General features: G+C 41.5%; 4 pseudogenes; 1 reads left to right on the plus strand and 3 right to left on the minus strand.

Moving 5' to 3' along the window:
- Nucleotides 1-16229: 16229 nt before the first annotated feature.
- Nucleotides 16230-22189, plus strand: LOC117703950 (uncharacterized; annotated as a pseudogene).
- Nucleotides 22190-29256: 7067 nt separating this feature from the next.
- LOC143441117 (uncharacterized) lies at nucleotides 29257-66380 on the minus strand (annotated as a pseudogene).
- A 41730-nt stretch (nucleotides 66381-108110) lies between these two features.
- Nucleotides 108111-134092, minus strand: LOC143441118 (disks large homolog 5-like; annotated as a pseudogene).
- A 3155-nt stretch (nucleotides 134093-137247) lies between these two features.
- Nucleotides 137248-138329, minus strand: LOC117702817 (ribosome biogenesis regulatory protein homolog; annotated as a pseudogene).
- Nucleotides 138330-144179: the final 5850 nt, after the last annotated feature.

Consider the following 144179-nt stretch of genomic DNA (forward strand, 5'->3'; position numbering starts at 1 on the left):
TACAGTTCATGTGATATTAAAACATTTCTAATGACATTCAAAGCAAGCTAGGGAATTAGCATGCAATGATTTCTCTGAAATGCAGCACTCTACAAAACTGTGAGGGGGAAGTGTCCTGAAGCAAAGTCCTGTCCATGAAATACTCAGCAAAACAATGTCAGGTGAGGGATGCACTGAAGGTTTCATGAATCCTCATGGTGAAGCCAATAAGACACACCATGAATTTCCAGGGTGTTATCTCAGTACAGGATAGGCAAAGAAGTCTAACTTTTTATTTTTATAATAAGTATACTTTAAAACTTTTTATTATAAAAGACTCTAATTACAAAACAATAAATGGGGTGCCTTTCTTTCTGTCCTGGGAGAAGGCTGGACCAGAGCCTCTCTGAGTGAGGCACCATAGAGCAGGAGGAATGATCTTGGTCCTAGATAATTTTGGAAGTGGCATCCTTAGACACCTCTTCATTCCATAAAGCTGGAAGGGGTGGTGGTCACAGGACCAGGAGCTCCTCTGCCTAGAGTGATAGGGCAGCATTGGCAGCCTGGGAGGTAGAGCCAAGGGAGAGGCCCTTACAGAAACAGCCAGGAATGTCACTACCAGCCAGGGTGCCTGTCCCCATGACCTGAGTGTTGGAGATGTAGATGCTCCTCTTGCTGCCACCATATGGTAGGCATTGAGAGGAAGAGTGCTGTGTGAAAGTCCCTGGGTCATGGAAGGACCCAGACTTGGAGATTCTGGAAGAAGCTTGGTATCTGGGCCACTGGATACTGAAGATCAACAGATGGCCAGTTATAAGAACCCAGGTGAGATGGCCTCAGTGGTCAGTCAACCAAACCTACTGTTTTTCCACCAGTCTAGGGAACCATCCTATGTGCCACTGGGGTTCCTGTACTTTTGCCTTCTTCCCTCTAAGAGCCTCATACTCCCTTTTGAGAATGAGAGGCTGGTGTTCAGGTTCCAAAGGGTCATTTAAATAGGACCACCAAATCCTTGGAGACAACTTTTGTCTCATATGTGCAGCTGTTGTTGAGCACCCCTTTGTGCCCCATATCCTGTTCTGGTTCCATGAGTACCATGTTTGCTTCCTGGTTGTTCCGCAAATGGGTGGGCCAACTAACCCAGGGATAGGAATTTGTAATGAATGAGGGAAGGGCTGGAAAGGGGAATCTGAGGTCACATGGTAAGGTTTGGGAAGGGTGGGCTGGGCTAAAAATGAAATTATTCACTTTTAAGTTTTGGCAATATGGGTTCCATTTGTTTGATAAGTATAAGTGGGTTGGAAAACTCACCTATGCTTTACGTGGAGCCTAGGTTTGTAGGATAAAACCCATCCTGGGTCACCAACACCCTCCTCCCTCTCCCTAGGGATTTAAGCCTAATGACAAGAAATTCATGAGAAAGCACAGTGGGCCAAGTTGTGTGTCTGAACCTGGAACAGACAGCATTGGCTTCGTTCATGTTAATAAAGTAGTTTTTTACATCAATATCAACAAACTGAAAACAATAAAATCTGTAAAAATGTGGAGAGAGCCACCATGTTCTTCCTCTCTATGAGTAGCTTACCCTTGTAGCAGTGACTTGAGACCAAATAATACCAGGAGCTCTGCTGGGAGGTGACAGATGATTCAAAGATGCTTGTCAGATAGCTTACCAAAAGCAGGAAGTTAAGATTCAGTGAGAGATCTGGGCTTAATTTGCAGAAAGACTGCAAAACCACATGTAATTAACTGGCCTCTCAGCATACCCACCAATATACATATTGGCACAGACATGCATATCCCCCTCCCCAAGACACACCAGAAATCATAAGTGAGCAGGAAACAGTAAGCAGACCTCAATGCTGGAGGATCCATTGAATGTACAAAAGCTAAAGTTTCAAGTGAGACCCAGGACTGTGCTATTCATCCCTTAGGGACTAAAAATGCTTAGTGAGCAGCTTCTCCTGCAGACTAGGTTGAGAGATTTGTAGAAATTTTTTTCTTGAAGCCTAACATCTTTGACCCTAACCCTCAGGCAGAGAGAAGCCTTTCTTCACACAACCCTGTTCATCCAGTCAGCTCCTGAATAGAAGCTCCAGGAAAGAACCCTAGCAACACTGACATGAAACAGGACTGACAAGCTGCTTCTCAGGCTCTGTCACTGTGAACCAAGGTCTAGACTGGGTTAAGAGACCATTTTGCAATGCAGGGAAAGGGAATGTCCTTCCCACCAGCTGTGATAATCCCTCTTTCCTATAGATCATAACATCCACATATGCAGTAACTAAAGCATAGTGGCATCCTGATACTTGATAACAGGTCTTCTTTTTCACCATATATTTTGGCTATAAGTCTTAGGTCCAAATCGTTTCTGTTGTAATAAATACTGAAGCCCCTGTGTACCTGGTTCCATGTTTAATGAAGCTTTCCCACCCATCCTGAGTGATGCATCAGACTCTTACATGATATCTGGGGGTTGCCATGAGTTCTAAACCGATCTCTTTCATCATGTTTGTTTCCTCTTACAGTTACTGATGAGCATCTGTGGGTCATCATCTGGCAAGATTGATGCCAGAGGGGTTTTCAAACCAGACTCCAGGATGGTTCTGAAATAGGACCTGCTACTGTTTCACATGTGCATTAAACAGCCAGGGTTTTGGTGTTCCTTTGAGAAGAGTCTCAACTGCATGGGGTGAATGTAAGTATAAGATGCTAACCCAGAGTTAACTTCTCTGCTTCTTTCACTAGAATCCTGGTAGCCACCACAGCTCTTAAACAAGTAGACCAACCTGACTATACAGGGTCCAATAGCTTGGACAAGTCTAGTACACTGTGATTCCATGGGCCTACAATGTGTGGTTCCACACCCTTTGCAGTAACTTTGTTTCATGGGCCTATAGATGAAAAGGTTTGAAAGTATCCTGAAGTGCTATGGTTAGAACCAAAATCACCTGTCTTCAAAGTCTCAAAGATGATTTGTGCAGACTCATTCCAGATTAGAGAACCAATGGCCTCATTTGTGCTGGGAATTTTTCATTGGGAGGTTTTTAATGATTCTTTCTACTCCTATAGGGGACATGGGATTGTTTAGATAGTTTACCTTATCTTGATTTGATTTGGGTATGTGGTATCTGTGTATAAAATCATCCATTTCATCTAGATTTTCCAGATTTGTTGAGTATAAGCTTTTCTAGTAAGACATGATGAATTTTAAATTTCCTGTTTTTGTTGTTATGTCTTCATTTTCATTTCAGATTTTGTTAATTTGGGTACTGTCTCAGTGCCCTTCACTTAGTTTGGCTAAGGGTTAATCTATTCTGTTGATTTTCTCAAAGAACCAGCTCTTGCTCTTGTTGACACTTTGTATCTAGCTCTTTGTTTCTATTTGGTTGTTTTCAGCCCAGAGTTTGAGTATTCCCTGCTGTCTACTCCTCTTAGATAGGTTTGGCTCTTTTTGTCCTAGAGACCTCAGGTGTGTTGTTAAGTTGCTGGGCTAAGATAACCTCAGATTCCTTATTAAAGCACTCTGCACTGTGATTTTTACCCTTAACACTGCTTTTCTTGTGTCCCAAAAGTTTGGGTATGCTGCATCTTTGTTTTCATTGAATTATAGAAAGTCTTTCTTTATTTCTTACCTGTGACTCTGGTTATAACAATCCTGTGGGTATATGGGTATGATAAGACCCTGGGAAGTACTCTACAAAAGGAGCAGGATGCTCTTATGACCCCTGTGTGACCTCACCTTTGTTATGTTTGTGGGCTTCTGTAGTGGTGCTATGAGCCCAGCTGGTAAGTCCTGGAATAGATTCCTAGTGTCCCATTCTCTTTTTCTCTTTCAGGATACTAATGAGGGTAGATTTGATGAAAATATAGTCTTAATCCAAATAAGCATCCCATTAATCCTTGTGGACCATCTGGATGAAGCACCAAGTTCCCGGATAGTTCTGCATGAAATTCCCAAAGCCAGCAAACTGGAGCCAGAAGAAATCCAAGCAGAAGGCATCCATAACCAGCACTGCCAGCACTTCCCCAAGCACAGGGTATTGTGGCTTGAGTGGAAGAAGAGATGTGTTCAAGACAGCTGGCACTCCAGTACCATAGCCAGCACCTACCATGTCTAGACCAGCACAAAAAAGATCATGAAGGAGGAGGCTTCACATAAATGATTGCCTGGGTCAGGCAGCAGTTCCTGTAGACTTTGGGTTTGCTGCTAGACAGCCAGCACCTCTGGACTGACTGACACTTGCCCAGCGTCTTCTTTACTGCCATGCCACACAGTCACACTTAGAGCACAAATATGAGTGATGCAGGGGTGAAGGACCATAGGACCAAGACCCTTAGTGCACCTGCAGCACCAGCAAGATCACATTGACCATCAGCTATGCAGAAAAGAGCACACTGCCCATAATCAGAAAGGACCTAAGTTCCACTTAAGTGGATGGTCAGAAACAATAGGACTCATTCAAGGTCCCTGCTCCATTATACTGGAGGGGAAGCTACATTCCAGCCAGATGTGGTGAAGACCTAAGACCTTCCTTTTGTAGCTAGGCATAGAGTTAGTTCAGCAGAGAAAGTCTGCAGGAGGCAGTGTGTTGTTCACAGTTATATCCCCTATCTTAGCATCAATAATACTGTCTAGGTTGGGTAACTGTATGTGGTATGAATCTCCAGGTGGGGCAGTCTCTGGATGGCCTTTTCTTCAGTCTCTGTTCCACAGTTTTTCTCTGTATTTCCTCCCATGGGTATTTTGTCCCCTTTTCTAAGAAGGACCAAAGTATCCACATTTTGGTCTTCCTTCTTCTTGAACTTCATCTTGTATGCAAATTAAATCTTGGGTATTTCCAGCTTTGGGGATAATATCCATTGATCAGTGAGTGAATACCACATGTGATTCTTTGTGATTGGGTTACATCTCTCAGGATGACATTTTCTAGTTCCATCCATCTGCCTAAGAATTTCATGAAGTCATTGTTTTTAATAGCTGAGTAGTACTCCATTGTGTAAATGTACCACATTTTCTGTATCCATTCATCTATTGAAAGGAATCTGGGTTCTTTCCAGATTCTGGCTTTTATACATAAGGCTACTATGAACATAGTAGAGCCTGTGTCTTTCTTATATGTTGGAGCATCTTTTGTGTATATGCCCAGTAGTGGATGTTGAACATTTCTTTATTCATCACCTGGTATTCCTCAGTTGAGAATTCTTTCTTTAACTCTGTATCCCATTTATTAATGTGCTTATTTGATTCTCAATTCCATCTTCTTGAGTTCTTTGTATATATTGTATTATTAGCCCTCTTTCAAATGCAGAGTTAGTAAAGATGTTTTCCCAATCTGTTGGTTGCAATTTTTTTCCTATTAACAGTCTCCTTTGGCTTACAGAAGTTTTGCAATTTTATGAGGTCTCATTTTTCAATTCTTGATCTTAGTGCATTACCAGTGGTGTTCATGTGGGTATATGAGTACAGATGGGAGCCCCTCTCTATGTGTTTTTGTGAATGTGTGTATCTGTGTGTTTACATATGGCCATGTGTGAAGGTCTTCGTACAATATTGTATGTGTGTATGAGCACACATGCATTCACATATATGTTCTTTCCCAGGTATGGGTGAGCATCTGTGTCCTCATGTTGAGTATATGCGTAGGTTTCGGATGCCTGTATGAGCTTTTGTGGCTGTGGTTGCTTCTGTATGTTTGAATGTGTGTGTATGTGTCTCTCTGTCTGTCTGTCTGTCTGTCTGTCTGTCTGTCTGTCTGTGTTTCTATGTATTTTCTCATACACATGTTTGTGGTTTTTTGCACATGTTTATGTTCACTTGCTCATGGAAGGAACATCTTTAACAATGATTGTACCCACCTTAGGTGAGAAAGTACTATGACTACTCAGGTTTTTACCACTCTGTATCAAACATTGCATGAAGCCACCCAACTTTTTACATGTCCACCCTGGAACAATCAAAACCTGTAATTGTAAATATAAAAGTTCTCAGGAGTTTGTAGAGGCAAAAAATGTTCATTTACAATACAATCATTTGGAGGAAACCAAAGGAATGAGGTACACAAAGGTTAGGAGGAGGCTGCTGTGGCAAATCAAGGTCCTGGGGAGGCAGAAAGGGTAGCTGGGAAGTTGTGTCCCTTCTCTGTCCTGGGTAAATGGTAACAGCTCACTGGATGGCCAGGGGTTCACTGTTTCTCCCTTACAGCCTGTTTTCTTCTCATCCTCAATGCCAGCTAGCATTTTCTTTCCACATTTGCCTAACACTGAATCAGTTATCCTTGTCTTTAGAACTTGACCTGGATTTTGTTCTTTGAGAGATTAGAGTAGCCGTGTGTTTGCAGGTGCTTCCAACACAAGCGGAATTCACATAGCCATGGTGAGGTGTGAGAACAGGTCTGTCTCAGTGAAGTGCAGCCCACTTAGGCTCCTGATACACTAAAGCTCTGTGTCAGCAGCACTCAGTACCTTCTTTTATCCCAAACTTGTTCACACTGTGTTAAAATTGACTTCATGGAAATTTGGGGGAGATGAGGACCCTTCAGATATTGCTGTTGGCAGTGCATGGTAGAGCCCTGCCAGAAGTCATGTACCATTCTTCAGAAAGTTGAACTGCAGTTTCCAGGTGACCCAGTGATTCCAGAATGAGAAGTGGGTGTCCACAGAGAAACTAGGGGATATTTGGATTTTAGCAGCATTCCTTAGAGCAGCCCCAAATTGAGATTATCTCAATGTTCTTCAATCAAAGAATTAAAATGTACAATGTGGTCCAGCCCTTCCATGAAATAATATATTTTGGTATGAAATCATACGTCATTTGGACATGAGATCATCAGCCTTCTGTTAGCCAATCAAATCCCTGATAAAATCACCTTACAGGGATTAAAATTTTACTTTGCCTCCTGTTTGTGAAGATTTTCTAGTTTCCTGACCTCATTGCTCTGTGGTTAAGAGAGCTTCTTTTGGAGAAAACTGTTTCTCTTAAAGCAAGAGGGAAGCAGTGTGTGAGAGCAAGGGGCTGGTCCTTGCTGGGGAACTAAGCCTTTCCTATACAGCCTGGAGAACTTGCTAAGTGTGCCTTGTTGCAAGGAAAGGACTCCCATGAGTCCACTTGACTGTGCACTTTGTCAGAGTTCTCTATCTCTTCCTCCCATTGTGATCTTTCTCCATCTGACAAAAGTTAACTTTCTTTTCTACAGTAGTGCAGGTTATAGCCACTTGCATTAGCATTAATGGGAAACTGAACACATGATTGTAATGCACATTGCTTTTCTGTGTTCATACATGTAGTTGTGTATGTTCACAAGTGTACATGTATCTGTGCAATCACACTGTAACACACACACATGTGCTTTTAATCCTCCATCAAGTCACAATTATCTACTGAACAAGAGCATAACAGACTGGAGGAAAGAGTGCAGTACCTGCTGAAGCAGAAAGAGTTGGTCACCTATTGGCAGTAAAACTGCAGCATTACTTGAGTGTCCTCCAAAAGAACTTAAGAGCTCAGGCTGGGAGGAAGGGTAAAACCAAGTGGGTCCCCTATATCTTTGTCCTTTTAGAGTTTCTTAACATTTGCCTGGTTCTCAGCTCTCCATATGTTGTGGATAATCCAGCATGGTATACTGTGATGCTATCATGATGCTACCCTGACAGAGTAAACACCAATAGCATCATACTACCTCTTCCAATCTGTGTTGAAGTAGACCCCATATTATTCACAAGTGTTGCTGAAGATAATGTAGTTTAGAGATGAGGACAGTTCCTCTCTCTGTTGTATTAGTGGTTTGCTCTTCCAAAGGCAAACAACTGGAGATTCCCCAGTTTCACAGCTTGAGTGAAGTGACTGGCCAAGAGCCATGCAGGGGGAATGACAAATAACTTAAAACTTATGGAATGCAGCCCATGGGTTACCACAGCCACAGGGGTAGGCCTTGGTGTGGAATGGCCATTAAGATGACATTGGACATTGTGCTGTTATGAAGTACTGCTCTGCTTCTTGCCCTCACAACCCTCTGAATCTATGAGTTATTTGAAAACATTATGGGTGCTTCCTGTCCCCCACCTGACAGTGTCTCTGGCATTCACAATATTAATGCTTGATTTCTTTCAGGCATTGCTGGTGGAGCACATCCTGATTCAGTCACCACCCTGAAAAATATGTAGATTGCTGACAATGACCACCACCCTTAGAAAACCTTTGGGAGAATAAAGATTTTAGTGAAGGTCTGTAGCCATGTTTGGTACTCCTGACTCTGATATGAAAACTTTAGAGAACACCATGAAGATCAAAGGCATACTTAAAGATATGGACCTTTTTGTTCAGAGAACAAAACCATGGTAGCACTGGCTTACAGGACTCTCACTGAGGGTGGAAGGGGGCTAATTGATTTTGTATACCCTTATTTTGCCCTCAGCTTCCTGATAGGACTTATGAAGAATTGCTAAGGAGTAGATACACATTTTGAGGATTTAAGGTAGATATGACTGATTTTTATATAAATGTTTACATTTGTGATACTTTTCAGAATTTTACAAGATTACTTTAAAATAGATAATAAAATAATTACTTCTTTTTTTATTACAACAAATTGCTGCCTTTCAGTAAGAGAAACTAGCTGAGAAATTTGCCTTCTTTGCTTACACTTTGTTAATCTATAATAAGTTGCTTGGTTATGAATGTAAGTAGGTTTTTAAAAATAATTTGTTTTTTTACCTTAATATGTAATGTTTTTTCCTTTAATGCTAATGATGTATTAACACATTGTTTTTATCATAATCATTTACTGGTAGGAAACTAAAACATAATCACATTGTAATTGTATACTGCTTGAAAGAATTTGCTGGGACATATAAACAATGGAGGAAAGAATAAAGCATGGTGTGGTGTGGCTGGAGAATTGTCTCTTCCATCCATCGACCATGTGTGTACATGTGAAAGTTGTGTTAGAGCGGGTTGGAACATTGTTTCTACTCTTTACCAATTGTGTTACTTATGTATGTATATATGTGTGGAATACTTAGAGCCTGCATGTTGGAGCTTTGCTGTAACCATTTACTGTGTGAATATGGATATGTCTATCTGTAGGTCTGAATACATGTGTGTGTGTGTGTGTGTGTATGTGTGTGTGTGTGTGTCTATGTACTTTTGAGTACATTTGACCTCTTTGGACAGAAGATAATCCCCATGGATTTGTTGAATCTTGAATTAGCACACAGGCATGAAAGAGTTGGCTGAAAGAATCACACAGTGGTCAACATATTACAGGAATAGCCTGCTCTAGACTTAATTCTTCTTCACAGAGCAGATATCAAATGCTTTATATATTATGCCAGAAGAGAGCAATAAATTATCAAAAAGCATCCCTTAGGTCAATGAAGTGTATTTTATGAAATACCACACAATGTTAAACCCTGTGGGAAGTAACAGTTACATGGTTGGAAATTTTCAGGTAACTCCCTGACACTCAAGAACTATGTTGAGTATTGTTAGAAAATGTGAAGCCAGCTTAAAGGCATGTGCACAGAAGGCGCCATTTCAAAAGTATCCAGAGGCAGCATGATGAACTACATTCAGGGCAAAGATGTTGTCTCCCAGACCCAGAAATTCTGATGAGATCCAGCTAAGAATAAAGGAATCATATATGGGATTCACTTATGAATCAGGTGACAGTACAACTGGACAACAACAACAAACATGACCTTCAGGGAGAACGACCTGAGCTTTCAACCAGTGTTGTACCTGCAGCTGATGAGATTCATGTATGAGCCTCAGATGGCCAAAATATCAATGTGAAAGACAAATTCAGCTTCTCAGATTAATCAACATTTGCTGAATCTTGGTGGAAAAAAAGAACCTAAGGACACTGCAAATTATTTACCATGCAGTCATGAATCCCACTGGAGAGAATAATGATCCATAGTATGTGGTTAATCTGAACCACAAGGATGTCTACAAATGGTCTAATTTGGGGGTTATGTGGTGTGCTAACAGTGTATAACAGAGGAGGTAATGCTCTCTTTCAAGATGGGTGCTCCTAAACTTATGGAGCATGAGGTACTGTGGACTCTTCTAGATACATGCTGTCCATTGTGTGTGTCATGAAGGATGTGTCCAGGATATGAAGTGCATCATCCACAATTAAGTTAAACCCAGTGTCACAGACAGAACTTAGGATTCCTGCTCCACTCTTAAAACGCCTTTGATAAATGAAGACATATTAGAGTTTCAGAGGAATCATCTCAAAAGTGTAGCTGTAAAACTTTCTGTGAAATAGCATTTCAGAGAATTCTACTGCTGCAACTGTTTAACTGCCATTATTCATTTCTCAATGTTATAGGTCAGGACCAAGACATTATTAGACATGCCTGTGTGGGAACAGTAAGAACTTGTATCATAGTTCAAGCTAAGAACTTAAGAAACTCACTATTTGCAATTAATGTAAAAAGTGCCTACTTGGGAATGAACAAAGCTTTAAGAGAATTAGGCTCAACAGCCATTCCACAGCCAAGGAAGCAATAGCATATCCAGGTCAGTGCTGCTGTGTGCTGGATGTGTCAGAAAAAGCAGGAGGATAGCTATGAGTATCCACAACAAAGCATCAAGAACCCTTAGGATGGTAGAAATTATAGTCTATATTATATTGTGTACATTATATTATATATTACATTACAAAATTATTGGTGTACATCAAGAAGTGCGTCTTCTTAGGAGTAGAAATACTTGAGCAGAGGTAACATGAGGGTCCAGATAGGCAAGAGAATTCTGTTTGTACACAGAGGTGTGTGGGATACCCCTCTTGTTGAGCTTGCATCAGGCAGGACTTCAGAGAAGGCAGAAGCACATCCATAGTGGCTCAGAATTCAGGAGAAAAAGTTCAAGAGTTAAAATTAATACTTGTTTTGATCTGACATCTGATAATCTTTAGAGGAGATGAGTTAACTAAAGTTAAAAGTCTTTGCTCAAAAGCCTATAATACCTTTAATCCTTAGCTTTGGGAAGGCTGCACCTAAAAAGCCCCCCAAAAAGTCTAAGAAGCATTGTCCTGATAGGCTATTACCTCTAAAACTGCCTTTACACCCTGTCTTCAGGGCTGTCCACATGGTTTAGTTCAGTGCTGTGCAACCGCAGCAAGAGAATACTGCTCATCTTGATTGTTTGTTTGTTTGTTTGATTGATTTTGGTTTGGGTTTGTTTGGGTTGGTTTGGGTTTTAGGCTTTTTGTTCCATTGGTTTGTGGTTTTGATATTTATTTTTCTTTCTTTTGTTCTGGTCATTATTTTGGTATTTTGCTGTGGCAATATACACTGACTATACTGATCTAGCTGATTAGAGATTCCTTTAAGCCCCTATTAAGTGAAATGGCTGCATTTTTGTGAATTAAAAAATCAGTTTTCAAGTCTTCACTTTTTGACCGCTGTGTGTTGGCACACTCCTGTAGGCTCAGAATTCACAGACAGAGATGGATCTCTATGAGCTCCAGGCACCATGGGCTACATGGTGAATTCCCAGCCAGCCAGTTCTACACAGTACTTTTTAGGGGGCATGGATGTCATGACCTACCCTGTGGATACCCACTTAATAATGAAAAATGTATCCATACTGTATCCTTTAGGTCATATACTTAGAAACCCCTAAAATATGGTGCAGGAATTCACATGTTTCTGAACTAGTCATGCAGACCAAATTAATGAGAGTCACAATTGTATTGTTCTAAAGCCTCTTAGGAAAGGAGTATTCATTCTGGGTGTATACAAGAAACCAGGAAATCCAGAGCCATCTGCCTCTCATTTCCTTGAAATACAGCCTCCGTAATAACTGTAAACTTGAAATGATTTCCCAGATTGAGACGTCCCAAATATTCATGTTGAGAAAACCCAGACATGTGGAGACTTGGCTTTATTCTTATCTAATATTAGTGTGGCTACACATTTGGAGATTTTGTGGTGTTGTTTGGTTTTGGAGGGTTGTTGTTTGTTTTCTTTTATTTATATGTAGCTTTCTCTGCTGGATGTCTGCACCCACACACATGCAATTCCTCCCAAGGCCAGAAGAGGGCATTTCCTTCCACTTAGAGCCAGAGTAATAGGATTGTTAACTGCCCTCTGGGTACTATTGTGGATGGACAAATGCTCTTAATGAAGAGCCTTCTCTCCAGTCCCTACATTCGATCTTTGTCCTTCCAGACTTGTGTGGTTTCTCATTGAAAGAGATTACCCCAAACCAGAGATAGAAGTTACTGGAGACCTTTATTTAGGTACAGGTGCCTGAAGATGGCATGCTAGTTTTCTTGGGTCACCAGGCACCCATGCAGTACTCTTGTGGGTTCAAGATTATGCCCTAGAATCACAGATTGTCAGGTTTGGAGGAGATTTGTCACCTCTCATGCCAGATAACCATGCAGATTAGGCATGGAATGCCTAATAATGAAATGCCCAATTAAGTAGATCCTCTTAGGGGCAGAGGTGGAGGAAGGAAACACCATTTAAAAGTCAGCTGAACAGTGTTGGGATGAAGCTTCAAACTATTGTGCCAGGATGGAGCCTGAAGCAGAGGTCACATGCCTCTAGTGGAGGGCATGCCTGTGCAAAGCTCGGAAGGGGGATCGAGAGATGGTTGATGTTGATCTTTAACCACAGTAGACTTCAGAGTGTATTGAGGAAGTATTTCTTCCAGTGGATGCTTCAGTCTTGAGAAGTTGCGCTGGAACAGATCTGATTTCTGAGACTAACAGTGAGTCAGAAACTTCATGTGTAAAGAAAACAATCCCTTGCCTCCCCAACCTGATGCTGTCAAACCATGGCTTTTAATCAGCAACTTGAGAAGTATTGAGGGAAGGGGTTCAATTACTCACTGTTGGTCAACTCTTTCTAAGCTCATGCTGACACAGAGGGGACACCTGTAAACACACAGAAAAACAGTCACCATCACATGATATAAGTCTTTTGTACATCTGTCCATTCTGTGCAAGGAGCCTGGGGCTTACTTACTTGTAGGTCCTCAGCACAGTGCTTGACTCTTGATGAATGCTACCAGCCAGGCAGATTAACCTGGCTCTCACTACTGCCATTTGTATAGGCGAAAAACAGCTGGACATCTTCTTTCATCTACTAAACTTTCCTGAGTATGCAGTGTGGACTAAGGCCTTTTTTCTTTCTCTTTCAGATAGACATCCCTAGTCTTGAAAGCATTCTGTAAGCCATTCTCAAGGACCAACCTTGTAGCAGCCAAACTGACTACTGAGTCTCATTTGCCCTTTGTCTTGTAGCTGTTGTCGCAGATGAATGAAGTTACAGGCCTGGAATGTAACTCAGGGGGGTGTTCAGTGTCCAGTGTAGGGGTATACCATGGCTGGGGGGAAGATGGGAGGAGTGGATGGTTCATGGAGCACCCTCATAGAGGCAGGGAGAGTGGGATGGGATAGGGGGGTTTCTAAGGGGAGGCCTAGAAATAGAAAACATTTGAAATGCAAACAAAATATCCAATTTTTAGAAAGAATTAAAAAAATAAACCAGATTCACTTCATACTGACCTTCAAAGTTGGAAATTCCTGCAATAGAGGTCCAGCATCCCATTACCTTTGTCATTGTCAGGATACTAGTGGGAGTAGGTTTGATGGAAATATCCTCTCAAGAATATTCACAGAGTCAATGCTTCTTGTGGAGCATCTGAATGAAGTACCAAGTTCAAGATTAGTTCTGCATGAACTTCCCAAAGACAGTGGAGTGGAGCAAGAAGAAAGTCAAGTAGAAGGCATCCATTTCCATCTCCTTCAGCACCTTTCCTCAGGACAGGGTAACTTGGTTAGGTAGAAGAAGGGAGGTCCTGAGAGATCTGGCCCTCATCTGCTCAGAGAAGGTGCCAGGTGTATTGGGAAAATGTGGGTGACGGGAGAGTATTGAGCAGCATGTAAAGTGAATAAGTAAAAAATATATTAATACAAAAATTATATTACATTCTTTAACAGAATGGGAAAATGTATTGCTCTACTAACTCTAGGGTGGATACACTGGCAAACACTTTAACATCTAGAGTGACTAGATGTTGTACAGCAGGATACCTTTGTCATTTACATATACTGTGTACACAGCAAAGATAAATAAAATGGAGGACTTGCAGCCCAATGGACTCTGCTCACCTTTTCCAGAACTCTTGAGGCCTCTGTTCACCCAGGTCTCAGGGCTCATCCAAAATGCAGTCCAGAACAAACCCTGGCCAAGTGTTCCTGGGTTCCTGGCAGATGTCTGCCTCAGGCTGCAGAGGCACTAAAGGGCCAGACATGGCCTTCAGAGAGCAGGCATTCTTTCAGCCATTCCAGGCGTTCTGCCATCCAAATGCAGACTTATGCAGAGGCCTGTCATCTCATAAACAATCTCTTAGGTAATCCAAAAATGGGATGTCATCCTACAGTCGTGATGTGTTGGGTAGACCATACAAGTTTACTAACATCTCTATGACTGTTTTCCTGACTTGAAATTGAATTTTGGGATGGATCATCTGTGGAGTGGTTGCTAAGAATAAAATCATTGACTAACATAAATAATACAGCTTTACATAAATGGGTTTAACATTCTAGGTGCCGTGCAATTAGCTGCGGGAATTAAAAACAAAAACCAAACCAAACAACAGGAAGACTAACCACAACAATTTTAAATACAAACTGTTGAGTGCTGGGATGAAAGGCATGTATTAACAATGAACAGCTTTGTAGGTATTCATAATATAAAACAAACAGACATACACTCCTATTGCAGTTGTAGCCGTTGCAGCAGAGATTGCTGTGTGATATTGTGTGCTGCTTCCTTTCCCCAGATAGCTCAGGCCTCCAGTCCTGTACCAGGTGTGCTGGACATAAGAGTAGCCTAGTTGACCTGCCTGCTGCCATGGCATGATTCTGCAGCAACCCTTCTTTTGGTAAACAGGAGTCTGAATCCAGTTGGCCCATTGTTGGGGCATCCAGGAACCTTCAGGGCAGGAAACTACCAAGACACCATCAGTGAAATTTCAAAAGAGAAATCACATTGGGAAAACATGTGCCCTAATGGGAAGAAAAGGCCCTCAAACTTCTAATGCATCAACAATCTTCCCCTCTTCTGTTGAGCTTTGCATGGTGATATTATGTGGCTCAAGGTAGTAGTCAAAGGCACATGTCACCCCGCAAAAGCCATACATGACTACACTGTTACATCTGTGAAGTTATGTGGCATTATAGCACAGATTCAGCACATCCAGGATAAGAATGCAGAAGCCACAATGCCAAAGGGACGCCCTCCTGAACTTATGGGCCCATTACAATTGAGGTTCAACCTGACCTCAGGCCATCCCACTCCCTGCCTAGCATCCTGATTCTTATGTGTGATATGAGTACAGTGTCATGGTACAACCCCCAACATCCTCATGCCTGGACTTGGGAATTGAGGAAGACAGTTATTGGAGAAGTGACAGCTATGAGGCTACAATGTAGTAGTGCACTATCCAGGTTGACCTTTGCTCACTGACGGCCACTTATACAATTGTCTGTTTGTATTTGAGAAAGGAAGGATGTGCACCTTAATACTTTGAAGAAGAAAAAGTTTACAATTTTACATTTGCCCTGTAGTTGAGCCCCTATGTTCCAAAGAAATGGGAGCTTTCCTTGCAAAAGATAGGATTGTAAACCAGAGATTTTGTGAAATACATGCATGTGTATATGGAAACAATGCCCACTATGAAGGAATGGACATTAAGAAAATACTATCCATGTTTTATACAGTTAAAGGTATAGGAGAATGATATTGGCCTCTGGGAAACAGGGAAAACCCGGGGAATTGGCCTGTATTTCACATGAATTGGCTCAGGTGGTATATTTATTATTGAGAACAATTTCCCACATTCATGGTCTCTAGAGATTTGGGTGCTAAAGAATTTTTTTTAACCCATGTCAGGGTCCTAACCAACTCTTTCCATCTGAAGCACTTCACTTGTCATGAAGCAGAGAGAAAACTCTAACTTTGGATGGAGAAGTTGCCAAAGGGTATTCCCTGGGTCATATGGGAGGCTCCAGGAAAGAGCACCCCAGAAACTGCACAATTTGGGGACAGCTATTTAGCAGGTAGGTCATGGCAGTATCCAGTGACATCATCAGGAATGCCTTCCTTGGACATTCTCTTGTATCTAGGAAAGAAGTAGAATATTCTGTGATGTCAACTGTGTTGTGGTGACAACAACTGCCTGTGGGATATTTCTTCAGTGCCTTTTGGGTTCACAAACAGGCATGTTTTCCAGGCTGCTTAGGCTTTTTCGGAAAGAGAATGGTGATCAAGGAGAGACCACTCCCAGTAAGAAAGAAGCTGGCCTCCTGTCTTGTAAGAAAGGAAGACTGAAATCATTCTGGGGAAGGCACAGTGAGTCCTGGGTAGAGTTGGGGAACTTTCTGGAAGAAATAGGCTTGACCTGGGCCTTCCAGGAGTATGCCTTACAAGCTGGAGCCTTGGGATTTCTCAATGGTAGAACAAGAGTCAAGAATTTCTGATTATTAGTTTGACAGAGAGCCAGGTACTGACAAGCCTGCAGCTACTTTTCTGGGAGCTATTTAATTTCGTTTTGAGTGGCAAAGAATGCCATCAGTAGGAACTATGAGATTAACAGTGTGTCCGTTCATGGTAGGAGTTGAAGCCCTCCATCCTCTGGATTACTGCAGGTTAAAGGAGTCTCTGAGGACAAGAACAGAGAAGGATGTGACTCTGGTCATGTGTGGGGGTCTCAGACACTTTGGGTTTCAACACACATGATTAGACCTTGATGGTGCTAAGCAATGTGAACTCCAGGATTTACCTGCATCACATCTGATATGAGCTGACAAAGATCCCTAAGTCGTTATGTCTGAGGCACCTTATGGATTTCAGTGCATAATACTCTCTGTAATAGAGAGTGTGGCATATGTATGATGATGGTGGTTGGGAAGAGGGATATAGCTGAGCAGAATAGCTCAAAGATTGCTTTTCTGCTCCTTCTGGGATTCACCCTGTCTCTAGCTTTTCCTCTTCCTCACCCTTCTTTTGTTGGTAACAGAATGGTCTCTGCTGCCCCTGGGCCATCCACTCTGCAAATTCATTTGTGTTTATTCATCTCCAGACTCTGCTAGGCAAACATCATCCCAGAATTCCACCATCAGTAACTGGAATGAGATGATGAGATTGGAAGAACTGAAATTGAAGATCAAGAAGATGAGCTTTGAGGAGGAAGAAATTAGTCAAATGCTGAACCTGTACAATTATAATGATTTGAACTACAGGTAGTAATTATGCTCAGTCCCCTGTTGACTGTATTGTGTCCTCTCTATTAACCCAAGATTTCCTCTCATCAAAGGAGTGTGTCATCTCTAATCATGCATGTTAGAAAGCCCTGACAGGTGTTGTGAAGTAGGATACTTGACCTTGAGGTACTTGGAGTTTGATTGGTTCTGTCCACAGCTGGAACGACTTGGTCAGATTTGCTGCCTCAATGTGTAAATGAAATGCCTGCAGGTCATCACTGCTTTCCTCTGAGTTTGGTCCTTATACTCTGAGACTATGGCACCTCCCTGGATTTAGCTGGCATTCTAATTGTGTTTGTGGGTGGGTTGGTGTGTATGTGTGTGAATGTAGTTGTGTTTGTGCTGTTAAGGATCTGAGGCTCTGCGACCTTTGATGGGGTTTGAGGATTTGTCAGATGCACAGTTTGCAGGTCAGGAATGTGTTGAGTCAGTAGACAACCAAATTGTTCAACTGGGTACTTTGCTCTTTGTGTTTGCACTGGTGACACATAGGAATCTCCTGGGGAGGAAGTGTTATTAAGCCTCTCCCTGGAAATACTCTTCTTGTCCTCTGAGAATTCATGTAACAATAGAAACCAAGGATTGAGAGGCCTGCCTTAAAAATAAAAGAAAAGTCATCAGAAAAATCTATTGGGCCCAAGATTGTGGCGGAGACTAGGAGAAACTTCTCACAGAACTAGTGTATTCCTTCAGGCTCACACGAGATGCTCTTGGAGGTCTGCTCCCTCCATTTGGTCCCCTGGCTCTGCTGTCCTGTGCCAAGGATTATAAGTTTAATCAGCACCAATAGGCCCCATGTCCAAAGAGCAAGGCTGTGGCATATATTGTTGGCTGGGGTAGTCCAGGATACAGCCGTTCTGCATATGACACTTACAGAAATATTTGCTCTGTGTGCCATGCCCTAACACAGGATGAACATTGAATTCAACATCATTAAAAGAAACCACGAAAAGACCATTATGAATATCCAGAAAATGACAGAGTCAGTAATTGATGCCATGGAGAAATACAAGGACCTCATTGAAGAAAACTATTCCTACAGGTGAGTGACTGACAAAGCTGAGACCCCAGCTCTAGACAGGGAATGCTTCTGTCCTTCTAGGACTTTGAACAAAAGTAAGGGCTCTGGTTCTATACTGTTTCTTAAAAGGAACTCTGCCTTGAGGCAAGGGTCATGGATTTGTACCTCTTGCACTCAGGTGTCCTAAGTGTGAAGAGTGTAGAAGTGGATAAGTTTGTAAGACCTTTCAGTCTTTATTCTTCCAAATTCAGGATCCTCTACATAGAAAATATTTTCTCCTCGATGGGAATATCAAGCAACACTGAACCTCTATGGCTCTGACAATAGATTTAAAGATCTGGGATCCATGACAAAAATGGAAAGAGTGTATTCCTGTTGGGTCTTCTCTCCTCTCTCAGAGGGGAATTGCCCTCTACCTGCTGATGGTTTTCTAGTACCAGGGACAGATAAGCACCCATGAGGAACATTTCATCTTCCTTGATGGACATAAACCCACTTGCTGTCAGGCCTTACAGAAGTAATTTCAGTCTGGGGGAATGTGGCTGGTCTCTGGATGAGACCTGCCTCTACTTGGTGCTGATATGTATACTGGGGACTCTAGTCTGAGGCTGTCTGGGGACCAGGACACTTGCAGGGATGATGGTACTGGGAGGAGTGACAGGCAAATGGAAGCTGGCTGGGAATCACCATTTTGTTTGTTTGTGGTTCAGCACCAGGCACTGCCAACTCCTTAGAGAATGTTCTCAACTGAAAGACAATGTCAGGATATTGCTGCAGAGTGGGAACAGAAATCTGCTGGTGGAGCAGAGTGAACCACAAGTGTCCTATGGAGAAGATAAGAGTTTCTGTGAGGAGTCCAACAAGAACATCTATGCCCCGGGTGCCAAGCATCAGCAGGTAGGATGAGGCATCAGAGGCAGAGCCCTCATGAGTAACCACAAACATAGACCAACCAGTGTCACTCACTTGAATCATCTGCTTCGCCTAAATTACCTTTCCTTCAAACATGAGAGATTACTCATGGTTTTATGCTAACTTATAAGTTTTGGTGTCTCTCTCTCTCTCTCTCTCTCTCTCTCTCTCTCTCTCTCTCTCTCTCTCTCTCTCTCTCTCTGTGTGTGTGTGTGTGTGGTGTGTTTGTGGTGTGTAGTGTGAATGCTTGTGCATCTAAGTTTTATTTGGCCAGGTATGGATGATTGTGTTTATACTAATATTTTGTGTTTGTTTAATGCAAGATGATTTTGCAAGTGTTTTTTTTTTTGGTATGGGTGTTTGTATATACAACAGTGTGTTTGTGTGTGTGTGTGTGTTGTTAATACATGTGTCTCTCTCTATTTCTCTGTGTGTGTCTTTGTTCAGACATGCACCTGTGTTGTTTCTAGATGCCAAGTTTAATGAGAAAAGCAATCTGAGATTTCAGTTTGCTTCCACGAAATATCAAATACAACAGTCCAATTATTCTGCATCAGAACCTAGCTCCCAAGAGAAACAGAACACAAAAAACTCTTGTAAAGTCAGATTGTCAAATGATTAGGGGCAAACTGTTGATTCTCATTGAAGTCATTTGGAGCAAGTCAAAAGAATATGGTGCATGGAGTTAAGGGGAAGGTTACTGTATAAAATCCATGTGTTTATGTCCCTTTTCTGTTCTTGATGAACTGTCAGGGCCCACTGGAATGTCAGGTGGCTCACTGTGACTTCTTAGCATTCCAGGTTGTTTTCCTCATTGTCTGCTACCATTTACTTTCCAGCTACTTCTACTCAGTAAAAGTTTGCCTTCAAGTTTGTCTTGGATTTTATTCCTTGAGAGATTGAGTTGCTTGGAGCTGAATCTGCATCCAGCAGAAGTCCCAGAGCTGTGGTGCAAGAACAGGGCTGCTTCAGGAGACTCTTGAAGGTCATGATACACTAAAGCACTCAACCAATGTTATCTGTGTAGCATTCTGCAACTGCTGTTATTCAAAATCGCTTTCTCTGAGTTAAAATCAGTCTCAATTTGGGTCGGGAGTCATGAGAACCTTCAGACAGGTCTGGTAGTATAAAATTTGGTAGGTCTGTGAGAAGCCTTGTTCAGAAAGTGGAAATGAAGTCCCATTTACTCAGTGATTTAAGAACAAGCAGTAGAAGTACACAGAGCAACTAGGGCACATCAGGGTTGTAGTGGTCTGTAGAGCAGCCCTGAAGGAGAAACTATCCAGATGTCCATCAGGTAAAGAGTGAAAATGTACCATTTGGTGCAGCCCTTCCATGGACTATTGCTCAGTGTGAGATAATCCAAACAAGCATTTGGCATTTCAACTAGTCAGTCTTATTTTGCTCAAAATATCCCTGACACAGTCAAATTATTGGGAGAAATTTGAACATTTCTATCCTAGTTATGGGGACTTCTTATAATTCTGGGCTCATAGCTTTGGACACCAAGTCAGTCAGGCCATGGTAAAGGGAGCTCCTATTGGAAGAAGCTGTTTACCTGGGGTCAAGTCTGGAACAGTAAACAAGAAAAAGAAGCTAGTCTTCCACCAACATGTGATCTTTAGCTGGGAAACAAACCTTCTCTACACAGCCTTTGGAACTTGCTAAGCCAGATTATATAATAGGCCAAGAAGCCTGATTCCAAGTTAGGTTTAAGAGAGGAAAGCATATCACTGACTGCACTGTCCATATGCTATGCCACTATGTACCTATCCCAGTCAAGATTTGATTTTTTTATACCTGGAAATATACTGGTAGATTTTTTTTATTAGCAATAACTTGGAAACTAAACCAGTTACTGCAATATACCATGCTGATAATGTGTGGTGAACACATATATTTTGTGTATTTGAGAGTGTGCCCTACAAAACCCATAGACATACAGCTGTATGTTCTGTTTCTTCATGACCATCACCTTATAGTTCAGTGTCTAGCCTTGGGAGTAATTTTCTTTAACACACTCTTGCTGATTATAGGACCAGGGCAGTGCCCATGGATTTCATGGGAGATGGTTTTTTTGTGTATTTCCAGATGAAGGGATTGACAAGTGGAACACAGGCAGGTTCCTGCACTGGAGAAATAATCAAAGCCTTCACTTCAATTCTTGACAGGTTCCTTATAAGACATCTATATGGTCTTCTACGTAGCTCTCATCTCTCTTGAACTCAGATTCAGACATTGCTACAATGTTACTACTCAGTATAATATACCTGGACTACTGGAGAAATATGTTTTTTTAACTCCAGTACAGTGTATTTCACAGTTCAGTTTCTAGCAGTTTTTAAAAGCTGAGAAAACGATCCAAGCCCAGGTGCTCTATGACACTTGGGGATCAAGGAATGGCTTCAGCTGATGGGTCATGCTGGACTGTCCAGATGAATAGAACTGGTGTTGGAGGGAGAGCTGAACTGACAAATGCTTACCAGGTCTTTGGCCCTTCCTTCTATAGGTCTAAAATGCTCCTGCAGAAACTCAAACATGGCACAGACCAGGACAAGATCAACCACCAAGAGAACTGCTGTGTGATGTGCACTGAGTGTGAGCAGCAAATGCACCACTATGGCATCTCATCCCTAATCTCCATGGCAATCGTGGGCTGCAGTTTCTTCTTTATCTTGCTTTCTTTGGCGTGAATAGGCCTTAATTTCATCTAGCCACTAGCCCAGCAAGAGTGCACATTTGGAGGAAGACAAGTGCTGAGGCACATCAAGAACTTCTGGGCATCCAGGAAGAGTCTGAGAGTGTACATGTTTTCTTGTGCTGATGGGTCATCAATAGTAACTTTATAAATACCAGTCAACAAACTTGCAGACTTTAAGCCAAAAACTGTCACATGTCTCATGCTCAATCTTGAGAGGACATATCCTTCAAACACAGACTCCAAAACAAGAAGACCTACTTACATTTCTCTTGAAAAGATTATTTCCATCAGTAACTGCTTTGCTAGTATGTTGCCAAGGCCAGCCACAGGCTGTAAGTCTGTGCTGCAAAACAGCCAAAGAATGCTGCTTCCCACAGTTCTGGAGTTTAGATTTTGGTTTGAGTTTTTCTAACTTTGGTTATTTGGTTATCCTTATTTTCATTTGAAATTTGTTATTGATTTGTTGTTGTTTTGTTCTTGTCATTGATTTAATATTTTGATAAGGCTATACACTGTACATATTTACTGTCCCGTTTCAGTTACTTTTGAGTAAATTGAATGTATTATTATGAATGAAAGAGTGATCTCTAACTCTTCACTCATAAGAACCTTCCTTATTCAGGTGAGGTGTCACCAAGTTGAAATCCCACAGCTATCAGACAGAGATGGATGTCTAAATTCTCATGGAGCTTGGGTTTCGTAATTAATTCCTGATCTATCCTATATGGGTCAGTGAACAGGGTCTAGCAAGAGAGAGAGAGTAGTGATGGAGGGGCAAGAGGCAAGAAGAATGAAGACAAGACAGAAAGTCTGATCAAGTCCCATTTAGCAAAAGGATATTCTGGGTATTTATATGCTTTACCAGGTGGCTTGCAGTCATGGACAAGCAGGGGAACAGAGCTGAAGTTGCTGTACCACGTGTGCCTTGCAGCTTGGGACACTAAACAGCAAAACAAGATATGTTAGAAAAGCAAGATGTTTATCAGAGTGTGCTCAGCTGTTGTAGGCTGTTTGCAAAACAAGTCTCTTGTGTTGGTATATTGCTCAGATGGCTGCAAAGAGGATAGCCACTTTCTGCTAGGAGTCAGCTCCCAAGAACTTCCCAGCCAGACTGAGCTACAAAGGTGTTGGGATCCCACTCCTAGCAGAAAGCAGCTATCCTCTTTGCCGCCATCTTGGGCCATACATTTGTAGGTTGATCCTTGTCCACCCTGAATAAAGACTTGTTTTTCTAGGTTGATATTTTTGCAAGCAGCCCACAACCACTGAGCACACTCTGAGAATCATGTTGTTTTCCTCAGACATATCCTGGACTTGTTGTTTAGTGTCCCCAGCTGCTAGGCACTAGTGGTTAAGTGTCTCCAGCTGCACTCCCCTGCTTGTGCTTATATACCAATGATTATGTTTCAATAAAGAGACTTGATCAGAAAACTGTCTTGTTTCCATTCTTTGCGTCTCTTGCCCCTGCATTCCCACTCTCTCCCTTGCAGACCCCATTGATTGACCCTCAGGGCAGGTCACTTGTCATCCAATGTGGGGCAGTGAGAACAAGAGGCTCCTTGAGGGACATTATGGAAAGAAGGGTCTTCGACTGGAAATTTAAAAGTGTAACAAAGGTGGTCTCTGCTGGAACCTGCTGCACTGACACTGGTAAGTCATAGTATGAAAAATGGGGCAAGAAATAAGTCAGCATGACCTATATGTGGAACAGATGAGAAATGCTTTAAAGACCCAAGGAGAAAGGGTGAAATTCAGCATTTGTTGTCATTTTTGATTTCATTAAAGCCTTATCTCCCTGATTTCCACAAGAAAGAACCATTGATGACAAAAGATGGCATAGAGTTGGAGATGTACTTAAAGAATTTTACAGCTCATTTGGGACTGAGAAGGTCCCAGTTACTGCCTTTTTATAATGGAACTTGAGAAATGAAATGATCTCACAAAGTGTCTGTCTATAGGTCTATAGAGGTGGTCATTGAAGAGGGTGAAAAAATTTTAAAAGACAGTGAAAAGAAAAAAAAGAAAGGAAAGAAAGAAAAGGTTGATTCTTCGAAGGAAGAGATAGACATAATTTCTCTAGATAGTGATGATGATCAGGGAGGGACCTCTACAAGGTCATCCAGTAAGCCTCAAAATTTGGATCAGACTTTAGAGACAACAGAATCCAAGGGGGGAGGAAGCCAAACCAAATACAGTCCCTCAACCCAAAGAAAAAAATGACTTAGCAGTTCAAAGAAAAAAGATAAAATGCATATACCCAAAATTAAAATCCAAAATAAGAACAAAGGATGATAACTATTTGTCTGAGTTAGACTTGGATAAGTTGAACTCAGGTACTGAGTTACCTTCAATGGTGTTCTTATTCTTCTCCACTGCTTTGACCAGACATGTCTTTTGTGCTTCCACATGAACTTTAAAATTGTTTTCTAATTCTGTGAAGAATAAAAATTGGCAATTCATTGATATTGCATTTTGTTTATAGATTACATTTTTTAGAATGACCATGTTTATAGTATTAATCCTACCAATCTCTGGTCATGGGATATCTTTCTATGTTCTAGTGTCTTCTTCAATTTCTTCAGTGCTTTAGTATTCATTTCAGATGGCTTTTATGTCCTTGGTTAGGTTTACTCCAAAATATTCTCTTTCTTATGCTGCTGTGAATGGAATTGTTTCCTTAATTTTTTCTCAGCATATAAATTATTGTTAAATATGTTGGCTAGTTTATGGTCAAGTTGATATAAGCCAGAATCAGTTGGGAAGAGAGACCCTCAATTGAGAAAATGCTTCCATAAAAGTGGCCAACAGGCAACTTTATTAGACTGTTTCCTGAACAATTATCGATATGGATGAATCCAGCCCACTGTGTGTGTTGCCAGCCCTAGGCATTGTTCTGAGTTGTAAAAGAAAGTAGGCTTCATGAGGAGTAAGCCAGTAAGCAATGCCTCTCCATAGCATCTGCTTCAGTTTCTGCTTCTACGTTTCTGCCTGTGTTTAGTGAGTTCCAGGCAAATGAGTATTGTTCCAGAAGCAGAACATAAACCTATCAAGTGCATCATAACAACCACATGATACAGAAACATGGTTTGAAAGTGAGCCTCAGAGCAAAGTGGTCACAACAGGTGGTCACAACAACATGTGGTCATAATTATCTTTAGAAGAAACAAAGGTATTTTTGTCACTCTGGAACAGGTAGTAGACAGCCATTTGAGCTAAGGTTATTGATAAGGTATAGCCAATCCTTGAGAAACTTATTTAATCATAAACAGCAATGAACATAATTTTTCTTTACTATAAAATTGTTTTCAAGCCTAAGCCTAAATCAGGATGCTACCTGATTTATCAATATTATATAAAAGGCTATTTGTTTACTAGGAGAGATTTGAAAGAGTGTGAATTCAGATAGAAGGAGAGGTATAGACGGTCTTAGAAGAGTTGATTTAGAGGAAAACAATCAGAATGTATTCATGAAAAAAACATTTTTAATAAACAAAAACTAGAAAAGGAAGGAAAAACTGGCTGCATTCATTCTTCTTTCAGTCTGAAATTTTGAGTGAAGCTAAATTCAAATATAAAACATGAATTAACATGACAGGAGAAATTCTAAGACTGCATGAAATGATCTGTAGTGACCACATTTAATGAGGTTTACAGTGAGAATTAGAAGTAAAATGTAGGGCAAATAGATGTAGAAAAGTGTGTGAGAAAATGTAAGATTAAGACAAAGTGGTAATTATTAACGAAATGAGTGCAGTTAAGAAACCTAACAGCAAAACACTGAAGTTTGGAGTGAGGAGTAACGCACTGCAACCCCAACATTAAAATCAGAGGACAATTTGTAGGTGGTCTGCTCTTTCCTTCAACCATGTAGGAATAAGGGAAGGAGCCCTGGTTTGGAGAGTTGGCACAAAGGACTGTACTTGTTGAGACAGCAAACCACCTGATCACCTCAGTCATGGAACTGAAGAAGCTCTGTGTCTATACTGAAGTTCTCTGTGTATGTCTGCCCATCACTCATAAAGAGGTGATTCTTTTTGCTCTTCGATTTGGCAACACCAATCTGGAGATGCACAGGATTACTTCCTCCACAATCTCAGAAGTCACACAATTCAGGGGAGATTCACTAGAATCAGTTTCTCATCTGAAGAAACATTTTCTAATATACTGTGTGATCTACTATGGTAAAAGCAAACCATCTACCTGTAGGGGGCAGTTCTGATGTTAAGGTCCTGTTCTCAATTGTTTCTTGACCTCTCAGTAAACAAAGCCATAGACTAATTGCTGGGCAGAAGGTACAGGTCCCTGGGGCAAAACTGATCCAAAGGAAAGGGTGCATGCTTTGGTGAAAGAAGAACAATGCAGCAATGTGAGGTATCAAAATAAAGTGGCCACCAAGTCTGCTCCTACAGGCAGGTGGTCAGGGGCAATTAGCAGGGGGCGGATGTGACTGAAAGTTAAAATGTAGGGGAAGTGGGAGAGGTTGAGATAAGAAATTGATGAAGACACTGATTTCCAATCTGGAGATAGTACAACCCCAAGAGGACAAGTAGAAAATGAACAACAGTGTGTGTGTGTGTGTGTGTGTGTGTGTGTGTGTGTGTGTGTGTGTGTGTGTGTGTGTGTGTGTGTGTGTGTGTCTGTCTGTCTGTCTGTCTGTCTTTCTGTGTTTTAGCTTCAGATTTAAAGGTAGCTAGGAGGGTCCTTGTAGCAAAGTCACTTTTCAGAGTAAAGGTAGGAGTAGAGCAAAGATACAGACAACATCTACCATCCCTTTCTCTTGCTAGGTTTGAGCTGAAATATTCACCCCACAGTCCTCTGTCCTCTGCTGAATGTTCTATTACCCTGGCCTTGTCTGAAGCTTAATCTAAACACTGTTTTGATGGTACTTGATCATGATTTATTTCCCACTTCCAGTACTCAGAGAGTTCTCAATTCTGCAATTCATCTGATAAAGCCTAATCTGCATTGTCATGAAGGATGAGACATGAGAAATCTGCTCCGTTCCCAACAATAAGAGACCCTGAGGCATGACCCACTTAATGCCCTACATGGAGGCCTCAAAGTTTAAACACTGAGCATGCTTGCCCCATGTATGTGACCCTACAGGTCTGAAGAAACTTCTCCCTTTTGTTGGGTGTGATCCAGTGCAACTAACACACCACACAAGGAAGGAGAAAAGTCCAAGCAGGGGCTGGATAGATGGCTTATCCATTTGAGAATTTGTTTCTCAGAGGACCTAAAGAACAGTGATTAACAATCCTAGTCACTTCAGTTCCAGGTGAAATACACTGACCTCCTCTGGCCTCAGGGGAATTGCATGCATGTAGTATACAGACACACAGCAGGAAAAACACTCATACATATTAAAGAAATAATGCAAAAACAGAAACAACACTCTAACCAAATTTTTAAAAGGCATCAAATACGTTTTCCAGGACAAGAGAACAAAAATCATCATCAGTACAACAATAACACCACCAAAAACAAAACACACAAACAAAACCCAACATCTACCAATAGGTCTTGGAATTCATGATCTCTGCTGTGCAGTTATAAGTGATGCTACCTTTCAAAGAAACAAGAGGCATACAGCGCTGTGGTCACTAATTTCTTTGATACTCCCTTAGTGAATAATTTTATTTCGTGGGATGTATTAGAGAAACACTCTTGTGTTTCTCCTCTGTTTGTTCATCATGAGCATCTAAGGAGTAGTCCATTTTAACATAGCTGAATTTATGACCACAAAGATACAGCATGAATGTGTTTTTCAGCATGAATTTTGGATCCACAAAGTGTGTCACACTATCCACATCATAAGCACAATTCTTTGTGTAGCTCTGACTGGTTGGGAACTAATAACGAAGCCTAAGACACTTTACATTTGAAGATGTCCATTCCTACCTGATACTTCTACTGTTACAAGACTGTGAACCACACATGAATACAGATGATTATCATGAGATAAAAATTAGAGATTGCCTTTCTAGTCATTAAAATATATTAATTTTATTCAATACCAGCTTAAAGTGGAGGAGTCAAAGTATACATTATACAGCCTTAGCAAAACAGCAATTACAGTAAGAAAAAATAATAAATAACAAAACTTCAAATGAAAAGAAAGAAAACCATGTACTCAAGGCAATCAAAACTCTAACCAAAATCAAAACACACTAATTAAGCTAAGCAGCATTCCCTTGCTGTAGAATTTGCTGCACTAACCTATAGCCTGTTGCTGGCCCTGGAAATATAGTACAAAGGCAGACAGCAATGGTAACAATCTCTTCAAGATGAATGTAGGTGTGCCCCATTGGGGTGGGGGGTTTGCTGTTGGGTAATTTCTTCCAAGGCAAAGCATGAGTCATGTTACAGACAATACCTCAAAGTCTTTAAAATTTGCTTGACTGATCTCTCTGAAATTATTGCTGATGACTCATGAGGACAAGTGAAAATTTACATTTTGAGGCTCCTCCTGGATGACCAGCAGATCTTCATGTCCCCCAGCACTTCTTTGAAGCCTTCCATACATGCACTCTTGCTGGACCATAGTCTAGACAAAAATAAAGGCCTTGTAACATATCAGAACCCAAAGAAAGAAAGAAAATGCAGCCCAAGATTGCCATGGTTATAGGGATGAGATGCAATAGTGCTTCACTTGCTTTGCACACTCAGTGCTGCTGGTGAGGAGTTGTGTCTGAGGGAGATCTTGACCTGTTCTGTGTCCTATTTGAGCTTCTGTTGAAGTATTTCAGACCTAGGGGAGGAAGAGCCAAAGGCCTGGTGAAGACCTGCCATGTCAGCTCTCCATCAAACACCAGGTATATTCATCAGGACAATCCAGTATGACCTTTGAGCTGAGGTCATCCCCTGTATTCCCAAAAATGAAGGGCCAGAGAGCACCTGGGCCTGGAAGTTTTTTCTCAATTTTAATAAATGGCTTGAAAGTGAACTGTGAACTACACACTGTGCTAGAGTTAAAATAAAATGACACACTTCTTCAATAGTCCATATGTAATGAATTGAAAAATAACTGTGTAGCAATGTGTGAATAGAGCACTGTATAGCAGCCTTCTAGAAAGCCTAGCCACCATTCAAGTGAAGGCTGCTATTATATCTGGAGTGCAGGAACCTGCCTGTGTTTCTCTTGTGAAACCTTCAATCTGTGAATCCCCAGAGAATCCATCTCCCAGGAAATCCATGCTCACTGAAGAGATACTATAATCAGCAAGCGTGTGCGGTATACAAATCTGCCCAAGGGAAAGCATTGAAATGGAAAAGAGATATTAATGAAAAAAGAAACGATACCACTATATTTATAGCTACTCTAGTATTATTTGTGGGGAGACTGTGGACCCCTACTTCTTGTTCTGTGGCTTGTCCTGCAGGGCAGTAAACAGGGTCTGGGAGATAACCTGAAAGAGAGAATGGGCAAAAACAGCCAAATGCAAAAAAAGATATTCCTCTAGTCTGATCAAATCCTAATTTTTACTTTTTTTTCACACAGTGGTTATAAACACATAAAGGCAGAATGTGGGAAAGGGGAAGGCGCAGGACTGTAGTTTTTCAGGGGGAGTACAGGGTATCAGCTGGGTGAAGGTTCAGGAAACAGGCCACTATGACTGTCTCTATTCACTTGTCCTTATCTAAGTTGGTACTATATAACAAGGCTACCTATCCACAATGTCTATGACTATCTAGGCTGGTAAATCTCCACCAAGACTACTTGTTTACAAGATCTTATAGTGTTCAGTGTTTGTCCACAGAAACCAGGACTTTGTGTTAGCAGGCTAACATAGACCTATGGCTGATTTTAGGCCTTCAGTGTATAAGCAAGGCTGCCCCTGACATCTCCTCCCTTCTCCAAGTATAGAAAGACCATGACAATTCCAATGTTGCAAAGGCAGGGATAGAGGCCTGACCTCCACTAATTAATGGGTACCCTGTAATGGCTCTGATCCTTCTGTCATTGTCCAGTGAGGCATGAGGGCCAGACCCATCCCGATGTCTTTTTCCTGGAGAGGGGATACTTTTGACATTAAACCCTATGCAATCAGACTTGTACCTCAGGGAACCCAGAAAGATATTTTTAATTTTTATTTATATTCCCTTGCAGTGCTTAGCCTCTTGGCCTATGCAAGAATTTAGATCACCGGCCAGAGGGGCTTCTGGGTGGCTCCTCTCTGCCTTGTCTAGAGGTGGGAGTCCCCTCTTTTAGGTTGAGTAGAGAATATCCTGGATGGTGCAACAACCTCGTCCTCTGTCTCATGGTCTTCCATAGCTAACTTATGATAATGTATCTGAATTGGTTTGGCTATCAAATTATCTACCTTTTGTTTCGCAAAGTTAGTCAGCCTATGTAAGGCCCAGAAACCGAAAGGAACAAGTAAAAATATCCCAAGTAATGGTCTTAAAATGAAAAAAAGTACAGTTAACAGTCATGGAGGGGTTGAAAACCAATTCTTGTACCAGCTCTCATCTTTGTCCCTCATGTTCTCTTTAACCATCCCTGTCTTCATCTATGTAAAAGCAACATTCTTCTTTAAGGGCTGTACACAGTCTAGACCACTTCACAGTCTTTTCTATTGTAAAAGAGTAAATCAAGTCCAATAATGTCCTTTGCATTTTTGGAGGATCACTTCAGACAGCAAAACGAGGGATTTCTACAGATTAATGATGTCAATCTCTAGTCTTTATTATGAAAGACTCTAATTACAAAACAATAAAATGGAAGCCTTGCTTTCTGTCCTGTGAGAGGGCTGGATCTTAGCCTCTCTGAGCAAGGCACCATAGCGCAGGAGGGGGAGACCTGTGTCCAAGATAATTTCAGAAGTGACATCCTTAGACACCTCTCCATACCATAGAGCTGGAAGGGGTGGTGGTCCCAGGAAAAGGAGCTCCTCTGCCTACAGTGATAGGGTAGCATTGATGGCATGGGAGGTGGAGCAGAGGGAGAGGCCCTTGAATAAACAGCCAGGAAGGTCACTTCCAGCCTGGGTGCCTCTCCCCCTGAACTGAGGGTTTGAGATGCAGCTGCTCCTGCTGCTGCCACCATATGGTAGGCATTGAGAGGAAGAGTGCTGTGTGAAAGTCCCTGAGCCACGGAGGGACCCAGACCTGGAGATTCTGGAAGAAGCTTGCTCTCTGAGGCCACTAGATTCTTAAGACCATCAGATGGCCAGTTATAAGAACCCAGGTGAGATGGCCTCAGTGGTCAGTCAACCAAACCCACTGCTTTCCCACCAGACCAAGGAACCATCCTATGTGATACTGGGGTGTCTGGACTGTTGCCCTCTTCCCTCTAAGAGCCTCATACACCCTTTTGAGAATGAGAGGCTGGTGTTCAGTTTCCTAAGGGTCGTTTAAATAGGACACAAGATCCTTGGAGACAAGGTTGGTCTCACGTGTGCAGCTAGCTGCTGTTGAGCACCCCATTGTGCCTCATATCTCACTCTGGTTCCAAGAGTACCATGTCTGCTTCCTGGTTGTTCTGCACATGGGTGGGCCTCTAAACCCAGGGATAGGAAGATGTAATGAACGAGGGAAGGACTGGGAAGTGGACTGGGTGGGCTGGGATAAATATGAAATTATTAACTTTTAAGTGTTGGCAACATGGGTTCTGTTTGTTTAATAAATGTTTATTGGGTTGGAAAACTCACCTGTGGGTTACATGGAGCCTAGGTTTGTAGGATAAGACCCATCCTGGGCCACCAACACCCTCCTCCCTCTCCCTAGGGATTTCAGCCTAATGACAAGAAAGCTCATGAGAAAGTACAGTGGGCCAAGTTGTGTGTCTGACACCTGGAACAGACAGCATTGCCTTCATCCATGTTAATAAACTGGTTTTTTTACAACAGCAACAAAACCCAAAACAATAAAATGTGTAAAAGTGTGGAGACAGCCACCATGTTCTTCCTCTCTATGAGTTACTTACCCTTGTAGCAGTGACTTGAGACCAGACAATACCATGAGCTCTGCTGTGAGGTGACAAAAGATTCAAAAATGCTGGTCAGACAGCTTAACCAAAACAGGAAGTTTCAGAATCAGTGAGAGACCTGGGCTAAAGAAACTGTCACAGAAGGACTGCAAAACCACATGTAGTTAACTAGCATCTCAGCAAACCACCAATATACATATTGGCACAGACATGCATATCCCCCTTCCCCAGACACAGCAGAAATCATAAGTCAACAGGAAACAATAAGGAGACCTCAAGACTGGAGAAACCATTGAATGTAGAATAGCTGATGTTTCAAGTGAGACCCAGGAGTCTGCTATCCATCCCTTGGGGACTAAAAATGCTTAGTGAGCAACTTCTTCTGCAGACTAGGTTGAGAGAGGTGGAGAAATTTTTCTCTTGAAGCCTCACATCTCTCCCACTAACCGTGAGCCAGAGAGAAGCCTTTCTGCACACATCCCTGTTCATCCAGTCAGCTCCTGGATAGAAGCTTCAGGAAGGAACCCTAGCAACACTGACAGGAAACAGGACTGACAAGCTGCTTCTCAGGCTCTGTCACTGTGAACCAAGGTCTAGGCTGGGTTAAGAGACGATTTTGCAATGCAGGGAAAAGGGAGAGAAAATGTACAAAACGCGCCCCCAAAAGACAATGAGAACCACTCATTTTGCAATTTCACTGGGCTCCAAAAATTACAAATGCTTCCTACCTGTGACCTCACATGACCCCTACAAAGCAAATGAGCTGCAGTCCCTGACTACATCACTCAAAGCTCTGTGCTCCAGTCAAGGAAGCACACAAAAGGAACCCCTGTAGCATAATGGCATGTGGGTGTGTAATGTGTGTTCAGCCTGTCTATCTTAATGAACTGCCAATCATAATTGCTACCTGCTACTTTTTCACATGTGCATTAAACAGCCGGTGTTCCCGTGTTCCTTTGTGAAGAGCCTCAACTGCATGGGCTGAATGTAAGTATAAGATGATAACCCAGAGTTAACTTCTCTGCTTCTTTCACTAGAATACTGGTAGCCACCACAGCTCTTAGACAAGTGGACAAGCCACATAGTACATGGTCCAATAGGTTGGACAGTTGTAGTACACTGTGATTCCATGGTGTAAAATGTGGGGTTCCACACCCTTTGCAGTAGCTTTTGTTACATGGGCCTGTAGATGAAAAGGTTTGGAGGTTTCTGGAAGTGCTAGTGTTGGAACCAAAATCACCTGTCTTCAAAGCCTCAAAGATGATCTGTGCAGACTCATTCCAGATTAGAGAACCAATGGCCTCATTTGTACTGGGAAGTTTTTGTTAGGAGGTCGTTTATGGTTCCTTCTATTTCTATAGGGGTTATTGGACTGTTTAGATAGTTTACCTTATCTTGATTTAATTGGGTATGTGGTATCTGTCTATAAAACCATCCATTTCATCTAGATTTTCCAGATGTGTTGAGTATAAGCTTTTCTAGTAAAACATGATGAATTTTTAATTTTTTGTTTTTGTTGTTATGTCTCCATTTTCATTTCAGATTTTGTTAGTTTGGGTACTGTTTCAGTGGCCTTTACTTAGTGTGGCTAAGGGTTAATCTATCCTGTTGATTTTCTCCAAGAACCAGCTCTTGCTCTTGTTGACACTTTGTATCTAGCTCTTTGTTTCTATGTGGTTGATTTCAGCTCTGAGTTTGAGTATTTCCTGCTATCTACTCCTCTTAGATAGGTTTGCCTCTTTTTGTCCTAGAGACCTCAGGTGTTCTGTTAAGTTGCTGGGAGATGATGACACCAGATTGATTATGAAAGCACACAGTGCTGTGAATTTTCCCCTTAACACTGCTTTTCTTGTGTCTCAAAATTTTGGGTATGCTGCGTGTTTGTTTTCATTGAATTACAGAAAGATTTTCTTTATTTCTTCACAGTGATGCTGGTTATAACAATCCTTCAGAAAGCAATGTGGAATTCATCATGCAGGGGGAGCAATTGAATTTAGGCTATCCAATGCAAATATGCCAAGTGAGACCACCACCCTCTCAGTCATCCTTCCTGGTGACTTAGGAAGGATTAGGAAGCACAATTCTTGTTCAGATTTGGTTGATATGATTGGAGTAATTTTTTTCTCTTGAAGCGTCAAATCTCTCACAACAACCCTCAGCTTGTGAAAACCCTTTCCCATATCCCCGGTGTGATGGCTCTTGTATGCTATTCCAAGGGAGTTGCACTATTACAAGGTGTGGTTCTGATGGAGTTGGTGTGTCACTGTGGTTGTGGGCTTTAAGACCCTCCTCTTAGCTACCTGAAAGTCAATATTCGAATTGCAGCCTTCAGATGCAGATGTAGAACTGTCAGCTACTCCCACATCATGCCTCCCTTGATGCTTCCATGTCCCAGCCTTGATGATAAAATACTAAGACTCTAACCTTTAAGCTAGCCCCAATTAAATGTCCTTGAAAGAATTACCTTGGTCATGGTTTCAGCTCACAGCAGTAAACTCCAATTCATGCAGCCAGCTTCAGAATTCAAGAGCCAGGAATGAATTCTCCAGCAGCACTCACAAAAACATGACTGACAAGCTGTTATTCAGGCTCTGTCATTGTGTCCCTAGACCTACATAGTGTGAAGAGACCATCTTGGGATGCAAGGAAAAGGAAAAAGAACCAAAGACTCCCAAAGACAATAATTAGAACTATTCATTTGGCATTTTCCCTTGTCTCTCAACCTTGAAAATTGCTTCCTGCCTGAGATTCCCATAAAGCAAGTGAGCAATGGCCCTTTATTTCCTCCTTGTAAGATCCATGCTACTGTAAAGAGAATATACCGCGTGGCATTCCTGTAACTTAGTGGCACGTAGGTGCTTGAAGTGTGATCAATCTATCTCCCTCATGAACTGCAGATTCGTGCAGAGCAGGAGCATTTGCTTACCAAACCTCATGAAAGAGGCTACCTGCATAGAATGTAAATGATTAAATGAAGAATTAAATGAGACACAGGTGAGTAGCAGGATAAGTCTGTGGACAGATACATGGGTTTGTCCATGTTTATGGTTAGACATGAGGGCAATCAGACCCTGATGCCACATCCTACCTGCTGCTGATTGGCAGAAGATCATAGATTTTCTTGTTGGCCTCCGCACAGAGCTACATTGTTTCCTCACAGCGCACTTTCAGTTCAGTCTGCTCCCCCAGTAGCTTTCTGTTCTTGTTCCACTACATCTTTACTTTGTGCTTCACCTGAGTACACTCACTCAGCAGACGGCAGTGCCTGCTGGTGAACAAACAACCCAAAACCATGATTTCCTGCCAACTTCAATTTGCCCAACACTCCTCCAAGTACCATCCTCCCTGCAAGGACCTGGATCCACAGACAGCTGCAGACTAGGGGCCACAGTTTACTTGTCGACACCAAATAGAAGCATGTCAAATCCAGAGACCAGCCACATTCCACAAGGCTCAAAGTACTTCTGAAAACCCTGAAACCAAGAGGGTTTCATGTACTTCAAGGAAGAGACCATTGTCCACATGGGTGCTTATATGTCTGTGGTATTAGAAAACCATCAGCAGTTAGAGGACAACTCCCCTCTGAGAGTGGATAGGAGTTTCAAATATATGCAAACTTTCCATGTGTCTCATGGATCCCAGAACTATCCATTTCCTGTCTGAGCTCTAGAGGCTGAGGTTTGATTAATATTCCCATCATGGTGCAAATCTTTTCTATCTACAGAATCCTGAGTTGGGAAGAATAATGATTGGATTGTCTGAGACACTGTTCAAACCTAGGACAACTGAGTTCAAAGGGTACAAATCCAAGACCCTTGCCTAGAGACAGGCCTCCTGTTAAAGGCAGACAGTATAGAATCAGAGCCCTGACATTTGTTTAAAGTCTAAGAAGGGCAGAACATCCCCTGCCTAGTGGTGTGGTCTCAACTGTGTCAGTGACTCACCTGTAGGAATTGTTCTCTTCAATCAGCTTCTTGCAATTCTCCATGGCATCACACATCCTGCTGGTCATTTTCTGCATGTTCATCGTTGTCTTCTCATGTTGTAAATGAAGCATCCTGAATTTAATATTCAGCCTGTCATAGGGTTTGGACCAATGTGAAAATATCTCTATGAACTAAGGATTCAAGAATTACATGAATTCAGGCTGTATCATGGACTACCCCAGCCTGGTGTATGGCATACCCTTGCTACTTTGAACTGGGTTCTCTTGCTCCATATTAATCTTATAATGCTGGGCAAGGAACAGCAGAGAACAGATGGGGAACAGATGGAGGTAGCTGACATTCAAGTGATCTCACAGTGGACCTCACAGAACAGAATAGTTCTTTAAGAAGTTTCCATGAGTCTGTGCTACAAGTTTCTATAACAGACATCAATGATGTCTTCTCTTCTGTTTTTTTTTTTTAATTTGATACTTTATTTACATTTCACATGCTATCCTTTTTTCCTGGATTCCCCTCTGAACGCCCCCTATACCATTTTTCCCATCCCCTGCTTTTAAGTGTGTGTCCCCTCCACCCACCCACCCACCCATTTCTACTTACCATCCTGTGATTCCCCTACACTGGGGCATTGAGCTTTCACAGGACCAAGGACCTCTGCTCCCATTGGTGTTCCACAAGGCCATCCTCTGCTACATATGCAGCTGGAGTCATGGCTACCTCCATGTGTACACATGTTTGTTGTTTAGTGTCTGGGAGCTATGGCTTCTGGTTGGTTCATATTTTTGCCTCTCCAATGGGGCTACGAACCCCTTCAGCTGCCTGAGTGCTTTCCCTAACAACTCCATTTGTGACCCCATTCTCAGTGCAATGGTTGGCTGCAAGTATCCTCCTCTGTATTTGTCAGGCTCTGGCAGATCCTCTCAGGAGACAGCTATACCAGACTCCTGTCAGAAAGTGTTCTTGGCATCAACAATAGTATTTGGGTGGGGAACTGTATGTGGGGTGAATCCTCAGGTGGGGCAGTTCCTGGATGGCCTTTTCTTCAGTCTCCGCTCCACAATATTTCTCTGTCTCTCCTTCATGACTATTTTGTTCCCCCTTTTAAGAAAGACCAAAATATCCACATTTTGGTTTTCCTTCTTCTTGAGCTTCATCTGGTATTCGAATTATATCTTGGGTGTTCTCAGCTTTGGTGATAATATCCATTGATCAGTGAGTGAATACCACATGTGATTCTTTGTGATTGGGTTACATCTCTCAGGATGACATTTTCTAGTTCCATCCATTTGCCTAAGAATTTCATGAAGTCATTGTTTTTAATAGCTGAGTAGTACTTCATTCTATCAATGTACCACATATTCATTATCCATTCCTCTTTGAAGGGCATCTGGGTTCTTTCCAGATTCTGAATTTTATAAATAAGGCTGCTATGAACACAGTGGAGCCTGTGTCCTTCTTCTGTGTTGGAGCATATTTTTGGTATATGCCCAGGAGTGGTAAAGATGGATCCTCAGGTACTACTATGTCCAATTTTTGGAGGAACTGCCACACTGATTTCCAGGGTTGTTGTAGCAGCTTATAAACTCACCAAAAATGGAGGAGTGTTCCTCTTTCTCTACATCCTTGCCAGGATCTTCTATCACATATTTTTATGATCTTAGCAATTTTGACTGGTTTGAGGTGGAATCTGAGGGTTGTTTCGATTAGCAATTCCCTGAGGTCTAAGGACATTTGACATTCTTTTGTGGTTCTCAGTCAGCTGGTATTCTTCAGTTGAGAATTCTTTGTTTAACTCTGTACCCCATTTATTAATATGGTTATTTGGTTCTTGATTCTAGCTTCTTGAGTTCTTTGTATTTATTGAATATTAGCCGTCTTTTCAAATGTTGAGTTAGCAAAGATCTTTTCCCCATCAGTTGGTTGCATTTTTTTTCCTATTAACAGTGTCCTTTGGCTTACAGAAGTTTTGCAATTTTATGAGGTCTCATTTTTCAATTCTTGATCTTAGTGGATTACCAGTGGTGTTCTGTTCAGGACTTGTGTATTATATTGAATAGGTAGGGAGAAAGGGCAGCTTTGTCAAGTCTCTGATTTTAGTGGGATTGCTTCAGGGTTCTCTTCATGTAGTTTAATGTTGGCTACTGGTTTGCTGTATAGTGCTTTTAGTCTGTTTAGGTATGGGCCTTGATTCCTGATTTTTCCAAGACTTTTGTCATAAAGGAGTTTTGGCTTTGTCACATGCTTTCTCAGCATCTAATGAAATGATCATGTGTTTTTTATTCTTTGAGTTTGTTTAAAGAGGATTAAATTGATGGATTTCCATATATTGAACCATCCCTGCATCTCTGGTATGAAGCCTACTTGATTTTGATGTATCAGGTTGTTTTGATGTGTTTTTGGATTTGGCTTGCAAGAATTTTATTGAATATGTTTGCATGGATATTCATAAGTGAAATTGGTCTGAAGTTCTCTTTCTTGGTTGGATCTTTGTGTGGTTTAGGTCCATCCCATCCATATTTTCCAGTGTTGTTGATTACAGGATTTTGTAGTAGAATTTGATCACTGTTTTCAGACTTCCTAGCCACCTACTGACTGACCTGGGTGCTCTTTTCATATTTTTTACAATGCAATCCATTCAAAGTTGCTGAATAATGACTGTGGGTCACATTTCTTTCCTTCTGTTCAAATCAAACTCATCTGTGGCAGGTTTTGTGAGCAGACTATGATGGATCAACTTGAAGTTAGCTAGAGGTTTTGTTAGGAGATGTTCATGAATGATTGCTGTTGCATGGTCCAGCTTTGCTGTGCAGAGATTGTAACTTCCATTTAGAATTACATATCTCAGGATCAAAAAGTTTTGAAAGGGGAAATAATGTGTAAGCCAGGGCAGGAGAGCCTGGCTGAATCTAAGAACCTTGTAGACAGCATGGAAAACCCAATAACTCTTCCTGGAGCTGAAAGATTGCTGAAACAAATGAGTCTTCTCCTTTGCCTCTCTGGGTAATGAAGGGATGTGTGTGTGTGTGTGTGTGTGTGTGTGTGTGTGTGTGTGTGCATTTGTGTGTGTGTGTTTGTGTGTGTGTTTCTGTGTTTATGTGTGTGTGTAAGTGGTTTTTGGATGTGTGTGCTGTTTGTGCTTGTATTTGTGGTGTGATTTTATGTATTCATGTTGGTATATGAGTATGGATGTGAGCCTCTCAGTATGTGTGTCTGTATGTTTGTAAATTTATGTGTATATCTGCATATGCACATATGGCCATGTGTGTAGAACTTTGTACAATATTGTCTGTGTTTATGAGCACACATACATTCATATATATGTGCTTACCCAGGTATGGTTGAACATCTGTGTACTCATGCTGAGCATATGTGAAGGGGTGGTTGCCTGTATGGGCTTTTGTGCGTGTGGTTGCTTGTATGTATGAATGTGTGTGTATGTGTGTCTGGCTGGCTGGCTGGTTGTCTGTTTGTCTGTGTTTGTATCTGTGTTCTCATAAACATGTTTGTGTTTTTCTGCATATGAGTGTATGGTCACTTGCTCATTTAAGGAACATCTTTAACAAAGATTGCACCCAACTTAGATGAGAAAGTGCTATGGTCGCTCAGGTTCTTACCACTCTGTATCCATCAAACATTGCATGAAGCCTCCCAACTTTTTGCATGTCCACCTTGAAACAAAGGAGCAAAAAGTCTGTAGTTGTAAATATAAAAGTTCTCAGGAGTTTATAGAGGCAAAAATCTATTCATCCACAATAAAATCATTTGGTGGAAACCAAAGGAATGGGGTACATGAAAGTTAGTAGGCTGCTGTGGCAAATCAAGGTGCCAGGGAGACAGAAAGGCTGGCTGGGCAGTTGTGTCCCTTCTCTGTCCTAGGTGAATGATAACAGCTCACTGGAAGGTCAGGGCTTTACTGTTTCTCCCCTACAGCCTGTTTTCTTTCCACCTTTGCCTAACACTGGCTCAGTTATCCTTGGTTGTGGAACTTGGCCTGGATTTTGTTCTTTGAGACATTCTGAAAAGCAGTGTGCTTGCAGCTGCTTCCAACAGAAGCGGAATTCCCACAGCCATGGTGAGGTGTGAGAACAGGTCTGTCTCAGTGCAGTGCAGCCCACTTATGCTCATGATACACTACAGCTCTGTTTCTGCAGCACTCAGTAGTTCCTTTTATCCCAAACTTGTTCATACTGTGTTAAAATTGACTTCCTGGAAATTTGGGGGAGATGAGGACCCTTCAGATATTGCTGTTGGCAGTGCATGATAGAGCCCTGCCAGAAGTCATGTACAATTCTTCAGAAAGTTGAACTGCAGTCTCCAGGTTACCCAGTGATTCCAGAATGAGAATTGGCTGTCCACAGAAAAACTAGGGGACATTTGGGTTTTAGCAGTATTCCTTAGAGCAGCCCCAAACTGAGACTATCTAAATGTTCATCAGTCAAAGAATGAAAACGTACAGTGTGGTCCAGCCCTTCCATGGAATATATTGTGCTATGAAATCATACATCATTTGGCCATGAGATCATCAGCCTTCTGTTAGCCAATCAAATCCCTCATACAATCACCTTATAGGAATTAAAGTTTTTGTATGAAGATTTTCTAGTTTCCTGACATCATTGCTTTGTGCATGAAGTAAGGCATTCCATGGTTATGAGAGCTCGTTTTGGAGAAAAAAAAAATGTTTATCTTGAAGCAACAGGGAAGCAGTGGGTGAGAGCAAGGGGCTGGGTCTTTCTGGGGAACCAAGCCTTTACTATACAGCCTGGAGAACTTACTAAGTGGGCTTTGCTACAAGGACAAGGACTTCCAAGCGTCACCTTGTCTGTGCACTTTGCCAGAGTTCTTTATCTCCTCTGCACACTGTGTTCTTTCTCCATGCAACAGAAGTTAACTTTCTTTTCTACAGTAGTACAGGTTATTGCCACATGCATTTGCATTAATTGGTAAACTAAACAGGTGACAGTGTGCTTGCATGTGTTCACACATGTACTTGTGTGTGTATGTTCATGAGTGTGTATGTATCTGTGCACATGTGTGTATGTGCACACAAAAACATGCAGATGCTTATAACCCTCCACCAAATCAAAATTATCTATTGAACAAGAGCAGGAAAGACTTGAGGAATGCCTGTAGTTCTTGCTGAAGCTGAAGGAGTTGGTCACCTACTCAAAAGACTTGGCAGTAGAACTGCAGCATCCCTTCAATGTCCTCCAAATGAACTTAAGAGCTCAGGCTGGAAGGAGGGGGTAAAACCAATTAGGTCCCCTGTATTTTTGAACTTTTGTGGTTTCTTATCATTTGCATGGTTCTCAGCTGTCCATATGTTGTGGATAATCCAGCATGGTATACTGTGATGCTATCATGATGCTACTCTGACAGAGTACATACCAATAGCATCATATTATCTCTTCTGATCTGTGTTGAAGTGGTTCCCATATTATTCACAAGTGTTGCTGAAGATAATGCAGGTTAGAGGTGAGGACAGTTCCTCTCTCATTGGATTAGTTGTTTGCTCTTCCAAAGTCAAACAACTGGAGAGTCTCCAGTTTCACAGCTTGTGTGAAGTGACTTGCCAAGAACCATGCAGGAGGAATGACAAAAGACTTAAAACTTATGGAATGCAGCCCATGGGTTACCACAGCCACAGGGGTAGGATTGGTGTGGCATGGCCATGAAGACTCTGTGTCCTGAGGACATTATGCTGTTATGAAGTACTGTTCTGCTTCCTGCCCTTACATTCCCTCTTAATCTATGAGTTATTTGTAAACATTAGGGGTGCTTCCTGTCCCCCACCTGACAGTGTCTCTGGCATTCACAATAGTAATGCTTGATTTCTATCAGACATTGGTGGTGGAGCACATCATGATTCAGTCCCCACCCTAAAGAAAATGTAGATTGTCAACAATGACCACCACACTTAAAAAACCTTTGGAACAATAAAGTTTTTAGTGAAGGTCTGTAGCCATGTTTTTTACTACTGGCTCTAATGTAAAAAACCTTAGAGAACACTATGAAGATCACAAAGCCGTACTGTTATTAGTTAAAGTTCTGAACCTTTCTGTGTTCAGAGAACAAAACCATGGTAGCACTGGCTTACAGGACCCTCACTGAGGGTGGAAGGGGGTTAATTGATTACTTATACCCTTATTTTGACTTCAGCTTCCTGATATGGTTTACTAAGAATTGCTAATGAGTAGATATGCATTTTGAGGATTTAAGGTAGATATGACTGATTATTATATAAATGTTTAGATATGTGATTGGTTTAAGAATTTTACAAGATTACTTTTAAAGATAAATAATGAAACAATTACTTCTTTCTTTATAAATGCCAATTGCTCCCTTCTAGTAAGGGAAACTAGCTAAGAAACTCACTGTTCTTGCTTACATTTTGTTAATCTATAATAAGTTGCTTGGTTATGGATGTACGTGGGTTTATAAGAATAGCTTTGTTTTTTTAACCTTAATACATAATGTTATTTCCTTTAATGCTAATGATGTATTAACACATTGTTTTTTATCATAATCATTTATTGGAAGGAAACTGAAACATATTCACATTTAATTGTATACTGCTTGAAAGAGTTTGCTGGGATATATAAATGATGGATGAAAGAATAAAGCATGGTGTGGTGTGGCTGGAGAACTGTGTCTTCCATCCATGGACTATGTGTGTCCATGTAAAGGTTGTGTTAAAGAGGATTAGAACATTGTTCCTACTCTCCACCAATTGTGTTTACTGATATATGTATATATGTGTGGAATACTTGGAACCTGCTTTTGGAGCTTTGCTCTAATGTTTCAGTGTGTGAATATAGACATGTCTATCTGTAGGTCTGTATACATGTGTGTGTGTGCATGTGTATCCATGCATGTATAATTGCATGTATAAACTTATTAGATTCTGCCCTTTGCTTTATTCATTCATTCATTCATTCATTCAGTGTGTGTGTGCGTGTGCGTGCGTGTATATTTGTGTGTATATGTGAATTTTCTCTATTTCCTTTTTTCACTTGCCCCAAGGAGTTAAAAAACATCATAGATTATGCACTGGCCACAGGGTGTTATTACCAGTAAATTAGGTTTTCTGACCTCAGGAAAAAGGTCTGTTGAGTAACATGTTTAATCACTGGTTGCCTTTGGCAGTAGACCCCATTAGTATCTGAAGCTACCCCAGTCAGCAGCTCTATTATTTACAGCTAATGGCTGCCTGTTTCTATTTACCCGTTACTAGGATGCTAAAGCTAGAGTCATTGGCATTGACTGGTCCTGGAAAGTATTTAGAGAGTACTTCAGAGTCACATTTGACCTCTTTGGACGGAAGGTAATCCCATGGAAATTTTGGATCTTGAATTAGCACACAGGCATGAAAGTATTGGCTGAAAAATCACACAATGGTCAACATATTTACAGGAATACCCTGCTGAAGATATAATCTTTCCTCACAGAGCAGCTAGCAAATGCTTTATATATTATGCCAGAAGAAATATATTATCAATAAATTATCAAAAAGCATCCCTTAGGTCAATAAAGTATATTCAATGATAAACCCTGTAGGAACAAACAATTATTTGGCTGGGAAATTTCAGGTAACTCCCTGACACTCAAGGACTATGTTGAGTATTGTGAGATAATGTGAAATCAGCTTAAAGGCATGTGCACAGCAGGCACCATTCCAAAAGTATCCAGAACCAGCATGATGTACTACATTCAGGGCAAAGATGGTGCCTCCCAGACCCAGAAATTCTGATGAGATCCAGCTAAGAATAAAGGAATCATATATGGGATTCACTTGTGAATCTCGTGACAGTACAACTGGACAACAACAACAAACATGACCTTCAGGAAGAATGACCTGAGCTTTCAACCAGTGTTGTACCTGCAGCTGATGAGATTCATACATGAGCCTCAGATGGCCAAAATATCAATGTGAAAGACAAATTCAACTTCTCAGATTAATCAACATTGCTGAATCTTGTTGGAAAACAGAACCTAAGGACACTACAAATTATGTACCATGCAGTCATGAATCCCACTGGAGAGAATAATGATCAGTAGTATGTGGTTAATCTGAACCACAAGGATGTGTGCAAATGGTCTAAGTTGGGGGTGATGTGGTGTGCTAATAAAGTGTATAACAGAGGAGGTTATGCTCTCTTTCAAGATGGGTGCTCCTAAACTTATGGAGCATGACATACTGTGGACTCTTCTACATACATGCTGTCCATTGTGTGTGGCATGAAGGATGTGTCCAGGATATGAAGTGCATCATCCACAATTAAGTTAAACCCAGTGTCACAGACAGAACTTAGGATTCCTGCTTCACTCTTAAAACACCTTTGATAAATGATGACATATTAGAGTTTCAGAGAGATCATCTGAAAAGTGTAACTGTAAAACTTTCTGTGAAATAGCATTTCAGAGAATTCTACTGCTGCAACTGTTTAACTGCCATTATTCATTTCTCAATGTTATAGGTCAGGACCAAGACATTATTAGACATACCTGTGTGGGGAAAGTAAGAGCTGCTATCATACTTAAAGCTGAGAACCTAAGAAAATTCAATATTTCTAACTAATGTAAAAAGTGCCTACTTGGGAATGAACAAAGCTGTAATTCATTAGGTTCAGCAGCCATTTCACAGCCAAGGAAGAAATATCATATCCAAGTCAGTGCTGCTGTGTGCAGTATGTGTCAGAAAAACAGGAGGGGAGCTACGGGTAAGCAGGACAAAGCATGAAGGATACTTAGGATGCTAGAAATTATAGTCTATGTTATATCGTGTATATTATATTATACAATGTGCTACAAAATTATTGCTGTACATCAAGAAGATGTTCATCTTCTTAGGAGTAGAAATATTTGAGCAGAGGTTCCAGATTGGCAGGGCAAGTGTGTTTCTACACAGAGGTGTGCAGGATACCCCTCCTGCTGTGCTTGCAGCAGGCAGGGCTTCAGACAGAGCAGAAGCTCAGCATTCAGGAGAACACGTTCAAGAGTAAAAATTAATACTAGTTTTGATCTGTCTGCGATAATCTTTAAAGGAGATGAGTTAACTAAGGTTAAAAGTCTTTGAGCAAAAGCCTATAATACGTTTCATCCTTAGCCTTGGGAAGGCTTCACCAGAAAGTCCCTAAAGAGACATAGCAATGAATATCTCCATAGCCTATTACCTCTGAAACTGCCTTTATACCCTGCCTTCAAGGCTGGCCACATGGTTTAGTTCACCACTGCTAAACTGCAGCAAGAGAACACTGCTCATAGTGATTTGTGTTTATTTGCTTGTTTGTTTGATTTTGGTTTGGGTTTTGTTTGGTTTGAGTTTTAGGCTTTTTGTTCCACTGGTTTGGGGTTTTGAAGTTTATTTTTCTTTTTCTTTTTTTTTTGTTCTGGTCATTATTTTGGTATTTTGCTGTGGTTATATGCATTGGCTATACTGATCTAGCTGATTAGAGAAATGGCTGCATTTTTGTGAATTAGGAAAAATCATTTTCAAAGCCTTCACACTTTGACAGCTCTTGTCACCATGTGTGTTGTCACACTGCTGTATCCCCAGAATTCAGACAGAGATGGATCTCTATGAGTTTCAGGCTACATTGTGAATTCCCAGCCAGCTAGACAGTTCTACACAGTAGTTTTTAGGGGGCATGGAAACTATGTAAATACCCACTTAATGATGAAAAATGTATCCATACCATACCCTTTAGGTCATATGTTTAGATACCCCTAAAATATGGTGCAGGTATTCACATTGTCCTGAAATAGTGATGCAAACAAAATTAATGAGAGCCACCACTGTATTGTTCTAAAGCCTCTTAGTAAAGGAGTATTCATTCAGAGTTTTTTTTAAGAAATCCAGAGCTATTTGCCTCTCATTTCCTTGAAATACATCTTTGGGGATAACTATAAAGTTGAAATAATGACTTCCCAGATAAAGACTTCCCAAATTTCCATGTTGAGAATTCCCACACATGTAGAGATGTGGCTTTATTTTTAGGTAATATTAGTGTGGCGACACATTTGGAGCTTTTGTGGTGTTGCTTGGTTTTGGAGGGTTGTTGTTTGTTTTCTTTTATTTATATGTATCTTTCCCTGCTGGATGTCTGTGCACCACATGCATGCAATTCCTCCCGAGACCTGTAGGGGCTGAATGGGCGTTCAGAGCTGGGCTGCCTTGAGTACCTCTGCATGCTTACACACTCCTGAGACCAGCCTCACCCCTCCTTCTCCCGAAGCAGATTCCCAAGGCGTATAAAGGCAGGTTGAATGGGGCCTGCGAAAGAGACTTGGGACTCATCCACTTCTCCGTGGGATCCCAAGGCAAGGCACTTGGTGTCCTGACTAACAGTCTCATGTGGAGCCTGATTCTCACTGCAGAGCATAGCCTACTCCGCAGACCACAGCTCTCAGCCTCCATGTGCACAGTGCCAACTGCTGGCAACTGCCAGCAGGGGTCCCCAGGAGTGATCCATCTCAAGGCAGGAGAACTCAGAATTAACTGGAGGGATCACTGGAAACCTACTGACTCCTGGGACATGTTCCATTCCAGGATCAGTTCTGGAAGAAATCTGCAGTTGTGCATTTCACAGATCGCCAGGTGATACTGTACTAATCCTAGATCACACTTGGAGACCAACTGCTCTGCAGGTAACATGTGCTTGGTGTCCAGACATGTAGCAGTTTCCCAGAGAACTGTTAGCACAGTCAAAGAATGAATCTGAGTTAGTGAGTGACTTTTACACCAGATTTACTCCTTCCCATCTCACCTTCCAATCTCTTCTATTAAGGACAGCTTCCGGAAGCACTCAAGTATTACGAACCAAAAAAAAAAAAAAATGTTTCTGTCAATAACGTGAAAATTTCAGAAGGAGGAAGTAGAGAAAGTGTCAGTGGGTAATCTACTCCTCTGAAATGAAGCCGTCCTCAGAAATTACTGACTGAGATCTCAATAACAGCATCTCAGGAATTTCATGCACAGCATTCCCAGACTAGGCTGATTAGGAAATGTAAAGTAAAATAAATGCCTGTCAACATTTTCCATGATTATCCTTGTTTTTCCACACAGTGCCAAATGGTGTTTTTTTAACTATTTAATTTTATATCTTTTTTTTTTGAGACAGGGTCATCATGAGCTTTGATTAGCTTAGATCTCGCTATTTATTTATTTATTTATTTATTTATTTATTTATTTATTGTAGGTACAAGAAAGAATATTATGATACCCATGTGGGGGTCAGATGATAACTCAGTGTGGCGGTCACAAGAAGCAAGGGTGGAGAGGATTTCAAAATAAACCTGTAGCTCTGACTTCAAGGACCCTTTTACAGAGTTCTGAAGATTCAACTCAGATTCAACACTGTAACTCCCAAGGTAAGTCTGGGTCTTGTTTTTAATGTGACCCTGGTTCCCAAACTGCCCCTCTTTCTGATATCAGTCTGCTTCTGCCTCCTGAGTGCTGGGATCAAACAGATTTTCTGCACTCCACTGTTCTGCATATTTTAATGCTTCTTATATAATTTTTGAATTCCCTGACTTTCATCAGAGTGTAAAAGACCTTTGAAGATTATGTTACCCTGGCCTGTCACCTTGTGGTAAAATCGACTCTTGCAGCTTCTATTTCTAAGGATGGAAGAAACATCATTAAAAGGAGGGTTAGAGAAACTGCTAGTGAGTGGGATAAGCCCCACAACAACAGGGAAAAGGGTCCAGTTCTGAGCACCCAGCTTGTCCTTCAGTGTCCCCGTCGCTGGCTAGAATCTTTATAATAAAGTTGATACACCAGAAGGTTAAATAAATTAGCTCCTACAAATAAGTCTGTACACCCAAACTGCACTCAAATATTTTATCACATTTATTTATTTATTGTAGGCGTGTGGATGAATGTCACTGTACTCATGTGGAGGTCTGATGATCACTCGGTGTGGTGGTCACAAGAAGCAAGGATTGAGAGGACCTCAAAATAAACCTGTAGCTCCAACTCCAGAGACTTCTTTCCTCTCACCAGGAAGTTCTGCAGATTCAACTCAGACTCCAGAAACTGTAACTCCCAAGGTGGTAGGAAACATTTACAATTCACCATCTAAGCTGGGTCTCGAACCCGAGTATTGTTTTCTATGTGGTTCTAGGTCAAGGGCTTCCCAACTTGATGAATCTATGTGCATTTGAAGAATAATTTCTGGACTCCTATAGAGTGTGAAATGCCATTTTAGAGGTGAATGGAGAAACGTGGTATGAAAGAAAAAGGAGAGAAGACACTACTGAGACTGATTATAATGGGAGAGCCCAGATAAAGAGAAGCTGAACATGATTGTTACATTTTGTATCACGGGCTGAATATCACATGGAGCCCATTGAGATATGTTAGTGTGGCTAAAGAGTTAAAATTAAAAATAGCTAGTTGGGGTACTGCTTAGCTCCAACACAGGTCTCCAAACCCTGACACAATCTGATTATGTTTTTAATCACAAAGAAGTAGTTAAATGCTTTACCATAACTGAAAAACCACCCTAGCTGTAATAACACATCTCTTCCTCCCCCATCTCCCCTTCTTTCATCTCTCCCCCTCCTTCTTTCCCCTCCTTTCCTTTCTTTCTGTTCTTTTTTCTTGGGATGTGAGATCAAGACTTCATGTGGAACTACTGATCCAGAACATGCAGGCACTAAGGAATCTGATCAGGATCTGCTTTCTCTCATTGCTGATGACGTCCTGGCAATAGTCATGTTTGTCCTTCATTCTACTTCGGGTAGCATCTGTTCATTTCCATGCATTTCTGCTTGCTGAGGGCCTTCACATTCCTAAGAGAGGATCAATCGCTTACACACAGCAACACAGACCACTTCTCAGCAGCTTTTCTGAGTTCTCATAGCACCTTAGCTCCCTATTTCTTGTTTTATTTTGAACACAAAACTACCTAAGTGCTAATATGCATATTTTTAAGGGTTTGCTCAGATGCAATTGAAATGCTAAGTTCTGAACCCCAAGACCTGGTTGCTCCAAGATAAAAGGATCTTCATGTACACCAGACTTTGTTGTGTAAACCTTGCTCCCCAATTTAAAACTATTGGTTATGTAAAACTGGCAAAAGCCAATTACTGGGGGGAAAAAGTGAGGTAAAGTGTGAGTTACCAGGCTGTGGGGGTGGGGTGTGGGTCACAGGTAGGGACCACAAGGAGAAGAGAGAATTGAATTTGGAGGAGATAGTATAAAGATACAGATAGAAAAAAGGCAGGGGAGGAAGAGGAGGAGAAGGAGAAGGAGGCAAAGAAAACAGGAGGTCTCCTTTAGTCCTGATGGACCAGCAGCAGGTGTCAGACTGTGATGCCTCTCCAGGATGCCAGACTGCTGCAGCATCAAGAACCCAGAAAATTTTCAACAACAAGTATTTGGGGAATACAGTGGGGTAGTAGCCAGATCTTGGGGGTCAGTATTTACCATTTGAATACATAGCAGTACCGGATCAACCCCCTATATATTCCTTCAGTCTATTAATAAGTACTTACTAAGAACACTGTGTTACAAGAAAACCTACAGAATCAACCAATGTGGGGTCATAGAGGCTCACAGAGACTGAACTGACAACCAGGGAGCCAGCATGGATCTGCCCTAGGCAATTCTGCATATGTTATGGTTGTGTTTACTTTGGTCTTCTTGTGGTAATCCTAAGAGCAGGAGAGCAGGATGTCTCTATCTCTTTCTTTTGCCTCTTAAAGAACACTTTGACTCCTACTGGATTGTGTAGTTCCAGCCTTGATATGAGAGGAGGTGCCTAATCTTGGTGCAACTTGATGTGCCATGTTTGTTTGATATGCTGAGAGGCTTCCCTTTTTCTAAAGGGAAAAGAAGGAGGAGTAGGTGCGCCAGAAGCAGAGATAAGGGGAGGATCAGGAAGGAGAGGAAACAAGGGCAACTCTGGCCAGGATGTAATAATATATGAGAGAACAAATAGTAAAAGAACACTGTGTTACATGCAGTGTTTTGTTAAAACCCGTAAATTCAACCTCGTTACTTAGAGTCCTGCAAAGACATTGTACTTGGAAGACAAATATCTATAATCAAAGTGCAAGAAAACAGAAAACAGGAAATGGGGAAGCTATGTTTAATTTCACTCCAAGTTTGAACTTTCTATCAGCTTCATTTTGCTGCTTTGAAAGCGTTTGAAATGTGGGTATATATTCAGCATACTGATGCAAATCCTTCCGCATCCCTTAGAGATAGTAGCCAACGACTGTTTGTCTGTAAGTGTCTATAAACATATGGAGAAATGACTGCATGACTCAGAGCTATGGTTAAACACATGACAGACTTTTGTTAAAGAGAAGAGGAAATGGAGACAAATCTGCTTCTCCATCTTCTCTTCCCTTACCTTGATGCAAAGCCCAACTGAGGCTGTGCACTGAGGAAGAACTGGGCAAAGGGCAGAGGGAGTTGTCACCATGGTCTTCCAGTAATCTAAAATAGTTTGGGAAAGAGAAAGGAGGTAGTTGGGGAAACAGTGGACTAACAGACTCAAGGATGGGAACACAATGAGAGAGGCATTCAAGATGGAAGGAAAAGTGAACAAGCAAGGCAGGCAGTGAAGAAAGGTATGGTAAAGCCTTGCACAAGGATGTGTAAGAATGTAATTTCAGATCTCAGCTTGAACTTAAAATTAAAATGATTCTTAAGTTTGAGTCAAATATTAGCTGCCCCAGAGGCACATCCCAGGAAGAGCACATTCCAAAGACTCAAACAAACATTCCAGGATAAAAGACCCAAGATAGGAGTTTATGGGCCCATAACACAGTAAACCTGGATAAACAGAAGCTACTTAAACTGACCTTTTTTATTGTAAAAAGATAAGGTGAAATTTTGAGTTACTTAGAAACCAGGCCTGGGAACAGAAACCAGGCCTGGGAATGGCTGTTGGAGTTTGGCCTTTATGGTTATTGTTAAGAAGTAACTGTATTACTGCCCTCATAAATTTTGCAAAATAGTATGTAAGCTGCCCTTAGCTTTAATTTGGGGTTCTTCTTGCCTGCATGCAAGAGAACCCTAGTATCCTGGTTGTCATCTGGTCATCTTATCATTAATAAATAAACCTCATATTATTGCAATGATTCCTGTCCTTGAGTGTCTCTGGGGGAGCGTGTTCCCTGGTTTTGCATCTTTAGAGTCCAACAGATGGTCGTTGAGCAGAAGCTCAAAAGTCTATGATTTTGTTGAATATGTTTTCTGTGCCATTAAACTGGTATTCTTCACCCTCTTCTATTTCTGTTATTCTAATATTTTTGATCTTTTCATTGTGTCCTGAATTTCCTGAATGTTTTGGGTTACAGGTATTTTACACTTTGTATTTTCTTTGACTGACTTGTCAATATCATCTGTGGTATCTCCTATGCCTGAGATTCTCTTTTCTATCTCTTGTATTCTGTTGGTGATGCTTGCATCTTTAGCTCCTGATCTCTGTTGTAGGTTGTCCATCCACAGGGTTGCCTACATCTGTGATTTGTCTAAGGTTCTTTTGCTCTTGTGTTTTCTTGTTTTTTTTTTTAATTTATTTACATTTCAAATGTTATCACCCTCCACAGCTTCCCCTCCATAACACACTTGTATTCCACCTCCCTATGTCTTTATGCAGGTGCTGCCTCACCCACCCACCCATTCCTGCCTCAGCACCCTAGCATTTCCTACCCTGCACATGGAGCTTCCACTGGACCAACCGCAGCTGCTCCTTTCCTAAAAACGGTCTCTCGGGGCCTGGAGATCCTGTGGTTTACAACCAAGGGTACAGATCACAACACCCAAAGAATGATCCCATTATATAATTGCCATGATGGCAAACACTTAATGAAAATACACATATGGTTACAACTTATCTTTGATGACCCTTATTGTACTTCATCTTACCTTAGCTTCTGTAAGTACTTTTTATTAACTCATTAAACAGAGAAATTATCCTCTCATTAGTCATGATACATTTGTCCTACTCTGACATTTGATACTGGGTCTGAAGAACACAGTGAATTACTTTAGTTACTAGTTTTGAAAAACACAAGATTTCTGGAAGCTTTTTAAAAAATTATTATTTAGATTGCACCTCAGGGGAAAAGAACTCCAATGCCTGAAGCAATCATGCTAATTCCCCACACTACACAGCAATCTATTCTTCCCAGATAAATCCAGTTCTTCCTCTTCCTCTTCATCCCAGGGTCAAACCTATAAAAGTACCCTTAGAAAACACTATGGCCCTCTAATAGATTGATTTGATTGATTCAAAAATTGAAGCCTCAGTCTCCTAAATCTGTAACCTTGTTTAGTAATAGACTGTATAGTCGTTTAAATAAGAATGGACACCATAGGCTCATATGCTTGAATGATTAGTCACTGGAGAGTGGCACTATTTGAAAAGAATTAGGAGGTGTGGCCTTCTAGAAGATGGACTTTGAGGTTTCAAAAGCTCATGCTAGGCCCAGTTCTATACCTACCTCTATGCCTACAACTCAGAATGTAGCTCTCTACAAGTGCTCCAGTGTCTGGCAACATATTGACAAACTATCCACCAAGAGGATAATGTGCTAAACTCCTGAAACTGTAATTGAGCCCTCGATGAAATGCTTTCTTTCACAAGAGTTGCCTTGGCTATGCACAGCACTCGAATATTATCTAGGACAGACAAATTAGAGACATAACAATGTAAGATGGGGTCTTACAAGGGTCAGATGGATCTGTGCCTTAGTCACTATTTTCGTTTTTGAAACCAAATTCCTGACAAAAAGCAAGTTAGGACAAGTCTTATTTTGGTTCACTATTGGGTCATCATGGTGGGGAAGATGTGATGACAGGCATGTAAAGCTGCTTGCTCATTTCTTAGCCAATTAGGAGAAGGGGTAAATGGAATTCCAGCACACAGCTAACTTTCTAGCTTTCTCCCTGTCTCCTTCTGAATTGTGTTTTTAATTAAAATATATCTATAACATTCCTTCCTCTTCACTTCAACTACACCTGTGTGTCCTACTCACTATCAACTACACACTTTTTAAAAATTACACTTGTTATACACACTAGAATAACTATATAAGTGTAGCCTGATAAGTCCATGTATTGATGTCTACTTGTTGATGTTTTGTTATTCTATTAGAGATGTCTATTGTGTAATAGATAACCAGTAAGAGGGCTCATGCTGGGGAACACTAATTCTACCTCTCTCAGCTGCTGTTAATTGCCCACAGCTCTTTATTTAGATCTGTAACCATGTGAGACTACTCCATCCATGTTGGCATGTCAGCAGATGTTATCATTGTCCAGGTCTCATTTGAGCAGCCATATTGTTGAGTTACCATGGATGTGGCTTCCCTGTGATATCAAGAAGACAAAGTCTCACAGCAGACTTGCTAGTCCTCAGACATTTACAACCTTTCTGCCCCCACTTCTGAGATGGCCCCACAGCCTAATGTATAGGGATTGTGTTGTACATGTATCAAATGGTGCTGGGCAGCCTACAGTCAGTGGTTACCTGCATTTTGATGAGTATGGTCCTTGTCTGCTGCAATAAGAAGCTTCTTTAATAAAGGTTGAGAGCCTTACTTATCCATGGATAGAAGGATAAGTACTCAGAATACAGTTGGGATTTGTGCTGGTTTAGGAAAGCGGCAGTAGCATGTTCCCCAAGACCCATGTCCTGACTACTCACAAACAGTTGGCTATGTTGCCAGTTGTCATTTCCCTCCTGTTGAGCACTCCTTGAGTCCAATTAGACAGTTGTTGGTTACCCCCAAGATATAAGTACCACTTTTACAACTTACAAGAGAACTTGCCATGTTGTGGTTCACTGGCTTTGTAGGTAGAAGTATTGACTGCTTTCCTGTCTTTACAGCTTGCATTTCACCCAGTGGTTGTGTGAAAACTACTCAGAGTGGAAGCTCTGGGTCAGAACTTGCTTGAATTCTTTAAGTTTTATGTTAAAATCTGTAGTATCTTCAGCAATGGGGACTTACCTTCAGATCCTGGGAGGCAACCAAAGACAACATCTGCTATTCAGTTTCTGACTACCTACCCATAGTGTCCTGATCAGCCTACAACTGATCATAATTAGTGGATCTAGAGATGAGAAGCAAGGTGGATGGCAAGAACAAAAGAGATATCAGGCTGCATTGAGAGTGTAAAAACAGACTCTAGGGGGGCAGCTTCAGTGAGACAGCGCATTTAAGGGGAGATCAAAGGCTATTTAAACCTTTGGAGGGTGAGTAAAAGCTTTCAGGTTAAGTGTATATCATTGGCTGGGGCCAGTGTGCTGAAGATGCCTCATTAGCACAAGGAGGAATTCCAGGTGATGCTAGACATGACCTTATAAGGTAAAAGGAAGTTTACCCTGGCTATTTAGCTATATGATCTCCTATGGTGGGCAAATGTGAGGGCATGGATCTACATGCACTGCGACAATTAGGCTTGGTCATTTTCACAATATTAATCTTACCAGTCTGTGGTTCTGTGAGATCTTTCTACCCTCTAGTGTCATCTTCAATGTCTTCAGTGTTTTAGACTTTAGATGTCTTTTATGTACTTGGTTAGGTTTACACCAAAATATCATTTGCTTTTGTAGGCTGTTGTGAATCCAATTGTTTCCTTGCTTTCTTTCTCAGGGTATATTTATCATTGTTAAATATGCTGGCTAGTTTATGATAAACTTGACATTAGCTAGAATCAATCAGAAAAAGAGAGACCCTCAACTGAGAAAACACCTCCATAAAGGTGGCCTGTATGCAACTTTATTGGACAATTTTCTGATTAATTATTTTTAGGAGTGGGTCCAGCCCACTGTGGGTGTTGCCTACTTAAGGCCTGGTTCTGAATATTATAAGAAAGTAGGTTCCATAAGGAGTAAGCCAGTGAGCAATGTTTCTCCACGGGTTCTATTTCAGTTTCTGCCTCCACGTTTCTGCCTATGTTTAGACCATAGTCTTCCTAGTGACTTCCAGGCAAATGAGTGTTGTTACAGAAGCAGAACCTAAACATAACAAGTGGATCATGAAAACCACCTGAAACAAAACATGGTTGCAAGGTGAGCATCATTACAAAGTGGTCATAACAGGTGGTCATCAACACAGGTGTTGGTGATTTTCTTTAGAATAAACAAAGGCATTTTTGCCATTCTGAAACAGCTAGTACAGAACCATTTGTGTTAAGGTTATTGGTTGAGCATAGCCCAATCTTTGAGATATATTTAATCCTAACCAGCAATGAAAATAATTTTCCTTCACTATAAAATGGTTTTCAAGACTAAGATGGAGGCAGGCTGGGTGATCAATATTATCTGAATGGCTATTTGTTGTCTAGGAGAGATTCGAAAATGTGTGAATTCTGATAAAAGGAGTTGGAGAGAGGATCTTAAAAGAGTTGCAGGAGAGGAAACCATAATCTGAATGTATTGTATTAAAAAACATTTTCAATAAAAAAACGTAGAAAAAGAAAGAAAAATATGTCTGCATTCTACATTCAATTTTAAGTTATAAATAAAGCTAAATTTAAAACTAAAAGATGGCAGATGAAATTTCCAGACCACATGAAAAATATACTGACAACATCTCCCATCCTTCTCCCTTGCTAGTCTTGAACTGAAATACTCACCACCACAGTCCTGTGTCCTCTGCTGCAGGCTCCATCCCCTGGGTTTGTATGAAGCTTACTCTAAACACTGTTTTGATGGTACTTCAACATTATTTATTTACCACCTTTAGGAGAGTTCTCAATTCTGCAGTTCATCTGATAAACCCAATCTGCATTGTCACGCAGGAAGTGAGACATGAGAGATCAACTCCAACCCTAACAATAAGATATCCAGAGGCATGATCAGGAAGCCACTCTAATGCCCTACATGGAGCCCTCAAAGTTTAAACACTGAGCATGCCTACCTCAAGAATCTTCTCTCTTTGGTTGGGTGTGATCCAGTGCAGCTAATACACCACTCAAGGAAGGACAGAAGTCCAGGCAGTGGTTTGACAGATGGCTTATCCACTTGAGAATTTGTTTCTCAGAGGACCTAAAGAGCAATGATTAACAATCCTCTGTCACTTCAGTTCCAGGTGGAATCCACTGACCTCTTCTGGCCTGGCCTCTGGGGACTTGCAAGCATGTAGTGCAAAAAAATACAGCAGGAAAAACACACATACATATAAAAGAAATAACTCAAAAACAGAAACAATGCCTCCAAATTTTTTTATAAAAAACAGATTTTTATAAAATCATCAAATACATTGTCCAGACCAAGAGCAAAAAGGAAAAGAACCCATCATTATCATTTGAACAACAATAAAAGAAACAAAGGATAAAAAATATCAAACCGGGAAAAAAATAACCAACATCTCCAAAAGGGTCTTGAAATTCATTATCTCTGTTGGGAATTCATAAGTGATGCTATATTTCAAGAAAACAAGAGGCATACAGCTCCATGATTACTGATTTCTTTTATACTCCTTTATTGAATATTTTTATTTCTTGGGATGTATTAGAGAAATACACTTGTGTTTCTAATTTATTTAACTTAATCATCCACATAGTAGTACATTTTAAAATAGCGAAATTTATAACAACAAAGATACAGCATGGATACATTTTTCATCATGAAGTTGAGATCCACAGATTTTGACACACTATCCATATCAAAAGCACAATTTTCTGTGTAGCTGTGACTGGCTGGGAACTAATAATGAGGCCTAAGCCACATGCTACTTGAAGATGTCCATTCCTACCTGATACTTCCAGTGTTATAGGACAGTGAAAATCATCTGCATACAGAAGGTCTCATGAGGGAAAAATTGGTGATTATGTTTTTATCCATGAAAACACATTAAATTTATTCAATACCAACTTAAAGTGGGGGAGTCAATATATATACTATATAAAATTAGTAAAACAACAAATTAATAACATAACAAAAAATGAAAAAACCACAAAACTTCAAAACAAAACAAAGAAACCATATACTCAAAGCAATCAAAATTCTAACCCAATCAAAAAAACATTATAATTAAACTAAGAACCATTCTTTAGCTGCAGATTTTACAGCACAGACCTACAGCCTGTTACTGGCCTTGGAAATATTGTCCAAAGTCTGCCTACGATGGTAATAATCACTTCAACATGTGCACTCCTTGTGAAGAGTTGTGTCTGAGGGAAATCTTGACCTGGTCTGCCTGTTTAAGCTTCAGGAGGAGTATTTCAGACCTAGGGGAGGAAGAGACGAAGGCCTGTTGAGGACCTGCCATGTCAGCTATCCAGCAAACACCAGCTTTATTGAACAGGACAATCCAGTATGACCTTTCAGCCTAAGATGATTCCCTGTATCCCCAAAGGAGTAGAGCCACAGAGCACCTGGGCCTGGGATTTTTCTCAGATTTAAAAAATGGCTTGAAAGTGAACAGTAAACTACACACTGTGCTGGAATTAAAATAAAACACCACATTTCTCCAATGGTCCATATATATTATACTGAAAAATAACTGTGTAGCAATGTCTGAATCAAACACTATACAGAGGCCTTCTAGGGAACCTAGCCACCATTGAAGTGAAGGCTCTTATTATATCTGGAGTACAGGAACCTGCCTGGTTCTACTTGTGAACCCCTGCATCTGTGACTCCCCAGAGAAACCATCTCACAGGAAATCCATGCTCACTGAAGAGATACTATAATCAGCAAGAGTGTGCTGCATGCAAATCTTCCCAAGAGAAAGCCTTGAACTTTAAAACAAATATTCATGAAGGACAAAGGATACCCCTGCTATATTTATAGTTGCTGTGGTATTATTTGTGGGGTGACTTAAGGGACAACAGGCTCAGGTCATACCAGAGAGCTCAGAAGGGAAGAAAGAGTACACAATCGACACAAACTCTGTGGATCACAAGAATGATCATGGACAGGATTTCTTTTAAACTAGATCAGAACAATATTCTGAGCTGCTCCTATGTGACTGAGGCAGAGAATCATGTGGAAGGCCTGAGACCCAAAAATACAGTTATACAGGTATAGGAAATCTTCTTGGCTCCTGCTATCCCATCCTAGTACCTCATACCTCAGAGACAGCAAAATGATCCTGCATTGTTTGAGCCCAGCAATGGACACACACACACACTCACACTCACACACACACACACTCACACTAACACATACATAAACACACACAAAATCACACCCAAAGACAGACACACACATTCCTGAACACACACAAGCACATGTTCATACATACAGTTGCAGAAACATTTTGACTTTCCCTGTTCATGTTAATATAAGAGATCATCCAGGACACTATAAAGCCATAAGAAATAAACCATTGAATTGAAAAATCCTGTAGAGAGATCTCAGCAATTAAGAGCACTGATTTGTCTTTTGGAAGTCTTCAGTTCAATTCCCCAAAACCGCAAGGTAGCCTACAAACCATCTTATTAAAATCAGATGCCCTCTTCTGGTGTGTCTGATGAGAGAGACAGTGTACTCACAAACATAATCTGAGTAAATTTAAAAAAGAAAAGAAAAAAGAAAAGAAAACCTTGAATGGAACATGAACATGGTAGTCATAGCGTATAGACAGCTCAATAAAATAAATGTTTATCCCTAATAAACAAAGGAGGGAAATATGGAGTTTTGGCCTGGTATGCAAGCCTGCTTAGGAAGTTCCCAAGGGTGTGCACAGTCGGCTTGGTTCCCATCAAAGGCACATGGGATCAGGGTGGACAAGCCATTTCCTGCATCTTGCTCACTGTTTCCCAGGGACTCTAAAGTTAGCAGCATCTTCCAATAGGCCCTCCATTTTCCACAGCCTGTGTGGCTTTGTAACCATAGGTATGAGCCTGGACAACTAGGAAATCACTGTAACTAGGATGCAAAGTGAGACTTTTCTTCACATAAGAAGATTCTGTCTGGGATATTTTGTGGAAAATAAGTCTGACTAGTTCAAGACCAAATGGTGGTTTGTATGATCACCCTAGGCAATAGTCCATAGAAGGGCTGGACTACAGTATACTTGTTCACTCCTTGACTGAAGAACATCTGGATAGTTTCTACTTCAGGGCAACTCTGTGAAGTACCACTACAACCATGATTTGCAATAATTTCCTCTGTGGACACCTACTTCTTGTTCTGGAGTGGCTGGGACAATGGGGACTAGAGAAACTATACAGTTTCTGAAGAGTTGGACATGGCTTCTCACAGGGCTGCCCCATTTTATATCATAAGCAATGTCTGAAGTTACTCTTTTCTTCCAGCCCTCCTTGAGGATGATTTTAACTCAAACCAAATCACTTTTGAATGACAGCTTTTACAGAGTGCTACAGACAGAACACAGGGTGAGTGCTTTAGACTACCAGGAGCCTAAGGGGCTGTCTGAGGCAGCCTTGTTCTAGCACCTCACCATAGGTATGGGACTTCTGCTTGCTGCAGATGCAACACCAAGCAACTCAGTGTTTCACAGAGTTATACCCAGGACAAACTCCAAGGCCAAAGACAACTGAGTCAAGCTTAGGCAAAGTTGGAAAAAATGATAGGAGGTAATGAGGAAAAAGAACTAGGATGCTGAGAAGATGCAATGAGCCACCTGACCTTCCATCAGGCAGTCACTATCCACCAAGAGCAGAGAGGGGACACAGACCCTTAGCCAGCCTTGTTGACTCTCAGGCCCATGGATTTGACACAGCAGCCTCCTACTCACCTCCATATACTAAAGTGTTTGTTTTTCTTACAAGTGATTTCAATATGGCTAAATAGATTTCCCTCTATAGCCAGTTTCAATAGTGATAAATAGATTTCCCACTACCAATGATTGACAATCAGACTTTACACCACTATTTGTCTCCTTTTGTTCTATTGAGCTAGGTGTAGCAACATGATGACCTGCTGCTCTGTTTCATGTTTCCTTGATGCAAAGTGAACTGACACTGTTGTGAGCCCCACACTCCCATCTTAGAACAAGAGGCTGGTGTTCAGGTCCATAAGTTTCCTTTGAATAGAACCACCTTGGGGCCACCTTTTGTCTCATGTGTGCAGCCAGCTGTTGCTGAGCAGCCCTTTGTGCCCCATATCCTGCTGTGGTTACAGGAGTTACATGTCTGCTTTGTGGTTGTTCCTCACATGGGTGGGCCTCCAACCCCGGGCTAGGAAATTGTAATGAATGAAGGAAGGACTGGGAAGTAGAAACTGAAGTCACATGGTAAGATTTCAGAAGGGTGGGCTGGGCTAAATGTGAAATTATTGACTTTTAAGTGTTGGCAATATGGGTTCTGTTTGTTTGATAAAGGGTTGAATAACTCAACTGTGGGTTATGTGGAGCCTAGGTGTCTTGGGTAAGACCCATCCTGGCAAACAAATGCCCTCCTCCTTTCCCTGCTGATTTCAACTGAATGACAAGAAAGCTCATAAGAAAGCACAGTGGGCCAAGTTGTGTATCTGACACGTGGAGCAGACAGCATTAGCTTCTTCTAAGTTAAGAAATTGTTTTCTTACAACAGCAACAAGAAAACTCAAAACAATGAAACATATAAACATGTTCTTCCTCTCTGTGAGTTATGAAACCTTGTAGCAGTTACTTGAGACAAAGCAATTCGAGGAGCTCTGCCTGGGAGGTGACAGAAGATTCAAAGATGCTGGTCAGACAGCTTAACCAAAACAGAAAGACTGATCAAAACCACATGTAATTAACTGGCCTCTCAACAGGCACATCTATATACATATTGTCACAGACATACATATGACTCCCCCCTCCCCACACACAGATACCAGATATCATAAGTGAGCAGGAAACAGTAAGGAGACAAAAATGCAGGAGGAACCACTGAATGTAGACTGTGAATATCTGATGTTTCATGTGAGACCCAGGACTCTGTAATCCATCCCGTTGGGACTAAATAAAACTTAGTAACTTCTGAGACTCAAGGTTGATTGATGTCTCCATCAAGGTGCACACCTTTTCTATTTAGAGGATACTGACTTGGGAAGGACAATGATTAGAGGGGCTCACAGACTCATCACACTTGATCAAAATGATTTCAAGAGATCACAATCCTAGAGCCTTTCTTTGAGGGAGGAAGCTTCCTGTTGAGAGGCAAACAGTATAGAACCAGAGTCCTCACTTTGTTTTAAAGAAAATGATGGGCAGACACATTCTGTTCCTAGTGCTGGGGAAACAACAGTGTTAGTCACTCACCTGTAAAGTTGATTATTTTTAGTCAACTCCTGGCACTTATACAAGGCCTCACTGATCTGCTGCGGAATGTTTTTGAGCTTGCTCATCACCTGGTCGTCTTGCATCTCCAGCATGATCGTCTCAAAGTTGAACCTGTGGAAGGGTGTGGCCCAAGGAGCAAATAATCCCTGAACTAAGGATTCAAGGATTACATCAATTCAAGTTGAATCGTGAACTACCCCAGCCCATATATACCACAACCTAATGCCTTTGTACTGGGTCCTCTTGGTGCTTATTAAACTTGTTACACTTGATCTGGGCACAGTAGAGCTAGGGAACTAAAAAATGGGAGCTGACCTGCTTTGGATCCATGAGTGGTCTTGAAGGAATAGATTAGGTCTCCAAGAACTTTCCAGGAGACTATGCCACAGTCCTGAGTCCAAATTAATCCTGTGATGACACTTTTTCACCTTGTAGACAAGGTTTTCTCAATCCTTGGTTCTATCACTACATAAATTCCACACTTCAGTATTTACAGGGAAAAGGATTTACTGCCTATATCCGCATTTTCTAATGCCCATCAGAGGTGCGCACAGAGATCATGTGCTGTGATGCTACAAGTGACCCTCCATGGCCTCATCACTATCATTACCTAAAAAGTCAGTCAGGTAAAGTCTGCAGCCCCATCACACTACACAGACTCCCTGGATCTTAAGTGGAATACACACACACAGACCTACATAAACACACATACAGACACACACACACACACACACATACACACACATACACACATACACTATCAAATGTCAAGTACATACAGTGATGTGACATTGTCTCAGTGTAAACTGAACTGAATATGAAAAAAGCAGTGATGACTTGCCAGAAATCCAGTCACACTGAGGGGAAGCATATAGAACCAGGTCCTCCCAGTTGTTAACAGGACTAAATGGAACCAAAGCAGCTCCAGAAAATTACAAAAATGATTCACCATAAACACACAGCAGCTACCATCGCCCACAAAGCAATACCAGTCCAGGCATCTTAAAATGCATGATAAGAGCTCACACACTAATACTTCTATTTCCTGAATGATTCATGCCACAGGCTATAGTGTTCTTTTAGAGGAATCAAAAGAGCTTGTGACCCCATCTCACTCCTGTCTGAACTTCAAGTTCTGTGTTGAATATCCAATAGCAAAATGCATTTTGACATGAGGACAGCCTGGAGTTGTAGCCTCCTGTGATATGTTGAAATCTAGGGTCAACAGAGAGGGCCCAAGATAGTCAACCGAGAACTGGGCATAATGATTACCTGTTGTTCAAATCTTTGACATTATAATGTGCCAGGATTCCCCGGAGTTTGTCTCTCTCATTACTCATTCTTTCAAGGTCCCTTTTGAACTTCTCCAACCTCTTCATTCTCTGCTCCTGCTCACTGATGGTGTAGGCTTGGGAGGACTCTTTCCCAACAGACTCTTCAGGTAGATAAACACAAGGAAACTTGTAGGGAAAATACGACAGGAAAAGGAGAAACCATACTTACTCCCACAGAGAAGCCTGAGGAAGAGGGAATTCTAGAGACACAGTGAATTCCTGAAAGAGCAGGAAAGCTATCTTCAAGCTGGAATCCACACCTATGTCCCTGCTCCTAACCACCATCACTAAACATATGGCTCAGTCCCTACTGCAGTCCCACTAACCCTGAAGTGCTTAAGCTTTCCCAGTCAAGAAGAAATTGAGGGCATTATCAGTTTATATCTGAAGCTGTAGTCTGTACTGCTTATCACACAAAAAAATTGACCATAAACACCAGCACCAAACATCTCCCACAAGCCAACACCTATCCTTGCTTCTTAAATGCGTGATGAGAAACCACACACTACTACACTTATCCCAGACTGTAATTCAGCCCACATCATGTGTGTTCCAGACCAAAGTCTCTGAGACCTTGATACTTGACAAGGGGATTATCCCTCTCTGTTCTTGGCATCACATATTCATGTAACCTACAGGAATCTATTGAGGATGAAATGCTTCAGCACTCTATCCTGAGAGCAAGGCTTTGTTATTCTCAGAGATCTCTCTCCTGGCATCCTTTGCCACTCAGCAGGAAATTTAGGTCTCTCAGCAAAGCAACTGAAGGCTTGTCAATTCCTGGATCTCTGCCAAAGTAATCATCAGAAATTCTGGACTCTGGGTCTGCCATTGAGAAATGTTGAGGCTCCAGATGTTAAGCCCTTCTCTTGTAAGGACCTGCTGAATCACCCCTCCTCCAGGAAGCTTCCCCATGCACTGCCCAAGACTCACTGTGTCTTCCCCAGGGCCATCTCCTTCTTCCTGCTTTACAGAATGCCTTCTGCCTAGGTCTGGTCTCTGGTTGTATTGTATTGTCCCTACGAAACAGCCTGAGCAGCATGGACAACATGACTGCTTGTGAACCCAGAGGCTCTGAAGAAATACCCCACAGGCAGTTGGTGTCACCACAACACTGGTGACATCACAGAAGATTCTAGGGTTCTCCTGGATACAAGAGATTGTCCAGGGAAGTGACTACTGATGATGTCACTGTAAACTGCCATGGCCTACCTGCTGACCAGCTTGCCCCACATTGACCAGTTTCTGAGGTGCCCTATCTTGGAGTCTCTCTTTTGACTCAGGGGATACACCTTGGCAACTTTCCCTTCAAAGCTAGAGATTTCTCTCTGCTTCATTACAAGGCAAGCACTTTGGATGGGAGAGTTAGTTAGGGCCTTGGCATGGGCAGCTCATCTTTGTTAGTACCTTAAGGTCTAGGGTCCTTGCTTGAGGGAGATTCTTCTCCATGATAAATCTACCCTTAGGCACCATTCATGTACCACAGTCCAGTTCCCCAGGGTGTCCTGTTTCCCAGAGGCAACAATGGTTCTCCTGCACCTTTAATCTTATGCAAGTTGGATTATATCTTCTTATTGTGCACATGCCTTGAGGGGAGATATTGTTTTAATATATTCAGACATGTGTTTCCACAATCCCATTTTTGCAATGTAAACTCCCTTGTTCATGGCAATATAGGAAGGAGTTCAGGTCCAAGGGAATATCCATTTGTAAAGTTTATGTCTCTTCTTCAGAAGATAAAACCCCACTTTCTCCCTTTCTCCATTGCAACCAGACATAGTAGGCATCTTGAGCAAAGGTCAACAGGGACATTGGATTGCTGCTCTGTAGTTCCATTAGCCATCACTTCTCCAATATCTACCTTTCTGAGTTCCAGTGAGAACTCAAGAGTTCACTGAGATCCAGTGACACCTCCATTTAAATGTGTCCAGTAGTTCAGGAAGGACTGTGTTTGGCACTGTCATCTGTGGCTTCTGCCTTCTGAATCTATGGTACAATGTGACCTAACATCTCAGGTGTAAGAGTGAAAAAATCATGTAAGTCCTTTCCAAATTGTTTGTGTTGTCCTGGGCTACTTCCTTCAGCCAGGTAGTATCACTATGACAATGATCAAAGGTGGCAATTCTGCAGAGAAACAGCAGTGGATTTATTAGGTAAAATGAAAAGGATTTGGAATAATAGTCAATCCTAGTATAGAAATGAATTTCATTATGTGGTTGTGGTTTTATGAGAACAGCAGGAATAGCAGGGTGATTTAAATCAATGAAAGTATGAATTTCATTGTATAGTCTTACTCTTTGCATATATATATATTTTAATTTTGCAAAGATAAGTTTATTAAGACCAAAAATAAAACAATGAAACGGGGAAATATATCCAAGACAGAAATAAACATGAAGTCTTCTGCTGGGTGTGGCTGCTCCTCTCTAACCTCAGCCTTGGCTCCATACTGAATTCCAGACCAGCACTTGCTAAACTCAAGCCAATTAAACAAAAGCCATCAGTTACAAACAAAATGACAGCCATTTTCTGGAGTTAATTACCATTACAAGGTTAATTACCATTACTTAGTGTGATTCCAATATATCACTTAAAGCAATTCACTGGCCAAATGAAAACCTGAACCAACACCAAAAAGCACTATACTTTTAATATTAATAGTTAGTGGCATTTATTTATTTATTTGCTTATTTATTTATTTATTGGTTTTTTTCTGAGAAAGGGTTCCTCTGTGTAGCCCTGGCTGTCCTGGAACTCACTCTGTAGTCCAGGCTGGCCTCGAACTCAGAAATCAGCCTGCCTCTGCCTCCCAGTGCTGGGATTAAAGGCATGGGCTACCACCGCCCAGGGAGGGGTCTTTTTATAACCATTGTAACTACTTTGTTTTTCTCAAGCACACTCAGTACTGGTACCCAGGTTACTGACTTCACATACAACCCCTACCAACAGTAAAAGTTAAAAGCAACATCAGGTTAAAGCATACCTTTACAATACTTGTAAATCACAGGTGGACGTAATTTTCCCCCATCCTCCTTTGCTTTGATAAATATATAAGGTTTGTTGCAAAAATAATGCAAAAATGTTGAAACCAATCTACTATAACTCAGAAATCTGATCAACTCTTACCCAGTATCCAAAGTCAAGATAAAAAAGGCAGGCCTTAACTTACTCCTGGTTCTGACCATATCATTTCTATAACTCACATGTTCCAAATACACTAACTTAAAGTCAGCGTCTCCATTAGTTCGTAGTCCGGCACTGACTCTCTTGGGGAGGCAAACGTGTCACTTCAATGTCAATCTCATTGAGGACAACAGCCACCTCCTGAGCCAGCCTGCAGCATGCACAACTTAACCTTTAGTACAGTCCTAGCTTTTCAGAACAGGTCCAGAGGGGAGATACTTCCTCCTCTTCCCACCTTGGCGCGGCACTCCTGTCTTCTTGCCCCCTGACTCAGGTAGCCTGGAATGCTTCTTGCCTCGCAGGCCTCCTTTCCTTTTCTCTCCCTGACCCAGCAGGCAGGCTGCCCTTTCTCTTGCAGGAAGGTCCTGGCTGGCCCCCTTTTCTCTTGCCTTTCTGGCTCATCTTCCTCCTCTTGGCAGGTTACTCTTGGACCTCTTCCCTCATCTGCTTGTTGGTGGCCCTTGTCAGGTCCAGCTGAGGTTTATTACTGTTCATGATTTGAAGTAGCTCCCACTGGTTCTTTTTCTTGGCTGGGAAGTACCCAAAGGGGGGCTGAAACTTCCTCTTCTTGCCAGAGGTTCGGGGTGCTTTCTCCTTGGGGAGGTGCTCCTGGAAGCTTCCCACTGAAGCTCCTCCTTACTCTGGTGTCCCTTAGGGTGCAGCCCAGCTGAGCTAGGCATCTGCATCTTGTGCTCGCGGGACAGATTCCACAGAAGGTTCATCTCTTTCTTGGCCATGCATTCTTTCTTGGCCTGAATCCTCTTGGTGAACTGGTCTTCCATGGGGTTGGCGCTCCCAGGCACCTTGATGAGCCATTCCTTAGTGTCATCCTTTGCGCGCTTGTAGCCCCAAGGCACCGCCACTGGCCACTCACCTCGTCCCACAGGAGGTTTCATTTTCCACAGTTGTTCTGGGTTTGTAATATCTTTACTGACCCCCATGAATGCTATAAAATAGTGTGGCCTCAGCCACATAAAGAAAGAAAATGGAAGTCTGTTTTCTTTATGATACTATTGTTTTGTTGTTGGTTTGTATTTGAGACAGGGCTTCTCTTCTCTGTGTATCCCTGGCTGTCAGGGACCTTGCTCTGTAGACCAGGCTGGCTTCAGCCTCAGAGATATGTCTGTGTCTCTCTCTTAAGTGCTAGGACTAAAGGCATACACCACCATTGTCCAAAAACAATACTTTTGTTTGATGGAACAATGTAAAGTACTTACTCAGTTGAGAACTAGAATAGAAAAACACAATTAAAATTCAAATAGTAAATAAGCTACACATTTAACTAGCCTTCAACCAGTTCACTAATGTCAATTATTCATTCAATGAGTGACCTGTTACTTATAGGAAACATATAGGATTGCCTGTTTCTCTTTTCTACAGGAAGATTTTACTCCAAGTTCTCAATTAGACAAAAGCCTGTTCCCCTTAAAGATAAATGGAATTAGGAATGCATTTTTCAGTTTTGGCATTGATTCTATCATCAAGGCTTGAAGAAGTTAATAGAGAACTTCAGGAAGATAATGTTTCCTAGGCTTCCAGGTTAATTGTGGAATCTGTAGCAAAAATGATCTGCTTTGTATGCTGAAACATTCCTGAAGGTAGGAAAGAGAAAAGATACAGTCATGAAGCTGAATCCCAATAGTTACTTCAAGGCACAAAAGGCTGCACTGCCAGAGTGTCCTTTGGACAAGCCCTGTTGGTAAAAGTGGCTGCTCATCTATTTCTGATGGGTATTAAGTTGTGTTCAGTCACTGACAAGCCCACTTTCTCAGTCAATCCTGTGGAGAGGAGCTTGTTAAAAATTTTCCCAAACCAAGAAAATTATTCCTTAAGAGCTTCATGGAGCCTGATCCAGTCTTGGCTTTGCACATCTTATGCATGACAAACAGGACGTCATAGTCTCCATCATTTTTAATGAGTTTTAATTCACTTCTAGAAGGTTATACCTCCAATCTGTACCTTGGCAAATGAAAGAAAAACAAGTTAGGCACACAACAGGTAGGTTGTTGGAAAATATTCCAATTACTTTGGGATTTTGGACCACCTGTGAGGCCTTATTGAGTGGACAGTTATTTTCAGGAGTAGATTATAATACTTAGAATGTTTCCAAGTTCTAAAGGGCAGCTTTTTCCCTGACAGCAGTATTGTGTATTTTCTTATTAAGGTGCTCTGGGAATTCCAGAGTTCCCTATCTTGGAACATTCTGGAGGAGACTATAGGTTGATCATCCCTCACGTGAAAACTCACAGTGTTGAAATGCTCCAAAGTGCAAAACTGGAGTCTCTTCATGGAAACACAAGTGGACCTCACATGAGGGTTTGCACAGAAATTTCAGGCATAGTAAATATATTCTAATTGTACATTTCTATAGTAGCTTCTCAGTATATAGTCCTTGCTGACTTGGAACTTGCTATGGATAGCAGACCTCCAACTCAGAGATCCACTTGTCTCTGCCTCCCACGTGCTGGGATTAAAAGCGTATACCACCACATCTGACAGTAAGTCATAATATGTATATTAAATTATCTTCAGGCTAAGCATATTTATATAAAGTGTAAGCAAAGCTTGTATGAGCTTCCTGTTTAAACTTTTATCTTATCTGCAAGGTCTCTTATTTTGATTATACATTTGTATGTTACATATGTGGATTTTAAAAAGCCCTACCACACAAAATATTTGTGGTTCTAAGTGCTGATTTGGAATGTAAAGAACACAAATCTGTTTTGATTGTCCCATATAACAACCATCCTCTGGTTATAGAAACAAGCAACTGACACAGGCCTGGCCATCAAGAGTTAATTCCTGTGATCACACTGAGTTGCTTAGGGATGGCAGCCAAATGTAGTTGGTAAGTTACAGTCCTCTTCTGATATCATCTCCAGTGGAAGAGAATAAAGTGATACCCTTAACATGTTTGCTAAGTTAGAACGCTACCCATATAAGACATAAGATGTCTTCACGTGAACACAAGAAAGCAAACACAGAAAAGCCAAACAAGAAATAAAGAAGGGCAGTGAGTAATCCTGCTGTTTAAGCACTGGAAGCCAGGTGACTTCTCACTCAGTTACATAGTTAATACCTTCCTCTTTTTTGTTTGACTGATTGCTTGTGTTTAGTTGTGTATTGACCATTGCCATTGAGAGACTTCTGGGTAAAATCTATACCATTCAACAAGTTCTTAGAAGGCTGATTATTACATAGGCATTAAAGAGGAGAAAGAGAATGAGAGTTCAAGCCTGCCTGTGAGATGCTTACAGTCTGTCTTCAGGGTATATTACTCCATGCCATTTGCTGACTTTAACCAATATTATAAAGTGAGTGGTTTGGCATGAGGTACCTAGGAATAGAGTAGCATGCATTGTACTAAAGTATAAGAAACAGTTTACTCTAAGTTTATAGTGTATTTTAAGTCTGGTGGTTCAAGCTGGCAGACAGTGATGCATAAATATATAGGTGTTCACTGTTAATTTCTTAACCAAACTGAACAATGATGGGAGACACAGCAAATACAAAGTCAAATGCTATGTCTGTTCTCAAAAACCTTTTGGTGCAGGACAGGCAAACAGTCCAGCAAGAACTGTGTGGTAATGCCATGCATCTTAAAGGATGACACTTTATAGACAGGTGGTGACCTGCAGCGAGTTGTTGGTGCTTGCTGGCAGACAGCCACTGTCTAGAGATTGTGGGTGGAAGGCTAGAGTGGCCCAGAAGATATGCCCAGCCATATGTCTGCATGGTACCATGCTGAGGGACATCACTAAGGAAAAGAACCCATGTCAGTAAGGGTGATTGTTGACTGTGTGCCCCCAACTGAGAAACCAAAGTACCAGTTAAATGAAACATGCCTTCTTTCACCAGACATTAGCTAAACCTATAATTGAACTTCTACAGGAGAGAAGGTTTCATCAGTCTGCACAGCAAACCCAGCAGGAAACATCATAGTGCAGAGATGTCAAGAATTCCCAGAGTTGAACCAACACGTACCAGCCTCCTTCTAAGTTAAACAGTGAATTCTGCTTTGCTGGAATAGGATGGCTGGCTTGCTGTTGCTACTAAATGTTGACACAGCCCCACAGACTCGTGTGTATGGCCAGGAGTTTAGATTCTAAGAAACTCAATGACTGGAATACATAGTGGTTTGCAGCACATGTCTCATGAGTGTTTCAAATGTATTTTTGCTTTGTCATAATTAAGTATTGGATGATGGGAAGCTGTTCAAAGAAGTGCTGTTTCTTAAAGCGTTACTTCCCCATGTGCTTGATGTTAATATTAAATACATTGCCTTGATTTAATATCGAGATGTGGATGGGATGCATGCCCCACCCCAAGAGAACAGCATAACCAAATTTGAAGTGGACTTAAATGCCTGCTTGTTGCTCTCACCAGAGTGCCTTCTTTAAAAGTATTGACTATTTTGGAGAAACCCTGAATCCTACCCAGATCCTGAAAGAGTAGGACCGGTGTTCCAAGGACTTAAAATGAAAGAAAATCCACAATTTAGGAAACCAGCCCAAATGGCACAATGAGGTACCAGTCATTCATCCATGTAGGCAAATTTTGGAAACTGCAGAGTTGGCAAACTTTAGTGGTGGAACCCAGTTTGACTGCAAAGTTGACCAGCACCCTATGCTCTAGCACCAGGACCAAGAGACCTGCTCCCTGAGGGGCTTGCCTAGAGCCGGGAGGGGTTGAAGGGGTGATCAGACCTGGGATGCTTGGAGTACCACTGCCCGATTGCCTACTCCAGAGACCTGCCTCTCCCCTCCTCAGCCTGGAGCAGATTCCCAAGGCCTGCGGATGAGAGGAGCAAGTTGCCTGCAAAGGAGACCCAGGACTCACCCCCTTGACCATGGGATCTGATGGTGAGGTGCTCACTGACCGTACTACCAGTGATGTCAGCTTCCACTGACAGAGGATCTGGGTTTTTTTCCTCTAAAATACACCAGCCTTGTGTCTTTGCTCTTTGTATAAGGGCTTTTAAACTTTTTTGAAAAGATGAACACCCCTGAAGAGGGCCAGATGCAAAATTTCTAATCCTGCCCTTTCCTCCCTAGACCAACTGTCTCAAAGTCCTGATGATCTCTTATTATTTTGCACCAAAACTGTATTTCTTGGTATTAGAGAATACTGCTCTAATGAGGGAGAAGGTAATACTGTGGCTTGCAGCAATGCCTGAGCATTAGAATGACCATTAGAGTTTTGTTGAAGACACCTATGCCTCAGTCACATTCTTGAAGTTTTGAGTGAATGAATGTAGAATATAGGGGTCAGCCTTTAGTATAAAGACAAATGCAGAGGTCAGCGTGCATAACCAGGGTTGGCAATAAGTGGAGATCAAGGGCAAGTCACTTTGTCTTTTGCTAGCTGGCATAAAAGAGATCTAACTGGAGATGACCCCATTGCAGGTTTTATTCTAGACTACCTTCCTTTGATTATTGACACAAAATAAGAGGAAATCTTCAACAAATCTCAGTAGGACTTCCAACTTTAAGGAGATGACAGGACAATTGCTGTACAGCATTGGAGAAAATCATGATGACACTGAGCAGCAGATGTGGCTGCTGGGAAAGAAAATAGCATGGCAAGCAGATCAGGAATGCTTTGTACAGCCTTGGGGTTCAGCCAGGACCAAAGCCTGTCACTAATCACTGAATGCCTTATACATTTCTAACTTCTGGTTGTACTTACAGATCAATATACTCTCAAGAATAGAAGGTCATGGTGGGTATGTGATGCCCTAATCTTTTTGAGATAAAGTATTTTTGTAAAATTGTGTGGGTGTGTGTTTGTGTTTGTGTTAGCCTCAGATTTAAGGGAAGCTAGGAGGGGCCTGGTAGCACAGTCACTACCCAGAGTAAAGGCAGTAGGTAGAGCAAAGATACAGGCAACATCTACCATCCCTCTCCCTGCTAGCCTTGAACTGAAGTATTTACCATCACAGACTTGTATCTTCTGCTGCAGGTTCCCTCCTCCTGGGCTTGTCTGAAGCTTAATCTAAACACTGTTTTGATTGTACTTCAACATGATTTATTTACCACCTCCACCTTTAGGAGAGTTTTCAATTCTGCAATTCATCTAATAAAGCCTAATCTGCATTGTCATGCAGGATGAGACAGGAGAGATCTACTCCAACCCTGACAAAAAGAGGTCCTGAGGCATGATCAGGAACACACTCTAATGCCCTACATGCAGGCCTCAGAGTTTAAACACTGAGCATGCCTACCCCAAGTATGTGACCCTAGAGGTCTCACGAATCTTCTGTCTTTGGTTGGGTGTGATCCAGTGCAGCTGATACACCACACAAGGAAAGACAAAAGTCCAGGCAGGTGCTGGATAGATGGCTTATCCATTTGAGACTTTGTTTCTTAGAAGATCTTAAGAGTGGCATTAAGAATCCTCCATCTCGGGTGCTGGAGAGATAGCTCAGCAGGTAAGAGCACTGACTGTTCTTCCAGAGGACCCAGGTTCAATTCCCAGCATCCACATGTCAACTTACAACCATCTATAACTACATGATCTGGCACTTTCACAGACATACATGCAGGCAAAACACCAATGCACATAAGATAAAAATTTAAAAAAATCCTCCATCACTTCTGCTCCAGGTGTAATCCATTGACCTCTTCTGGCCTCGGGAGAATTGCATGCATGTAGTGTACAGACATACAGCAGGAAAAACACTCATACACATAAATGAAATAATGCAAAAACAGAAACAACGCCCTAACCAAATTAAAAAATATCATCATATACATTGTCCAGGCCAAGAGAACAAAATTCATCATCAGTAGAACAACATCGCCACCAAAACAAAACAAACAAACAAACAAACAAAAATCCTAACATCTGCCAAATGATTTTGGAATTCATGATCTCTGCTTTGCAGTTATAAGTGATACTAACATTCAAGGAAATAAAAGGCATACAGCTCTGTGGTTACTAATTTCTTTGATATTCCCTTAGTGAATTTTATTTTTTGGGATGTATTAGAGAAACACTCTTGTGTTTCTCCACTGTTCATCATGAGCATCCATGAAGTAGTGCATTTTAACATAGCTGAATTTATGACCACAAAGATATAGCATGGATATGTTTTTCATCATGAAGTTAGGTCCACAGATTTTGACACACTAAGCACAACAAAAGCACTATTCTCTGTGTAGCTGTGACTGTTTGGGAACGAATAATGAAGACTAAGCCACACTACACTTGAAGAGGTTCATTCCTACCTGATACTTCTAGTGTTACAAGACTGTGAACCATACATGAATACAGGAGGTTCATATGAGATAAAAATTAGAGATTATGTTTTTATTCATAAGAATACATTAATTTTATTCAATACAAGCTTAAAGTAGGAGAGTCAAAGTATGTAGTACATAGCCTTAACAAAACAGCAAATTAATTATAGTAACAAAAACAAATAAATGACAAAACTTCAAATGAAAAGCAAGAAAATCATATACTCAAGGAAATCAAAAGTAACCAAAACCAAAACACAGTTCTTAAGCTAAGCAGCATTCTCTTGCTGTAGATTTTGCAACAGAGACCTACAGTCTTAGAAATATAGAGCAAAGGCTGTGACTAATGGTAATAATGTCTTCAAGATGAATGTAGCTATGCCCCAATTGGGGTGGGGTGCTGTTGGACAAGTCCTTGCAAGGCAAAGCAGGAGTCATGTTACAGACAATACCTCAAAGTCTTTAAACTTCGCTTGACTTATCTCCATGAAATTATTCAGGATGACCCATGAGGACAAGCAAAATTTGCATTCTCAGGCCCCTCCAGGATGACCAGCAGATCTTAATGACCCTCAGCACTTCTCTGAAGCCTTCCTAACATGCACTCTTGCTGAACCAGAGGCTAGACAAAATAAAGGCCTTTATGATATATAGTTACCCAAAGAAAGGAAGAAAATTCAGCCCAAGATTTCCATGGTTATAGGGATGAGATGCAATGGTGGTTCACTTACTTTGCACAATCAGTGCTCCTGGTGAAGAATTGTGTCTGCGGGATACCTTGACCTATTCTGTGCCCTGTTTGAGTTTCTGTTGGAGTATTTCAGACATAGGGGAGCAAGACATAAAGGCCTGGTGAGGACCTGTCATGTCAGCTATCCAGCAAACACCAGGCTTATTCAGCAGGACAATCCAGTATGACCTTTGAGCTAAGGTCTTTCCTTGTATCCCCAAAGAAGCAGTGCCACAGAGCATCTGGGCCTAAAATTTTTTCTCAGATTTAATAAACAGCTTACAAGTTAATTGTGAACTACACACTGTTCTGGAGCTAAAATAAAACACCACATTTCTCCAATAGTCCATATATATTATATTGAAAAATAACTGCATAACAATGTCTGAATAGAACACTGTACAGAGGTCTTCTAGGGAGCGTAGCAACCATTCAAGTGAAGGCAGTTATTATATCTAGAGTGCAGGAACCTGCCTGGGTTCCTCTTGTGAACCCCTCCATCTCTGAATCCCCAGAGAATCCATCTCCCAGAATCCATGCTCACTGAAGAGATACTATAATCAGCAAGAGTGCGAGGTATACAAATCTTCCCAAGGGAAAAGCATTGAACTGTAAAAGGGATATTAATGAAGAAAGACGTGATAACACTGCTAATAGAGAAGAGCAGAGATGGGACACGGACCCTTAGCCAGCCTTGTTGACTCTCAGGCTCATGGATTTGACATGGCAGCCTCCTACTCACCTCCATGTACCACAGTCTTTTATTTTCCTACAAATGATTTCAATAAAGAAATAGATTTGCTCTACAACCAGTTTCAATATTGATGATTAGTTTTTCTCTACCAACTGTTGAATATCTGACTTTACACCATTATCTGTCTCCTTTGGTTCTATTGAGTTAGGTGGAGAGTCATGATGACCTGCTACTGTATTTATGTTTCTGTGATGCAAAGTGAACTGATAGAATACTTTCTCATTAAAGCTGGACTGTATTATCATTTAACATGTTTGCTGACCAAGTGTATATATGTATAGATACATATGAATATGTACATATATGTTCAGAAACAAACCAGTTCATGCCTTCGTACATGCACACACACACATGCACACACAGAGACATACCTAAATACACACTTGTATGTACAAGAAACCATACTACAAACACCTAAAACAAGCACCTACCAATACAGAAATACACAACATAAAACTGCTAACACACACATGGACAAAAGCACACAGACACACACACAGAGACACATATAGAAACACACAGACACACACACATCAATCCAAAGATTGCTATGTTTCAGCACATTTACTGACACTTGAGAAGGGAGTTGGACCTAAGCTGTGTAGTAGGCTCTTAGACAAACCCAGGCTCTGCTGGTCAGGCCTGTACTTATTTCTGTTTCAAGAACTTTTTCCATGCAGATACTTGCTGATCCTACAAGAATTAATAAGCTCTATACAGATAGGCTGGTCCACACAATTCAAGATACTAGGAAAGAGGGTTTTAAGAACATCCTCCAGGAAGCTTCAAGTAGAAACATATTCTGCTCTCTAAACCTACCTTGGCTCCCTCTCAGAAGACCCTGGTAGCACCATTAAAAAGACAGTTAGTCATGTTTATTATCCATGAACTTTACAACGCATTACAGTTCATGTGATATTAAAACATCTCTAATGACGTTCAAAGCAAGCTAGGGAATTAGCATGCAATGATTTCTCTGAAATGCAGCACTCTACAAAACTGTGAGGGGGAAGTGTCCTGAAGCAAAGTCATGTCCATGAAATACTCAGCCAAACAATGTCAGCAGAGGGATGCACTGTAGGATTTCATGAATCCTCATGGTGAAGCCAATAAGACACACCATGAATTTCCAGGGTGTTATCTCAGTACAGGATAGTCAAAGAAGTCTAACTTTTTATTTTTATAAGTATATTTTAAAACTTTTTATTATAAAAGACTCTAATTACAAAACAATAAATGGGGTGCCTTTCTTTCTGTCCTGGGAGAAGGCTGGACCAGAGCCTCTCTGAGTGAGGCACCATAGAGCAGGAGGAATGATCTGGGTCCTAGATAATTCTGGAAGTGGCATCCTTAGACACCTCTTCATTCCATAAAGCTGGAAGGGGTGGTGGTCACAGGACCAGGAGCTCCTCTGTCTAGAGTGATAGGATAGCATTGGCAGCCTGGGAGGTAGAGCAGAGGGAGAGGCCCTTGCAGAAACAGCCAGGAAGGTCATTTCCAGTCTGGGCGCCTGTCCCCATGACCTGAGTGTTGGAGATGCAGATGCTCCTCTTGCTGCCACCATATGGTAGGCATTGAGAGGAAGAGTGCTGTGTGAAAGTCCCTGGGTCATGGAGGGACCCAGACTTGGAGATTCTGGAATAAGCTTGGTATCTGGTGCCACTGGATTCTGAAGACCAACAGATGGCCAGTTATAAGAACCCAGGTGAGATGGCCTCAGTGGTCAGTCAACCAAACCGACTGCTTTCCCACAAGACTAGGGAACCATCCTATGTGAAGCTGGGGTTCCTGGACTCTTGCCCTCTTCCCTCTAAGAGCTTCATACTCCGTTTTGAGAATGAGAGGCTGGTGTTCAGGTTCCAAAGGGTCATTTAAACAGGACCACCAAAACCTTGGAAACAACTTTTGTCTCATATGTGCAGCTGTTGTTGAGCACCCCTTTGTGCCTCATATCCTGCTCTGGTTCCAAGAATACCATGTTTGCTTCCTGGTTCTTCCTCAAAAGGGTGGGCCAACCCACCCAGGGATAGGAAGTTGTAATGAGTGAGGGAAGGGCTGGAAAGGGGAATCTGAGGTTACATGGTAAGATTTGGGGAGGGTGGGCTGGGCTAAAAATGAAATTATTCACTTTTAAGTTTTGGCAATATGGGTTCTGTTTGTTTAATAAGTATTATTGGGTTGGAAAACTCACCTGTGCTTTACATGGACGCTAGGTTTGTAGGATAAGACTCATCCTGGGTCACCAACACCCTCCTCCCTCTCCCTAGGGATTTAAGCCTATTGACAAGAAATTCATGAGAAAGCACAGTGGGCCAAGTTGTGTGTCTGAACCTGGAACAGACAGAATTGGCTTCGTTCAAGTTAATAAAGTGGTTTTTTACAACAATAACAACAAACCAAAAACAATAAAATCTGTAAAAATGTGGAGAGAGCTACCATGTTCTTCCTCTCTATGAGTAGCTTACCCTTGTAGCAGTGATTTGAGACCAAATAATACCAGGAGCTCTGCTGGGAGGTGACAGATGATTCAAAGATGTTTGTCAGATAGCTCAACCAAAGCAGGAAGTTTCAGATTCATTCAGAGACCTGGGCTTATGTTGCAGAAAGACTGCAAAACCACATGTAATTAACTGGCCTCTCAGCACACCCACCAATATACATATTGGCACAGACATGCATATCCCCCTCCCCAAGACACACCAGAAATCATAAATGAGCAGGAAACAGTAAGCAGACCTCAATGCTGGAGGATCCATTGAATGTAGAATAGCTGATGTTTCAAGTGAGACCCAGGACTGTGCTATCCATCCCTTAGGGACTAACAATGCTTAGTGAGCAGCTTCTTCTGCAGACTAGGTTGAGAGAGTTGGAGAAATTGTTTTCTTGAAGCCTAACATCTTTCACCCTAACCCTCAAACAGAGAGAAGCCTATCTTCACACATCCCTGTTCATCCAGTAGGCTCTTGAATAGAAGCTCCAGGAAAGAACCCTAGCAACACTGACATGAAACAGGACTGACAAGCTGCTTCTCAGGCTCTGTCACTGTGAACCAAGGTCTAGACTGAGTTAAGAGACCATTTTGCAATGCAGGGAAAAGGGAAAGAAAACATACAAATCCCTTGCCCTGTGCCCACCCCGGAAAAAAAAAAAAAGATAATGAGAACCACTCATTTTGCAATTCCAGTGGGCACTAAAACTTGCAAATTGCTTCCTACCTGTGACCTCATATGAACCTTACAGAGCAAATGAGCTACAGTCTCTGACTATATAACTCAAAGCTCTGTGCTCCTGTCAAGTAGGCACCCAAATAAAATCCCTCTAGCATAATGGCCTGTAGGTGTGTAATGTGTGTTTAGCTTATCTATCTTAATGAACTGCAGTTTGTAATTGAGTAGGAGGGGTTGCTTGCCAATCATGCAGTTTCTTGAAAGAGGCTAACTCCTGAAAAGTCTTGTAAATTATCACAGAACAACTGGATAAGACATAGGAGAGTGCCTAGATAAGGTGGAGGATGGTTCCATGGGCTTGACTTTGTTTATTATTAATGAGGGCAACCTGCCCCTAATGCTTCATGCATTGTACCTGTTGCTACTTGGTACATAGGTCATAGATCTTCACACAGCACCCTTCCATGTTACCTCTGGCCCTGAAGGAGTCATTAAGTCTATGTCCTCAGCATTGAAAGCAAGAAACTCGTAAAGGAAGGCAAATAGTTTGGAGGAGAGCCAAGAATCCCTCTTTGTTATTAATGCCCTTCCCACCAGCTGTGCTAAGCCCTCTTTTCTATAGATCATAACATCCACATATGCAGTAACTAAAGCATAGTGGCGTCCTGATACTTGAAAACAGGTCTTCTTTTTCACCATATATTTGGTCTATAAGTCTTAGGTCCAAATCGTTTCTGTTGTAATAAATGCTGAAGCCCCTGTGTACCTGGTTCCATGTTTAATGAAGATTTCCCACCCATCCTGAGTGAGGCATCAGACTCTTACATGAAATCTGGGGGTTGCCATTAGTTCTAAACAGATCTCTTTCATCATGTTTGTTTCCTCTTACAGTTACTGATGAGCATCTGTGGGTCATCATCTGGCAAGATTGATGCCAGCGGGGTTTTTAAACCAGACTCCAGGATGGTTCGGAAATAGGACCTGCTATTGTTTCACACGTGCATTAAACAGCTGGTTTTTTGGTGTTCCTTTGAGAAGAGTCTCAACTGCATGGGGTGAATGTAAGTATAAGATGATAACCCAGAGTTAACTTCTCTACTTCTTTCACTAGAATCCTGGTAGCCACCACAGCTCTTAAACAAGTAGACCAGCCTGACTATACAGGGTCCAATAGCTTGGACAAGTCTAGTACACTGTGATTCCATGGGCCTACAATGTGTGGTTCCACACCCTTTGCAGTAACTTTTGTTTCATGGGCCTATAGATGAAAAGGTTTGGAAGTATCCTGAAGTGCTATGGTTAGAACCAAAATCACCTGTCTTCAAAGCCTCAAAGATGATTTGTGCAGACTCATTCCAGATTAGAGAACCAATGGCCTTATTTGTGTTGGGAATTTTTCATTGGGGTTTTTTTTAATGATTCTTTCTACTCCTATAGGGGATATGGGATTGTTTAGATAGTTTACCTTATCTTGATTTGATTTGGGTATGTGGTATCTGTCTATAAAATCATCCATTTCATCTAGATTTTCCAGATTTGTTGAGTATAAGCTTTTCTAGGAAGACATGATGAATTTTAGATTTCCTGTTTTTGTTGTTATGTCTTCATTTTCATTTCAGATTTTGTTAATTTGGGTACTGTCTCAGTGCCCTTTACTTAGTTTGGCTAAGGGTTAATCTATCCTGTTGATTTTCTCAAAGAACCAGTTCTTGCTCTTGTTGACACTTTGTATCTAGCTCTTTGTTTCTATTTGGTTGTTTTCAGCCCAGAGTTTGAGTATTCCCTGCTGTCTACTCCTCTTAGGTAGGTTTGCCTCTTTTTGTACTAGAGACCTCAGGTGTGTTGTTAAGTTGCTGGGCTAAGATAACCTCAGATTCCTTATGAAAGCACTCAGTACTGTGATTTTTCCCCTTAACACTGCTTTTCTTGTGTCCGAAAAGTTTGGGTATGCTGCATCTGTGTTTTCATTGAATTATAGAAAGTCTTTCTTTATTTCTTGCCTGTGACTCTGGTTATAACAATCCTGTGGGTGTATGGGTATGATAAGACCCTAGGAAGTACTCTACAAAAGGAGCAGGATGCTCTTATGACCCTTGTGTGACCTCACCTTTGTCATGTTTGTGGGCTTCTGTAGTGGTGCTATGAGCCCAGCTGGTAAGTCCTGGAATAGATCCCTAGGGTCCCATTCTCTTTTTCTCTTTCAGGATACTAATGAGGGTAGATTTGATGAAAATATAGTCTTAATCCAAATAAGCTTCCCATTAATTCTTGTGGACCATCTGGATGAAGTACCAAGTTCCCGGGTAGTTCTGCATGAACTTCCCAAAGCCAGCAAACTGGAGCCAGAAGAAATCCAAGCAGAAGGCATCCATAACCAGCACTGCCAGCACTTCCCCAAGCACAGGGTAATATAGCTTGTGTGGAAGAAGAGATGTGTTCAAGACAGCTGGCACTCCAGTACCATATCCAGTACCTATCATGTGTAGACCAGCACATAAAAGAGCATGAAGGAGGAGGCTTCACATAAATGATTTCCTGGGTCAGGCAGCAGTTCCTGTAGACTTTGGGTTTGCTGCTAGGCAGCCGGCACCTCTGAACTGACTGACACTTGCCCAGCGTGTTTTTTACTGCCATGCCACACAGTCACACTTAGAGCACAAATATGAGTGATGCAGGGGTGAAGGACCATAGGACCAAGACCCTTAGTGCACCTGCAGCACCAGCAAGATCACATTGACCATCAGCCATGCAGAAAAGAGCACACTGACCATAATCAGAAAGGACCTAAGTTCCACTTAAGTGGATGGTCAGAAACAATAGGACTCATTCAAGGTCCCTGCTCCATTAAACTGGAGGGGAAGCTACAGTCCAGCCAGATGTGGTGGAGACCTAAGACCTTCCTTTTGTAGCTAGGCATAGAGTTAGTTCAGCAGAGAAAGTCTGCAGGAGGCAGGGTGTTGATCACAGTTATATCCTCTATCTTAGCATCAATAATAGTGTCTGGGTTGGGTAACTGTATGTGGGATGAATCTCCAGGTGAGGCAGTCTCTGGATGGCCTTTTCTTCAGTCTCTGTTCCACAGTTTTTCTCTGTATCTCCTCCCATGGGTATTTTGTCCCCTTTTCTAAGAAGGACCAAAGTATCCACATTTTGGTCTTCCTTTTTCTTGAACTTCATCTTATATGCAAATTAAATCTTGGGTATTTCCAGCTTTGGGGATAATATCCATTGATCAGTGAGTGAATACCATATGTGATTCTTTGTGATTGGGTTACATCTCTCAGGATGACATTTTCTAGTTCCATCCATTTGCCTAAGAATTTCATGAAGTCATTGTTTTTAATAGCTGAGTAGTACTCCACTGTGTAAATGTACCACAGTTTCTATATCCATTCATCTATTGAAAGGAATCTGGGTTCTTTCCAGATTCTGGCTTTTATAAATAAGGCTGCTATGAACATAGTAGAGCCTGTGTCTTTCTTATATGTTGGAGCATCTTTTGTGTATATGACCAGTAGTGGATGTTGAACATTTCTTTAGGTGCTTCTCAGACATCTGGTATTCCTCAGTTGAGAATTCTTTCTTTAACTCTGTATCCCATTTATTAATATGGTTATTTGATTCTCAATTCCATCTTCTTGAGTTCTTTGTATATATTGTATTATTAGCCCTCTTTCAAATGCAGAGTTAGTAAAGATGTTTTCCCAATCTGTTGGTTGCAATTTTTTTCCTATTAACAGTCTCCTTTGGCTTACAGAAGTTTTGCAATTTTATGAGGTCTCATTTTTCAATTCTTGATCTTAGTGCATTACCAGTAGTGTTCATGTGGGTATATGAGTATAGGTGGGAGCCTCTCTCTATGTGTTTTTGTGAATGTGTGTATCTGTGTGTGCACATATGGCCATGTGTGAAGGTCTTCGTACAATATTGTATGTGTGTATGAGCACACATGCATTCACATATATGTTCTTTCCCAGGTATGGGTGAGCATCTGTGTCCTCATGTTGAGTATATGTGTAGGTGTGGATGCCTGTATGAGCTTTTGTGGCTGTGGTTGCTTCTGTATGTTTGAATGTGTGTGTATTTGTCTGTCTGACTGTGTTTCTACATATTTTCTCATACACATGTTTGTGGTTTTCTGCACATGTTTATGTTCACTTGCTCATGGGAGGAACATCTTTAACAATGATTGTACCCACCTTAGGTGAGAAAGTACTATGGCCACTCAGGTTTTTACCACTCTGTATCAAACATTGCATGAAGCCACCCAACTTTTTACATGTCCACCCTGGAACAAACAAAACCTATAATTGTAAATATAAAAGTTCTCAGGATTTGTAGAGGCCAAAACTATTCATTTACAATAAAATCATTTGGAGGAAACCAAAGAATGGGGTACACAAAGGTTAGGAGGAGGCTGCTGTGGCAAATCAAGGTCCTGGGGAGGCAGAAAATGTAGCTGGGAAGTTGTGTCCCTTCTCTATCCTGGGTAAATGGTAACAGCTCACTGGATGGTCAGGGGTTCACTGTTTCTCCCCTACAGCCTGTTTTCTTCTCATCCTCAATGCCAGCTAGCATTTTCTTTCCACCTTTGCCTAACACTGAATCAGTTATCCTTGTCTTTAGAACTTGGCCTGGATTTTGTTCTTTTAGAGATTAGAGTAGCCCTGTGCTTGCAGGTGCTTCCAACACAAGCAGAATTCACATAGCCATGGTGAGGTGTGAGAACAGGTCTGTCTCAATGCAGGGCAGCCCACTTAGGCTCCTGATACTCTACAGCTCTTTGTCTGCAGCACTCAGTAGCTCCTTTTATCCCAAACTTGTTCACACTGTGTTAAAATTGACTTCATGGAAATTTGGGGGAGATGAAGACCTTTCAGATATGGCTGTTGGCAGTGCATGATAGAGCCCTGGCATAAGTCATGTACAATTCTTCAGAAAGTTGAACTGCAGTCTCCAGGTGACCCAGTGATTTCAGAATGAGGAGTGGGTGTCCACAGAGAAACTAGGGGATATTTAGATTTTAGCAGCATTCCTCAGAGCAGCCCCAAATTGAGATTATCTAAATGTTCATCAGTCAAAGAATGAAAATGTACAATGTGGTTCAGCCCTTCGATGAAATATATTTCGGTATGAAATCATGCATCATTTGGCCATGAGATCATCAGCCTTCTGTTAGCCAATCAAATCCCTGATAAAATCACCTTACAGCGATTAAAATTTTACTTTGCCTCCTGTTTATGGAGATTTTCTAGTTTCCTGACATCATTGCTCTGTGGTTAAGAGAGCTCCTTTTGGAGAAAACTGTTTCTCTTAAAGCAAGAGGGAAGCAGTGTGTGAGAGCAAGGGGCTGGTCCTTACTGGGGAACTAAGCCTTTCCTATACAGCCTGGAGAACTTGCTAAGTATGCCTTGTTGCAAGGAAAGGACTCCCATGAGTCCACTTGACTGTGCACTTTGTCAGAGTTCTCTCTCTCTTCCTCCCACTGTGATCTTTCTCCATCCGACAAAAGTTACCTTTCTTTTCTACAGTAGTACAGGTTATAGCCACTTGCATTAGCATTAATGGGAAACTGAACACATGATAGTAATGCACTGTGCTTTTCTGTGTTCATACATGTAGTTGTGTATGTTCACAAGTGTACATGTATCTGTGCAAGCACACTGTAACACACACACATGTGCTTATAATCCTCCATCAAATCACAATTTTCTACTCAACAAGAGCAGAATAGACTGGAGGAAAGAGTGCAGCACCTGCTGAAGCAGAAGGATTTGGTCACCTATTGGCAGTAAAACTGCAGCATCACTTGACTGTCCTCCAAAAGAACTTAAGAGCTCAGGCTGGGAGGAGGGGTAAAACCAAGTGGGTCCCCTATATCTTTTTCCTTTTAGAGTTTCTTAACATTTGCCTGGTTCTCAGATTTCCATATGTTGTGGATAATCCAGCATGGTATACTGTGATGCTATCATGATGCTACCCTGACAGAGTAAACCCCAATAACATCATACTACCTCTTCCAATCTGTATTGCTGAAGATAATGTAGTTTAGAGATGCGGACAGTTCCTCTCTGTTGTTTTAATGGTTTCCTCTTCCAAATGCAAACAACTGGAGACTCCCCAGTTTCACAGCTCTAGTGAAGTGACTTGCCAAGAGCCATGCAGGAGGAATGACAAATAACTTAAAACTTATGGAATGCAGCCCATGGGTTACCACAGCCACAGGGGTAGGCCTTGGTGTGGCATGGCCATTAAGATGACATTGGACATTCTGCTGTTATGAAGTACTGCTCTGCTTCTTGCCCTCACAACCCTCTGAATCTATGAGTTATTTGAAAACATTATGGGTACTTCCTGTCCCCCACCTGACAGTGTCTATGGCATTCACAATATTAATGCTTGATTTCTTTCAGGCATTGCTGGTGGAGCACATCATGATTCAGTCACCACCCTGAAAAATATGTAGATTGTTGACAATAACAACCACCCTTAGAAAACCTTTGGGAGAATAGTTTTTAGTGAAGGTCAGTAGCCATGTTTGGTACTAATGACTCTGATATAAAAACTTTAGGGAACACCATGAAGATCAAAGGCATACTTAAAGATATGGACCTTTTTTGTTCAGAAAACAAAACCATGGTAGCACTGGCTTACAGGATTCTCACTGAGGGTGGAAGGGGGCTAATTGATTTTGTATATCCTTATTTTGCCCTCAGCTTCCTGATAGGACTTATGAAGAATTTCTAAGGAGTAGATACACATTTTGAGGATTTAAGGTAGATATGACTGATTTTTATATAAATGTTTACATTTGTGATACTTTTAAGAATTTTACAAGATTACTTTATAATAAATAATAAAATAATTACTTCTTTTTTATTACAACAAATTGCTGCCTTCCAGTAAGAGAAACTACCTGAGAAACTTATCTTCTTTGCTTACACTTTGTTAATCTATAATAAGTTGCTTGGTTATGAATGTAAGTAGGTTTTTAAAAATAATTTGTTTTTTTACCTTAATATGTAATGTTATTTCCTTTAATGCTAATGATGTATTAACACATTGTTTTTATCATAATCATATACTGGAAGGAAACTAAAACACAATCACATTGTAATTGTATAATGCTTGAAAGACTTTGCTGGGTCATATAAACAACGGAGGAAAGAATAAAGCATGGTGTGGTGTGGCTAGAGAATTGTCTGTTCCATCCATAGACTATGTGTGTACATGTAAATGTTGTGTTAGAGGGGGTTGGAACATTGTTCCTATTCTCCACCAATTGTGTTTACTCATGTATGTATATATGTGTGGAATACTTAGAGCCTGCATGTTGGAGCTTTGCTGTAACCATTTAGTGTGTGAATATGGATATGTCTATCTATAGGTCTGTATACGTGTGTGTGTGTGTGTGTGTGTGTGTGTGTGTGTGTGTGTGTATCCATGTACTTCTGAGTACAATTGACCTCTTTGGACAGAAGATAATCCCCATGGATTTGTTGAATCTTGAATTAGCACACAGGCATGAAAGAGTTGGCTGAAAGAATCACACAGTGGCCAACATATTACAGGAATACCTGCTCTAGACTTAAATTCTTCTTCACAGAGCAGATATCAAATGCTTTATATATTATGCCAGAAGAGAGCAATAAATTATCAAAAAGCATCCCTTAGGTCAATAAAGTGTGTTCTATGAATTACCACACAATGTTAAACCCTGTGGGAAGTAACAGTTACTTGGTTGGAAATTTTCAGATAACTCCCTGACACTCAAGAACTATGTTAAGTATTGTTAGAAAATGTGAAGCCAGCTTAAAGGCATGTGGACAGAAGGCACCATTCCAAAAGTATCCAGAGGCAGCATGATGAACTACATTCAGGGCAAAGATGGTGCCTCCCAGACCCAGAAATTCTGATGAGATCCAGCTAAGAATAAAGGAATCATATATGGGATTCACTTGTGAATCATGTGACAGTACAATTGGACAACAACAACAAACATGACCTTCAGGGAGAACGACCTGAGCTTTCAACCAGTGTTGTACCTGCAGCTGATGAGATTCATACATGAGCCTCAGATGGCCAAAACATCAATGTGAAAGAGAAATTCAACTTCTCAGATTAATCAATATTGCTGAATCTTGGTGGAAAACAGAACCTAAGGACACTACAAATTATTTACCATGCAGTCATGAATCCCACTGGAGAGAATAATGATCAGTAGTATGTGGTTAATCTGAAGCACAAGGATGTGTGCAAATGGTCTAAGTTGGGGGTGATGTGGTGTGCTAATAAAGTGTATAACAGAGGAGGTTATGCTCTCTTTCAAGATGGGTGCTCCTAAACTTATGGAGAATGACATACTGTGGACTCTTCTAGATACATGCTGTCCATTGTATGTGGCATGAAGGATAAGTCCAGGATATGAAGTGCATCATTCACAATTAAGTTAAACCCAGTGTCACAGACAGAACTTAGGATTCCTTCTCTACTCTTAAAACGCCTTTGATAAATGATGACATATTAGAGTTTCAGAGGAATCATCTCAAAAGTATAATTGTAAAACTTACTGTGAAATAGCATTTCAGAGAATTCCGCTGCTACTGGTTAACTGCCACTATTCATTTCTCAATGTTATAGGTCTGGACCAGGTCATTATTAGACATACCTGTGTGGGAACAGTAAGAACTTGTATCATAGTTCAAGCTAAGTACTTAAGAAACTCACTATTTGCAATTAATGTAAAAAGTGCCTACTTGGGAATGAACAAAGCTTTAAGAGCATTAGGCTCAACTGACATTTCACAGCCAAGGAAGCAATAGCACATCCAGGTCAGTGCTGCTGTGTGCTGGATGTGTCAGAAAAAGCAGGAGGATAGCTATGAGTATCCACAACAAAGCATCAAGAACCCTTAGAATGGTAGAAATTATAGTCTATATTATATTGTGTACATTATATTATATATTATGTTACAAAATTATTGGTGTACATCAAGAAGTTCATCTTCTTAGGAGTAGAAATACTTGAGCAGAGGTAACATGGGGGTCCAGATAGGCAAGAGAATTCTGTTTGTACACAGAGGTGTGCTGGATACCCCTCTTGCTGAACTTGCACCAGGCAGGGCTTCAGAGAAGGCAGAAGGACATCCATAGTGGCTCAGAATTCAGGAGAAAAAGTTCAAGAATAAAAATTAATACTTGTTTTGATCTTTCATCCAATAATCTTTGGAGGGATGTGTTAACTAAAGTTAAAAGTCTTTGTGCAAAAGCCTATAATACCTTTAATCCTTAACTTTGGGAAGGCTTCACCTAAAAAGCCCCCAAAGAAGCATAAGGACCATTGTCCTGATAGGCTATTACCTCTGAAACTGCCTTTATACCCTGTCTTCAAGGCTGGCCACATGGTTAATTCAGTGCTGCCAAACTGCAGCAAGAGAATACTGCTCATCTTGTTTGTTTGTTTGTTTGATTGATTGATTGATTTTGTTTTGGGTTTGTTTGGGTTGGTTTGGGGTTTATCCGTTTTGTTCCATTGGTTTATGGTTTTGATATTTATTTTTCTTTCTTTTGTTCTGGTCATTATTTTGGTCTTTTGCTGTAGAATGAATGTACTGATCTAGCTGATTAGAGATTCCTTTAAGCCCCTATTAAGAGAAATTTTTTTTACAATTTTTTACAAATTTTAATTATTTACAAATTAAAAAATTAGTTTCTAAGTCTTCACACTTTGACTGCTCTTGTCACCAGGTGTGTTGTCACACTCTTGTGGGCCCAGAATTCCCAGACAGAGATGGATCTCTATGAGCTCCAGGCACCATAGGCTACATGGTGAATTCCCAGCCAGCCAGTTCTACACAGTACTTTTTAGGGGGCATGGATGTCATGATCTACTCTGTGGATACCCACTTAATAATGAAAAATGTATCCATACTGTATCCTTTAGGTCATATACTTAGAAACCCCTAAAATATGGTGCACACACTCACATGTTTCTGAACTAGTCATGCAGACAAAATTAATGAGAGTCACAACTGTATTGTTCTAAAGCCTCTTAGGAAAGGAGTATCCATTCTGGGTGTATACAAGAAACCAGGAAATCCAGAGCCATCTGCCTCTCATTTCCTTGAAATACAGCCTCTGTAATAACTGTAAACTTGAAATGATTTCCCAGATTGAGACGTCCCAAATATTCATGTTGAGAAAACCCAGACATGTTGAGATGTGGCTTTATTTTTAGCTAATATTAGTGTGGTTACACATTTGGAGCTTTTAGGGTTTTGCTTGGTTTTGGAGGGTTGTTGTTTTCTTTTATTTATATGTAGCTTTCCCTACTGGATGTCTGTGCACCACATGCATGCAATTCCTCCCGAGGCCAGAAGAGGTCATGGCCTTCCACCTAGAGCCAGAGTAATGGGGTTGTTAACTGCCCTCTGGGTTCTATTGTGGATGGACAAATGCTCTTAATGAAGAGCCTTCTCTCCAGTCCCTCCATTCGATCTTTGTCCTTCCAGACTTGTGTGGTTTCTCATTGAAAGAGATTACACCAAACCAGAGACAGAAGTTACTGGAGACCTTCATTTAGGTACAGGTGCCTGAAGATGGCATGCTAGTTTTTTTAGGTCACCAGGCACCCATGCAGTACTCTTGTGGGTTCAAGATTATGCCCTAGAATCACAGATTGTCAGGTTTGGAGGAGATCTGTCACCTCTCATGCCAGATAACCATGCAGATTAGGCATGGAATGCCTAATAATGAAATGCCCAATTAAGTAGATCCTCTTTGGGGCAGAGGTAGAGGAAGGAAACACCATTTGAAGTCAGCTGACCAGTGTTGGGATGAAGCTTCAAACTACTCTGCTAGGATGGAGCCTGAAGCCGAGGTCACATGCCTTTAGTGGAGGGCATGCTGTGCAAAGCTAGGAAGGGGGATCGAGAGATGGTTGATGTTGATCTTTAAACACAGTAGACTTCAGAGTGTATTGAGGAAGTATTTCTTCCAGTAGATGTTTCAGTCTTGAGAAGTTCCGCTGGAACTGACCTGATTTCTGAGACTAAGAGTTGAGTCAGAAACTTCATGTGTGAAGAAAACAATCCCCTGCCTCCCCAACCTGGTGCTGTCAAACCATGGCTTTTAAGCAGCAGCCTGAAAAGGATTGAGGGAAGGAGTTCAATTACTCACTGTTGGTCAACTCTTTCTAAACGTATGCTGACACAGAGGGGACGCCTGTAAACACACAGGAAACCAGTCACATCACGTGATATAAGCCTTTTGTCCATCTGTCCATTCTGTGCAAGGAGCCTGGGGCTTACTTACTTGTAGTTCCTCAGCACAGTGCTTGACTCTTGATGAATGCTACCAGCCAGGCAGATTAACCTGGCTTCTACTACTGCCATTTGTGTAGGCAAAAACAGCTTGACATCTGCCTTTCATCTACTAAACTTTCCTGAGTATGCAGTGTGGACTGAGGCCTTTTTTTTTTCTCTTTCAGATAGGCATCCCTAGTCTTGAAAGCATTCTGTCAGCCATTCTCAAGGACCAACCTTGTAGCAGCCAAACTGACTACTGAGTCTCATTTGCCCATTGCCTTGTAGCTGTTGTCACAGATGAATGAAGTTACAGGCCTGGAATGTAACTCAGGTGAGTGTTCAGTGTCCAGTGTAGAGGAATACCATGGCTGGGGGGAAGTCGGGAGGAGTGGATGGTTCATGGAGCACCCTCATAGAGGCAGAGAGAGTGGGATGGGATAGGGGGGTTGCTAAGGGGAGGTCTAGAAATAGAAAACATTTGAAATGCAAACAAAAAATATCCAATTTTTTTTTTAAAAATTAAAAAATAAACCAGATTCACTCCAAACCGACCTTCTAAGTCTATGGCCTCTTTCATGTATCACCCAATGTCTTATTATTCAGATTTTCTTATTGGGCTACAACTATGATCTTGGTAAGCATCTTGTCTCTCTGATTCTCAGTCAGTTCTCTATTGTTACACACTTTTTGCACAACCTCCATCCCCTGAGCTCTATTCATACCCTCAAATCCCTCTAAATTTGGGGACTTCTAATATTTGGGGAAACTGAGTGACAAAAATCAGTGTATGTTGAGCACTTCCTGATGCCCAGTGCATAGAGATCTATGGGTTTATAGATCTGATAAGCCTCTGGGAGATACTTTTGGAAAGCAACAGTATGGGCTTAGGTCCCCCTTGTAACCTCACTTAACATTGCCAGCTTTGTGGGCTTCTATACTGCTGCTCTGAGAAGAGTTGGAAACTCCTGAAATAGAGGTACAATGTCCCATTACCTTTGCCATTGTCAGGATACTAGTGGGAGTAGCTTTGATGGAAATATCCTCTCAAGAATATTCACAGAGTCAATGCTTCTTGTGGAGCATTTGAATGAAGTACCAAGTTCAAGGTTAGTTCCGCATGAACTTCCCAAAGCCAGTGAAGTGGAGCAAGAAGAAAGCCAAGCAGAAGGCACCCATTACCATCTCCCTCAGCACCTTTCCTCAGGACAGGGTAACTTGGTTTGGTAGAAGAAGCCAGGTCCTGAGAGACCTGGCCCTCATATGCTGAGAGAAGGTGCCAGGTGTACTGGAAAACTGTGGGTGACAGGGGTGTCAACTGAATAAGTAAAAATATATTAATACAGAAATTATATCACATTTTTAACAGAATGGGAAAAATGTATTGCTCTACTAACTCTAGGGTGGATACACTGGCAAACACTTTAACATCTAGAGTGACTAGATGCTGTACATCAGGATACCTTTGTCATTTACATATACTATGTACATAGCAAAGATAAATAAAATGGAGGACTTGCAGCCGAATGGTCCATTGTTCCCCTCACATCCAAGTGACTCTGCTCACCTTTTCCAGAACTCTTGAGGCCTCTGTTCACCCAGGTCTCAGGGATCATCCAAAAACCAGCTCTGGCCAAGTGTTCCTGGGTTCCTGGCAGATGTCTGCCTCAGGCTGCAGAGGCACTAAAGGGCCAGACATGGCCTTCAGAGAGCAGGCATTCTTTCAGCCATTCCAGGCCTTCTGCCATCCAAATGCAGACATATGCAGAGGCCTGTCATCTCATAAACAATCTCTTAGGTAATCCAAAAATGGGATGCCATCCTATAGTCCTGATGTGTTGGGTAGACCATACAAGTTTACTAACATCTCTATGACTGTTTTCCTGACTTGAAATTGAATTTTGGGATGGATCATCTGTGGAGTGGTTGCTAAGAAAGAAATCATTGACTAACATGAATAATACAGCCTTATATAAATGGGTTTAACATTCTAGGTGCAGAGTAATTAGCTGTGGGAATTAAAAACAAAAACCAAACCAAACAACAGGAAGACTAACCACAACAATTTTAAAAAAAACTGTTGAGTGCTGGGATGAAAGGCATGTATTAACAATGAACATCTTTGTAGGGATTCATAATATAAAACAAACAGACATACACTCCTATTGCAGTTGTAGCAGTTGCAGCAGAGATTGCTGTGTGATATTGTGTGCTGCTTCCTTTCCCCAGATAGCTCAGGCCTCCAGTCCTGTACCAGGTGTGCTGGACATAAGAGTAGCCTAGTTGACCTGCCTGCTGCCATGGCATGATTCTGCAGCAACCCTTCTTTTGGTAAAAAGAAGTCTGAATCCAGTTGGCCCCTTGTTGGGGCATCCAGAAACCTTCAGGGCAGGAAACAACTAAAACACCATCAGTGAAAGTTCAAAAGAGAAATCACATTGGAAAAACATGTGCCCTAATGGGAAGAAAAGGCCCTCAACCTTCTATTGCATCACCAATCTTCCCCTCTTCTGTTGAGCTTTGCATGGTGATACTGTGTGGCTGAAGGTGGTAGTCAAAGACACATGTCACCCCACAAAAGCCACACACAAGTTCCCACTTACATCTGTGAACTTACTTGGCATTATAGCACAGATTCAGCACATCCAAGATAAGAATGCAGAAGCCACAGATGACAATGCCAAAGGGACTCCCTCCTGAACTTATGGACCCATTGCAATTGAGGTTTAACCTGACCTCAGGCCATCCCACTCCCTGCTAGCCTCCTGATTCTTATGTTTGCTATGAGTACAGTATCATGGTACAACCCCCAACATCCTCATGCCTGGACTTGGGAATTGAGGAAGACAGTTATTGGAGAAGTGACAGCTATGTGGTTACAATGTAGTAATGCACCGTCCAGGTTGACCTTTGCTCACTGACGGCCACTTATATAATTGTCTGTTTGTATTTGAGAAAGGAAGGATGTGCACCTTAATACTTTGAAGAAGAAAAAGTTTACAATTTTACATTTGCCCTGTAGTTGAGCCCCTATGTTCCAAATAAATGAGAGATTTCCTTGCAAAAGATAGGATTGTAAACCGGAGATTTTGTGAAACACATGCATGTGTATATGGAAACGATGCCCACTATGAAGGAATGGACATTAAGAAAATACTATCCATGTTTTATACAGTTAAAGGTATAGGAGAAAGATATTGGCCTCTGGGAAACAGGGAAAACCTGGGGCAGCAGTCTGTATTTCACATGAATTGACTCAGGTGGTATATTTATTATTGAGAACAATTTCTCACATCCATGGTCTCTAGAGATTTGGGTGCTACAAAAATTTTTTACCCATGTCAGAGTTGGTTCTAACCAACTCTTTCCATCTGAAGCACTTCACTTGTCATGAAGCAGAGAGAAATCCCTAACTTTGGATGGAGAGGTTGCCAAAGGATATTCCCTGGGTCATATGAGAGACTCCAGGAAAGGACACCCCAGAAATTGGACAATTTGGGGAAAGCTAGTTAGCAGCTAGGTCATGGCACTACCCAGTGATATCATCAGGAATGCCTTCCTTGGACATTCTCTCATATCTAGGAAAGAAGTAGAATCTTCTGTGATGTCACCTGTGTTGTGGTGACAACAACTGCCTGTGGGATATTTCTTCAGTGCCTTTTGGGTTCACAAACAGGCATGTTTTCCAGGCTGCTTAGGTTATTTCGGAAAGAGAATGGTGATCAAGAAGAGACCTCTCCTAGTAAGAAAGAAGCTGGCCTCCTGTCTTGTAAGAAAGGAAGACTGAAATCATTCTGGGGAAGGCACAGTGAGACCTGGGTAGAGTTGGGGAACTTCCTGGAAGAAATAGGCTTGAGCTGGGCCTTTCAGGAATATGCCTTACAAGCTGGAGCCTTGGAATTTCTCAATGGTAGAACAAGAGTCAAGAATTTCTGATTATTAGTTTGACAGAGAGCCAGGTACTGACAAGCCTGCAGCTACTTTTCTGGGAGCTATTTAATTTCATTTTGAGTGGCAAAGAATGCCATGAGTAGGAACTATGAGATTAACAGTGTGTCTGTTCATGGTAAGAGTTGAAGCCCTTCATCCTCTGGATTACTACAGGTTAAAGGAGTCTCTGAGGACAAAAACAGAGAAGGATGAGACCCTGGTCATGTGTGGAGTCTCAGACACTTTGGGTTTCAACACACATGATTAGACCTTGATGGTGCTAAGCAATATGAACTCCAGGATTTACCTGCATCACATCTGATATGAGCTGACAAAGATCCCTAAGTCTTTATGTCTGAGGCAGCTTATGGATTTCAGTGCACAATACTCTCTGTAATAGGGAGTGTGGCATATGTATGATGATGGTGGTTGGGAAGAGGAATATAGCTGAGCAGAACAGCTCAAAGATTGCTTTTCTGCTCCTTCTGGGATTCACCCTGTCTCTAGCTTTTCCTCTCCCTCACCATTCTTTTTGAAACTCAGAATTGTCTCTGCTGCCCCTGGGCCATCCACTCTGCAAATTCATTTGTGTTTATCTAACTCCAGGCTCTGCTAGGCAAACATCATCCCAGAATTCCAGCATCAGTAACTGGAAAGAGATGACAAGATTGGAAGAACTGAAATTGAAGATCAAGAAGATGAGCTTTGAGGAGGAAGAAATTAGTCAAATGCTGAACCTGTACAATTATAATGATTTGAACTACAGGTAGTAATTATGTTCAGTCCCCTGTTGACTGTATTCTGCCCTCTCTCTTAACCCAAGATTTCCTCTCATCAAAGGAGTGTGTCACCTCTAATCATGCATGTTAGAAAGCCGTGACAGGTGTTGAGTAGTAGGATACGTGACCTTACAGTGCTTGGAGTTCGATTGGTTCTGTCCACAGCTGGAAGTCCCTTGTCAGATTTGCTGCCTCTCAGTGTGTAAATGAAATGCCTGCCGGTCATCACTGCTTTCCTCTGAGTTTGGTCCTTATACTCTGAGACTATGGCACCTCCCTGCATTTAGCTGGCATTCTAATTGTGTTTGTGGGTGGGTTGGTGTGTATGTGTGTGAATGTAGTTGTGTTTGTGCTGTTCAGGATCTCAGGCTCTGGGACATTTGACGGGGTTTGAGGATTTGTGTGATGCACAATTTGCAGGTCAGGATAGTGTTGAGTCCATAGAGGCCCAAATGGATCCACAGGGTACTTTGCTCCTTGTGTTTGTGGTGTCACGTAGGAATCTCCTGGGGGAGGAAGTGTTATTAAGAATCTCCCCTGTACATACTAATCTTGTCCTCTGAGAATTCATGTAACAGTAGGAACTAAGTATTGATATTCCTACTTTAAAAACAAAAGTAATCAGAGATATCTGTTGGGCCCAAGCTGTGGCAGAGACTAGGAGAAACTTCTCACAGAACTAGTGTATTCCTTCAGGCTCACAGGAGATGCTCTTGGAGGTCTCCTCCCTCCATTTGCTCCCCTGGCTCTGCTGTCCTGAGGCAAGGATTATAAGTTTAATCAGCACCAATAGGCCCCATGTCCAAAGAGCAAGGCTGTGGCATATATTATTGGCTGGGGTAGTCCAGGATACAGCCGTTCTGCACATGACCCTTACAGAAATATTTGCTCTGTGTGCCATGCCCTAACACAGGATGAACATCGAATTCAACATCATTAAAAGAAACCACGAAAAGACCATTATGAATATCCAGAAAATGACAGAGTCAGTAATTGATGCCATGGAGAAATACAAGGACCTCATTGAAGAAAACTATTCCTACAGGTGAGTGACTGACAAAGCTGAGACCCCAGCTCTAGACAGGGAATGCTTCTGTCCTTCTGGGACTTTGAACAAAAGTAAGGGCTCTGATTCTATACTGTTTCTTAACAGGAAACCTGCCTTGAGGCAAGAGTCATGGATTTGTACCTCTCGCACTCAGATGTCCTAAGTCTGAAGAGTGTAGAAGTGGATAAGTTTGTAAGACATTTCAGTCTTTATTCTACCAAATTCAGGATCCTCTACATAGAAAATATTTTCACCTCGATGGGAATATCAAGCAACACTGAACCTCTATGACTCTGACAATAGATTTAAAGATCTGAGATCCATGACAAAAATGGAAAGAGTGTACTCCTGTTGGGTCTTCTCTCCTCTGTCAGAGGGGAATTGCCCTCTACCTGCTGATGGTTTTCTAGTACCAGGGACATATAACCACCCATGAGGAACATTTCATCTTCCTTGATGGACATAAACCCACTTGCTGTCAACTCTTACAGAAGTAATTTCAGTCTGGGGGAATGTGGCTGGTCTCTAGATGTGACCTGCCTCTAATTGTTGCTGATATGTATACTGGGGACTCTAGTCTGAGGCTGTCTAGGGACTAGGACACTTGCAGGGATGATGGTACTGGGAGAAGTGACAGGCAAATGGAAGCTGGCTGGGAATCACCATTTTGTTTGTTTGTGGTTCAGCACCAGGCACTGCCAACTCCTTAGAGAATGTTCTCAACTGAAAGACAATGTCAGGATATTGCTGCAGAGCGGGAACAGAAATCTGCTGGTGGAGCAGAGTGAACCACAAGTGTCCTATGGAGAAGATAAGAGCTTCTGTGATGAGGCCAACAAGAACATCTATGTCCCGGGTGCCAAGCATCAGCAGGTAGGATGAGTCAACAGAGGCAGAGTGTCCTCATGTCTAACCAGAAACATGCATAAACCAGTGTCACTGTCCACCAACTTATCTAGGCCCTCACCTATGTCTCATCCAAGTGATCATTTATGTGATCATTTAAAAGGTTTTGTGTGGATGTAGCCTTTTTCAAAAACTCCATGTTTAGAAACTAAATGCTCTATAGGTCTTCAACCCTGTCAGAAGTCCAGAATGACTGAGTTAACTGAAATTATGGGAAGACTAAGCATAGCTTCTAAAACTTAGCCAATTTATAGAGACCACTGAACACCCGAAAAGCCCCTATACTAGCGAACTTTGGAGCATCAAATCTTCAGCCTTCTGGCCCAGAGTTATCTGACAAACCTTAGTGATGCAGAATTATTAAGGGATGATTACTCTGTCTAGGCAGATATAATCAGTCGTCTATTCTGCAAGTGTGTCCTTTTCTGGACAGTAATTTGTCTGTAGATGGAAAGAGGCAATTCTTGCCTAGTGGTTGTCACCGCACAACTAGAGTAACTCCAAGGATGCTCAATTTCTTCTTAGAATCCACGACAGGAATCTGTCAGGAGCAGACAGGTCTCTAATCAAAATGAACATTAATATAGAAATATTTGTAGCGTCAGTTCTATGGACTTCTGACGTTTTGAAAACCAACTATCCATGTAAGGTAACCTGGACTGTTGTCTGTTAACTCCTCTCAGCTATTTTTAACTAAAATACGGAAAACACCCTAACACTAAACTCAGACCATGAATTTGCTATAGTCCCTTAACTCATAGGCTAACCATCCCAAATCAGTTTAAAAAGTTAAAGAAGGTCTGGTTCTAAGCCTTGTATTCCTAAATGTGTTATACAGGCACAAGCCCATGACAGTATCAATATTCATCTCACTTTTATATCAATATGAAGGTCAATGCCAATGAAATCCTTAAAGTTGAAATCAAAGTAAATTTTGTACCACTTAAGAAATTATAACTTCATCTTGATATTAATTATACAGATTGCTACCAATAGGTTATGGCTATGCAATAAGTCCTAGCTAATCCTCCCTGTTCCAACAAAACCACTACTTTTCCCTAGAGAGGCAGAGCTGTTGAGGCCCACACTCTGCCTCAACACTTTGCCTCAGCGCTTTGGGGCTAAGTGCTCTGGTCAAGAGAGAGAGTGGGGCTGCAGGGGCAGGAGACTCGAAGAATGGAGATAAGACAGGGTGTGATCAAGTCTCTTTCTATTTTCTCAAGTCTCTCTTCTTGAAGTGAATTCTGAGGTATTTATATACACAAGCAGGAGAACACAGGTGAAAACACTTTACCACGTGCACCATACAGCTGAGGTCACTAAACAGCAAAACAAGCTATGTGGGATAAAATCAGAGTGTGCTTCAGCTGTTATAGGCTTTTGAAAATCAAGTCTTTCATCAGGGTATATGGTTCCAGATGGCTGCAAAGTTGATCTAGCCACTTTCTACTAAAGTCGGCTCCCAACAGGTCCCCCTTTTTAAATTTTTTCAAAAGGGGAGGCTGGGAAAACTTACGGAAACCGTGCCTGTCAGAGTCCCCTACTTCCAGCCTGTAATATCGGACCTGTATGGGTTTACCAAAGCCATCAGTTTGTTGAACAGCATGAAACCGAGAGACAAGTGACTTAATATCTAAACTGTTGATATAAAAGCAACACTCTTTAAGGCAACACACAACTTCCTCTGTTGGAGAAGTGAAAGGTCTAAGCCTTATACCCACAAATTTATGCCAATGAAATCCTTGAAATTTGCATCAGCTTAGTAACAATTATACAGATAAAGACAGCCTAATATTAATCACCTCAGTCCCCAAGTCCAGGGAATTGGGGCGCCGACTCTTCATTAACTTCTTCAAGCTGAACATGGGCATTGACTTTTAGAAGAGGAATGAGGGGAAGGGTAAATTGATAAACATCTGAAGTCTGTCTTAACTGCATCCAGCTGGAAGTCCAGGGCATCAGTGAACATGCAGGTGATAAGATTCATTCTCCAAAGCTGTGTATTCTGCAATATACAAATCTCAAAACAAGTCTTAGTATCAAGATAATTATTTTGATTCCCTGAAATCTAGTATTCTGAAGGCCTACCTCTGTCATGTCTGATCCATATAATTCTGGAAGACATAACTACTACCTTAATGACGTCATCAGAAAACTCACAGAAAAACCTTTTTTTCCAAATTAGCCTTTCCTTAAGCCAGTAACCAGAAAAACCTTTACATTGAGTTTTTATCCAGAAAAATATAACTATATAACTCAAAATCACACCCATTTTGAAAGTTAAATCAATTAACGTTATCATTCTGCTTAGCTCTCTGTCTACAGCAGCCTTCTATTTATTCCTCGTGTCTTTAAAGCCTTTTTCATCTGTTTTTACTCACTTATTTCTTGCCCCATTTTCGTTACTATAACCTTTATTTATTTTTCTGTTTGGCTCTCTTGACTCAGAGCAGCCTGTAATTTACTCCTTGCTTCTTTAAAACCTTTTTCATCTGTTTCTGCTTACTTATTTCTTGCCCCATTTTTGTTACTATAACCTTTATCTATCTGTTTGGCTCTCTTGACTCAGAGCAGCCTGCAATTTACTCCTTGCATCTTTAAAACTTTTTTCATCTGTTTCTACTTATTTTTTGCCCCATTTTTGTTACTATGCAATCACCTTTGTTTCACTTCCGAATTCAGCCAGCTCCGTCAGTCGACTGGTTCTCCAGCGCTATTCTACCAAATTCAGGGTGTCTTCCGCTGTATCCCGCTTACTGGAGTTCAAACGTTGAGACTCTGTCAGTCGGACTGGTTCTCCAGCGCAGGGTGTCTTCCACTGTATCCTGCTTACTGGAGCCCCACGTTGGGCGCCACAAATGTTGAGGACTTGCACTCTGCCTCAACGCTTTGCCTCAACGCTTTGGGGCTAAGTGCTCTCGTCAAGAGAGAGAGTGGGGCTGCAGGGGCAGGAGACAAGACAGGGTGTGATCAAGTCTCTTCTATTTTATCAAGTCTCTCCTTTATCAAGTCTCTCTTTATCAAGTCTCTCTTCTATTTTCTCAATCTCTCTTATGTCTCTCTTATTGAAGTGAACTCTGAGGTATTTATATACACAAGCAGGAGAACACAGGTGAAAACACTTTACCACGTGCACCATACAGCTGAGGTCACTAAACAGCAAAACAAGCTATGTGGGATAAACAAGATATTTATCAGAGTGTGCTTCAGCTGTTAGAGGCTTTTGACAACCAAGTCTTTCATCATGGTATATGGTTCCAGATGGCTGCAAAGTTGATCTAGCCGCTTTCTACTAAAATCTCTCAAGAGAAACGGGACACAAAATATTCTTGTAAAGTCATATTTTCAAATGATTAGGGGCAAAACTATTGATCCTCACTGAAGTCTTTTGGAGCAAATCAAAGGAATATGGTCCATGGAGGTAAGGGAAAGATTGTTGTATAAAATCCATGTGTTTATGTCTCTTTTCTGCTCTTGGTGAATTGTCAAGGCTCACTGGATTGTTAGGTTGCTCACTGTGTCTTCTTAGCATTCCAGGTTGTTTTCCTCATTGTCTGCTACCATTTCCTTTCCAGCTACTTCTGCTCAGTAAAAGTTTGCCTTCAAGTCTGTCTTGGATTTTATTTCTTGAGAGATTGTGTTGCTTGGAGCTGTATCTGCATCTAGCAGAAATCCCAGGGATGTGGTGCAAGAACAGGGGTGTTTCAGGAGCCCCTTGAAGCTCAAGATCTCTAAAGCACTCACTGTGTGTTATCTGTGTAGCATTCTGCAACTACTGGTATTCAAAATAGTTTCCTCTCAGATAAAATCAGCCTCAATGGCTGTTGAGAATAATGAGGACCTTCAGACAGGTCTGGTAGTATAAAATTTGGTAGGTCTGTGAGAAGCCTTTTTCAGAAAGAGGAAAAGAAATCCCCCTTTATCCAGCGAATTAGAACAAGTAGTAGATGTACACAGAGTAAATAGGGCACATCAGGGTTGTAGTGGTCTGCAGAGCAGCCCTGAAGGAGAAACTATCCAGATGTCCATTAGCTAAAGAGTGAAAATGCACCATTTGGTGCAGCCCTTCCATGGACTATTGCTCAGTGTGAGATAATCCAAACAAACATTTGGCATTTCAACTAGTCAGCCTTATCTTACTCAAAATATCCTTGACACAGTCAAATGATGGGGAAAAGTTTTACATTTTTTCCTAGTTATGGGGAATTCTTATTATTCTGGGTTCATAGCTTTGAACACCAAGTCAGTCAGGCTATGGTAAAGGGAGCTCCTATTGGAAGAAGCTGTTTACTTGGGGACAAGTCTGAAACAGTGAAGAAGAACAAGAAGCTAATATACCACCAACATGTGATCCTTAGCTGGGAAACAAGCCTACTCTACACAGCCTTGGAAACTTGCTAAGGCAGATTAGATAATAAGCCAAGAAGCCTGATTCCAAGTTAGGTTTAAGAGAGGAAAGCATATCATTGACTGCATTGTCCATATGCTATGCCACTATGTACCTATCCCATACAATATTTGATATTTTTATACCTGAAAAATATACTGGGCAATTTTTACATTAGCCATAACTGGGAAACTAAACTGGTCACTGCAATATACCATGCTCTTATTGTGTGAACACATATATTTTGTGTGTTTGAGAGTGTGCCCTACAAAACCCATAGACATACAGGTGTATGTTCTGTTTCATCATGACCATCACCTGAAAGTTCAGTAGAGTAATTTTCTTTAACACACTCTTGCTGATTATAGGACCAGAGCAGTGCCCATGGATTTCATGGGAGATGGTTTCTCTGGGTATTTTCAGATAAAGGGACTGACAAGTGGAACACAGGCAGGTTCCTGCACTGGAGAAATAATCATAGTCTTCAATTCTTAGCAGGTTTTTTATAAGACATCTACATGGTTTTCTAGGTAACTCTCATGTGTCTTGAACTCAAATTCAGACATTGCTACAATATTACTACTCAATATAATATACATGGACTACTGGAAAAATATAATTTTTTTTACACCAGTACAGTGTGTAGTTCACAGTTCAGTTTCTAGCAGTTTTTAAAAGCTGAGAAAACGATAAAGCCTGGGTACTCTATGACACTTGGGCATCAAGGAATGGCCTCAGCTGATAGGTCATGCTGGACTGTCCAGCTGAATAGAACTGGTGTTGGAGGGAGAACTGGACTGACAAATCCTTACCAGGTCTTTGGCCCTTCCTTCCATAGGTCTAAAATGTTCCTGCAGAAACTCAAACATCGTTCAGACCAGGACAAGATCTCCCACCAAGAGAACTGCTGTATGAGGTGCACTGAGTGTGTGCAGCAAATGCACCACTATGGCATCTCATCCCTGATCACCATGGCAATCGTGGGCTGCAGTTTCTTCTTTATATTGCTTTCTTTGGCATGAATAGGCCTTAATTTCATCTGGCCACTAGCCCAGCAAGAGTGCACATTTGGAGGAGTTCAGGGCAGTGCTGAGGCACATCAAGAGCTGCTGGGCATCAAGGAAGAGTCAGAGTGAACATTTTTCTTGCCCTGATGAAGAATAACTTCATGGATATCTGTTAACAAACTTGCAGACTTTAAGCCAAAAACTGTAACATGTCTTATGCTCAGTCTTGGGAGGACATATTCTTCAAACGCAGACTCCAAAAAGAGAAGACCTGCTTACATTTCTCTTGAAAAGATTATTTCCATCAATAACTGCTTTCCTACTATGTTGCCAAGGCCAGCCACAGGCTGTAAGTCTGTGCTGCAAAATGAGCAGCCAAAGAATGCTGCTTCCCACAGTTCTAAAGTTTAGATTTTGGTTTGAGTTTTTCTAACTTTGGTTATTTGTTTTATCTTGTTTTCATTTGAAGTTTGTTATTGATTTATTGTTGTTTTGTTCTTGTAATTGATTTGACATTTTGATAAGCCTATACACTGTACATATTGACTGCTTGGTTTCAGTCACTTTTGAGTAAATTGAATGTAGTCTTATGAATGAAAAAGTGATCTTCTAACTCTTCACTTATAAGAACTTTCTTTATTCAGGTGTGGTGTCACCATGTTGAAATTCCACACCTATTAGACAGAGATGGATGTCTAAATTCTCCCAGGGCTTGGGCTTCTTAATTACTTCCTGATCTGGTTCGTCCAGGTCAGTGAACAGGGTCTATCTAGCAAGAGTGAGAGTGTTGGGATGGAGGGGCGAGAGGCACAGAGAATGGAGACAAGACTGAGACTCTGATGAATTCCCATTTATTGCAAGGAAATTCTGGGTACTTATATCCTTTACCAGGTGGCTTACAGGCATGGACAAGCAGAGGAACACAGCTGAAGGTGCTTTTCATGTGAGCCTTGCAGCTGGGGACAATAAACAGCAAAACAAGATATGTAAGCAAAACAAGATGTTTATCAGAGTGTGCTCAGCTGTTGTAGGCTGTTTGCAAAACAAGTCTCTTGTATTGGTATATTGCTCAGATGGCTGCAAAGAGGGTAGCCACTTTCTGCTAGTAGTTGGCTCCCAACAAATTTCCAGCCAGACTGAGCTACAAAGGTGTTGGGAGCCCACCCCTAGCAGAAAGCAGCTATTCTCTTTGCAGCCTTCTTGGGCCATGTATATATGTAGGTTGATCCTTGTCCACCCTAAATAAAGACTTGTTTTTCTAGGCTGATATTTTTGCAAGCAGCCCACAACCACTGAGCACACTCTGAGAATCATGTTGTTTTCCTCAGACATAGCCTGGACTTGTTGTTTAGTGTCCCCAGCTGCTAGGTAATAGTGGTTAAGTGTCTCCAGCTGCACTCCCCTGCTTGTGCTTATATACCCATAATTGTGTTTCAATAAAAGAGACTTGATCAGAAAACTGTCTTGTCTTCATTCTTTGCATCTCTTGCCCCTGAATTCCCACTTTCTCCCTTGTAGAACCCATTGATTGACCCTCATGGCAGGTCACCTGGCAGGCAATATGGGGCAGTGAGAACAAGAGGCTCCTTGAGGGACATTATGGAAAGAAGGGTCTTGGACAGGAAATTCAAAAGTGTAACAAAGGTGGTCTCTGCTGGAACCTGCTGCACTGACACTGATAAGTCATAGTATGAGAATGGGGCAAGAAATAAGTCAGCATGACCTATATGTGGAACAGATGAGAAATGCTTTAAAGACGAAAGGAGTAAGGGTGAAATTCAGCATTTGTTGTCATTTTTTTATTTCATTAAAGACTTATGTCTGTGGATTCCTCAAGAAAGAGCTATTGATGAGAAAAGATGGCATAGAGTTGGAGATGCACTTAAAGAATTTTACAGGCCATTTGGGCCTGAGAAGGTCCCAGTTACTGCCTTTACATAATGGAACTTGATAAATGAAATGATCTCAAAAAGTGTCTGTCGATAGTGGTGGTTGTTGAAGAGGGTGAAAAAATTAAAAGACAGTGAAAAGAAAGAAAAAAGAAAGGAAAGAAAAAAAGGTTGATTCTTCCAAGGAAGATATAGATTTAATTTCTCTAGATAGTAATGATGATCAGGGAGGGACCTCTCCAAGTTCATCCAGTAAGCCCCAAAATTTGGATCAGACTTTAGAGACAGAGAATCCAAGGGGGAAGGAAGCCAAACCAAATAGAGTCCCTCAACCCAAAGAGAGAAATGACTTATCAGTTCAAAGAAAAAAGATAAAATGCATATACCCAAAATTAAAATCCAAAATAAGACCAAAGGATGATAACTATTTGTCTGAGTTAGACTTGGATAAGTTGAACTCAGGTACTGAGTCACCTTCAATGGTGTTCTTATTCTTCCCCACTGCTTTGACCAGCCATGTCTTTTGTGCTTCCACATGAACTTTAAAATTGTTTTCTAATTCTGTGAAGAATCAAAATTGGCACCTTATTCACATTGCATTTTGTTTATAGATTACTTTTCATAGAATAATCATTTTAGCAATATTAATCTTACCAATCTCCAGTTGTGGGAGATCGTTCTATGTTCTAGTGTGGTCTTCAATTTCTTCAGTGTTTTAGTCTTATTTCAGATGTCTTTTATGTCCTTGGTTAGGTTTACTCCAAAATATTCTCTTCTTTAGGCTTCTGTGAATGGTTTTGTTTCCTTGATTTTTTCCCTCAGTATATTTACCATTGTTACATATGCTGGCTAGTTTATGCTCAACGTGTCATAAGCTAGAATCAGTTGGGAAGAAAGACCCTCAATTGGGAAAATGCCTCCATACAAGTGGCCGACAGGCAACTCAGACTGTTTCCTGAATAATTATTGATATGGATGGGTCTGGCCCACTGTGTGTGTTGCCAACCCTAGGCATTGTTCTGAGCTGTAAAAGAAAGTAGGCTTGATGAGGAGTGAGCCAATAAGCATTGTCTCTCCATAACATCTGCTTCTCTTTCTGCTTCCATGTTTCTGCCTATGTTTAGAACATAGTCTTCATGCTGACTTCCAGGCAAATGAATGTTGTTGAAGAAGCAGAACCTAAACATAACAAGTGGATCATAACAACCACATAATACAGTATCATGGTTTCAAAGTGAGCATCACAGCAAAGTGGTCACCACAGGAGGTCACAACAACATGTGGTCGTAATTATCTTTAGAAGAAACAAAGGCATTTTGCCATTTTGGAACAGGCAGAGTACACAGCCCTTTGAGTTAAGGTTATTTATTAGGTATAGGAAATTCGAGAAATGTATTTAATCATAAACAGCAACGAACATAATATTTCTTTAGTATAAAATTGTTTTCAAGCCTAAGATGGAAGCAGGCTGGTTTATCAATATTATCTAAATGGCTATTTGTTTTCTAGGAGAGATTTGAAAGGGTGTGATTTCAGATACAAGGAGAGGGAGAGAGGGTCTTAGAAGAGTTGGTGGAGCTGAAAACAATAAGTATTGTATGAAAAAAACATTTTCAATAAATGAAAACTAGAAAAAGGAAGAAAAACTGGCTGCATTCTTTCAATTTGAAATTTGAGTGAAACTAACTTCAAAAATAAAAGATGAATTAATATGGCAAAAGAAATTCTAAGACTGCATGAAATGATCTGTATTGACCACATTTAATGAGGTTTACAGTGAGAATTAGAAGTAAAATGTAGAGCAAATAGACGTCGAAAAGTGTGTGAGAAAATGTAAGGATTAAGACTAAGTGGTAATTATTAAAGAAACAAGTGCAGTTAAGAAACCTAACAGCAAAACCCTGAAAGTTTGGAGTGGTGGGTAACTCACTGCACCCCCAACATTAAAATCAGAGGACAATTTGTAGGTGGTTTGCTCTTTCCTTCCACCATGTAGGTATAAGGGAAAAAACTCTAGAGAGTTGGCAAAAACAACTTTACTTGTTGAGCCAACAAACCACCTGATCACCTCAGTCACAGAACTGAAGATCTGAACCTATACTGAAGTTCATGTGTATATCTGTCCATCACTCATAAAGAGGTGATTCTTTTTACTCTCGGTTTTGACAATACCAGTCTTGAGATGCACAGGATTACTTCCTCCTCAGTCTTAGAAGTCACACAATTTAGGGGAGATTCACCAGAATCAGTTACTCATCTGAAGAAACATTTTCTAATATACTGTGGGATCTACTATGGTAAAAGTGCAACATCTATTTGTAGGGGACAGTTCTGATGTTAAGGTCCTGTTCTCAATTGTTTGTTGACCTGTCAGTAAAAAATGCCATGGGCTAATTGCAGAGCAGAAGGTACAGGTCATTGGAAGAAATGCAGACCAAAAGAAGGGGCATGAGAATTGGAGAAAGAAGAACAACGCAACAGTGTGAGGTATCAAAAAAATGGCCACAGAGTCTGCTCCTACAGGCAGCTGGTCAGGGGCATTTAGCAGGGAACAGATGTGACTGAAAGGCTAAAAGGTAAGGGAGGTGGAAGAGGTAGAAATAAATTGACAAAGACACCCTTTTCCAATCTGAAGATAGTAAAACCCCTGGAGACAAGTAGAAAATGAACAACATTGTGTGTGTGTGTGTGTGTGTGTGTGTGTGTGTGTGTGTGTTTCTGTCTGTCTGTCTGTCTGTCTGTCTGTCTGTGTTTTAGACTCAGATTTAAGGGAAGCTGGGAGGTTCCTGGTATCAGAGTCACTTCCCAGAGTAAAGGCAGAAGGTAGAGCAAAGATACAGGCAACATCTACCATCCCTCTCACTTGCTAGCCTTTAATGGAAATATTCACCCCACAGTCCTGTGTCCTCTGCTGCAGGCTCCATCCCTCTGGGTTTGTCGGAAGCTTAATCTAAACTGTTTTGATGGCACTTCAACATGATTTAGTTACCACTTCTACTACTCAGAGTGTTCTCAATTCTGCATTTCATCTGATAAAGCCTAATCTGCACTGTCATGCAGGATGAGACATGAGAGATCTGCTCCAACCCTGACAATAAGAGATCCTGAGGCATGATAAAAAACCCACTCTAATACCCTACCTGGAGGCCTCAGAGTTTAAACATTGAACGTGCCTGCCCCAAGTATGTGAACCTATAGGTCTCAAGAATCTTTTCTCTTTGGTTGGGTGTGATCCAGTGCAGCTGATACAGCACACAAATAAGGAGAAAAGTCCAGGCAGGGGCTAGATAGATGGCTGCTTCATTTGATAATTTGTTTTTCAGAGGACCTTAAGAGTGATGATTAACAATCCTCTGTCACTTTAGTTCCAGGTGGAATCCACTGGCCTCTTCTGGCCTTGAGAGAATTGCATGCATGTAGTGTACAGACACACAGCAGGTAAAACACCCATACATATAAAAGAAATAATGCAAAAACAGAAACAACACCCTAACCAAATTTAAAAAAAAAAAAAAAAAAAAAAAAAAAAAAAAAAAAAAAAAAAAAAAAAAACCATCAAATACATTGTCCAGGCCAAGAGAACAAAATCATCATCAGTAGAACAACACCACCACCAAAACAAAACAAAACAAACAAACGAACAAAAACACATCATCTCCCAATAGGTCTTGGAATTCATGATCTCTGCTGTGCAGTTATAAGTGATGCTACCTTTCAAGGAAACAAGAGGCATACAGCTCTGTGGTTACTAATTTCTTTGATACTCCCTTAGTAAATAATTTTCTTTCTTGGGATGTATTAGAGAAACACTCCTATGTTTCTCCTCTGTTTTTTCATCATGAGCATCTAAGGAGTAGTACATTTTAACATAGCTGAATTTATGACCACAAAGATACAGCATGGATGTGTTTTTCAGCATGAATTTGGGATCCACAAAGTGTGTCACACTATCCACATCATAAACACAATTCTTTGTGTAGCTCTGACTGGTTGGGAACCAGTAACGAAGCATAAGCCACATTACACTTGAAGAGGTCCATTCCTACCTGATACTTCTACTGTTACAAGACTGTGAAACACACATGAAGACTGATGGTTTTTATGAGATAAAAATTAGAGATTGCCTTTTTATTCATAAAAATACATTAATTTTTTTCAATACCAGCTTAAAGTGGAGGAGTCAAAGTATACATTATACAGCCTTAGCAAAACTGCAAATTACAGTAACAAAAAATAATAAATAACAAAACTTCAAATGAAAAGAAAGAAAACCATGTACTCAAGGCAATCAAAACTCTAACCAAAATCAAAACACAATAATTAAGCTAAACAGCATTCCCTTGCTGTAGAATTTGCTGCACTAACCTATAGCCTGTTGCTGGCCTTGGAAATATAGTGCAAAGGCAGTCAGCAATGGTAACAATCTCTTCAAGATGAATGTAGGTATGCCCCATTGGGGTGGGGGTTTGCTGTTGGGCAATTTCTTCCAGTGCAAAGCATGAGTCGTGTTACAGACAATACCTCAAAGTCTTTAACATTTGCTTGACTGATCTCTCTGAAATTATTGTTGATGATCCATGAGGACAAGTGAAAATTTACATTCTTGGGTTCCTCCTGGATGACAAACAGATCTTGATGTCCCTCAGCACTTCTGAAGCCTTCCATACATGCACTCTTGCTGGACCATAGTCTAGACAAAATAAAGGCCTTCTGACATATAGGAACCCAATGAAAGGAAGAAAATGCAGCCCAAGTTTGCCATGGATATAGGGATGCGATGCAATGGTGGTTCATTGCTTTGCACACTCAGTGCTCCTGGTGAAGAGTTGTGTCTGAGGGAGATCTTGACCTGTACTGGGCCCTATTTGAGCTTCTGGTGGAACATTTTGGACCTAGAGGAGGAAGAGACAAAGGCCTTGTGAGAGCCTGCCATGTCAGTTTTCCAGCAAACACCAGGCTTATTCAGCAGGACAATCCATTTTGATCTTTGAGCTAAGGTCATTCCCTGTATTCCCAAAGAAGAAGGGCCAGAGAGCACCTGGAACTGGAATTTTTTCTCAGATTTAATAAATGGCTTGAAAGTGAACTGTGAACTACACACTGTGCTAAATAAAAGGCCATATGTCTCCAATAATCCATATATAATGTATTGAAAAATAACTGTGTAGCAATGTCTGAATGAGGCACTATACAGAGGCCTTCAAGGGAGCCTAACCACAATTTAATTGAAGGCTGTTATTATAGCTGGAGTGCAGGAATCTGCTTGGGTTCCACTTGTGCAAATCTCCATCTGTGAATCCCCAGAGAAACCATCTCTCAGGAAATCCATGCTCACTGAAGAGATACTATAATCAGCAAGAGTGTGCGGCTTGCAAATCTTCCCAAGAGAAAGCATTGAACTTTAAAAGGGATATTAATAAAAAAAAGAAAGGACACCACTATGCTTATAGCTACTCTAGTATTATTTGTGGAGAGCCTGTGAACTCCTACTTCTTGTTCTGTGGCTTGTCCTGCAGGGCAGTAAACAGTGTCTGGGAGATAACCTGAAAGAGAGAATCGACAAAAACAGCCAAATGCAAAGGATGATTTGCCTAAAGTCTGATCAAATCCTAATTTTTACTTTTTCACACAGGTGTTATAAATACATAAAGGTAGAATGTGGGAAAGGGGAAGGCGCAGGACTGAAGTTTTTCAGGGGAAATACAGGGTATCACCTGGGCAAAGTTTCAGGGAACAGGCCACTATGATTGTCGATGATTCACTTGTCCTTATCTAAGTTGGTACTATCTACCAAGGCTACCTATCCACAAGGTCTATGACTATCCAGGCTGATAAATTTCCACGAAGACTACTTGTTTACAAGATCTTATAGCCATCTGCTCATTGTTTTTCCACAGAAACCAGGACTTTGTGTTAGCAGGCTGACTTAGACCTATGGCTGATTTTAGGCCTTCAGTGTATAAGCAAGGCTGCCCCTGACATCTCCTCCCTTCTCCAAGTATAGAAAGACCATGGCAATTCTAATCTTGCAAAGACAGGAATAGAAGCCTGACCTCCAGTAATTAAAGGGGACCCTGTAATGGCTCTGATCCTCTTGTCATTGTCCTGTGAGGCATGAGGGCCAGACCTATCCAGATGTCTTTTTCCTGGAGATGAGATGCTTTTAACATTAACCCCTATGCAATCAGGCTTGTCCCTCAGGGAACCCAGAAAGATATTTTAATTTTTATTTATATTCCCTTGCAGTTCTTAGCCTCGCAGCCTAAGCAAGAATTTAGATAGCCAGTCAGAGGGAGTTCTGGGAGGCTCCTCTCTGCTTGGTCTATGGGTGGGAGTCCCCTCTTTTAGGTTGAGTAGTGAATACCCTGGATAGTGTAACAACCTGGTCCTGTGTCTCATGGTCTTCCATAGCTAACTTATGATAATGTATCTGAATTGGTTTTGCTATCAAATTATCTACCTGTTGTTTTGCAAAGTTAGTCAGCCTATGTAAGACCCAGAAACCAAAAGGAACAAGTAAAAATATCCCAACTAATGGTCTTAAAATGAAAAGAAGTAGGGTCAACAATCATGAAGGGGTTGAAAACCAATTCTTGTACGAGATCTCATCTTTGTCCCTCATGTTCTCTTTAACCATCCCTGTCTTCATCTATGTAAAAGCAACATTCTTCTTTAGGGCTGTACAAAGTCTAGACCAGTTCACAGTCTTTTCTATTGTAAAAGAGTAAATCAAGTCCAATAATGTCCTTTGCATTTTTGGAGGATCACTTCAGACAGCAAAACGAGGGATTTCTACAGATTAATGATGTCAATCTCTAGTCTTTATTATGAAAGACTCTAATTACAAAACAGTAAAATGGAAGCCTTGCTTTCTGTCCTGTGAGAGGGCTGGACCGGAGCCTCTCTGAGTGAGGTACCATAGAGCAGGCAGTAGGACCTGGGTCCTACATAATTCCAAAAGTGACATCCTTAGACACCTCTCCATACCATAGTGCTGGAAGGGGTGGTGGTCACAGGACCAGGAGCTCCTCTGCCTAGAGTGATAGGGTAGCATTGATGGCCTGGGAGTTAGAGCAGAGGGAGAGGCCCTTGAAGAAGCAGCCAGGAAGGTCATTTCCAGCCTGGGCGCCTGTCCCCATGACCTGAGTGTTTGAGATGCAGCTGCTCCTCCTGCTGCCACTATATGGTAGGCAGGTGAGTGGAAGAGTGCTGTGTGAAAGTCCCTGGGCCATGGATGGACCCTGACCTGGAGATTCTGGAAGAAGCTTGGTATCTGGGGCCACTGGATTCTGAAGACCAGTAGATGGCCAGTTATAAGAACCCAGGTGAGTTGTCCTCAGTGGTCAGTCAACCAAACTGACTGCTTTCCCACGAGACTAGGGAACCATCCTATGTGACACTGGGGTTTCTGGACTCTTCCCGTCTTCCCTCTAAGAACCTCATACTCCCTTTTGAGAATGAGAGGCTGGTGTTCAGGTTCCTAAGGGTTGTTTAAATAGGACACCAAATCCTTGGAGACAACGTTGGTCTCACGTGTGCAGCTAGCTGTTGTTGAGCACCCCTTTACACCCCATAACTCACTCTGGTTCCAAGAGTACCATGTCTGCTTCATGGTTGTTCCGCACATGGGTGGGCCTCTAAACCCAGGGTTAGGAAGTTGTAATGAATGTGGGAAGGACTAGGAAAAGGAATCAGAGGTCACATGGCAAGATTTGGGAAGGGTGGGCTGGGCAAAATATGAAATTATTTACTTTTAAGTGTTGGCAACATCTGTTCTGTTTGTTTAATAAAGGTTTATTGGGTTGGAAAACTCATCTGTGTGTTACATGGAGACTAGGTTTGCAGGATAAGACCCATCCTGGGCCACCAACACACTCCTCCCTCTCCCTAGGGATTTCAGCCTAATGACAAGAAAGCTCATGAGAAAGTACAGTGGGCCAAGTTGTGTGTCTGACACCTGGAACAGACAGCATTGCCTTCGTCCATGTTAATAAACTGTTTTTTACAACAACAAAACCCAAAACAATAAAATATGTAAAAGTGTGGAGACAGCCACCATGTTCTTTCTCTCTATGAGTTACTTACCCTTGTAGCAGTGCCTTGAGACCAGACAATACCAGAAGCTCTGCTGGGAGGTGACAAAAGATTAAAAAATGCTGGTCAGACAGCTTAACCAAAACAGGAAGTTTCAGATTCAGTGAGAGACTTGGGCTAAAGAAACTGTGTCACAGAAGGACTGCAAAACCACATGTAGTTAACTAGCCTCTCAGCACACCCACCAATATACATATTGGCACAGACATGCATATGCCCCTTCCAAAGACACACCAGAAATCATAAGTGAGCAGGAAACAATAAGGAGACCTCAAGACTGGAGAAACCATTGAATGTAGAATAGTTGATGTTTCAAGTGAGACCCAGGAGTCTGCTATCCATCCGTTGGGGACTAAAAATGCTTAGTGAGCAACTTCTAATGCAGACTAGGTTGAGAGAGGTGGAGAAATTTTTCTCTTGAAGCCTCACATCTCTCCCACTAATCGTGAGCCAGAGAGAAGCCTTTCTTCACACATCCCTGTTCATCCAGTCAGCTCCTGGATAGAAGCTCCAGGAAAGAACCCTAGCAACACTGACATGAAACAGGACTGACAAGCTGCTACTCAGGCTCTGTCAATGTGAACCAAGTTCTAGGCTGGGTTAAAAGACCATTTTGTAATGCCGGGGAAAAGGGAGAGAAAATATACAAAACGCACCCCCACAAAAGACAATGAGAACCACTCATTTTGCAATTTCACTGGGCTCCAAGAATTACAAATGCTTCCTACCTGTGACCTCACATAACCCCTACAAAGCAAATGAGCTGCAGTCCCTGACTACATCACTCAAAGCTCTGTGCTCCAGTCAAGGACGCACACAAAAGGAACCCCTGTAGCATAATGGCATGTGGGTATGTAATGTGTGTTCAGCCTGTCTATCTTAATGAACTGCCAATCATAATTGCTACCTGCTACTTTTTCACAGGTGCATTAAACAACCGGGGTTCCCGTGTTCCTTTGAGAAGAGCCTCAACTGCATGGGCTGAATATAAGTATAAGATGGTAACCCAGAGTTAACTTCTCTGCTTCTTTCACTAGAATACTGGTAGCCACCACAGCTCTTAGACAAGTGGACAAGCCAGATAGTACATGGTCCAATAGCTTGGACAGGTGTAGTACACTGTGATTCCATGGCCTAAAATGTGTGGTTCCACACCCTTTGCAGTAGCTTTTGTTTCATGGGCCTGTAGATGAAAAGGTTTGGAGGTTTCTGGAAGTGCTAGTGTTGGAACCAAAATCACCTGTCTTCAAAGCCTCAAAGATGATTTGTGCAGACTCATTCCAGATTAGAGAACCAATGGCCTCATTTGTGCTGGGAAGTTTTTGTTAGGAGGTCATTTATGATTCCTTCTATTTCTATAGGGGTTATTGGACTGTTTAGATAGTTTACCTTATCTTGATTTAATTGGGTATGTGGTATCTGTCTATAAAACCATCCATTTCATCTAGATTTTCCAGATGTGTTGAGTATAAGCTTTTCTAGTAAGACATGATAAATTTTTAATTTTTTGTTTTTGTTGTTATGTCTCCATTTTCATTTCAGATTTTTAGTTTGGGTACTGTCTCAGTGCCCTTTACTTAGTGTGGCTAAGGGTTAATCTATCCTGTTGATTTTCTCCAAGAACCAGCTCTTGCTCTTGTTGACACTTTGTATCTAGCTCTTTGTTTCTATGTGGTTGATTTCAGTGCTGAGTTTGAGTATTTCCTGCTATCTACTCCTCTTAGATAGGTTTGCTTCTTTTTGTCCTAGAGACCTCAGGTGTTCTGTTAAGTTGCTGGGAGAAGATGACCCCAGATTGATTATGAAAGCACTCAGTGCTGTGAATTTTCCCCTTAACACTGCTTTTCTTGTGTCTCAAAATTTTGGGTATGCTGCGTCTTTGTTTTCATTGAATTACAGAAAGATTTTCTTTATTTCTTCACAGTGATGCTGTTATAACAATCCTTCAGAAAGCAATGTGGAATTCATCATGCAGGGGGAGCAATTGAATTTGGGCTATCCAATGCAAATGTGCCAAGTGAGACCACCATCCTCTCAGTCATCCTTCCTGGTTACTTAGGAAGGATTAGGAAGCACAATTCTTGTTCAGATTTGGTTGATATGATTGAAGTAATTTTTTTTCTCTTGTAGTGTCAAGTCTCTCACAGCAACCCTCAGCTTGTGAAAACCCTTTCCCATATCCCGGTGTGATGGCTCTTGTATGCTATTCCTAGGGAGTTGCACTATTACAAGGTGTGGCCCTGATGGAGTAGGTGTGTCACTGTGGTTGTGGGCTTTAAGACCCTCCTCTTAGCTACCTGAAAGTCAATATTCAAATTGCAGCTTTCAGATGCAGATGTAGAACTCTCAGCTACTCCCACATCATGCCTCCCTTGATGCTTCCATGTCCCAGCCTTGATGATAAAATACTAAGACTCCAACCTTTAAGCTAGCCCCAATTAAATGTCCTTGAAAGAATTACCTTGGTCAGGGTTTCAGCTCACAGCAGTAAACTCCAATTCATGCAGCCAGCTTCAGAATTCAAGAGCCAGGAATGAACTCTCCAGCAGCACTCACAAAAAACATGACTGACAAGCTGCTATTCAGGCTCTGTCATTGTGTCCCTAGACCTTCATAGTGTAGAAGTGACCATCTTGGGATACAAGGAAAAGGAAAAAGAACCAAAGACCCCCAAAGACAATAATTAGAACTATTCATTTGGCATTTTCCCTTGTCTCTCAACCTTGAAAATTGCTTCCTGCCTGAGATTCCCATAAAGCAAGTGAGCAATGGCCCTTTATTTCCTCCTTGTAAGATCCATGCTACTGTAAATAGAATATACCGCATGGCATTCCTGTAACTTAGTGGCATGTAGGTGCTTGAAGTGTGATCAGTCTATCTCCCTCATGAAATGCAGATTCATGCAGAGCAGGAGCATTTGCTTACCAAACCTTATGAAAGAGGCTACTTGCATAGAATGTAAATGATTAAATGAAGAATTAAATGAGACATAGGTGAGTAGCAGGATAAGTCTGTGGACAGATACATGGGTTTGTCCATGTTTATGGTTAGACATGAGGGCAATCAGACCCTGATGCCACATCCTACCTGCTGCTGATTGGCAGAAGATCATAGATTTTCTTGTTGGCCTGCTCACAGAGCTACATTGTTTCCTCACAGTGCACTTTCAGTTCAGTCTGCTCCCCCAGTAGCTTTCTGTTCTTGTTCCACTACATCTTTACTTTGTGCTTCACCTGAGTACACTCACTCAGCAGACTGCAGTGCCTGCTGGTGAACAAACAACCCAAAACCATGATTTCCTGCCAACTTCAATTTGCCCAACACTCCTCCAAGTACCATCCTCCCTGCAAGGACCCTGATCCACAGACAGCTGCAGACTAGGGGCCACAGTTTACTTGTCGACACCAAATAGAAGCCTGTCAAATCCAGAGACCAGCCACATTCCACAAGGCTCAAAGTACTTCTGAAAACTCTGAAACCAAGAGGGTTTCATGTACTTCAAGGAAGAGACCATCGTCCACATGGATGCTTATATGTCTGTGGTATTAGAAAACCATCAGCAGTTAGAAGACAAATCTCCTCTGAGAGTGGATAGGAGTTTCAAATATATGCAAACTTTCCATGTGTCTCATGGATCCCAGAACTATACATTTCCTGTCTGAGCTCTAGAGGCTGAGGTTTGATTAATATTCCCATCATGGTGCAAATCACTTCTATCTACAGAATCCTGAGTTGGGAAGAATAATGATTGGATTGTCTGAGACACTGTTCAAACCTAGGACAACTGAGTTCAAAGGGTACAAATCCAAGACCCTTGCCTAGAGGCAGGCCTCCTGTTAAAGGCAGACAGTATAGAATCAGAGCCCTGACATTTGTTTAAAGTCTTAGAAGGGCAGAACATCCCCTGCCTAGTGGTGTGGTCTCAACTGTGTCAGTGACTCACCTGTAGGAATTGTTCTCTTCAATCAGCTTCTTGCAATTCTCCATGGCATCACACATCCTGCTGGTCATTTTCTGCATGTTCATCGTTGTCTTCTCATGTTGTAAATGAAGCATCCTGAATTTAATATTCAGCCTGTCATAGGGTTTGGACCAAGGAGAAAATATCTCTATGAACTAAGGATTCAAGAATTACATGAATTCAGGCTGTATCCTGGACTACCCCAGCCTGGTATATGGCATACCCTTGCTACTTTGAACTGAGTTCTCTTGCTCCATATTAAACTTATAATGCTGGGCAAGGAACAGCAGAGAATAGATGGGGAACAGATGGAGGTAGCTGACATTCAAGTGATCTCACAGTTGACCTCACAGAACAGAATAGTTCTTTAAGAAGTTTCCATGAGTCTGTGCCACAAGTTTCTGTAACAGACATCAATGATGTCTTCTCTTCTGTTTTTTTTAAATTTGATACTTTATTTACATTTCACATGCTATCCTTTTTCCTGGATTCCCCTCTGAACGCCCCCTATATCATTTTTCCCATCCCCTGCTTTTAAGTGTGTGTCCCCTCCACCCACCCACCCATTTCTACTTACCATCCTGTGATTCCCCTCCACTGGGGCATTGAGCTTTCACAGGACCAAGGGCCTCTGCTCCCATTGGTGTTCCACAAGGCCATCCTCTGCTACATATGCAGCTGGAGTCATGGCTACCTCCATGTGTACACAGGTTTGTGGTTTAGTGTCTGGGAGCTATGGCTTCTGGTTGGTTCATATTTTTGCCTCTCCAATGGGGCTGCAAACCCCTTCAGCTGCCTGGGTACTTTCCCTAACACCTCCATTTGTGAACCCATTCTCAGTGCAATGCTTGGCTGCAAGAATCCTCCTCTGTATTTGTGAGGCTCTGGCAGATCCTCTCAGGAGACAGCTATATCAGACTCCTGTCAGAAAGTGTTCTTGGCATCAACAATAGTGTCTGGGTGGGGAACTGTATGTGGGATGAATCCTCAGGCGGGGCAGTTCCTGCATGGCCTTTTCTTCAGTCTCTGACCCACAATATTTCTCTGTCTCTCCTTCATGACTATTTTGTTCCCCCTTTTAAGAAGGACCAAAATATCCACATTTTGGTTTTCCTTCTTCTTGAGCTTCATCTGGTATTCGAATTACATCTTGGGTGTTCTGAGCTTTGGGGATAATATCTATTGATCAGTGTGTAAGTACAATGTGTGTTCCTTTGTGACTGGGTCACCTTCCTTAGCATGGTATTTTCTAGTTCCATCCATTTGCCTAAGAATTTCATGAAGTCATTGTTTTTAATAGCTGAGTAGTACTTCATTGTATCAATGTACCACATTTTGATTATCCATTCCTCTTTGAAGGGCATCTGGGTTCTTTCCAGATTCTGGATTTTATAAATAAGGCTGCTATGAACACAGTGGAGCATGTGTCCTTCTGCTATGTTGGAGCATCTATTTGATATATGCCCAGGAGTGGTAAAGATGGATCCTCAGGGACTACTATGTCCAATTTTCTGAGGAACTGCCACACTGATTTCCAGGGTTGTTGTAGCTGCTTATAAACTCACCAAAAATGGAGGAGTGTTCCTCTTTCTCTACATCCTTGCCAGCATCTGCTATCACCTAAGTTTTTGATCTTAGCCATTTTGACTGGTTTGAGGTGGAATCCGAGGGTTGTTTTGATTAGCAATTCCCTGAGGACTAAGGACATTTGACATTGTTTTGTGGTTCTCAGTCAGCTGGTATTCCTCAGTTGAGAATTCTTTGTTTAACTCTGTACCCCATTTATTAATATGGTTATTTGGTTCTTGATTCTAGCTTCTTGAGTTCCTTGTATTTATTGGATATTAGCCATCTTTTCAAATGTAGAGTTAGCAATGGTCTTTTCCCCATCAGTTGGTTGCATTTTTTCCTATTAACAGTGTCCTTTGGCTTACAGAAGTTTTGCAATTTTATGAGGTCTCATTTTTCAATTCTTGATCTTAGTGCATTATCAGTGGTGTTCTGTTCAGGACTTGTGTACTATATTCAATAGGTGGGGAGAGAGGGCAGCTTTGTCAAGTCTCTGATTTTAGTGGGATTGCTTCAAGGTTCTCTTCATGTAGTTTAATGTTGGCTACTGGTTTGCTGTATAGTGCTTTTAGTCTGTTTAGGTATGGGCCTTGATTCCTGATTTTTCCAAGCCTTTTATCATGAAGGAGTTTTGGCTTTGTCACATGATTTCTCAGCATCTAATGAAATGATCATGTGTTTTTTATTCTTTGAGTTTGTTTATAGAGTATATTGATGGATTTCCATACATTGAACCATCCCTACATCTCTGGTATGAAGCCTACTTGATCTTGATGTATCAGGTTGTTTTGATGTGTTTTTGGATTTGGCTTTCAAGAATTTTATTGAATATGTTTGCATGGATATTCATAAGTGAAATTGGTCTGAAGTTCTCTTTCTTGGTTGGATCTTTGTGTGGTTTAGGTCCATCACATCCATATTTTCCAGTGTTGTTGATTACAGGATTTTGTAGTAGAATTTGATCACTGTTTTTGGACTTCCTAGCCACCTACTGACTGACCTGGGTGCTCTTTTCATATTTTTTTTTTTTAACAATGCAATCCATTCAAAGTTGCTGGATAATGACTGTGGGTCACATTTCTTTCCTTCTGCTCAAATCAAACTCATCTGTGGCAGGTTTTGTGAGCAGACTATGATGAATCAACTTGAAGTTAGCTAGAGGTTTTGTTAGGAGACATTCATGAACGATTGCTGTTGCATGTCTAGCTTTGCTGTGCAGAGATTGTAACTTCCATTTAGAATTACATATCTCAGGATCAAAAAGTTTTGAAAGGGGAAATAATGTGTAAGCCAGGGCAGGAGAGCCTGGCTGAATCTAAGAACCTTGTAGACAGCACGGAAAACCCAATAACTCTTCCTGGAGCTGAAAGATTGCTGAAACAAATGAGTCTTCTCTTTTGCCTCTCTGGGTAATGAAGGGATATGTGTGTGTGCATTTGTGTGTGTTTGTGTGTGTGTTTGTGTGTGTTTCTGTGTTTATGTGTGTGCGTGCAAGTGGCTTTTGTATGTGTGTGTGTTGTTTGTGCTTGTATTTGTGGTGTGATTTTATGTATTCATGTGAGTGTATGAGTATGGATGTGAGCCTCTCAGTATGTGTGTCTGTATGTTTGTAAATGTATGTGTATATCTGCATGTGCACATATGGCCATGTGTGTAGATCTTTGTACAATATTGTCTGTGTTTATGAGCACACATACATTCATATATATGTGCTTACCCAGGTATGGTTGAACATCTGTGTACTCATGCTGAGCATATGTGAAGGGGTGGTTGCCTGTATGGGCTTTTGTGGGTGTGGTTGCTTGTATGTATGAATGTGTGTGTATGTGTGTCTGGCTGGCTGGCTGCTTGTCTGTTTGTCTGTGTTTGTATCTGTGTTCTCATAAACATGTTTGTGTTTTTCTGCATATGTGTGTATGGTCACTTGCTCATGGAAGGAACATCTTTAACAAAGATTGCACCCAACTTAGATGAGAAAGTGCTATGGCCACTCAGGTTCTTACCACTCTGTATCCATCGAACATTGCATGAAGCCTCCTAACTTTTTTGCATGTCCACCTTGAAACAAAGGAGCAAAAAGTCTGTAGTTATAAATATAAAAGTTCTCAGGAGTTTATAGAGGCAAAAAATGTTCATTTACAATAAAATCATTTGGTGGAAACCAAAGGAATGGGGTACATGAAAGTTAGTAGGCTGCTGTGGCAAATAAAGGTGCCAGAGAGACAGAAAGGCTGGCTGGGCAGTTGTGTCCCTTCTCTGTCCTGGGTGAATGGTAACAGCTCACTGGAAGGTCAGGGGGTTACTGTTTCTCCCCTACAGCCTGTTTTCTTCTCATCCTCAATGCTAGCTAGCATTTGCTTTCCACTTTTGCCTAACACTGGCTCAGTTATCCTTGGTTGTGAAACTTGGCCTGGATTATGTTCTTTGAGACATTCGGAAAAGCAGTGTGCTTGCAGCTGCTTCCAACAGAAGCAGAATTCCCACAGCCATGGTGAGGTGTGAGAACAGGTCTGTCTCAGTGCAGTGCAGCCCACTTATGCTCATGATACACTACAGCTCTGTTTCCACAGCACTCAGTAGCTCCTTTTGTCCCAAACTTGTTCACACTGTGTTAAAATTGACTTCCTGGAAATTTGGGGGACATGAGGACCCTTCAGATATTGCTGTTGGCAGTGCATGATAGAGCCCTGGCAGAAGTCATGTACAATTCTTCAGAAAGTTGAACTGCAGTCTCTGGGTTACCCAGTGATTCCAGAATGAGAATTAGCTGTCCACAGAAAAACTAGGGGACATGTGGGTTTTAGCAGTATTCCTTAGAGCAGTCCCAAACTGAGACTATCTAAATGTTCATCAGTCAAAGAATGAAAATGTACAGTGTGGTCCAGCCCTTCCATGGGATATATTGTGGTATGAAATCATACATCATTTGGCCATGAGATCATCAGCCTTCTGTTAGCCAATCAAATCCCTGATACAATCACCTTATAGGAATTAAAGATTTTGTATGAAGATTTTCTAGTTTCCTGACATCATTGCTTTGTGCATGAAGTAAGGCATTCCATGATTAAGAGAGCTCCTTTTGGAGAAAAATTTTTATCTTAAAGCAAAAGGGAAGCAGTGGGTGAGAGCAAGGGACTGGGTCTTTCTGGGGAACCAAGCCTTTACTATACAGCCTGGAGAACTTACTAAATGGGCTTTGCTACAAGGACAAGGACTTCCAAGCCTCACCTTGTCTGTGCACTTTGCCAGAGTTCTTTATCTCCTCTATACACTATGTTCTTTCTCCATGAAATAGAAGTTAACTTTCTTTTCTACAGTAGTACAGGTTATTGCCACTTGCATTTGCATTAATTGGGAAACTAAACAGGTGACAGTGTGCATGCATGTGTTCACACATGTACTTGTGTGTGTGTGTGTTCACGAGTGTGTATGTATCAGTGCACACAAAAACACACAAATGCTTATAACCCGCCACCAAATCACAATTATCTATTGAACAAGAGCAGGAAAGACTTGAGGAATACCTGTAGTTCTTGCTGAAGCTGAAGGAGTTGGTCACCTACTCAAAAGACTTGGCAGTAGAACTGCAGCATCCCTTCAATGTCCTCCAAATGAACTTAAGAGCTCAGGCTGGAAGGAGAGGGTAAAACCAATTAGGTCCCTGGTATTTTTGAACTTTTTGGGTTTCTTATCATTTGAATGGTTCTCAGCTGTCCATATGTTTTGGATAATCCAGCATGGTATACTGTGACGCTATCATGATGCTCCCCTGATAGAATAAACACCAATAGTATCATATTATCTCTTCTGATCTGTGTTGAAGTGGTTCCCATATTATTCACAAGTGTTGCTGAAGATAATGTAGGTTAGAAGTGAGGACAGTTCCTCTCTCTTTGTATTAGTCGTTTGCTCTTCCAAAGGCAAACAACTGGAGATTCTCCAGTTTCACAGCTTGTGTGAAGTGACTTGCCAAGAACCATGCAGGAGGAAGGACAAAAGAAGAGGTGGAGAAGGAGAAGGAGACAAAGAAAACAGGAGGTCTCCTTTAGTCCTGATGGACCAGCAGCAGGTATCAGACTGTAATGCCTGTCCATGATGCCAGACTGCTGCAGCATCAAGAACCCAGAAAATATTCAACAAGTATTTGGGGAATACAGTGGGGTGGTAGCCAGATCTTGGGGGTCAGTATTTACCATTTGAATACATAGCAGTACCGGATCAACCCCCTATATATTCCTTCAGTCTATTAATAAGTACTTACTAAGAACACTGTGTTACAAGAAAACCTACAGAATCAACTAATGTGGGGTCATAGAGGCTCAGAGACTGAACTGACAACCAGGGAGCCAGCATGGATCTGCCCTAGGCAATTCTGCATATGTTATGGTTGTGTTTACTTTGATCTTCTTGTGGTAATCCTAAGAGCAGGAGAGGAGGATGTCTCTATCTCTTTCTTTTGCCTCTTTAAGGACACTTTGACTCCTACTGGGTTGTGTAGTTCCAGCCTTGATATGAGGGGAGGTGCCTAATCTTGGTGCAACTTGATGTCCCATATTTGCTTGATATGCTGAGAGGCTTCACTTTTTCTAAAGGGAAATGAAGGAGGAGTAGATGTGCCAGAAGCAGAGATAAGGGGAGGATCAGGAAGGAGAGGAAGGAGGGGCAACTGTGGTCAGGATCTAATAATCTATGAGAGAACAAATAGTAAAAGAACACTGTGTTATATGCAGTGTTGTGTTAAAACACGTAAATTCAACCCCGTTACTTAGAGTCCTGCAAAGATATTGTACTTGGAAGACAAATATCCGTAATCAAAGTGCAAAAAAAAAAAAAAAAAACCAGAAATTAGGAAATAGGGAAGCTATGTTTAATTTCACTCCAAGTTTGAACTTTCTATCAGCTTCATTTTGCTGCTTTGAAAGCGTTTGAAATGTGGGTATATATTCAGCATACTGATGCAAATCCTTCTGCATCCCTTAGAGATAGTAGCCAATGGCTGTGTGTCTGTAAGTGTCTATAAACATATGGGGAAATAAATGCATGACTTGGAGCTATGGTTAAACGCAGGACAGACTTTTGTTAGATAGAAGAGGAAGTGGAGACAAATCTGCTTCTCCATCTTTTCTTCCCTTACCTTGATGCAAAGCTCTGCTGAGGCTGTGCACTGAGGAAGAACTGGGGAAAGGGCAGAGGAAGTCTTCACCATGTTCTTCCAGTAATCTAATATGGTTTGGGAAAGAGAAAGGAGGTAGTTGGGGCAACAGTGGACTAACAGACTCAAGGATGGGAACACAATGAGAGAGGCATTCAAGATGGAAGGAAAAATGAACAAGCAAGGCAGGTAGTGAAGAAAGGTGAGGTAAAGCCTTGCACAACACAAGGATGTGTAAGAATGTAATTTCAGGTCTCAGCTTGAGCTTAAAATTAAAAGATTCTTAAGTTTGAGTCAAATATTAGCTGCCCCAGAGGCATATCCCAGGAAGAGCACATTCCAAAGACTCAAACATTCCAGGAAAAAAAGACCCAAGATAGGAGTCTATGAGCCATTAACAAGTAAACCTTGGTAAACAGAAGCTACTTAAGCTGACCTTCTTTGTTGTAAAAAGATAAGGTGTAAATTTGAGTTACTTAGAAACCAGGCCTGGGAACAGAAACCAGGCCTGGGAATGGCTGTTGAAGTTTGGCCTTTATGGTTATTGTTAAGAAGTAACTGTATAACTGCTCTCATAAATTTTGTAAAAATAGTATATAAGCTGCCCTTAGCTTTAATTTGGGGTTCTTCTTGCCTGCATGCAAGAGAACCCTAGTATCCTGGTTGTCATCTGGTCATCTTATCATTAATAAACCTCATGTTATTGCAAGGAATCCTGTCCTTGAGTTTCTCTGGGGGAGCACATTCCCTGGTTTTGTTATCTTTACAGTCCAACAGATGGTCTTTTAGAAGAAGCTCAAAAGTCTATGATTTTGTTGAATATGTTTTCTGTGCCATTAAACTGGTATTCTTTACCCTCTTCTATTTCTCTTATTCTAATATTTTGATCTTTTCATTGTGTCCTGAATTTCCTGAATGTTTTGGGTTACAGGTATTTTACACTTTGTATTTTCTTTGACTGACTTGTCAATATCATCTGTGGTATCTCCTATGCCTGAGATACTTTTTTCTATCTCTTGTATTCTGTTGGTGATGCTTGCATGTTTAGCTCCTGATCTCTGTTGTAGGTTGTCCATCTCCAGGGTTTCCTACATCTGTGATTTGTCTAAGGTTCTTTTGCTCTTGTGTTTTCTTTGTTTTTTTAAATTTATTTACATTTTAAATATTATCCCCCTCCACAGTTTCCCCTCCATGACACACTTTTATACCACCTCCCTATGCCTTTATGCAGGTGCTGCCTCACCCACCCACCCATTCCTGCCTCAGCCCCTAGCATTTCCTACCCTGCACATGGAGCTTCCACTGGACCAACTGCACCTGCTCCTTTCCTAAAAAGTGTCTCTCAGGGCCTGGAGATCCTGTGGTTTACAACCAAATGTACAGATCACAACACCCAAAGAATGATCCCATTCTATAATTGCCATGATGGCAAACACTTAATGAAACTACACATATGGTCACAACTTATCTTTGATGACCCTTATTGTACTTCATCTTACCTTAGCTTCTGTAAGTACTTTTTATTAACACATTAAACAGAGAAATTATCCTCTCATTAGTCATGATACATTTGTCCTACTCTGACATTTGATACTGGGTCTGAAGAACACAGTGAATTACTTTTACCAGTGTTGAAAAACACAAGATTTCTGGGAGCATTGTTTTTAAAAAAAATTATTATTTAGATTGTACCTCAAGGGAAAAGAACTCCAATGCCTGAAGCAATCATGCTAATTCCCCACACTACACACCAATCTATTCTTCCCAGATAAATCCAGTTCTTCCTCTTCCATTTTATCCCAAGATCCAACCTATATAAGTACCCTTAGAAAACACTATGGCCCTCTTATAGATTGATTTGATTGATTCAAAAATTGAAGCCTTGGTCTCCTAAAGCTGTGTACTTGTTTAGTAATGAACTGTATGGTGGTTTGAATACGAATGCCCCCATAGGCTCATATGCTTGAATGATTAGTCACTGGAGAGTGGCAGTGTTTGAAAAGGATTAGGAGGTGTGTCCTTCTAGAAGATGGACTTTGAGGTTTCAAAAGCTCATGCTAGGCCCAGTTCTATACCTGCCTCTATGCCTACACATCAGAATGGAGCTCTCTACCAGTCCTCCAGTGTCTGACAGCATATTGAAATACTATCCACCAAGAGGATAATGTGCTAAACTCCTGAAATTGTAATTGAGCCCTAGATGAAATGGTTTCTTTCACAAGAGCTGCCTTGGCTATGCACAGCACTCGAATATTATCTAGGACAGACAAATTAGAGACATAACAATGTAAGATGGGGTCTTACAAGGGTCAGATGGATCTGTGCCTTAGTCACTATTTGCGTTTTTGAAACCAAGTTTTTGACAAAAAGCAAGTTAGGACAAGTCGTATTTTGGTTCACTATTGGGTCATCATGTAGTGGAAGATGTGATGACAGGCATGTAAAGCTGCTTGCTCATTTCTTAGCCAATTAGGAGAAGGGGTAAATGGAATTCCAACACACAGCTAACTTTCTAGCTTTCTCCCTGTCTCCTTCTTAATTGTGTTTTTAATTAAAATATATCTATAACATTCCCTCCTCTTCACTTCAACTACACCTGTGTGTCCTACTCACTATCAACTACACAGTCTCTTTTAAAAATTACAGTTGTTATACACACTAGAATAAATATATAAGTGTAGCCTGATAAGTCCATGTATTGTTGTCTACTTGTTGATGTTTTGTTATTCTATTAAAGATGTCTACTGTGTAATAGATAACCAGTAAGAGAGTTCGTCCTGGGGAACACTAATTCTAACTTTCTCAGCTGCTGTTAATTGCACACAGCTCTTTATTTAGATCTGGAGCCATGTGAGACTACTCCATCCATGTTGGCATGTCAGCAGATGTTATCATTGTTCAGGTCTCATTTGAGCAGCCATATTGTTGTGATGTTATGGATGTGGCTTCCCTGTGATATCAAGAAGACAAAGTCTCACAGCAGACTTCCTAGTCCTCAGACTCTTACAACCTTTCTGCCCCCACTTCTGAGATGGCCCCACAGCCTAAGGTATAGGGATTGTGTTGTACATGTATCAAATGGTGCCGGGCAGTCTACAGTCAGTGGTTACCTGCGTTTTGATGAGTATGGTCTTTGTCTGCTGCAATAAGAAGCTTCCTTAATAAAGGGTGAGAGCTTTACTTATCCATGGATAGAAGGATAAGTACTCAGAATACAGTTAGGATTTGTGCTGGTTTAGGAAAGCGGCAGTAGCATGTTCCCCAAGACCCATGTCCTGACTACTCACAAACAGTTGGCTAAGTTGCCAGTTGTCATTTCCCTCCTGTTGAGCACTCCTTGAGTCCAATTAGACAGTTGTTGGTTACCACCAATATAGAAGTACCACTTTTACACCTTTGGAGAGAACTTGCCATGTTGTGGTTCACTGGCTTTGTAGGTAGAAGTATTTACTGCTTTCCTGTCTTTACAGCTTGCATTTGACCCTCTGGTAGTGTGAAAACTACTCAGAGTGGAAGCTCTGAGTCAAAACTTCCTTGAATTCTTTAAGTCTTATGTTAAAATCTGTAGTATCTTCAGCAATGGGGACTTACCTACAGATCCTGGGAGGCAACCAAAGACAACATCTGCTATTCAGGCTCTGACTACCTCTAACCATAGTGTCCTGATCAGCCTACAACTGATCATAATTAGTGGATCTAGAGATGAGAAGCAAGGTGGATGGCAAGAACAAAAGAGATGTCAGGCTGCATTGAGAGTGTTAAAACAGACTCTAGGGGGGCAGCTTCAGTGAGACAGCACATTTAAGGGAGATCAAAGGCTATTTAAACCTTTGGAGGGTGAGTAAAAGCTTTCAGGTTGAGTGTATATCATTGGCTGGGGCCAGTGTGCTGAAGATGCCTCATTAGCACAAGGAGGGATTCCAGGTGGTGCTGGACATGACCTTATAAGGTAAAAGGAACTTTACTCACCACTACAGTCCACTGTCATCTGCTGCAGGCTCCATCCCCTGGGTTTGTAGGAAGCTTACTCTAAACACTGTTTTGATGGTACTTCAACATGATTTATTTACCACCTTTAGGAGAGTTCTCAATTCTGCAGTTCATCTGATAAACCCAATCTGCATTGTCATGCAGGAAGAGACATGAGAGATCAACTCCAACCCTAACAATAAGATATCCTGAGGCATGATCAGGAAGCCACTCTAATGTCCTACATGGAGGCCTCAAAGTTTAAACACTGAGCATGCCTACCCCAGGAATGTGACCCTACAGGTCTCAAGAATCTTCTCTCTTTGGTTGGGTGTGTTCCAGTGCAGATAATACACCACTCAAGGAAGGACAGAAGTCCAGGCAGTGGTTTGACAGATGGCTTATCCACTTGAGAATTTGTTTCTCAGAGGATCTAAAGAGCAATGATTAACAATCCTCTGTCACTTCAGTTCCAGGTGGAATCCACTGACCTCTTCTGACCTGGCCTCTGGGGACTTGCAAGCATGTAGTGCAAAAACCTACAGCAGGAAAAATACCCATACATATAAAAGAAACTCAAAAACAGAAACAATGCCTCCAATTTTTTTTATAAAAAACAAAATTTTATAAAAGCATCAAATACATTGTCCAGACCAAGAGCAAAAAGAAAAAGAAACCATCATTATCATTAGAATAACAATAAAAAATGATAAAAAATCAAACCTAAAAAAAAAAATAACCAGCATCTCCAAAAGGGTCTTGAAATTCATTATCTCTGTTGGGAATTCATAAGTGATGCTATATTTCAAGAAAACAAGAGGCATACAGCTCCATGATTACTGATTTCTTTTATACTCTTTTATTGAATGTTTTTATTTCTTGGGATGTATTAGAGAAATACACTTGTGTTTCTAATTTATTCAACTTAATCTTCCACAGAGTAGTACATTTTTAAATAGCTAAATTTATAACAACAAAGATACAGCATGGATACATTTTTCATCATGAAGTTGAGATCTACAGATTTTGACACAATATCCATATCAAAAGCACAATTTTCTGTGTAGCTGTGACTGGCTGGGAACTAATAATGAAGCCTAAGCCACATGCTACTTGAAGATGTCCATTCCTGCCTGATACTTCCAGTGTTAGAAGACAGTGAAACACATGTGAATACAGAAGGTCTCATGAGGGAAAAATCAGTGATTACGTTTTTATCCATGAAAATACATTAAATTTATTCAATACCAACTTAAAGTGGGGGAGTCAATATAGATTATAGTATATAAAATTAGTAAAATAACAAATTAATAACATAACAAAAAATAAATAAACAACAAAACTTCAAATGAAAACAAAGAAACCATATACTCAAAGCAATCAAAATTCTAACCAAATCCAAAACATTATAATTAAACTAAGAAGCATTCTTTAGCTGCAGATTTTACAGCACAGACCTACAGCCTGTTACTGGCCTTGGACATATTGTCCAAAGTCTGCCTACAATGGTAATAATCACTTCAACATGTGTTCTCCTTGTGAAGAGTTGTGTCTGAGGGAAATCTTGACCTGGTCTGCCTGTTTGAGCTTCAGGAGGAGTATTTCAGACCTAGGGGAGGAAGAGACAAAGGCTTGTTGAGGACCTGCCATGTCAGCTATCCAGCAAACACCAGCTTTATTGAACAGGACAATCCAGTATGACCTTTCAGCCTAAGATGATTCCCTGTATCCCCAAAGGAGAAGAGCCACAGAGCACCTGGGCCTGGGATTTTTCTCAGATTTAAAAAATGACTTGAAAGTGAACAGTGAACTACACACTGTGCTGGAGTTAAAATAAAACACCACATTTCTCCAATGGTCCATATATATTATACTGAAAAATAACTGTGTAGCAATGTCTGAATCAAACACTATACAGAGGCCTTCTAGGGAACCTAGCCACCATTGAAGTGAAGGCTCTTATTATATCTGAAGTGCAGGAACCTGCCTGGTTCTACTTGTGAACCGCTGCATCTGTGAATCCCCGGAGAAACCATCTCACAGGAAATCCATGCTCACTGAAGAGATACTATAATCAGCAAGAGTGTGCTTCATGCAAATCTTCCCAAGGGAAAGCCTTGAACTTTAAAACAAATATTCATGAAGGAAAAAGGATACCCCTGCTATATTTATAGTTACTGTGGTATTATTTGTGGGGTGACTTAAGGGACAATAGGCTCAGGTCATACCAGAGAGCTCAGAAGGGAAGAAAGAATACACAATCGACACAAACTCTGTGGATCACAAGAATGATCATGGACAGGATTTCTTTTAAACTAGATCAGAACAATATTCTGAGCTGCTCCTAGGTGACTGAGGCAGAGAATCATGTGGAAGGCCTGAGACCCAAAAATACAGTTATGCAGGTATAGGAAATCTTCTTGGCTCCTGCTATCCCATCCTAGTACCTCATATCTCAGAGACAGCAAAATGATCCTGCATTGTTTGAGCCCAGCAATGGACACACACACACACACACACACACACACACACACACACACAAACTAACACTTACATAGACACACACACAATCACACCCATAGACAGACACACACATTCGTGAACACACACAAGCACATGTTCATACATACAGTTGAAGAAACATTTTGACTTTCCCTGATCATGTTAATATAAGAGATCATCCAGGACACTATAAAGCCATAAGAAATAAACCCTTGAATTGAAAAATCCTGGAGAGATATCTCAGCCATTAGGAGCACTGATTTGTCTTTTGGAAGTTTTCAGGTCAATTCCCCAAAACCGCAAGGTAGCCTACAAACCATCTTAGTAAAATCAGATGCCCTCTTCTGGTGTGTCTGATGAGAGAGACAGTGTACTCACAAACATAATCTGAGTAAATTAAAAAAAAAAAAAAAAGAAAAGAAAAAAGAAAAAAAAAAACCTTGAATGGGACATGAACATGGTAGTCATAGCCTATAGACAGCTCAATAAAATAAATGCTTTTCCCTAATAAACAAAGGATGGAAATATGGAGTTTTGGCCTGATATGCAAGCCTGCTTAGGAAGTTCCCAAGGCTGTGCACAGTCGGCTTGGTTCCCAGCAAAGGCACATGGGATCAGGGTGGACAAGCCAGTTCCTGCATCTTGCTCACTGTTTCCCAGGGACTCTAAAGTTAGCAGCATTTTCCAATAGGCCTTCCATTTTCCACAGCCTGTGTGGCTTTGTAACCAAAGCTATGAGCCCAGACAACTAGGAAATCTCTGTAACCAGGATGCAAAGTGAGGCTTTTCTTCACATAAGGAGTTTCTGTCCGGGATATTTTGGGGAAAATAAGTCTGACTAGTTCAAGGCCAAAAGGTTTCTATGATCACCCTAGGCAACAGTCCATGGAAGGGCTGGACTACAGTATACTTGTTCACTCCTTGACTGAAGAACATCTGGATAGTTTCTACTTCAGGGCAACTCTGTGGAGTACCACTACAGCCATGATTTGCAATAATTTCCTCTGTGGACACCTACTTCTTGTTTTGGAGTGGCTGGGTCAATGGGGACTAGAGAAACTATACAGTTCCTGAAGAGTTGGACATGGCTTCTCACAGGGCTGCCCCATTTTATATCATCAGCCATGTCTGAAGATCCTCTTTTCTTCCAGCCCTCCTTGAGGATGATTTTAACTCAAACCAAATCACTTTTGAATGACAGGCTTTACAGAGTGCTACAGACAGAACACAGGGTGAGTGCTTTAGACTACCAGGAGCCTAAGGGGCTGTCTGAGGCAGCCCTGTTCTAGCACCTCACCATAGGTATGGGCCTTCTGCTTGATGCAGATGCAACACCAAGCAACTCAGTGTTTCACAGAGTTATACCCAGGACAAACTCCAAGGACAAAGATAACTGAGTCAAGCTTAGGCAAAGTTGGAAAAAATGGTAGGTAGGAGGTAATGAGGAAAACAAACTAGGATGCTGAGAAGATGCAATGAGCCACCTGACCTTTCAGCAGGCAGTCACTATCCACCAAGAGCAGAGAGGTGGACACAGACCCTTAAGCAGCCTTGTTGACTCTCAGGCCCATGCATTTGACACAGCAGCCTCCTACTCACCTCCATGTACTAAAGTGTTTGTTTTTCTTACAAGTGATTTCAATATGGGTAAATAGATTTCCCTCTATAACCAGTTTCAATAGTGATAAATAGATTTCCCACTACCAATGACTGACAATCTGACTTTACACCACTATTTGTCTCCTTTTGTTCTATTGAGCTAGGTGTAGCAGCATGATGACCTGCTGCTCTGTTTCAAATTTCCTTGATGCAAAGTGAACTGACACTGACACTGTGGTGAGCCCCACACTCCCATCTTAGAACAAGAGGCTGGTACTCAGGTCCATAAGTTTCCTTTGAATAGAACCACCTTGGGGCCACCTTTTGTCTCATGTGTGCAGCCAGCTGTTGCTGAGCACCCCTTTGTGCCCCATATCCTGCTGTGGTTACAGGAGTTACATGTCTGCTTTGTGGTTGTTCCTCACATGGGTGGGCCTCCAAACCCTGGGCTAGGAAATTGTAATGAATGAAGGAAGGACTGGGAAGGGGAAACTGAAGTCACATGGTAAGATTTCAGAAGAGTGGGCTAGGCTAAATGTGAAATTATTGACTTTGAAGTGTTGGCAACATGGGTTCTGTTTGTTTGATAAAGGGTTGATTAACTCAACTGTGCGTTTGGTGGAGCCTGGGTGTCTTGGGTAAGACCCATCCTGGCAAACAAACACCCTCCTCCTTTCCCTGCTGATTTCAGCTGAATGACAAGAAAGCTCATAAGAAAGCACAGTGGGCCAAGTTGTGTGTCTGACACCTGGAGCAGACAGCATTAGCTTCTTCTAAGTTAAAAAATTGTTTTCTTACAACAGCAACAAGAAAACTCAAAACAATGAAACATATAAACATGTTCTTCCTCTCTGTGAGTTATGAAACCTTGTAGCAGTTACTTGAGACAAAGCAATTCGAGGAGCTCTGCCTGGGAGGTGACAGAAGATTCAAAGATGCTGGTCAGACAGCTTAACCAAAACAGAAAGACTGATCAAAACCACATGTAATTAACTGGCCTCTCAACACACACATCTATATACATATTGTCACAGACATGCATATGACTCCCCCCTCCCCCCACTCACATGCCAGAAATCATAAGTGAGCAGGAAACAGTAAGGAGACCAAAATGCAGGAGGAACCACTGAATGTAGACTGTGAATATCTGATGTTTCATGTGAGACCCAGGACTCTGTAATCCATCCCATGGGGACTAAATAAAACTTAGTAACTTCTGCAGACTAGGTTGAGAGAGTTTGAGAAATCTTTTTCTTGAAGCCTCACATCTCTCACCCCAACCCTCAGCCTGAGAGAAGTCTTTCAAACATCCCTGTTCATCCAGTCAGCTCCTGAATACAAGCTACAGGAAAGAACTCTAGCAACAATGACAGAAACCAGGACTGATGGATGAGCTATCTGTCAGGCTCTGTCAGTATGAACCAAGGTCTAGGCTCAGGTAGGAGACCATGTTGCAATGCAGGGCTGAGGAAGAGAAAAGACAAAAGACCTCTCCCCTCACCTTTTTTTCTTAAATAATTTTTGTTAGATATTTTATTACATTTCAGATGTTACCCCATTCTTCATCTTCCCCACCCAGAAACCCTCTATCCCATCCCCCTTCTCATCCTTCAATGAGGATGTACCACCACTGACCTCCCATACACCTACATGCCCTTGAATTCTCCCACACTAGGGCATCTAGCCTTCATGTGACAAAGGACCTCCTCTCCCACCTACTTCTGAAAATGCCATCCTCCCCTACATATGCAGCTGGAGCCATGGGTCCAAAGCAAACTAGCTACAGGCCCTGACTTCATCACTCAATGTTCTGTGCTACTGCAAAGGAGGCAGCCACATAGAACCCCTCTAGTACAATGGCATGTAGGTGTGTAATGTGTGTTTACCCCATCTATCTTAATGAAATTCAGCTTGTAGTTGACCAGGAGGGTGTGCTTGCCAATCATCCAGTTTTTGAGAGAGCCTAACTCCACAGAAAGTCTTGTAAATGATCACAGAACAACTGGATAAGAATTAGGAGAGTGCCTGGACAAGGTGGAGGATGGTTATCTGGGCTTGACATTGTTTATGGTTAGACATGAGGGCAACCTGCTCCTAAGCATCCTCCATGCATCTTACCTGTTGGATATGCTTGGAAAATTTGTCATAGATCTTCATGCTGGCCTCCACACATAGCCTCCCTTGTTTCCTTAGAACACACTTCCAGTGTAATCTGCTCCTTAAGCAGCTGCCTGTTTTCATTCCAGAGCATTTTTACTTCACTCTTCATATGAAGAGATTCTGTCAGGAGGTGACAGTTCCTGATGCTGAACCACAAAGAACAAATGGTGATTATTCCCAGGCACCATCCATCTTCCTCCCACTTCTCCAAGTACCATCCCTTCTCATCATGGGTCCTGATCCCCAGACAGCCCCAGACTACAGACCAGAGTAGCCATGGGACCTCACATATAGGAAAGTCAAATCCAGAAGAAAGCAACATTCCAGAAGACTCATGGTACTTCTGAAATCACTGACACCAACAGGGACTCATGTATCTCCCAGAAGAGGACACGGGACCCATGATTGCATATATGTCTTTGGTATTAGAGAACCACCTCTAGGTAGAGACAGGGCAAAGCTTCTCTAGGAGAAGAGAGAAGACCCAACAGATACACATCATTCTATGTGTCTCATGCAAACCAGATCTGTAAATGTGTTTTCAGTGCCCCAGAGACTCAAGGTTGATTGATGTCTCCATCAAGGTGCACACCTTTTCTATTTAGAGGATACTGACTTGGGAAGGACAATGATTGGAGGGGCTCACAGCCTCATCACACTTGATCAAAATGATTTCAACAGATCAAAATCCTAGAGCCTTTCTTTGAGGGAGGAAGCTTCCTGTTGAGAGGCAAACAGTATAGAACCAGAGTTCTCACTTTGTTTAAAGAAAATGATGGGCAGACACATTCTGTGCCTAGTGCTGGGGAAACAACAGTGTTAGTCACTCACCTGTAAAGTTGATTATTTTTAGTCAACTCCTGGCACTAATACAAGGCCTCACTGATCTGCTGCGGAATGTTTTTGAGATCGCGAGTCACCTGGTCATGTTGCATCTCCAGCATGATTGTCTCAAAGTTGAACCTGTGGAAGGGTGTGGCCCAAGGTGCAAATAATCCCTGAACTAAGGATTCAAGGATTACATCAATTCAAGTTGAATCGTGAACTACCCCAGCCCATATATGCCACAACCTAATGCCTTTGTACTGGGTCCTCTTGGTGCTTATTAAACTTGTTACACTTGATCTGGGCACAGTAGAGCTAGGGAACTAAAAAATGGGAGCTGACCTGCTTTGGCTCCATGAGGGGTCTTGAAGGAATAGATTAGGTCTCCAAGAACTGTCCAGGAGCCTATGCCACAGTCCTGAGTCCAAATTAATCCTGTGATGACACTTTTTCACCTTGTACACAGGGTTTTCTCAGTCTTTGGTTCTATCACTACATAAATTCCACACTTCAGTATTTACAGGGAAAAGGGTTTACTGCCTATATCCAGATTTTCTAATGCCCATCAGAGGTGTGCATAGAGATCATGTGCTGTGATGCTACAAGTGACCCTCCATGGCCTCATCACTATCATTACCTAAAATGTCAGTCAGGTAAAGTCTCCAGCCCCAAAACACTACACAGACTCCCTGGATCTTAAGTGGAATACACACACACAGACATACATAAACACACATACACACACACACACACACACACACATACACACATACACTATCACAATGTCAAGTACATACAGTGATGTGACATTATCTCAGTGTAAACTGAACAGAATTTGAAAAAAGCAGTGGTGACTTGCCAGAAATCCACTCACACTGAGGGGCAGCATATAGAACCAGGTCCTCCCAGTTGTTAACAGGACTAAATGGACCCAAAGCAGCTCCAGAAAATTACAAAAATAATTCACCATAAACTCAGAGCAGCTAGCATCTCACACAAAGCAATACCAGTCCAGGCATCTTAAAATGCATGATAAGAGCTCACACACTAATACTGCTATTTCCTGAATGATTCATGCCACAGGCTATAGTTTTCTTTTGGAGGAATCAAAAGAGCTTGTGACCCCATCTCACTCCTATCTGAACTTCAAGTTCTGTGTTGAATATCCAATAGCAAAATGCATTTGGACATGAGGACAGCCTGGAGTTGTAGCCTCCTGTGATATGTGGAAATCTAGGGTAAACAGAGAGGGCCCAAGATAGTCAACTGAGAACTGGGCATAATGATTACCTGTTGTTCAAATCCTTGACATTATAATGTGCCAGGATTCCCCGGAGTTCGTCTCTCTCATTACGCATTCTTTCGAGGTCCCTTTTGAGCTTCTCCAACCTCTTCATTCTCTGCTCCTGCTCACTGATGGTGTAGGCTTGGGAGGACTCTTTCCCAACAGACCCTTCAGGTAGAGAAACACAAGGAAACTTGTAGGGAAAATATGACAGGAAAAGGAGAAACCATACTTACTCCCACAGAGAAGCCTGAGGAAGAGGGAATTCTAGAGACACAGTGAATTCCTGAAAGAGCAGGAAAGCTATCTTCAAGCTGGAATCCTCACCTTTGTCCCTGCTCCCAACCACCATCACTAAACATATGGCTCAGTCCCTACTGCAGTCCCACTAACCCTGAAGTGCTTAAGCTTTCCCAGTCAAGAAGAAATTGAGGGTATTGTCAGTTTATATCTGAAGATGTAGTCTGTATTGCTTAGCAAAAAAAAGATTGACCATAAACACCGGCAAGAAACATCTCCCACAAGCCAACACCTATCCTTGCTTCTTAAATGCATGATGCGATACCACACACTACTACACTTATCCCAGACTGTAATTCAGCCCACATCATGTGTGTTCCAGACCAAAGTCTCTGAGACCTTGATACATGACAAGGGGATTATCCCTCTCTGTTCTTGGCATCACATATTCATGTAACCTACAGGAATCTATTGAGGATGAAATGCTTCAGCACTCTATCCTGAGAGCAAGGCTTTGTTATTCTCACAGAACTTTCTCCTGGCATCCTTTGCCACTTAGCAGGAAATTCAGATCTCTCAGCAAAGCAACTGAAGTCTTTTCAATTCCTGGATCTCTGAGAAAGTAATCATCAGAAATTCTGGACTCTGGGTCTGCCATTGAGAAATGTTGAGGCTCCAGATGCTAAGCCCTTCTCCTGTAAGGACCTGCTCAAGCGCCCTTCCTCCAGGAAGCTTCCCCATGCACTGCCCAAGACTCACTGTGTCTTCCCCAGGGCCATCTCCTTCTTCCTGCTTTACAGAATGCCTTCTGCCTAGGTCTGGTCTCTTGTTGTATTGTACTGTCCCTATGAAACAGCCTGAGCAGCATGGACAACATGACTGCTTGTGAACTCAGAGGCTCTGAAGGAATACCCCATAGGCAGTTGGTGTCTCCACAACACTGGTGACATCACAGAAGATTCTCGGGTTCTCCTGGATACAAGAGATTGTCCAGGGAAGTGACTACTGATGATGTCACTGGAAACTGCCATGGCCTACCTGCTGACCAGCTTGCCCCACATTGACCAGTTTCTGAGGTGCCCTTTCCTGGAGTCTCTCTTTTGACTCAGGGGATACACCTTGGCAACTTTACCTTCAAAGCTAGAGATTTCTCTCTGCTTCGTTACAAGGCAAGCACTTTGTACGGGAGAGTTTGTTAGGGCCTTGGCATGGGCGGCTCATCTTTGTTAGTACCAAAGGTCTAGGGTTCTTGCTTGAGGGAGATTCTTCTCCATGATAAATCTACCCTTAGGCACCATTCATGTACCACAGTCCAGTTCCCCAGGGTGTCCTGGTTCCCAAATGCAACAATGGTTCTCCTGCACCTTTAATTTTATGCAAGTTGTATTATATCTAATTATTGTGCACATGCCTTGAGAGGAGACATTGTTTCAATATATTCAGACATGTGTTTCCACAATCCCATTTTTGCAATGTAAACTCCCTTGCTCATGGCAATATAGGAAGGAGTTCAGGTCCAAGGGAATATCCAATTGTAAAGTTTATGTCTCTTCTTCAGAAGATAAAACCCCACTTTCTCCCTTTCTCCATTACAACCAGACATAGTAGGCATCTTGAGGAAAGGTCAACAGGGACATTGGATTGCTGCTCTGTAGTTCCATTAGCCATCACTTCTCCAATATCTACCTTTCTGAGTTCCAGTGTGAACTCAAGAGTTCACTGAGATCCAGTGAAACCTCCATTTAAATGTGTCCAGTAGTTCAGGAAGGACTGTGTTTGGCACTGTCATCTGTGGCTTCTGCCTTCTGAATCTATGGTACAATGTGACCTAACCTCTCAGGTGTAAGAGTGAAAAAATCATGTAAGTCCTTTCCAAATTGTTTGTGTTGTCCTGGGCTACTTCCTTCAGCCAGGTAGTATCACTATGACAATGATCAAAGGTGACAAATCTGCAGAGAAACAGCAGTGGATTTATTAGGTAAAATGAAAAGGATTTGGAATAATAGTCAATCCTAGTGTAGAAATTAATTTCATTATGTGGTTGTGGTTTTATGAGAACAGCAGGAATAGCAGGGTGATTTCAATCAATGAAAGTATGAATTTCATTGTACAGTCTTACTCTTTCCATATATATATATATATATATATATATATATATATATAAAATTTAATTTTGCAAAGATAAGTTTATTAGGACCAAAAATAAAACAATGAAACGGGGGAAAACATCCAGGACAGAAATAAACATGAAGTCTTCTGCTGGGTGTGGCTGCTTCTCTCTAACCTCAGCCTTGGCTCCATACTGAATTCCAGACCAGCACTTGCTAAACTCAAGCCAATTAAACAAAAGCCATCAGTTACAAACAAAATGACAACCATTTTCTTGGGTTAATTACCATTACAAGGTTAATTACCATTACTTAGTGTGGTTCCAATATATCACTTAAAGCAATTCACTGGCCAAATGCACAACCTGAACCAACGTCAAAAAGCACTATACTTTTAATATTAATAGTTAGTGGCAAAGTTTTCCAAATACGAAGGATCTTTTTATTTTTTATTATTTATTTATTTATTTATTTATTTATTTATTTATTTATTGGTTTTTTTTCTGAGAAAGGGTTTCTCTGTGTAGCCCTGGCTGTCCTGGAACTCACTCTGTAGTCCAGGCTGGCCTTGAACTCAGAAATCAGCCTGCCTCTGCCTCCCAGTGCTGGGATTAAAGGCATGGGCTACCACTGCCCAGGGAGGGGTCTTTTAATAACCATTGTAACTACTTTGTTTTTCTCAAGCACACTCCGTACTGGTACCCAGGTTACTGACTTCACATACAACCACTACCAACAGTAAAAGTTAAAAGCAACATCAGGTTAAAGCATACCTTTACAATACTTGTAAATCACAGGTGGACGTAATTTTCCCCCATCCTCCTTTGCTTTGATAAATATATAAGCTTTGTTACAAAAATAATGCAAAAATGTTGAAACCAATCTACTATAACTCAGAAATCTGATCAACTCTTACCCAGTATCCAAAGTCAAGATAAAAAAGGCAGGCCTTAACTTACTCATGGTTCTGACCATATCATTTCTATAATTCACATGTTCCAAAATACACTAACTTCCAGTCAGTGTCTCCATTAGTTCATAGTCCAGCACTGACTCTCTTGGGGAGGCAAACGTGTCACTTCAATGTCAATCTCATTGAGGACAGCAGCCACCTCCTGAGCCAGCCTGCAGCATGCACAACTTAACCTTTAGTTCAGTCCTAGATTTTCAGAACAGGTCCAGAGGGGAGATACTTCCTCCTCTTTCCAGCTTGACGCGGCACTCCTGTCTTCTTGCCCCCTGACTCAGGCGGCCTGGAATGCTTCTTGCCTCCCAGGCCTCCTTTCCTTTTCTCTCCCTGATCCAGCAGGCAGGCTGCCCTTTCTCTTGCAGGAAGGTCATGTCCGGCCCCCTTTTCTCTTGCCTTTCTGGCTCATCTTCCTCCTCTTGGCAGGCTCCTCTTGGACCTCTTCCCTCATCTGCTTGTTGGTGGCCCTTGTCACGTTAAGCTGAGGTTTATTACTGTTCATGATTCGAAGTAGCTCCCACTGGTTCTTTTTCTTGGCTGGGAAGTCCCCAAAGGCAGGCTGAAACTTCCTCTTCTTGCCAGAGCTTTGGGGTGCTTTCTCCTTGGGGAGGCGCTCCTGGAAGCTTCCCACCGAAGCTCCTCCTTACTTTGGTGTCCCTTAGGGTGCAGCCCAGCTGAGCTGGGCATCTGCATCTTGTGCTCGCGGGCCAGGTTCCACAGAAGGTTCATCTCTTTCTTGGCCACGCGTTCTTTGTTGGCCTGAATCCTCTTGGTGAACTGGTCTTCCATGGGGTTGGTGCTCCCAGGCACCTTGATGAGCCATTCCTTAGTGTCATCCTGTGCGCGCTTGTAGCCCCAAGGCACCACCACTGGCCACTCACCTCGTCCCACAGGAGGTTAGTCTTCTTTTGGGGACGGATGGGATGCCCTTAAGGCCAGCGGGCAGGGGCAAGGGAAGCAGCTTTTTGCTGGGCAGGCGTGTGGCAGGCTCCAGCAAGCGCACTACCACTGCCTCCTCCATGCACTCCATGGTCTGCAGCTGCCAGTAGCTGGTTGATGAGAAGCTGCATGTTGTCCGTAGACAGGGCCCGCAGCTCAGCCTCCAGTGAGGGTCCGGCCTGGCGCAGCACTGTCAGGGGATTGTGGTCCTAAGCCAGCAAATTGCCGAGGTCGAATTCCATCTCTAGTTCCTTGTGCACCTTGATGAGCTGCAGCTTCTCCACCTCCTCTTGCTCTGCCTTGGCCAGCAGCTCCTCTTCTCTCTTGCCATCCATGGCTCTTGATGTATACCTGTGTTCCCTCACTTTGGGGCAACAGCAGAATGTGTCCCTATTAAAGCAATACTCTGTTTTATATTTCTAAAAGAGATGAATTAATGATCAGAAAGTTTAGAAAAAGCTATTTAACTATCTAGTGAACTCCTGCAGACACAATCTGCTTTTCAACAAATTATACTTCTCTGTCCACCGTGTTTTGTGCCAGTCAGCAATTCATAAAAAGTGTGTTGAATAATTTGCTGTTTCCACAGGGAATAACGAGAAATAAAAATTTTAAAGACTCAAATGAAGACCACAGAGTGTTTCCTATCCTGTTCTTTTTGAACCGCTTGCTTATTTAAGTCTTTTTTTTTTTTTTTTCATAGCTCCAAGTGTGCTGGAGGAGAAGCTTCCACTGCTGTCAGATGTTCGGGCTCTCCTCCTCATTGCACACAGAATCATCCCCACAGTACCCACAGTTGCCAGTGTCTAAGGATGAGTTCTCTTGTCACCTGACATAAATCATTTTTCTATCCAATATCTTTCTAAGCACTCCACCCAGAAAGGAAATGGCTGTGTAATTTCTGCATTTTAAAACAGCCTGAGTGAACCAGCAAGAAGAGTTTTCTGGCTAAACATTACATTACAGCAAGTAAGAGAGCTAAATGGAAAAATGAAAATAATTTTGTTTTATGGCGTATATGCTTGTGACTTTTAGAATTGCACATTGAATACTTTCAAACGGTAACTGTTTGGCACCAAAAATTCCTGCCACCTTTTAAATGATGTAGCAAGAAACACTGCTATTGATCTAAAGTGAGACAACTGATTCTTTACACAAAACAGTTTATTTGGTTTAAGCAGTCAGTCACTGATTACATGGTGAACTCTCTAGTAATCTACCTATAAAAATGCTTACAAAACTACTATTATACAGGCCATCATGACTTTTGCTTTGAAACTCAGAAGCACAGGTGTTAGAAAGGACCCAAAGGCTCTGGGGATGTTCTGGTCCAGTTGATTCATAGAAATGCAGGACCCAGGGTTTTCAGGGACCCATGGAGGTTATACAGCTAAGCACTGATAATTGGTCAAGTCCCTTCAATTGTACTATACAGCTTCAGCTACAGTCACCTGAGCATAGAGATCAGCAGATTAGAAAGGAGTGCCCTTTCCAACACTAGGAGATTCAGCATACACTTGAAGTATATAGATTTTATTTATTACCTTTTATAGGCATTATTTTACCAAGTAACTGTCATCTTCCAGGTTCTGCTGAGGCTTCATTTTCCACAGTTGTTCTGGGTTTGTAATATCTTTACTGACCCCCATGAATGCTATAAAATAGTGTGGCCTCAGCCACCAAAGAAAGAAAATGGAAGTCTGTTCCCTTTATGATACTATTGTTTTGTTGTTGGTTTGTATTTGAGACAGGGCTTCTCTTCTCTGTGTATCCCTGGCTGTCCTGGACCTTGCTCTGTAGACCAGGCTGGCTTCAGCCTCAGAGATATGTCTGTGTCTCTCTCTTAAGTGCTTGCACTAAAGGCATACACCACCATTGTCCAAAAACAATACTTTTTTTGATGGAACAATGTAAAGTACTTATTCAGTTGAGAACTAGAATAGAACAACACAATTAAAATTCAAATAGTAAATAAGCTACACATTTCACTAGCCTTCAACCAGTTCACTAATGTCAATTATTCGTTCAATGAGAGACCTGTTACTTATAGGAAACATATAGGATTGCCTGTTTCTCTTTTCTACAGGAAGATTTTACTCCAAGTTCTCAATTAGACAAAAGTCTGCTCCCCTTAAAGATAAATGGAATTAGGAATGCATTTTTCAGTTTTGGCATTGATTCTATCATCAAAGCTTGAGGAAGTTGATAGAGAACTTCAGGAACATAATGTTTCCTAGGCTTCCACGTTAATGATGGAATCTGTAACAAAAATGATCTGGTTTGTATGCTGAAACATTCCTGAAGGTAGTAAAGAGAAAAGATACAATCATGAAGCTGAATCCCAATAGTTACTTCAAGGCACAAAAGGCTGCACTGCCAGTGTGCCCTTTGGACAATCCCTGTTGGTAAATGTGGCTGCTCATCTATTTCTGATGGGTATGAAGTTGTGTTCAGTCACTGACAAGCCCACGTTCTCAGTCAACCCTGTGGAGAGGAGCTTGTTAAAATTTTTCCCAAACCAAGAAAATTATTCCTTAAGAACTTCATGGAGCCTGATCCAGTCTTGGCTTTGCACATCTTATGCATGACAAACAGGACATCATAGTCTCCATCATCTTTAATGAGCTGTAATTGACTTCTAGAAGGTTATACCTCCAATCTATACCTTGTCCAATGAAAGAAAAACAAGTTAGGCACACAACAGGTAGGTTGTTGGAAAATATTCCAAATACTTTGGGATTTTGGACCACCTGTGATGCCTTATTGAGTGGAAAGTTATTTTCAGGAGTAGATTATAATACTTAGAATGTTTCCAAGTTCTAAAGGTCAGCTTTTTCACTGACAGCAGTATTGTTTTTGCAATTCCGGTGGGCACTAAAACTTGCAAATTGCTTCCTACCTGTGACATCATATGACTCCTACAAAGCAAATGAGCTACAGTCTCTGACGATATAACTCAAAGCTCTGTGCTCCTGTCAAGTAGGCACCCAAATAAAACCCCTCTAGCACAATGGCCTGTAGGTGTGTAATGTGTGTTTAGCTTATCTATCTTAATGAATTGCAGTTTGTAATTGACTAGGAGGGGTTGCTTGCCAATCATGCAGTTTCTTGAAAGAGGCTAACTCCACAAAAGTCTTGTAAATTATCACAGAACAACTGGATAAGACATAGGAGAGTGCCTAGATAAGGTGGAGGATGGTTCCATGGGCTTGACTTTATTAGTAATGAGGGCAACCTGCCCCTGATGCTTCATGCATCGTACCTATTGCTGCTTGGTACATAGGTCATAGATCTTCACACAGCACCCTTCCATGTTACCTCTGGCCCTGAGGGAGTCATTAAGTCTATGTCCTCAGCATTGAAAGCAAGAAACTCATAAAGGAAGGCAAATAGTTTGGAGGACAGCCAAGAATCCCTCTTTGTTATTAATGTCCTTCCCACCAGCTGTGATAAGCCCTCTTTCCTATAGATCATAACATCCACATATGCAGTAACTAAAGCATAGTGGCGTCCTGATACTTGTTAACAGGTCTTCTTTTTCACCATATATTTGGGCTATAAGTCTTAGGTCCAAATAGTTTCTGTTGTAATAAATGCTGAAGCCCCTGTGTACCTGGTTCCATGTTTAATGAAGCTTTCCCACCCATCCTGAGTGATGCATCAGACTCTTACATGAAATCTGGGGGTTTCCATGAGTTCTAAACCAATCTCTTTCATCATGTTTGTTTCCTCTTACAGTTACTGATGAGCATCTTTGGGTCATCATCTGGCAAGATTGATGCCAGTGGGGTTTTCAAACCAGACTCCAGGATGGTTTGGAAATAGGACCTGCTACTGTTTCACACATGCATTAAACAGCCGGGGTTTTGGTGTTCCTTTGAGAAGAGTCTCAACTGCATGGGGTGAATGTAAGTATAAGATGCTAACCCAGAGTTAACTTCTCTGCTTCTTTCACTAGAATCCTGGTAGCCACCACAGCTCTTAAACAAGTAGACCAGCCTGACTATACAGGGTCCAATAGCTTGGACAAGTCTAGTACACTGTGATTCCATGGGCCTACAATGTGTGTTTCCACACCCTTTGCAGTAACTTTTGTTTCATGGGCCTATAGATGAAAAGGTTTGGAAGTATCCTAAAGTACTATGGTTAGAACCAAAATCACCTGTCTTCAAAGTCTCAAAGATGATTTGTGCAGACTCATTCCGAATTAGAGAACCAATGGCCTCATTTGTGCTGGGAATTTTTCATTGGGGGGGGTGGGTTAATGAATCTTTCTACTCCTATAGGGGATATGGGATTGTTTAGATAGTTTACCTTACCTTGATTTGATTTGGGTATGTGGTATCTGTGTATCAAAACATCCATTTCATCTAGATTTTCCAGATTTGTTGAGTATAAGCTTTTCTACTAAGACATGATGAATTTTAAATTTCCTGTTTTTGTTGTTATGTCTTTATTTTCATTTCAGATTTTGTTAATTTGGGTACTGTCTCAGTGCCCTTCACTTAGTTTGGCTAAGGGTTAATCTATCCTGTTGATTTTCTCAAAGAACCAGTTCTTGCTCTTGTTGATACTTTGTATCTAGCTCTTTGTTTCTATTTGGTTGTTTTCAGCCCAGAGTTTGAGTATTCCCTGCTATCTACTCCTCTTAGATAAGTTTGCCTCTTTTTGTCCTAGAGACCTCAGGTGTGTTGTTAAGTTGCTGGGCTAAGATAACCTCAGATTCCTTATGAAAGCACTCAGTACTGTGATTTTTTCCTCTTAACACCGCCTTTCTTGTGTCCCAAAAGTTTGGGTATGCTGCATGTTTGTTTTCATTGAATTATAGAAAGTCTTCTTTATTTCTTGCCTGTGACTCTGGTTATAACAATCCTGTGGGTGTATGGGTATAAGACCCTAGGAAGTACTCTACCAAAGGAGCGGGATGCTCTTATGACCCCTGTGTGACGTCACCTTTGTCATGTTTGTGGGCTTCTGTAATGGTGCTATGAGCCCAGCTGGTAAGTCCTGGAATAGATCCCTAGTATCCCATTCTCTTTTTCTCTTTCAGGATACTAATGAGGGTAGATTTGATGAAAATATAGTCTTAATCCAAATAAGCATCCCAGTAATTCTTGTGGACCATCTGGATGAAGTACCAAGTTCCCGGATAGTTCTGCATGAACTTCCCAAAGCCAGCAAACTGGAGCCAGAAGAAATCCAAGCAGAAGGCATCCATAACCAGCACTGCCAGCACTTCCCCAAGCACAGGGTAATGTGGCTTGAGTGGAAGAAGAGATGTGTTCAAGACAGCTGGCACTCCAGTACCATAGCCAGCACCTACCATGTCTAGACCAGCACAAAAAAGAGCATGAAGGAGGAGGCTTCACATAAATGATTTCCTGGGTCAGGCAGCAGTTCCTGTAGACTTTGGGTTTGCTGCTAGGCAGCCAGCACCTCTGGACTGACTGACACTTGCCCAGCGTCTTGTTTACTGCCATGCCACACAGTCACACTTAGAGCACAAATATGAGTGATTCAGGGGTGAAGGACCATAAGACCAAGACCCTTAGTGCACCTGCAGCACCAGCAAGATCACATTGACCATCAGCTATGCAGAAAAGAACACACTGCCCATAATCAGAAAGGACCTAAGTTCCACTTAAGTGGATGGTCAGAAACAATAGGACTCATTTAAGGTCCCTGCTCCTTTAAACTGGAGGGGAAGCTACAGTCCAGCCAGATGTGGTGGAGACCTAAGACCTTCCTTTTGTAGCTAGGCATAGAGTTAGTTCAGCAGAGAAAGTCTGCAGGAGGCAGTGTGTTGTTCACAGTTATATCCCCTATCTTAGCATCAATAATAGTGTCTGGGTTGGTTAACTGTATGTGGGATGAATCTCCAGGTGGGGCAGTCTCTGGATGGCCTTTTCTTCAGTCTCTGTTCCACAGTTTTTCTCTGTATCTCCTCCCATGGGTATTTTGTCCCCTTTTCTAAGAAGGACCAAAGTATCCACATTTTGGTCTTCCTTCTTCTTGAACTTCATCTTGTATGCAAATTAAATCTTGGGTATTTCCAGCTTTGGGGATAATATCCATTGATCAGTGAGTGAATACCACATGTGATTCTTTGTGATTGGGTTACATCTCTCAGGATGACATTTTCTAGTTCCATCCATTTGCCTAAGAATTTCATGAAGTCATTGTTT

The sequence above is a fragment of the Arvicanthis niloticus genome, chromosome 2, assembly GCF_011762505.2.
Source record: "Arvicanthis niloticus isolate mArvNil1 chromosome 2, mArvNil1.pat.X, whole genome shotgun sequence".
Taxonomy (NCBI): Eukaryota; Metazoa; Chordata; class Mammalia; order Rodentia; family Muridae; genus Arvicanthis; species Arvicanthis niloticus.